Raw genomic sequence first — 119,729 nt, 5'->3', positions numbered from 1 at the left:
TGAACCCGCAATCATCGGTTAAGATGCACGCGTTCTAACCACTGGGCCATATCAGCTCACCATTTGTCTAATTAGAAGTTTTAATTATGTTTTAACTAAAGTTTTCATAATATTTATCATAAACACAAATAATATAAGATTATTTACTTTTTGGTAGAGCTTTGTGCAAGCCCGTCTGGGTAGATACCACCCACTCATCAGATACCCTTCTGCCAAACAACAGTATTGTTGTGTTCCGGTTTGATTGGTGTATTTATTAGATTATATATGTAACAAATATTAATATTATACCTACATGTGTTCTTCCTTATTGTTCAAGCTTGCTTTGTAACAAGTTACATCAAAATCGGTTCAGTAATTTAGCCGTGAAACCGAAAAACAGATACACAGAGACAGTTAATTTTGCGTTTATAATATTAGTATATATGTGTTAACTGAAATATGTCATTCAAATTGCTTAAATATGGAACCTATTCGAAAAAGGAGTATTTTGAATTTTGTTATAAATAATCTGTTACTAATTTAAAAAACCTTCAATTTTGAAATAATATATAGAAAATATTTAACGTACATACTAACGTAACTTACAAAAGATTTCCTACGGTTTAAAAAACTAGATAAGAAATAGAATCCAAATTTGAATTTTGTCAACAATGACAGATTATATTGGACAACATCGATTACTTTATAAAATATTATTCGATTTTCAAAATCACTCAGTACTTAAAAAAAAATTACACAACAAAATATATCCGCTTATTTTTTTTATTTGAAAAGCGAATATTCCATTTTCGCTTTTTAATTATCAATGTTGACAGTTCTTTTTTTTTAATATAAAGTAGGCATAGCGTAAATTTTAAAATAAAATTACATATCTGTTATTCTCTAAATATTTATATATTTGAGATATTAATCTATTTCAATAATTATACTTATAGGATAGCGTGTTCTTTTATCATTGTTATCATCAAAACTTTTTATTTACTTGGTGGTAGGGCTTTGTGCAAGCCCGTCTGGGTAGGTACCACCCACTCATCAGTTATTCTACCGCCAAATAACAATACTCGGTATTGTTGTGTTCCGGTCTGAAGGATGAGTGATCCAGTGTAACTACAGGCACAAGGGTCATAACATCTTAGTTTCCAAGGTTGGTGGCGCATTGACGATTTAAGGAATACTTAATATTTCTTACAGCGTCATTGTCTATGGGCGATGGTGACCACTTACCATCAGGTGGCCCATATGCTCGTCCGCCAACCTATACCATAAAAAAAAAATCAAAACATTTTGTTTTTTAATTTCATCTTGTATCTAAAAAGGTATTATACCTAATAATTTCTGCTATTAATACATATTATATATTGAAACGAATACATTGCTAGTTGATATAGCACGTGGATGCCAATCGGATAGCGCGAATACAAATACGTGCCACATAATTTAAGTGCCATTTTTATTTAAAATTCAACTCTTGTTCAATGATGGAGGAAAATACCATGACGTCATCGCTATGAACTATGCCCAACTGTGGAACATTTAGGATTATTTGATTAACATAATCGTACCAGCTTCCGTCCGCGGTTACCCCCCTATAGGGGGGAGGTGTTAGATAGCCTATAGTCAGGTTACAAATGTCTATACCAAATTCAATCAACATCCGTTCGTTTTTGAGTAATTTTGTAACGAACATTAAAACATTCACATTCATATTACCAGTTTTATGTCTAGCATTACATCTTTATTTTTTTTTTTAATATATACTTTACACTAATTCGTGCCCACAGCTTTGCTCTCATTTTAGGAGGTGCAGAAATAAAAAGACTACGTCCTTCCTTGAACTTTAAGCTTATGTAAAAAAAATCATAAACATTAGGTCAGTGGTTTAGGCATAAAAGCGTAAAAGACATAGTTACTTTCACATTTATAATTTTGTTTGATTCGCACGCAAATAATACCTAAGTTTATGGTGAAAAATATGCGAGAAATCTTCACGAAACTTTATGTCGTTTAAGATTGAATAACAAAGTGACAAAATGAAAATATATTATTTATTATACGTATAGATATTGATTTACAAAGGTGTTTTGATTGTGTATATAATATAGATTAAATTCGTATCGCTCCATATCCTTTCACTAAAGTTGCTCAAAGGAGTTCCTAATGATAAGGCCAATTTTAATAAATAAATATAAAACTGCATACACATAGGGCGTATTTCATTTTTAAAGCGCTTTTAAAGCTTAATTTAATATAAACAAATGCATATATTATGATTATAATTTTTTTAAAAATACCTATATTGATTGGAAGTAAATAATTTTTGGCATTATACAGACCTACCTTTGCGTAATTTGTGCAAATGAAAATAAATAATTACAAAATCATATATGCACGGTAAGTTGCTCAGACAGAAATCTCTTGGAACTCGTTTGATCACTAATTTCAGCATCTTTACTCGACGTACGTACTTATAAATTACAAACTTTTATATTTGATATTACTTTTCTTGTAAGTAGTTGAATAAGATTGTAAATTTGATTTTAAATTGTGCTTAGCGAACAGTTCATATATGACGTAAAATGTTACACAAATAAACTAAGCAACTGAATAGAAATATCTGAATTTGTATTCGATTAAAATAAATATAAAAAAAAAAAACAAAAGAAGGTAAACATTTTTATCGTCAAGAATAACATAACAAATTTAATGTTTGTGAAATACTGTCTGTGAAATACCTATAGGTATCGATATATTTGAGTCAAATTAATTTTAGACATGTCTATTTATTTATCATTAAAAAAAAAAATTGACATTTGTGCCATACGATGCTTTAATAAGTTATATTATGATAAGAAACTTTAAAAAGGTTTTGTATTAAAAAAAAAAACGAATTTTGTGTTTATTTAAAGATTTTCATTACAATAATGTTAAACGGAGAAATTATATTGTTGGGTAAGTTACATAGAGAGCTTTGTCGTTATACGCTTTAAAAAAAAAAAAAAAAACATTAACCCTCCAAAGTGACTTTCATTACTTTTATGTTCTTTCATTTCTATTTGTATGATAATGAATAAATCAAAAATCAACTCGTATAAGTACCTATATACTATTTTTAAATTTAACTTTGCACAGAATATCGGAATTGCAATACAACGGGGAAACAGGAACAATTTAACTTTTATTTGTATATAGTTAATTCCTTAATGTTTATAATTCATATATAATAATAATCCTTATATGAAAAACATAAATAAATCTTCAGAAATACTATGAGATTCTAGTTCTTATCAATATTTCATATAGATACTTATTCAGTATTCATAGTATGATAGATCGTATTATTCCGTATAATTTTTAACCCAATTTAATCCTGAAAATTACGATTTAAAAGTGCTTAACTATTAAAGCCAGCCGTCTTAAAAAATACTCAAATTCAATTATTATATTTTATAAATCGTATGCTTATTGAATACTCTGCACGTATAAATGTAAGGCTCAATAAATATTACAGTATGCATAAACCTTTATAGCCAATCAAATCGCCCCAGGCTAGACTTTTGTCTAGGTATCCTATAGAAATCTAGACAAATTACCGTTCAAACACTAACAGACTCCAGCTTTTATAATGCTTATAATTAATTTGAATAAATAATGTCTTTCATTAAAATAATTGCTGCTATTATTCGTGGTTAATTTTCAATTTCGATAAATACGTCTGTCTATGAACCGTTCGAATCAGAGTATTTCAAGTTGTTTTTAATATGGAATAGAACTATTTTAATTAATTCATGTTTAAGCGAGTTATTTGAATTTTAGCCGCTTTGATTTTACATTTTAACTTTTTCTTATTTATTGGAAATTAATTATGTCTAATTACTTTATTGTTCCATTTACTGTCGAAACGCTTGGCCCTTGGAGTAGTGGTGCAAAAAGCTTCATCAAAAGTATAGCACCTCGCCTCATTGCCTCCACTGGTGACAAGAGGGCTGGTTCGTTTTTTGCCCAGAGGATCGGAATTGCGATTCAACGGGGAAATGCTGCTAGCATTCTTGCCACCATTCCACGCGGTCAAGTTTATACAGTAGGTAGGTACTAACCTAACCTAACTAGTTTTATTTCATATTTGTATATATTTAAGCATTTAATGTTATTAATTTTTATGTTAATAAATTATTTATTTATCGTGTAAAAAAAAAAGATTTATAGGATGATAGGACTTGTGCCCGTCTATTTACTTACTACCTGCTGTCCATAAATACTACAACTGAACAGTAATACTTAGGCAAAAGAAATAATAACGATTCCTTACATCACCAATGTACTACCAACCTAAGAAACCAACACTTGTGCCTGGCTTACTCACAGTCAAACCGGAATGCTACTATAATTAGTTTTTTTTTCTTGCGCCAAGTATATATAGAAACAATTATTTATCTAATATATCTTCTATGATTTCTAGGTACGGAAGGGATATAGTAGGTACTAAAGTGATCTTATATTTTACTTAGCACTTTTTGGTTAAATTACGTTTTAACTGACCAAAAAGATTTTTGGCATTATACATTTATACCTTTATAAAATTTGTACTTACTAAGAAAAAAAAACATAATATTCACCAGTGTTGTCATACATAACCAAAACAAACTTTCTTAACACATAGTTACCTAGTACTTAAATCAGACCTAGATTCGGAGAGATAAAGTCTAGGTAAGCTATTTATCTTTAAACAATGACAAATGACTGCGACTCCGCTAACAAGCACTGAACATTACGCTTGCAATTAATTTGTATGACTGATTAACTTGCAACTAAATCAATCTATTTATAGCCCGCGGATTTGTCTATGGAAACTTCAAAAATAACATCACTACATAGTATAAAACAAAGTTTTCTCTGTCCCTATATCCCTATGCATGCTTTAATTTAAAACTGCGCAACGGATTTTGATGCGGTTTTTTTAAAAGATAGAGTGATTCAAGAGGAAGGTTTTTGAGTCGAGATGGCCCAGTGGTTAGAACGCGTGCATCTTAACCGATGATTACGGGTTCAAACCCAGACAAGCACCACTATATATATGTACTTAATTTGTGTTTATAATTCATCTCGTGCTCGGCGGTGAAGGAAAACATCGTGAGGAAACCTGCATGTGACAAAGTTCATAGAAATTCTGCCACATGTGCATTCCACCAACCCGCATTGGAACAACGTGGTGGAATATGTTCCAAATAAACCTTCTCCTTAAAGGGAGAGGAGGCCTTTAGCCCAGCAGTGGGAATTTACAGGCTGTTGTTGTTGTTGTTGAGAGGAAGGTTTTTGTATATAATACATGGACAATATAGTAAATAAACACTGATAATTTTAGTAGTTTGTACTGTGATGCCAAGGCGGGTCGCTAGTATTTCATACAAAGACGGAATACCATAAAATCTTATCTCACCTCTTGACTTGATACCGGATGTTGGAAGTGCAAATAAGATTATACTTCGAGATATTTGTAAGCAAATTATTATTTATTAACAAGTATAGTAATACAATATCATATCAAGTAATCTTAGTGCCCGTTTGCTAATAAATATAAAGGCATAGCGACGCTGAGCGGAAGTGATCTGTAGAGTTTTTAGTGGTAGAGTAATGTGCAAGCCCGTTTGGGTAAATATCCACTCATCAGATATTCTATCGCCAAATAACAGTAGTCAGTATTGTTGTGTTCCGGTTTGAAGGGTGAGTGAGCCAGTGTAACTACAGGCACAAAGGACATAACATCTTAGTTCCCAATGCTAGTTGCGCATTACCCCATTGTCTATAGGCGGAGAAATTTCATCAGAGGGCATATTTACTAGTCCAATAGACTTTTATCGGATATAGTTTCGATTAAGGATATAGAGGTCTATCATATCCCAGCCACAAACGTAACGATTCACCTAAGGTTCGGTTATATTTGAATCGGAATACAATCGGAATCGTTAAAAAATCGATATAAATTAATATAATAGTATTACCTGAAGTTAATTTTTGTGAGGAATAAACAAAGTTCAATCGAAAACGTGTATCTTGCGTTTCAATATCATGCAATTTTGTAAATAATCGTTTGTATATCTATTACTCATTATGGAAGTCATATATTCGTAATGGCAACACTCGATATTAAATGGCCCGTGGTCGTTTCTAAAGCGCGTAAAACGTTGAATTACATAGAATACCATGTGAACTATATTCGGCCGCGTTCGCTCCGCTTAATGTGGTCTTACCTTTATACAACACACATTATAATAGATTTATTATAAAGTACACAAAAAATACTTTTGATAACGATTCATTCTGTGTTATAAAAAAAATTACCATTATTATTTTTTCTTATACTTTTAGCATTGACTTAAAATAGTTTCTGTATCATACATAACTGAGATCTATCAATCTATTAAGGCAAGTGTATATTAGTTGTCCATTCTGTACCTTAAGTAGCTGACAAAGCTCACTAACCACGCCATTAAGTATACTAACAACACACTGAATAAGTTGGTTGCATATTTAAAACGACACTAGTATTTTAATTAGTAAATTCTTATTTATAAAAGTAATTTAATATATGTTAAGCTCTATTTGACTTTCGGATATATAGTTTTGTTTTTATAATCTGATTCAAATAAAACTTATATTCAGAACAAACTTGCTTTCGGACTACTAACGCCATCTAGCGAGAGTTATCAATATTATGAGTCATAGAATATGAATTGAAATAAATGTGTGTCAGTTACCGTAAGTATGAAATTAAATACATGTTTAATAATACTTTTTAGTGAAATAAAATTATAATATTTACCTTAAAGATCTATTTATAAAATGACAAAGATTACACTTTTTCTGCCATATATGTCAAACAATATTATTTTTTAAGTTATTGTAAAAAAGTTAAGTTTAGAATATTTGATCGAAGTTGAAATGTTCGAATTTCGAACACTGTAAAAACGTGTAAAACGGTCAGTAAACATTCCATAGTGCGTATTATTTTCTTATTATCATCCTATAAATTAATTTCTAGCCAACCCAAAAGCTTTAGGAATATATGATTTTTTTAATTTTTTTAGGATTATATTTCAGAATTTTAATGCTGTATATTATTTTTTTATTTATTTTATCAAGAAGTGCTTGACATTGGAACCCGCGAACTGAGCGGTCTACGACTTAATTTAACCATTTACTGCAACAATGTTGAAAGATAAAAAATAAATAATGACTGCAATTTATTTGTTAAGCAATTAAACAATTTATTAACTAAATATTTTTTAAGTTTCTTATAACAAGGACTAATAATATGAGTTCTTGTCTTTTTTTTAGTAGACTTAGTGTAAGGAAATAAGCTAATTTTAGTCCCAGTAATTGGACGATAGCTGCACATAGAAAATCGGGTGTGGTGTCGTTTTGAAGAGCTGAGCCTTAGATGTGCAGAGAAATAAAGAAGATACAGGATTGTGATTTAACAAACATTATTAAATGGAGGAAAAAAGTTACAGAGCGGTTCGTTAAAGAGCGGTATAAGAAAAAATATTGTATAAGAAAAAAAAATTAACAACGTAAACAAATTCAAAGAAAATTGTCATCAACAAACTGCAATTCTTTTGAATAAACGCGGGATACCCGCAACTTATTTTACGAACAGAATTATTTATAAAATCTCGATATTACCCACTGCTGGGCTAAGGCCTCCTTTCTTTGAAAAGAGGTTGGGAGGATATTCCACCACGTTGCTCTAATGCGCTTTGGTTGATTCACATATGGCAGAATTTCAATAAAATTAGACACATGCAGATTTCCTCACAACTACCGCCGAGCTTGAGATGAATTATAAACACAAATTAAGCACATATATATATAGTGGCGCTTGCCTTGAACCCGAAATCGGTTAAGATGCACGCGTTCTAACCACTGGGCCATCTCGGCTCATCTTTGTATAGCGGAAGTTTAATTAAAGACAATCAGTCTCTCCTTCATTATTGATTGATGATGTCATCCTGACCGCCCGGCCACGGCGGTTAGTCAAAGGAAACCAACCAATTATTCACGATATATTACAAGTGTGAGCAACCACAGGTGCATTCTGATAACCCACTCTGATGATCCGATGGCACATCAAGTCCAAAACCAGAACCAGTTCAGATGCAAGATCAATAGCTATGCGCCAAGAAGCCCTGGATTTTTTGAAACCGGGGCATAACTTTCATAGTGGCACCCCCAGTGTTTGAAAAATACTGTTGAGTTTGTACTGCCAATGAGTAGTATTTTTGTGACTATATGTTAAAATAATAATCCCTTAATAACTTTAAACTTTTATTATATTACTAGCGACCCGCCCGCGCTTCGCATGTGGTACTAAATATACTACACGTTTATTTGCGACATCACATTAGAAACTTCTAAAATTATCAGAGTTTCTTTGCTATATTGTCCATGAATCTTCAAAACCTTCCTCTCGAATCACTCTATCAATTAAAAATACAGATCTCAGTATACATAGGAACATGCAGCGGTGAGCGACTTTGTTTTATACTATGTAATGATGATATCTAATAGCTATATAAATATATATATTGTATAATATATGGTGGTCGAGTAGTGTGTACACCGGTTTTCATGGGTACGCCATCCCGGCTTCGATACCCGACAGAGTCGATATAGAAAAATTTCATTAGTTTTCGATGTTGCCGGGCTGGGTGTTTGTGGTACCGTCGTTGCTTCTGATATTTCATAACACGAATGCTTTGACTTACATTGGGATCAGAGTGATGTATGTGATGTTGTCCAATATTTATATTTATAACCAGGACAACCTTTACAGTACTCACTAGTAACAGGTGAACCGATAAAGATGAAATTTGTTGTGTTTTAATTCCCCACTGGAATAAAAATGGGTAGGTAACGTTTTGCCGAGTCGAGATGGCCCAGTGGTTAGAATGCGTGCATCTTAACCGATGACTGCGGGTTCAAACCCAGGCAAGCACCGCTGATTCATGTGCTTAATTTGTCTTTATAATTCACCTCGTGCTCAGCGGTGAGGGAAAACATCGTGAGGAAACCTGCATGTGACAAATTTCATAGAAATTCTGCCACATGTGCATTCCACCAACCGGCATTGGAACAGCGTGGTGGAATATGTTCCAAACCTTCTCCTCAAAGGGAGAGGAGGCCTTTAGCCCAGCAGTGGGAATTTACAGGCTGTTTTTGTTGTTGTTACGTTTTGTGTACTAAGAGTAGTTTTACAAAGCGCGGGGAAAGTCGCAAGTCAACCTGTAGTTACTTAATAATGATTTCGTGTTTAGTTTAAAGCGACTGTGATCCTCCATTACACAATCAGGTAACCCAATCGACGGTCGCCATTATCAAGTTATCTGACGCGGTCTGGGTCAGTTTCGTGACTTCATTTGAATACCTAACATGGTCACTATCTCTTATATCTGAAGTTTACTACGTAACTCTTTACACGCTGTATTTTCGTAATGTTAACGGTTTATTTAATAGATCACCCGCGACTTCGCTTCGTTTTAGGGGATTCTTTGTCATGTATCAGGCGAAGAAAGTAGCCTATGTCCTTTCTTGAAATAAAAGTTTGCGTCATACCAAATATTATCAAATTCGGTAATGAAAGAGCGTCAAACAGACCGACAGACAGAGATTTGACTGGTATTATATATGCAGAATATACATTAAGGTTAGACTAGTTACTGGGCAAAATATAAGAATCTAACACTATTTTACTTTTAAGAAAAATCTCGTCGTCATATTTGGAGGTTTGGAGTTTTCTCCGCCATGCTTTTCCAATGAGTTCTTATTAGACATGTGATTGGCGTGTTGATGCAGGGTACAGGAGATACCGGGTGAGTTGCGGGTGCTTTAGACGCATTACAAATCATGGTTCTATTTTCAAACATATAAATTGTTTTGAGATTGTCATAATACTTCTTACATCTGGGCACTTGCAATTCTTAAGACGAGGTTGCACAAAAAGACAGGTTCCCTCACAAGATTAATTTAGTAGAAATCAAGCTCATGTCATTTAGTAGTTCTTGGTAGGATTACGAACCGCAATATTTATTTTGTTAAAATGAACGTTTTCTAACCATTCGCTCTATTCGAAAATAATTTAATAAAATTTTAAATAGAAAAAATAATTAATATTCGCGACTTAATCATTAACCTTACATATAATAAAACTAAATATTTTTTAAACAAGAAAAATAATCTTAATTTATCATAGTTTAATCTGCTTATTTTTTACTTTTTAACATTCCCGCCTGATTACAAAAACAGATTTAAGGATTAATCCTTAACCCTTTAGGATTAAAAAAAATTTTTTTGCTCTATGCCAGTCCGACACAATGGTAAAACAGAATTACGGCATTAGTTGTCTTAATCTGTATTTAAAAAAATACAAATTAAGAATTACCGTTATTATATACAAAAGCATTAACAAAACGCATCGTCGGCAATAATGAAACGTCATTACGTCAAATGCTTCTGTCAAATTCAAACTCATATATCATATGCATATGTCGCCCGCGCCGGCTTCCCGCGATTACATAAATAGTCCATATCATGTCATTAAACAGTATAAAACAAAGCTTACCGCTGTCTGTCCCTATGTATGCTTAGGTCTTTAAAATAACGCAACGGATTTTGACGCGTTTTTTTTAATAGATAGAGTGTTTTTAGAGGACGGTTTTTTGTATATAAAACATGTACAATATAGTAAAGAAACGCTGGCAATTTTAGTAGTTTCTAATGTGATGTCGTAAATAAACAAATTCTGTGGTATATTTTATATAAGAATTGCAGCCGTGCGAAGTCGGGGCGGGTCGCTAGTTTCTAAAAACTCTTTTGAAGAACAATCAATAAGATAAATTCTTGTTTTTCAGGATTTTCTTTGCTATAATATGCACGTATTAAATATATGCCATCTCTAAACACTCTGTTGTCCGTTGCGCAGCTTAAAAGTTCCACTCGTACAGACGGCGGAGAAGGACTTAGTACTTACATTATATATTATAATTGCTTGGTGGTAGGGCTATGTGCAAGCCCGCCTGGGTAGGTACCACCCACTCATCAGATATTCTACCGCTAAACATCACGCAGTATTGTTGTGTTCCGGTTTGAAGGGTGAGTGTGCTAGTGTAACTACAGGCACAAGGGGCATAGCATCTTAGTTCTCAAGGTTGGTGGCGCATTGACGATGTAAGGAATAGTTAATATTTTTAATAGCGTTATTGTCTATGGGCGATGGTGATCACTTACCATCAGATGGTCCATATGCTCGTCCGCAAACCTATTCCATAAAATAAAAAAATATATAAATGTAAAATGTGTAAGTAACTCTGTCTGTCTTTCACTACCAAACCACTGAACCGAATTTCATGAAATTTGGTATGAAGCATATTTGAACTCCAAGGAAGGACAAGGCTCAGAGTCGGACTTAAAGGTCTGGAGGCCCCCGGGCCACAAAGCAGTGGGGGCCCTAGACAAACAGAACCTTGAATACCCTAATAGTCATATTATTATGAATTAATTAGATTTTTTTTGTTTCAATCATTCAGCTATGATTTATTTACTTTTATCGGTAACTTTTAAAATATTAAGTACTTAGTAACATTATTATAATTTGGTATAGTATTAGTAACATTACTATATCTCGGTATTTGTTAACTCGCTGAAAACTGACGTGGCCCCCTCATGTGGAGGCCCCAGGGCAGTTGCCCCGGTTGCCTTCCCCTAAATACGGCCCTGCATAGGCTATTTTTTGCCTGACACAGGACAACCAACAAACTAAAATATGAGCGAGGCTACGGACTAGTGACTAGCTACAAATGTATATAACATCACAAAGACCCAAAAACTGATTTTTCCGTTAATCCCTGCATTGTTTCTTAAGAATTTTAAATACCGTTTAAAATACAGATTATATTACCGTTAAAGAGTAACCATTTAATTTTTTTATCTGTTGTTTGTTAAAAGATACTTAAAAGATTAATGATTGTAGTAAGTCACTTAAAAATGATTAGATTTTTTTTTTAATGATCCTTATAAACTAAAGTCTTAGACGGATTAAATTCGCATTGCTTTACTTTAAAAGGGCTGAGTTTGTATTTGTTTTTTTTTTTAAACAACTTACGTCCATAATACATTTATAATCAAAAATCTGTATATTATTGATTTTTATACTTAATACAGGTTATAATATTATATTAATTAATTTAAATAATTGTATTTAACTAATATGAATTTGTATTTTTAAATGTTAAAAAAGAGTAACTACTGTGTTTCTTGCCGGTTCTTCTCGGTAGAATCTACTTTCCGAACCGGTGGTAGCTTCACTATTTCAAGTTTATATTATATATATTATATGTGATTCATATAATTGAACCACCAATTGGAAGAATAGAAAAAATAGAAACGGAGATAATAAAAAAAACTTCATGACTTTTTGCTTTCAACTTATAAACATATAGGGCATCAATGATTATTAAGAAAATATCAATCCTGATTTATTCACCGACCTATCTGCCTTAAATGTATAATATTTAGCCCTACGCCTAAAGAATGTAAGAGTGTATAAAATTGAATAAGTGGCGTTTATTCCCTTCTTCCAATTGGTGGTTCAATTTATCTCGTGCTGGTTAGTGATGGCAAACATAGTAACGAAACATATATATGTTTGTTAATCTACCACATGTATTCACTGTTACGCTTTAACGAAATGGAGTAAAACCTCCAAAGAGTTTCCTCAAAAGAACCCGTAACCGAGAGTCCGGAATCGAACCTGCTTCATTCACATCACTATCCAGTTTAGCATATAGGGTTAAATAAAAAAAAAAAACTTTTTCAAAACAAGAAACGATAAATGGACTTTAATTCATACCTTCAACAAACAGTTAATTTAATAAACGAGCGACTCAAGAAAACTTTTAACATCACAAAGTTCCATCTTTAGTATCAACTGCATGTGGTGTAGAACCTTGTAAACTCAACGAATATACCGCGTAATGAAGTCCAAAACATAAATTACTGAAAGTACGAACGATTAATGGGCTGTAGCGAGTCGATAGATAGGGATGGAGATATGACATATCGATAAAAAATTAAAAAAAGTAACTGCTTATTAACCTTCAGTAATAGTGATATCATAGCATGTGTACATATACATATATGTACATATGTTTCGTGAGACGAACCTACACGATTCCACCCAATACTCATCGGCGTAGATTTCTTTATCGATAAAATAATAAAATAGAATTTTTCTTTGAATGCGACCTCTTTGTAAGACTCTACGGCTCATAGGTAAGCATTTTGTATATATGTAAGAATATGTATAGGAATTGTCTTTCTACATACAAGACTAATTATCTAGAAAAATGATATAAAGAGCACAGATGCACTATGACGACTATGGTCAAAGAAACGATGGATGGATTGTGTGAAAGGCGACAGGGATGAAAAGAATGTTACTTGCAAGATGACGTCAGAGAATTAGTGAAGGAGACATACCACACCGACCCCAAATAAAATTGGGGTAAGGGCAGGAGGATGATGACTCCTTCTATGAGGCAAAGGGTACAGCCGTTTGATGGGTAGGACACCAATACATGATCGAAAAATGTAGTCGTACACACTCTCGTGCCTTCGACCTGCGTGAGTGTGTAACTTAGTAATTCTAGGTGGCTTAAGAATTTCAAGATGGAACAATACCCATATATTTAACTAATGAACCAGTCAAGTATTAATATGATAAGTTAATTTTTTAAATCATGACCATCTGATAGCATGTGGTCATCACCGCCCATATATATTGACGCTTTAAAATATTACATATTAACTTATAAGGCCAATGCGGCACCAATCTTGGAAAGTAAGATATGAACTTTTTGCCTGTAGTTATAGTGCCTTACTCTCTTTAAACCGGAAATCAAGGATACAAAGTATTTCTGTGCGGCAGATTATCTTATTACCATGAGTTCGTGTTACCTACCCAACAGCCTTCCATAAACTCTACCACCAAGTAGTAGTAAATGATTAATTAAGCAGTTCCAATTTAATATACGTGTATATTCTATTAGCGTAACCTCTAAGTGCCAAAAAAAGGTATAAAAAAGAACTACGAAACAATAAGTAACTAATCATTAATATTAAATAATAATATAATCAAAATATTAATTATCGATTTGATTGGCATCACTATAGGAATCAATCACACAGGCGTCGTGGAAGTTGGAACAATAACAAAGCGGTGTGTGGGCGACGCGGGCGGTCGAGGGGCGACACTTCGCACTTCACCCGGATTATCGGGGCTAAACAATCGATAAACATACGCTAGACAATGCACAACACTATCATTTAAAACTTATTTCTTCTGTAATAGCAAGAAACCCACCACTGACTAAGAACCTCTCCTAAAGAGAAAGTTTAGACTTTGTTACATATAAACGCTAGCGCTGAGATGGCCCAGTGGTTAGAACGCGTGCATCTTAACCGATGATTGCGGGTTCAAACCCAGGCAAGCACCACTATATATATGTGCTTAATTGTGTTTATAATTCATCTCGTGCTCGGAGGTGAAGGAAAACATCGTGAGGAAACCTGCATGTGTCTAATTTCATCGAAATTCTGTCACATGTGCATTCCACCAACCCGCATTGGAACAGCGTGGTGGAATATGTTCCAATCTCTCTCCTTAATGGAAGAGGAGGCCTTATCTCAGCAGTGGGAAATTTACAGGCTGTTACTTTACTTTTACTTTACTTTAAACGCTAGCGACCCGCCCCGCTTTTGAGGAAACCTGCATGCATCTAATTTCAACGAAATTCTGCCACATGGTTTCCACCAAGTCGCGTTGGAGTATTGTTGTGGAATATGTTCCAATCCTTTTCCTCCAAGGGAGATGAGGCCTTAGCCCAGCAGTGGTAAATTTACAGACTGTTGATGTGATAATGATGAAGTTTGAAAAACAAAGAATCAAATTTCGTATAGTTTATTTTAGCAACACTTCTTTCGTATAGTTTATTTTTAACACATCTAGCATACGCTGTCAAGGAATCAGAGGACGTAGGTTACTTAACACCTGCCTCACACTCGGACAAACCCGCGGGCGGAAACTAATAGTGTAACACAAAATAAAAAAAAAATCTTTATTTAAGTAAACTAATTAAAGTAAATTGTCATTTTATAGTGTTGAATTAAAAGTAAAGTTTTGGAAAGTAGATTCTACTGAGAACCGTCAAGAAACTCATTCTTTTTTAGGTGTCCCACTAAAAGTTTCTTTTTTTTAACAACAAAAACAAAAGCCAACGTATTTCAGGACAACAGCTTATCTGAACTATTCACGACATTTATGCAAATCGCTTACCATAAGTTTTCGTGCTATCTTATAATAATTAGCAGACTAATTATTATTCAGGCCCCGACAAGCGGCAAGCTTTGTGCTAGTTTAAAGAAAAATAAATACTGTTGTCCCAGGATATGTTGACGAATATCGATTAAATAAATCAAGGCATATACATTTTAAATTGTAAGTAGGTAATACAGATTTGATTAAAAACTACTTTTAATTTTATTTTTTCTATCGATATCTCGGCCCTGAACTCTATTAAAACACTATTATATTAAACTCACTAAAAGTTAATCCTTGTGACGTTATTCAAATTAAAAAAAAATTAGAATGCATTAAATTGATATTAAAAATCGAACGTATCGCTTTCGTATGATTTTACAAACATGGCGATTATGATCAGTTCTGAAGTTGCGTCAAGAAATTAACTTGTTATTTTTTATTTAGAGATTACCGGTTCACGACGATGGTTAATGAGATTTATTTTTTATTTGTTTAAACTTACATATTTTCTATTTATGACTCATGAGTATTAACATCATTACGTTATATGAAACTTAATTAATTTATAATCATAGTAAGCTGCGCTTTGTATATTGATTTAATATATTACTAGCAAGGTGATCCGGCGTCGCACAGGTGCATTTAATAACAAAGAAAATGAGAGCTTAATGAGCCGAGATGGCCCAGTGGTTAGAAAGCCATCTTAACCAATGAATGCGGGTTCAAACCCAGGCAAGCACCACTGAATATTCATGTACTCAATTTGTGTTTATAATTCATCTCGTGCTTAGCGAAGGAAAAGATCTTGAAAAAACCCGCATGTGTCTAATTTCATAGAAATACTGCTTACATGTTAATTTCACTAACCGCATTGGAACAGCATGGTGCAATATGTTTGGAACCTTTTTCATAAAAGGGAGAGGAGGCCTTAGCCCAGCAGTAGGAAATCTACAGGCTGCTGCTATTGTTGTTGTTTTGTCAGCGTAGCTGTCAAAAAGCTGTGTAGAGTAGAATCTATGCCTCTGGATTCTATAGTAATAATTAGTATTTGGAACACCAATAGTAACTAAACAAGACCAAGAACTAAATACATAATGGCAATAACAATACATCTAATCATTAAATTTAATTACAAATTAAACTTTCTCCTGAATCCTGCAATATAAAAAATAAAATTAAATCGATAATCCAAAGTTTAAAACAATAACCTAATTAATGTTTATACGTTAATATCGCTGTTAAATATTAATTATTAAGTTATCAGTTTTAAAAGAATCGATTGCCATTCCACCTTTCCACGTCGAAAGCCCGTTCTGTGACATTTTACAATCAAGATTATCTGATACGCGATATCAAGATTCTCTTCGCTATGATTATCATCGCCCGTTTTTTTCTGCTGGCACAGAGTACCAAATTAGAGAGTAACAAATTAAATATTGATACATAATCTATATTAATATTATAAAATGTGAAAGTAACTGTGTGTGTGAATTTAGATGAAATTTCATACGAAGCAAACTTGAATTCCAAGTGGTACTTCTACCCAGGGCCGTATTTAGGGGAGGGCAACCGGGGCAACTGCCCTAGGGCCTCCACATTAGTGGGGGCCACATTTTTCAGCAAGTTAACAAATACCGAGATATAGTCAAATTATAATAATGTTATTATTTAATATTATAAAAGTTAACGATACAAGTAAATAAATCATAGCTTAGTGATTGAATTGAAAAGTAATTAATTCATGATAATATAATTATTAGGTTGTTCACGCTTCTGTTTGTCTAGGGCCCCCACTGCTTTGTGGCCCGGGGGCCTCCAGACCTTTAAATCCGACTCTGCTTCTACCTCCAATGAGGTACTTCTACAAACAGAATAGCTCAACTGCTGAAAAATGGAAAGTACGCTCAATGCTGTTATATCGTCATCGTAAAATTTATAATCTTGTTCATACTCTATGCGATGCCTTAATAACTCATTAGTATTAGTTAGCACTTCGCTGAAGGTTTTGGAATTATACTTAAATTTAAAATTTGTGGTACGCCAATCGTATTATATCTTTATTAAAATAAATGTGAAAGTAACTCTGTCTCTCTGACGCTCTTTTACAACTGCACCGCTATGAATTTGACGAAATTTGGTATGAATCAAACTTGAACTCCAAGAACGGACATAGGTTACTTTTTGCCTGACACATGACAACCAACACACATAGACGAAAGCAATGATATTCTAATAAACAGATATGTTATATCCATAAATAAACAACAGAAAAAAGTGTGCCGCGCCGGGGACCGTTTATTTTAGTTTATTTTTACATTTCTTTACAAGTAAAAAGGATAGCTTGATAAAAACAATAAGTAAAAGGGATAACTAGAAGTTTTAATTACGCAAAACGTATTACTACATAATTATGGTGTATTGTAACGTATTACTACGTAAAACAACTAAAGGCAAACGTCCCAATTAGGACGTTTTCTAGTCTTCACTTTTTGCGCGTTAATAACATATCTGTTTACTACAACATCATTGGACTAAAGCAGTCAAATATGTAATACTTGTCCCATTTCTTTGGCTGTATTAAATAGAGCCCATATTTTTTTTTAAACAAAAATAAGTACCAATAAATTATCGATATTGGTTAAAGAAAATAGAACTGTAATTAAACTACCAATAATAAAAAACTGTATTACACGGGTTAATTTAAAAGAATCGACTTAACGTACAAATAGTACAGATTACCAACAATTTTATGATTATAAATGTTTTAATTGCATCCATTCATTCATCCTGATGTTCAGATAAACCTTGCTATGCACTACTCATTAAAACTTGTAGCTAAAGGCTATATTATAGTTAAAAAACGGCTTGTGCGGTTCGTAGAATATGTTATTAACTTACATGTAATCGTGTACAAGTTTAAATAAGTATCAATAAATTATGAACAAATTATTTTAGGTATTAAATTATTGTAACGTATTGGCATCTTTATTTTAAACATTCATTATGCTTTATGAAGACTTATATATTTTTTATTTCAAGTAAGTATTTAAACTGTCATACTTAGATGTCAAAATAAATTAAAAAAAAATTAGTACAGACAACTAAATAAGTCTATATTAAAATAATAAACAATCCACAAAGAATAAATTTAAGAACTATATTTTATTTTTTAAATAAATTTATCTCTTATACATATTATTGTATGACTTGCAGCAATGTCATTTTAGTTTAAAAAGTATAAATTTTATTTTTTTTATAGTTTGAACTAAGATACGAAATTCCTAGACAATCTTTTATGTCTATGCCCCGAGCATAATATAAAAAAACAACCCATATCCCTTGTTTGTTAATTTCTTTAATTGCTCTACGGAACGTAACCGTCAATTATTGTAAAAAAAAATATAGGACGCCATAACAAGAGTTTCGACTACTTATTCTTAATTACGTTTAACTAAGACGTAACTCAAGCTGAAAGTAGGTGTTTAGTGGACTTATCTTCGACCGAGGACGTTGATGTATGGCAGAATGGAACGGAACGATTTTGTTTTTTTTTTTAATTTATAAGCTGTGTACACATTATTAACAATAATGTCAAATTAATTATTTTTAGAAAAAACTTTTTATTTATAAAGTATATATTGTGTGAACCTTAATGATATTTTTTGTAGTCAATACAAAAAGAGCATAGAATTTTATCAGCTAAGATAAATAAGATAATTGCCATTTTTTGAGTTCGTGTAAAGTAATAGGTGTTCAACAACATTTGGAGGTCTAATGGAATTCGAATTTGTCTTAGTATTTCAAAGAGATACCTACTCTGCAAAATTAAAAAATAAATAAATTAAATTAAATAAACTAATTTTTAACATAAAGACCCATATTAAAAAATATATTTTTAAATTAAATTTTTTTTTTTTTAATTCAATTTCGTTACTTTTTTAATTCAAGGTGCCAGTTGCGTGTGCACACACCTTAACTTCTGCGAGGCGCTGGAGCACACCATGTAATTAGTGTGTTATAAAAAGTCCAAGTAATTAATTTAGCCTACCCGTGTACCTGTTTTGTGTTAAACAATACTATATCACTGTTGACATTTCGTGCTGAATAATAGTCGCTAAAATTTCATTTGTTTGTTTATGAAAATAGAAAATTTAATTAAGACATTGAAATTTGTAATATTTAAGATTTTTTTAATATTAAACTCAATTAAAATTCTACATTGGTAATGATAATAAATTTAATTGGTGGTTTTCCTTTGTGCAAGTCTGGGTACCATCCTCTAAATATATATTCTGACCAAGTCAAATATAAAATGATAATTGAATATTGAATGACATAATAATTGGAATTATATTCTATATGAATATATATTATCTGCGTATTTATATATCTGTCATGTTGGGTGACAGGCATCTCGAAAGCGCGGGAAAAAATAAGTAAGAGATATTTTGGGCCCGCACTGAAAACGGTGTGTGCACATATCTATGTAATTCAATTTGTAAATCGACCTTTAATGTGAAAATTACAGTAACTACAGGCAGACACATAACGTCTCAGTTCCCAAGCTTAGTGTCGAAATTAATTACAAAAATGTTAAAAAAATCTGTAGGCAGATATTTTAACTACTTACCACACATATGCATAAATATATTCTTGAAGTTCGAACCACTTACCATCAGGTGGCTCAATTGATATTCCGGCTTCCTACACCACAAAATATAAACAGAAACGTCGTGAGGAAACATACCGGAAAATTGGTCATGAGCATTATAAACGAATTACCTAATAAAGATAAAATAGTAATATGCCTAACGATAGCATTTGTCAGTTTATTTACATTTATAATCTTCTTTCTATTTATTATATAAAGAACAAGCCCTGACAACTGATTCAACATCGCCGAACGAAAACTATTAATATCAGGGCCATGAAATTTAGTAAGTAGGGTTGTTTTAATAACAACAACAAACAACAGCCTGTAAATTCCCACTGCTGGGCCTCCTCTCCCTTTGAGGAGAAGGTTTTTTGGAAAATATTCCACCACGCTGTTCCAATGCGGGTTGGTGGAATACACATGTGGCAGAATTTCTATGAAATTTGTCACATGCAGGTTTCCTCACGATGTTTTCCTTCACCGCTGAGCACGAGATGAATTATAAAGACAAATTAAGCACATGAATCAGCGGTGCTTACCTACTTGGGTTCGAACCCGCAATCATCGGTTAAGATGCACGCGTTCTAACCACTGAGCCATCTCGATTCTTTTTTACTGTTTTAATAGACCCTCAATAAGGAAATAATTTTGGAATTTCTACCTTTAATAGGGGTTGAAAGATTATATCGAAGTCCGTTATTCTTTACATTAGAAACATAAAACTTTATGTTTGGGGTACAAAATTATCTTAAAAAACGTAAAATCTTAAATTACTCTGTAATGTAATCAATTTTCACGCGAAAATAGCCGCGGACAACGGCTAGTGATTAATAAAATAACCAACATGGCGTGTGCAGCGCTCATGTCTTTATTTGAAACAAATTACACTTTCGCAAATAGTCGCGTCTAATCTAATACTGATTGTGTTTAAATTAAATTAATGTCTTCCTTACTCGCCTAACGTATTCTAAGGAATAAATATCCCTCAGCTGCGATTAGAAGATATATATGCGACACTGTTTTTTAATTCGTTTCTAAATTGTTTCTAATTGTTTGCTATGTCCGATATAGTACATTGGTTTAGCGTAAATAATCTTAGACTGAATAATAAAAAAACTAAAATTGTAAAATTTAGCACACCAAATGTGCAAAATGTAAAACCCGATGTACTTATCAATGGGGAATCGATGGATCCAGTTGAAACAACTGAATTTCTTGGCCTTACTCTTGATGCCAAGTTACAGTGGCTCCCCCACATAAACGGATTGGCGGGTAGACTGAGTTCTGTAGCATTTGCTGTCAAAAAAATTAGATTATTTACTGATGTTGATACGGCTCGACTAGTATATTTTAGTTACTTTCACAGTATAATGTCCTACGGTATTATGCTTTGGGGTAACGCAGCCGCTATCCAAACTATATTTGTGCTGCAGAAGAGGGCTATTCGCGCAATCTATAACCTAGGAGCCAAGGAATCATTAAGGTATAGATTTAAAGAAATTAAGATATTGACTGTTGCTTCTCAATACATATTTTGTAATGTTTTGTATGTACGGAAAAATATTAATGTTTTTATGAGAAAATGTGATTCTCATAACATTGGTACAAGGAACAAACACAATCTTGTTACTCCTGTTACTCGACTGAATAGAGTCAGTAACTCTTTTGTGGGGCAATGTATACGCTTCTACAACAGGATCCCAGAAAGCGTTCAAAATGCTTCTGTTGCCAAATTTAAAAAAATTGTTAAGGAACGCTTGTGTGCAAAAGGTTACTATACAATTAGCGAGTTTATGTTTGATAGCACACCTTGGGAATGAAACGATCGCCTCCTGGCTATTTCTAATCATATACTACTATGTACCTTATAAATTTGACAAAAAAAAAAAAAATAACAGAAAAAAAAAGACCCGCTGAGTTTCTTTCGCCGGTTCCTCTCAGGTCAGGGTGTTCCTTTTTCCGAACCGGTGGTAGTGTTTATTTGACAATCAATAAGTAAGTGTAATGCTTTTATATTGAATAAAGGAGTTTGAGTTTGAGTTTGTAGATACTTCCTTTCTAGATAATAATATAATAAAGATATAATTATTTGTAAGGACATTGCAATCTCCCGTACTCATACTATATTCAAATCATTTGTACGAAATACAATAATAAAAATGAATATTATTCAATACAAGATTTATAGATGATAGAAAAACACCCTGATTATATTTCATAAGAACATAAATCCTTGAGTATTAAAATATAATAAAATGTATCTTAAATATTCATATTATCAAAGTGCAATGAAATGCATAGTTTTACTTAATTAAACTGGATAGTTTGTATTTTTGTACGCTCTGATCGCCGGTACAAATGCAGTGATAATGTGACAGGTTTGGGATCGTGATGTGTTACGACATGTTATATGTTCAAGCAAATATCCCAAAAGGAATATGATGGGTGAGTTGTTGGACCGAGGGAGTAGAATGAATTATATGTCAAGATAGGAGAGCATTTGATTCCTGGATATGGCAATGAAACCTAATTTCCTATACAGTTAGACCGGGAGAGGATGACACAAAATATGTGGTCATTTGTACCAGTATGGCGGTTCTTCGGGGGTCTAATTACGTAATGGCAAAAAGGAAAATTATGGTCATAGCGCCTTTACGTAAATAGATCCCTAAACAAAGATACTGGTACTAATGACTTAATATTTTGTATCATCATCACCCGGTCTAAGTGTGACGCATAGACGCACACTTAGACCGGGAACAATCTGAGGTTAGAGGTAATTTCTGTAATTGATATATTGATTTCACTTGACTTGACTTATTTTCCTAGGTCCCCTGGATGGGGTAGAGGGCGTCCACAAAGAGTCTCCAGCCAGTCCTGTTTTGGGCTTCATGCTTCGTCTCTTGCCACGTTTTGCGAAGCGGCTTGAGTTCGTCCAGAACCGAGCGTCGCCAGGTTTGTCTCGGTCGGCCACGCTTTCTCTTGCCTTGCGGGTTCCAATCCAAAGCCTGTTTAGGGATATGGTCTGGTACCCTTCGCAAAGTATGACCGATCCAATGCCACTTGCGGCGCTTTATTTGCTGGCCGATGGGATATTCATGGCATCTCCGCCACAGAGCTATGTTGGAGATTGTTTCGGGGCAGAATATTTGGAGAATTCGACGCAGACACCTGTTGACGAATACTTCGAGTCTCTGCATGAGGTCTTTTGTCACTTTCCACGTCTCATGCCCGTATAGCAGAACGGTCTTCACATTGGACCTGAAGATCTTTAACTTAATCCTTCTGGTCAGTTTCCGGGACTGCCAAATCGGGCGAAGTTGTGCGAAAGCGGCCTTCGCTTTGGTTATCCGTGAGGTGATATCCTCCTCAGTTCCTCCAGTCTCAGACACAATACTGCCAAGGTAGGTAAACTGGTGGACGCGCTCCACCTGCTCCTGGCCTATATATAAAGGTGACGTGTTTCGCATTCCAGATCTCATTTCTTTGGTCTTCTTTATATTGATGTTGAGGCCTGCTGCTGCTTTTCTCTTCAGGTCGTCGATTTTGGCTTGCATGTCTGATCGAGTATAGCTGAGTAGACATAGATCGTCGGCATAGTCTAAGTCTTCCAGAACTTCTGTTAGTCCCCATTCTAACCGCGGCGTTTGTCAGCATTCACTCGTAACATGATACCATCGAGAACGATCAGAAACAGCAGAGGTGAAAGAAGACATCCCTGGCGAACACCCGCATGTACGGTGATGCCATCGGATATAAGTCCTTCATGACAGACTTGGCAAGAATAGTGCGCGTAAATGGCTCTAATCAGATTTGCTATCTTGTTTGGTACTCCAATCTCACTTAAACGTGCCCACATGCTAGTCCATTGCACAGTATCAAAGGCCTTTTCGAAGTCTACAAAGCTCAGGTAAAGTTCTCTTTGCATTTCTGATGCCTTTTCAACTATTATGCAGAGAGTGTTGATTTGATCTATGCAAGAACGGTTTGCTCGGAAACCTGCCTGTTCTCTGCGGAGCATGGGTTCTACCGCTTTACTGAGCCTATTCAAAATTGCAGAGTATTTTCGACGGAATCGATAGCAGCGTGATTCCACGCCAGTTGTTACATTGGCTCAGGTCTCCTTTCTTTGGCACAGTTATTAGTAATCCCTTGTTCCAGTTGTCGGGGAGATTTTCAGCGGTCCAGATCTTATGCAGCAAAGGGGTGAGGGCGTTCACTGTAGATGTTGGGTCGGCTTTTAGCATTTCTGCTGCTATGAGATCGATTCCCGGTGCCTTCCCAGACTTAAATGTGCAAATGGCTTTCGCCACTTCCTCTTTACTCGGCGGGTCTGTGCTGATGTCGAGACAACCAATCTGACTAGCGCTGGGTATGTGGTTCGCTGAGATATCCGTGGGGAGATATACGTATATATTGATTTATTTATATATTATTATCTCATGGACACTAACTCTCTAAGTCTATCGTAATATCAGTTTACACTACCGCCGACGACAAAATTTATTTTGAACGCATGCACGTTTTAATTTTAAATAACGATCAGTTAAATTTTGAGTTCCTAACATTATCTTAAAGACCTACCTAGCAGATTAAAGGAAAGCAAATTGAGTTTATTGAACACTTTTTTATGAATACTAAAATGAACGACCCTTTGAATACAGTAAAAATATATTTGAATGATAAATATAAATTCTTAGCAAGCAAATTTAATATTTTTTTTAATAGGAACCATAGTAATAAATAATACCTAATTGGAAACAAAAAAAACTATTATTAATAATCACGATAAAATATCGATATGATATGAAACAGAACAGTAGTCGATACTCGGTCGATTCGAAATAAACAACGACGTCAAGATTTTGAATGAATACGTAATATATTTTTCACAAAAATAAATCTTTTTTGACGTCAATGAAACAGTTAATTTTTCTGTGTAGAAAATCTCGTGAAATACTTAAATCTAACGTTTGTTCATATTTATTCCTTCTTCGATTGCATTACACTATACGACATTAAATATTAACGATAGTACTTCAGAGTTAAAATATCGAGAATCGATATTTTAACTCTGAAGTCAAGTCAACTACAGTACAAGTACATCCCTAACAGTTAGGATATGTCAAAGTTAGGGCCTAACTTTGACATATCGTAAATCGTAAGTTTTGTTTTTGTAAGTCTAAATTCCAAATTTTCTCAAAATAAATAATGAATTTAGTCATAACAATCAATACTTGATTAAAAATTTAATGTATAGGAGTTTTAATTTAATGGGGTACCGTGTGACTGGATCAAAATGTCTCACAGTCTGTCTAGGATTCACTTTTATTGTGGGATGCTTCTTAGCATCTCTACCGATTGTTCCTTCAGGTAAGATTTATTAAACAAGTTCAAAAAATTATGAGTAACATTACTTTAAAAAAACTCAATACCATAAAATAACATAAGAAAAGTCAAGTTGGTTTGTTATTAATTTGATCACAACATATATTCTTGAGTCTTAACAAACAATTACAAGTAATACTCTTTTTAATAATTAATACAGTATAAGTATGAAATAAAATAATTGCATATTATTAATAAAAATCTTCGCTTTTTCTTCTTAACTGTCTGAATAATATAATTAAAGTTCATTTAATAATCATTGATTTCCTTTCTAATAATTCCAGAGCCCACAAACCACCGGATATCATTAACAACAAATAGTAAAAAGAAATTAGCTATAATAGTCCCATTCAGGGACAGATTTGAAGAACTCTTGGAGTTTGTGCCTCACATGTATAAATTTTTAAACAAACAAAACATACCTTTCCACATATTTATAATCCAGCAGAAAGACAACAATCGCTTCAACAGAGCCTCCCTCATAAATGTTGGATACATTTATACAAAGAAGGATTACGACTACATTGCTATGCACGATGTAGATCTGCTGCCGATGAACGACAATTTAAAATATGGCTACCCCAAAAATGGTCCATTTCACATATCCTCACCGAAAACACACCCCAAGTATCATTATGATACTTTCATTGGTGGTATTTTATTGATAAAAAGGGAGGAATTTGATTTGGTTAATGGTATGTCGAATAACTACTGGGGATGGGGTCTAGAAGATGACGAGTTTTATGTAAGACTAAAGGATGCAAAATTGAAAGTTTTGAGACCTGAAAATATCACAACGGGACCAGAAAATACTTTTAAGTAAGTATTATTACAGTACTAACACTTTATTATTCTTACTTGTAGACTTTCTTACTTTCTTCCACCGCTTCCTCTCAGTACACAATAGTTCCTTTTTCGAATTGGTGGTAAATCAATATGTAAAGCAAATTTGAATTAAGCATTTTGATTTGATTTTTTTTTATATTAAAGATATTATAATTACTACCTTTCGTATTTTCAGACACATACATGACAAAACATATAGGAAACGTGATATGAGGAAGTGCTTTAACCAGAGGGAGATTACCCGCCATCGTGACAGAGTGACCGGAGTCCACGATGTTGCGTATAAAATCCACAGCACTCACAATGTTTCTATAGACTCTTTACCGATCACAGTGATTAATGTAGAATTAATTTGTAATAAGACTGCAACACCTTGGTGCCAGTGTCCTGAACCACCAAAAGTCAAGAAGGTGAAGTGATTAGTATAAGCATAGTTATGGATTAAGGCTTTGATGTACATAAAGTACATTGAACCCATACTCAACCTGACTTATAAGGACTACAGACAATCTGTGGAAAGTCAAAAATTGTAACAATTTAATCTTCATGATCAAATTTCTATTTTCATAATCTCCGGACATGTCAACAATACCTACAAGAATTATTTAATCGGATTTAAAAAACAATATTTGACACATTCATAACCCCAGTCACTTTTAAAGTTATAAATGATTTTTGATGTTGATATAAATAAATAAAATATCTACTTTTCAACTCAAATGAGTGAGGGTTAGATAACTGAGCCGTTTATTGTATACACTAGAATTAAAAGCCAAGTGAAGATTAGTAAGAAATTAAAAAAGACTTAAACTAAAGTTATAAATTTTTTTAATCAATTATGGCATGAATGGTGCTATTCTTTTTATTGAGTATTTTGAGGACTGTCTTTAATACCTGAAGCAATAATCAACCAATAATAATGTCTATATATTTATAAAGCATATTAATACTCAATTTATTCAAGAAAATTAAAGCATTTATAGATTTGTGGTTGTAATGTTTTTCTTATTCACTTACTTCTGTTTTTTGTTTTATCTTTAATATTTTATTATCTGTGACCATAGACAAGAGGTAATGTCACAAAATTAGCTACTCTAGAAAGAGACAAAGCTATGTTCAGTCATTAACTATTACTTTCTTACTTTTGAGCATAATTTATTCTCCTACAAAATTGATTACCCCAACATGTATGTTACCCCATAAGTATTTTGTAGTGTTTGCGTAATAAAACAATACTTTGTCTTCCTCTTTCAAATATACAATGACTTACGACAGAGAGAGATGCAGTTCTATTTCACTATTTACCTATATACAACTTTAATGTTATCAATAAGGCCATAAATATATAATAATATATAATACTATCAGCTGAGATCAATAAAATTGTTTTACTTTAAAATATTATATTAGAATTTGGTAGTCAATTATTTATGAAATATATATATTGACTTATGTTATAGTTGTATACAATCTTAATAAATGTTATGAAAACCTAGTCTGCCCTTTTTTCAAGGAAATTTCCTAAATATATTTAATTTAGACTGCAATATAGTTTTATTTGTTGATGTCTGATTCACAATACCTTAACTTATTTAAAAAAAAACTGCAAATTAGAACGATGTTCTAGGGGGCTTAAAATTGATGGATGAGTTTTCCATTAACAATTTTAGATTGTTTTTTAAATAAATCAACAACAACAACAGCCTTTAAATTCCCACTGCTGGGCTAAAGGCCTCCTCTCCCTTTGAGGAGAAGGTTTGGAACATATTCCACCACGCTATTCCAATGCGGGTTGGTGGAATTCACATGTGGCAGAATTTCTATGAAATTTGTCACATGCAGGTTTCCTCACGATGTTTTCCTTCACCGCTGAGCACGAGATGAATTATAAAGACAAATTAAGCACATGAATCAGCGGTGCTTGCCTGGGTTTGAACCCGCAATCATCGTTTAAGATGCACGCGTTCTAACCACTGGGCCATCTCGACTCGAATAAATCATATATTTTTAATTTTCCCTTTTTTGGTACAATAAAAATAATTTATTAAGTTTGTAACGCACAATGCTATCTCCTTTTAATACCACACATGAAGGAGACACTACTATTATGAAAGTATGATAAATTATCATAATAGTTCAGATTCTATTTTTTTAACCACACATGTTTGAAGATATGTACCAAGTTATATTTCATTTATAAATATAATTTATCTAATAATACAAGCATCATTTAAAACAAGGTTTTATTGGATTGTTTAAAAATTTTATTTGAAGTAAATACCGTACACTATATATACTAGAAGGAAATAATGAACCTATTATTATTATTATTTTTAAGTGATACTAGGTGTCGCCCGTGGATTCACTCGCGTTTTAGAAGTTGGTCCTTCCTTGAGGTTCGAGCTTGTTTCACTCAATTCAGTTTAATGGTTTTAAAATTGTAATTTCTTTCGGATTTATAATATTAATATGGATTTCAAGCTTACCCAAGTATAAAATGTAGATATATAAGACCAAAATGTACACTGATCGAGGCATTCAGGCACCTTTAAATTATCATTTAAATTATATTAAATCCTAAATCACCGGGTCGTATTGTGTGGGCCAACCAACAACTCAGTAGTTTCAACAATTCTTGAAATAAAAAACAGTATATTTGAGCAAAGCTTTAATTTAGCTGTTACATATTTTTAAGTACTATAATAAAATAGTTGTTATTTATTATTCCATTCGTAATATATATAAGCACCAATTCTCTTACACAAACTCTAAATTAATAACCAAGTTTCAAATGTTGCCATCTCTTTCCAACATTTAAAGAGAAAAAGAGATAGCAATACTTAGCAGTTTTATTTAAGATTGCGTACAAGAATCAATACCTTTACATTTATAAATAAAATTAATATTGCACATTATATATTAAAAAGCTAATAATGAAAGTATTATTGTGTATATTATACATCGTATGTTAATAATATTTATTTTAAATCATGATAGCAAAAATGTTATTTGTCGCACAGAAAAACGTCCTAAGTACATTTTAGGATATGTATTTTACTTGTATTTTTTATATATTAAATATATTTTATAAGTAACTTGGGAATGCGTTAAATATTTTTATCTGTGGAATAATATGATCTTTCCAAGGATATTGGAATAAGCTTGTTAAAACCTTTAACCCTTATCTACCCATGAGGATTATTAAGGCCCCATTGGAAAAAAAAATTAACTTACAACTAAAACTGAAAATTATATCCTACTATTCAAGACTAAGTCTTAATAAAAAACATATTATATTATATTTATAAAAACAGCTGCCAAACTTCTGGGTAAATATGAGTTAAGAGTTCTTTTTCAACAGTGGTTTATATTTAATTGTTTTAAGTACGATAAATTACATAAGAACGAGGAAATAGGAACAAATTCGTTGATATTATTAATTAATTATCTATATTTTTTTATACACATAAACAAATATGTTATTTGTTCCGTAGCTGATTATATAACTAGACACGTTATGTTGTAAATGATTTATAATCTATAAAGAATATATACCCAAAATATCTGTATATGAGAATTGTGACTTAAACGGAGAGATGTAATCACTGTGTAGTCTGTATATGTCGAGAGCTGGCTATGGAGAAATAACATTTAATATTGAAATACCGCAAAGTTATATTAGTCGAATTTAAATCAGTCAGGAAGAACTGGAGCTACAGGGTAGGCTTTGATTATTATTTCACAAGTTAATTTGAACATTTCCTTCAGTCAAATTTGTAAATAAATTTGTGACAGTAACTTTCCAAACAAAAATTTTAGATATCTGTTGTGAAGGCCTACCTCTATTAGGGAGGCCTTAAAGCTGTTGATCCGGTTGTCATAGCCTAATCCGGCACCGACACAAGATAGCGTTATAATTAATTTAGCTAGGTGCAAATTTATCTAATTGTTTTGACAACATTAAATATGTGTAAGGGCGTGATGACATTTATGAACATATACATAGGCATTTCATTTACATATAAAACATGTCTAGACATATAGTGGCTGTATAAGCTTTACTACGACTACACTGTGTAAATATATAAATTACTACTTGATTTTGATTTTAACGTGCAATTGGACATACAGAGTGTAACTACAGTACACTTATAATCGATTATTCTTACAATGATAAATATTATCAACTATGACAGTAAGTATAGTTGTCGATTGTACATTAACGAAATCTTAGAGATATTCTTTAAGAATATTCTAGAAAATCACGGCTAATCGTTCATGAAATGTAAGAAAATTATATAATATTAGATGGAATAAAATAGCGTGGTTCCATTAAATGATTTTTAAGATTCTTTGAGTGAGATGCGAAGCGAGTTACAGAGTACCACCGCCAGTGTCCATTCCGTTGTACAAATTCAAAACAGTTATCAAATCGTAAGAACTAAACATATAACCATCTCTTTCTAATTCAAGGAATTAAAAAAGGACAAGAACTCTCAAGTCCAAATCGTTTCGAGATTATGTACAACACAATAGATATAAACGAAATAAAAATAAATTAAAACATGCCAACTACATAGAATAACTAATAAAATAAACATACATTTTTAAAATAAACTTTTTAATAAAGTACATATTGTATAAGCAAAACAATTAAAATAGACTATACTCGATTTTGTATTATGGCAACTAATTATAAAATCGTTTTTTTTAATATGGCTAATAAAAGCAATAACAAATCCTATAAACAACAATTAATAAATTTGTTGATAGGAGTCGGCTGTGAATTGAGACCTTATATGACGATATAATATTGATACGAAGACATGACACCTGTCAGTCTAAATATTGAATATCCAATAAACGATTAAGCCACTCATTTAAAAAGACACGTAACCTTATAAACCGATATAGAATTACCTGACAATTTATAACGGTCGCGTAAAAATTTTTCATAACCATATCAGAAAAGGGCAATACCCAAGGTGTAGGAAAATTCAGAAAAACTACTTATTACAACTACGCATTAACAATGAGTACGTAACTAGCTTAATAGCTGTGTTCTCTTGCATTATATATGAATATTCTAACTTCAGAACTCTTAAAAGTAGATCCCAATTTAGTGACAAAACTGTGATCTTATAAGATTCATAGTTCGGACTACACGTATCATTCATTAAAACAGAGATTATTTTTAACAATCTTATTATCACTTCACTATCACATATCAAATGACTGTTTGCCCTCATTAAGTCACGATGCTAAGCGCCATTAATATTGTCCTTTATATATACGAACAGTGGCGGGAAATCATCAATGGACGACCGCTTCTAGCCGTTTCGTTGTTAAATTTACTACAAAAACTCTATTTGTTACTTTTCTGTTCATTACATCACACACACCTAAAAACGGCTATTAAATTGATACAAATATTTAAAAAAAACAATGACATTTGTCATTAAAGAGTAGGAACATATTTTCAAAAACTTTTGATTACTTTATGACGTCACTTCATAATTATAACATGTAATCACCAAAATATCTTAACATGTTTTTAATTTATTCTTTTCGACGATATTTTGATGCTGACCGTACTTAATACATAACCTATAAAGCAGTACTATAGTACTATAACCTATATTGTTATTTAAAACAACAAATGTTTACAAGAAAACCGTTAAAGGTCATGTATATGTCAGTGTACAGTCATTATTGGCCGAATTACCTTACAGTATATAGAACTATTAATTTTACAATATAGAATTGAATAAAGGCACATTTGATATATCATGTATGAATTTGCTTTATGAAAATATAATATTTATTAAGTAACTAATGCTCTACACTGAGTCCCCTGTGTAAAGCAATTCGGCCAAATAATTCGTTCACTTAGGACAATCTATATTCAAGATATTTAACTCCAAAAAAAAATATAATTATGGCTGTAAAAATAATAATAATCAATGTTCATTTTGACTAATTAAAGGCGTTTGGTAACCATGGGACAACAATTGACCCATCGGCTTTGGCAGTATTAACTTATTGAAAACAATTCAACTTTCAACAAAATCATACACAGATAAAAAAAAAACGTGAACTCCTCAATATGCTTACTAAATATAAATAAATAAATAATTATTTGTTTGTCCTAAAGTGAACGCACTTTAATATTTATTTAATAAATTATATGTTGTCATTCAAAATGGCGCGCGATGGCGGTTTATTTCCCGCGTGGCGCGCAACACGTCAGCTACAGCGCGCAACCGCCTCCCTAGGCAGAAATATAATATAGTATTACATTTATGACGTTCAATTACATATATATTTATACAATTTTATAAGTTGTTTTTTTTTTCAATATAAACGACACTCTATATTGCATAAAATAATTACAATTCGACACTCAAAATCAATACGGTTTAGACAGGCTTTCGTATATTCCAGAGGAATAAAGAAAAACAAATCTTTTATTTACACATTCCATGCGATTTGCTTACAGCTCCGATATTTTTGTAAAAATTATAGGATAATAAAAAAATATTTATAAAAAATACTATATCACAATTAGCGAATTACAACATATTATCGTCGACCAAATCATCTGTCAAATTGATTTGAAATTGTTTCGGCGGGAAAAACTCTATTGAATGATTAATATATTTACTTTATTTCTTTGACACTAAAAAGTTTAACCTAACTCGCGATCATTTTCGAGTTTTGATTATGGTAGTTAAATAATGCAATCACTTTGAGTGTTCGAATTTTAAATATTTTACATATGATGTACCTTATTAAAAAAGTTAACAAGTGAAAAAAACGAAATACAGATAACTAAAATTGACCATTGATGGATGCAAGGGCAACAATAAAATAGGGTAAACTAGCTAATCCTTTATAACTACGTATATTGCAGACTCAATTCATCTCGATACATATAGTCTATGCACTTTTCAGTGAAAGAGGATTTGTTATTTGAAATTATTTTTTTATTACGAAAACAATCGTGATTATTTACTGGCAACTTTGCAATTCCAGTAATAATCTGCAATATACTCTTTGATACATTAAATCATTTAATACGAAAATCAACGTTGCAAATAAAATTTGTGTTAGTAAGTGCTATTTCGAATATTAAGATTATTTATCAAGGATAGTTACAGTAAAAGATATTGGAAATAAAAATATTAGCAACGTCGAAGAAGTAAAGCCTCGATAGAAAAAAAAAACAGGGGACAGAATAAAAATACCTTGCTGCTAGTTAATTTTCTTTTATTTCCATAGAAGCTTTACTACGTCAAGATAACAAATAATAAACTAACAATAGAATGTCTAAACACTGACAACATTCGAGAATTAATTCTACTTATAAAAAATCTATGACACAACAACGAAAAAGGTTTTACAACATTAATAATCTTAATTTTTAATACGAAGACTTTTTTTGGCATTGTTTTGTGCGACTTTTGTCATTTTTGTGTTTTTTTTTCTCGACAAGATTTTGTGTTGTTTACAATTTGACACATTGGGATATTACAAAGAAAAATATCACAGAATATAAAATCACATCTATTCAACTTGTCTAAATATAAATTCTTTTTGGAATTTTCTAATATTTAAGATTCAATAAGTTTTATGTATAGATAGATAGGTATATATTTATTATACTTATAATATAATTGATAAAATATACGAATGTGTACAGCCAGTTTTAAAAATTGTAATAACATTTTAAATTGACGAATACGATTTTATATATAATTAACTACGAATACACCGTATACTTGAAATAAAGTACAATATTACAATGCTAAATTATAAGAGTAAGATAAATAATTAGAATTAATACGATTTCAAATTTTAAATTTCGAACATTTTATAAATCGATATAAAAATATTTACAACAATGAAGACCGATAGATCGATTGAAAATTTATTCGATTCCAAAATAGAAAACGATTATTTTTCTACTGTTAATTATAATAAGAAAATTTAACGCCGTCAACAAATGATGGCTTGGCAAATATTCATAATTCCTATTTATTTAAGTTTTATAATCAAAAAGATTGAAAAAAATATACATAATAATATTAAAACTGGCTACATTACATCTATAACATTAAATTCAAGTATCTTAACTATTAAATATATTTAAATATTTATTTAAAATACATAAATACTATATGTATTAATTAAATATCGCTCAGAAAACAGTTTAAAATATCTAAGTTAAATTTTATTTTCCATATCACTAAAAAAACAGAATACTATCTTTCAGAAATAATTAAATAACATTAATACATACATACATACATACATATAGATATATTTATAAAAATATTTTAAGTAACTATTATACACTAAACAACTAGATATATTATAAAACAGTGAAATTTTCTCTCTTATTATACACAGTAAAATGTTATACATTACATATGAAAGAGCTTATATGTTTCCTAAAGTATTCATTATTTAAAGAAAAAACTACTTTATACACCATTAACAGAAGGGTTTTAATACTGAGTTTAAGTCTTATTCATTAACTTAGGTGCATTGAGAGATGTATATTCATCTCTTTTTAACAGCAATGTTTTTTATTTTAAGAAATACTCTATCCCTCTCATAATTTGAATAAGTGTAAATACAGATTATACTCCCGAATTATTCACTTTGTTGGCTTTTAAATGAATTATGTTTTTTTTTAATTTAAGGCAGAATGACATAAGGGTAAGCACCTCGTCCCATAGAGCCTTTAGGTGTCACTAACCATTTACGTTTTGATACTTATATGTCCTGGATCTGTATTCACATTGACTTTTATAAGATTGTTGGTGGTTACTATCTGAAGGCAACGTTGAATGTATAAATAAAATGTCAATTGTATTACATTAGCTATAAATGACTTACGTCCTTTCGTTGTTTAGCGGATCTTTAGTTAAATACCGTGTATCTCTTTCTTACATTAATGATTTAACATTCGAAAGGAGAAGACAGCATTATGTAGCTAAACACCCCCAACTAAATGTGTAGGTATTGATCGCTATATATACATATATTTTCTATTTAAACATTACATACATATATGATTAGAATAATAATCAAAAACATACAATTTAATATTATATTAAATAAGATAAAGCTTTTTATAGATACAGTAACTCTAATATTTTAAAAATTACACTGTATTGATCCATATCATTCCATACCTATACAATAAACAAAAAATCAATCATAGACATTTTCTCAATTCATCAAAAAGTTAACATTCATTGACTTACAAACTTTAATCATTATTAAAGTGTATTAATGAAAGTTTTAATGATTAATAAACGTTTCGAGTGCGATATGGAAGACAATAATCTTAGAAAAATATTCACTTAAGAACGGGAAGAATACTTTATATAAAGTTTATATATTCATTTTACAACTATCAAAATTCAATTTCAAAATATAATTGAAAGTCTTACAAGTACATTGAATTTAATTACTCGAGTTTTATAAGAAGCTATCACCGGTACGAAATAATAAGAACCGGTGTGAATCTGCTAATGAATAAACCATCAAAAATTAGAAGCGTGGACACGCAAGGTCGGATTACCCGTTAGGCAGACTGCCTTGGAGAGGATACATTGGGAAAAATCGGAAAATAAGGTATTAATAAATCATTTTTCATAAGAAATTTGAGGTAGATTTTACTCTTATTTGACAGAAATGGCATACTTTTGTTGTACAGTAAAATACATTATAATTATTAAGAATTATGGTAGAAAACCAATCATATAGGAAAAGGGTAAAGGAGCAGATCAATGATATTCTAATAAACAGATATGTTATATCCATACTAAACAACAGAAAAAAGTGTGCCGCGCCGGGGACCGTTTATTTTAGTTTATTTTTACATTTCGTTAAAAGTAAAAAGGATAGCTTGATAAAAACAATAAGTGAAAGGGATAACTAGATGTGTTAATTACGCAAAACGTATTACTACGTAGTTATGATGTATTACTACGTAAAACAACTAAAGGTAAACGTCCCAATTAGGACGTTTTCTAGTCTTCACTTTTTGCGCGTTAATAACATATCTGTTTACTACAAAATCATTGGAGCAGATAGTTTGAAATAATCCGAACTTGCATGCATTACCATAAATATAATTACAGTTGAGCTTAAAATATATATGTAAACAAACTCTTCCTTGAATAGCATCTTACGTCGAAGTAAAAATTTGGCAGACATTTGACACAATGATTGAAAGGATGAACCCAGCTATACCCAAATGCAATCATCACATAATTAAAGAAAAATGAGACATTGGAATAAGCCAAAGCACTTCAATTGAAAAGAGGTTTAGCCCAGCATAACATACTCGTATTTTCTTGCATATACGACTTTATCTTATAACATAATCGAGATGGCCCAGTGGTTAGAAAGCGTGCATCTTAACCGATGATTGCGGGTTCAAACCCAGGCAAGCACCGCTGATTCATGTGCTTATTTTGTCTTTATAATTCATCTCGTGCTCAGCGGTGAAGGAAAAACATCTTGAGGAAACCTGCATGTGACAAACTTCATAGCAATTGTGCCACATGTGTATTCCACCAACCCACATTGGAACAGCGTGGTGGAATATGTTCCAAACCTTCTTCTCAAAGGGAGGGAGGAGGCGTTTAGCCCAACAGTGGGAATCTACTCTTAGAGAATTAAGTCGGTAATACTATTTACATTATCGTGGGGTACACTTGGGTATAAACTGGGTCCAATAAGTTTCCTTTAACACAACTACGACCGAAAACAAAACTAGACAATCGCCTCTGTATCACTAATGACATGAATACCGTGCTTAGTCAAGATGAGTTTAACGATATCGTTACAGCTACGTGTCTTGTAGTTCCTACTGTCGCGATCCTTCAACTTGATACTCTTTACCTTATCACAAAGCTTACTTACCTCCGACTTGCTCTTCTTTATCTCGTCCGGTTTCAATTTCCTTATCGTCGATGCTGAACAGCGTTTCTTTATCGTTTGTTTCGGTTCCATGTTACCCTCGCTCACCCTCCGCCTGTATATATCGTAGTCGTCCTTCGAGAGGTAACTATCGAGGGAACTGTACGCACTTACCTTCTCGTCTTTAATGGCGTGCTGCTTCGCATCGCTTACGATCTTTACAGCCTTTCCTGGTACGTAAGTCGACGGTACCTTGTCTATGTACGCCATCTTCGGCTTTGGATCCAACGTTGGACTTATCGTGTCAGTATGGTTGGGCATTAGGAAGTTGGACTTCTTCGCTCGCTTAACGGTTATCGTCTCGTCGACGATCGACGGTTTGTCTCTGATCGATATCAGTATGTTTTTGAAGCTCGTCTCCTCCGGTGACGTCATTATGACGTCCTGGGGCGACTTCTCGTAGTTTGCGAGGATATCATTGAGGAGGTTATACTCACTGTTTCCGTGCAGCGTGTGGGTAAGGACATGATTAATTTTTGCTGTTAAAGTGATTAATTTACTTAAAAATTTTGTTTTAATAGTTAACCCATTTATTATACCCCAACGTAATACCCTAATCCTTAATCAAATTGTAATGCATTGACGACTTATCATAAGATAGAGACTCACGTGACACAGGGTATGGCGCCGTAGAGCCTGTTCTGGCGGATGTAGGCCAGCACGGCGTCGTCGGTGAGGTACTTGGCGCTCTCGCCGCGCTGCAGCAGCCGCCGGATGACCGTCGAACTCACTTCGTTCGCTATGTAGTTAGTTACGAGCGTCACGTTCTTCTGTAATACACGAACTACTCATTAATTTAAATAAAACTAATTATAACGGATGAATCGCGTATATTAATTATTTTTAAACATCCCGACGTTTCGAGCACTTTGCAGTGTTCGTGGTCACGGGTAGACCGTAGACGGGTAGTCTACCCGTGACCACGAACACTGCAAAGTGCTCGAAACGTCGGGATAATAATAATAATATTCTTTATTGTACACCAAGACAAGTATAACACACAGGAAATAAATATAAGAAAATAAAACATGGCACAAAAGGCGGCCTTATCGCTGAAAAGTGATCTCTTCCAGGCAACCTTGGGGCAGTGGAAATGGTCTATTAAAGGCATAGGTGTACAATTTTGTGAAAGTAACTCTGTCAATCTGAAAATCTGAAAATCTCTGTCCGGTGACACAAATGTAAACACGTATCAAAGTAAGCTCCGTAAATAAAAATATGTTAAAACTGTGCAAAAGTGAAAAACGAATAAAAATTACGCTGAACTATTGAGAAAATCAAACTGGAAAAGTGCCTCAATAAACAACAAAGTGAATCAACAACTTCTTGGATGATATTTTTCCTAAAGTAAGAAACGAAAAGTAACCTCAAATACAAGGTCACTCACACACAGAAAAGTTAGTAGTACCAACCTAATATTTGAACTTCTTGACACTTGGCAGTCATAGACAACTGTTTTGTTCAACAGTGTTGCCATCGTCTAAAAAAGAATTACCACTAATTCTGTGTTACTAGCAAAAAAAAATTTAAAAAAAAAAATGGAGAAACAAATGGAAATCTTATTATCCAAAATAAATGAAAAGATTAACGAACAAACTATAACATTAACTACAGCAATAACGAAAAATGTCATGGAGGCTTTAGATGAAAAGTTGAAACTTTTAATAGAAGAAAATAATAACCTCAAAAGTAAAGTTAACAATTTGGAACAAAAGATATCTAATTTAGAGAAGGAGAAACGAAGGAACAACTTGATTATATTCGGCATCGAAGAAAAGAAAAGGACTGAGATAGAGTTGGTAAATTTGATAAAGGAAATTATTGAAGAGGCTGGAACACCTTTAGACAGTAAAGAAATAAATTATATCCAGAGAATTGGGAAACCAACTGGAAAGAACAGACCAATAATAATATCACTGACAACAATTTGGAAAAAACACCTCATTCTGAGAAACAAGCGAAACCTTCCTACAAACATATTTATCAAAGAAGATTTTCCTAAAGAAGTCCTGGAAATACGCAAAGAACTGCAGCCAAAAGTAGAAGCTGAACGAAAAAATGGAAATGTAGCCTTCATAAAGTATGATAAACTAATTGTGAAAAAGCCAACAAACACTAATCGCGAAAAAAGAAAGAGAGGAACAACCACATCACCAACCAATCCATCTCAAAAGAAGTTTAATAAGGAAAAAAACGAAACTGAGAAGCAACACCAAACTACATCAAGGGAAGTAATAAAACCAAGCATACTTACTTATGTAACACGTGAGAGATCGGTTTCGACGTCAGAGATGCCAAAAAACAAGTAAAGACCGACCGGAATCAACAAACAAATACAACAACAAATGTCAAAAGCAAAACTGCAACAAACTGTTCCCCAATCCGGCCGGTCACCGTGGGGAATGACGACCACCACCCTCCAACTAAATCCATTACAATAACAGAGAAACGAAATCGAAATAATCTTTACCTATGTACATTAAACACGCGAACCCTAAGAACACCAGAAAGTCTGCAAGAGTTAGAGTTAGCTATCGAAAATCTCAAGTGGGACATAATAGGCATAAGCGAGATGAGAAGAATGGGAGAAGGAATTGAAGAAAAAGACAAGTATATTATGTACTATAAAGGCGAAGTTTCGGGGCAGAGAGGGGTAGGATTCCTAGTTAAGTCAAAACTAAAAAGCCAGATAATAGGTTTTGAAGGTATATCAGATAGAATAGCGATAATTCATATCAAGTTACCAAAGTACACAAACCAGTGGACAGTTATCCAAGTCTACTCGCCGACAGAACAAGCATCAAAAACAGACATTGGTGATTTCTACGACCAACTACGTGAAGTTATCGAAAAACATTCTGAGAACAATGTAGTGCTCATGGGAGACTTCAATGCCCAAGTAGGCGCTCAAAAAGCAGGGGAAGAACACATTATAGGGAAATATGGAAAAGGAAAAAGAAGTAAAAATGGAGAAAAACTAGTAGAGTTGCTGCTTGAGCAAAATCTAACGCTTCTAAACTCGAAATTTCGTAAAAAACTTAAAAACAAATGGACATGGATATCTCCAGATGGAAAGGTGAAAAATGAAATTGACTACATCACAACCAACAAAGCTAAGGTATTTAATGATACAGAAGTAATAAAGAACCTAAACTTTAACACCAACCATCGCATGGTGCGCAGTTGTCTAAATGAAAGAAGTTCGAAAAATCCCAGACCGAATGTACTATCAAATAGAAATCACGTTCAGACTATAAATACAAAAAGAGACACTGGAAAAAAAAAAAATAGAAGACCTAATGGAAGAAATAGATTTGGAAAAGGAAATTCATAAAAAATACGATCGGGTAGAGAATAAGCTTAAAGAAAATATTAAAACACAAACACACCAGGGTAAAGAAAATTATCTAAGTGAAATAACGTTAAAATTAATCGCAGACAGGAAAAACTTGATATCAGAAAGAAACAAAGAAGAAAACCAGAATGAAATCTCTAAGCTTAGTAAATACATTCGAGAAAATATGAGGAAAGATAGGAAAATCAGAAGAAACAAAACAATAGAGAATCATATAAATAGAACAGGAGGCACAAAAAAAGCTCTCAAGGAACTTCGTGAAATGGGAAAAGAATGGATACCAAAATTAAGCGTTAAAGGATTACCAATCAGTACTCGGACTTTAATTCAAAATACAGCAACGAACTATTATCGCTTATTATATTCAGAGCAGCCACAAGAACAGATGCATGACAGTCAACATAAAAATGAACACACGGTTGAAGACGATGAAGATATACCGGAAATATTAGTGGCGGAAGTGGAAAAAGCTATCAAAAGTCAAAAAATGGAAAAAGCCCCCGGCCCAGATAGGATCACTAACGAAATTATGAGAGGGACAATCACAGAACTAGGTCCAATACTAACCAAGATCTTTAACGAGATTCTATATACCGGCACCATCCCTAGTCAATGGACAGAATCACACATAACACTCATCTACAAAAAAGGTCCAAAAGATGATATCGGAAATTATAGACCCATATCTCTTATTTCAAATGTGTACAAGGTTTTTGCCAAAATAATTCTAGACAGAATAACGATCAGACTTGACGAAAATCAGCCTGTAGAACAAGCGGGGTTCAGAAAAAGTTTTAGTACAATAGATCATATACATACAATTAAACAGCTTCTACAAAAATACAACGAATACAAAAAAACAATTTATATCGCTTTCATCGATTACGCCAAAGCTTTCGACAGTCTCAGGCATGAAGTTGTATGGCAAAGCCTAAAAGAGCAGGGTATCCAAAATGCTTACATTAACATCATCAAAAATATTTACAGTAAAAGCAAAGCCCGCATAAAACTGGAATCTACAGGAGAAGCTTTTCCAATTAACAAAGGTGTTAGGCAAGGAGACCCACTATCACCGAAACTGTTCACAGCAGCATTAGAACATATGTTTAGAAAGTTGGAATGGGGACATCTAGGTCTAAACATAAACGGAAAGCGATTAAATAATTTGAGATTTGCAGACGACTTGGTCCTACTGGAAGAAGACCCTAAACTACTGGAACATATGATTCAAACCCTTGCAGAAAGAAGTAGAGAATTAGGTCTAGAGCTGAACTCCGGGAAAACCAAAGTGATGACAAACCACAAGCCCGTAAACATAACCGTCAACCAACAGAAACTCGAATATGTAGAGGAATACGTATATCTAGGCCAGATTATATCACCTAATGACCAAATGTCGAAAGAAATAGACAAAAGAATTGCGTCAGGATGGAAAACCTACTGGACTCTGAAAGAAATAATGAAAAGCAAGGATCTGAGCATTAAAATCAAGAAAAAGACATTTGATACCTGTATTTTACCCTGCATTACTTACGGCTGCGAAACCTGGGCTTTAACGAAACACCACAGAGATAAACTCGCAAGATGTCAGAGAAGTATGGAAAGGAGTATGCTGGGTTTCAAACGAAAGGACAAAGTAAGAAGTATAGAAATTAGGGAAAAAACTAAACTGATCGATATCCTGGCACGTATCGATCAACTCAAATGGAGGTGGACTGGACATATGCTCCGGTGCAAAAAGGAGAAATGGAGTAAACAGGTGACAATTTGGTACCCAAGGGATGGCACTAGGAGCCGAGGTCGGAAAAGGAAGAGATGGGAGGATGACCTGAAAACAACGGTTGGTCCGCTCTGGACGAGAATAGCGGCAGACAGAATTCAGTGGAAAGAGTTGGAGGAGGCCTATGCCAAAAGGCACACCGAACTGTGAGACTTTTTGTAATTTATGGTTTGTTTTGTGTTGAAGTGCTAGATTTAAGTTCGGAAAATAAAGGCTTTATTATTATTATTATTATTATTATTAACTCTGTCAATCATTTTTTTTTTATTTAATTTACAAACATCCATAGGCTCGCAGATGTCCGTGCCTTTTTCTACATTTTATATTTTTGGCGTTTTATATTCTATACTAAACATCAGCAGATCTTCGCTGGAAATCATTCATTTTTTTTTAATATTTTAAAATAATATATGCATAGTCTATAATAAATAATGTATAATAAAAATATGTAGCAGTATATGTGTAATTCGTATTACTACAATCCAGCGGATCCTGGTCCGCGCTTGATCAGAGAGAGCACGGCCTCGGCGACTCTGATGTCGCGTTGTAACGGACTATACTATATACATGAGAATGAATGTGATTGATTTAATACATTTTTTTTTTAAAGTATGTTGTAGAGCAACTATCCGGGTTCAATATAAGTCGTCGGTGAACCATATAAAGCACGTATTAAAATGTAATCAAAATTGGTCGCGTTGTTTTGGAGATATTAAAAACATGCATACATACATACATACACACATAAATACATATACGGAAACATAAAAACATACATAGAGATTACATTGCATAGTAATTGAATACATATACATGTAATAAATAAGGATGATAAAAAGGAATGGCATTATAATAAACATACTTTTTTTTAATATACATTATTGTGGATAACGTTCGTGTAATAAATAATATGTTTCATGTATTGATTTTAACGTTAGACCGCGCCGAATGTCATACTCATCGCCAGGCATATATAGGGGCTATGATGCCCAGCGACTCGGTGCAATTTGAACGCGCGGAGCGACGCGCTCGCTGCACCGGCCGCGTGCAATAATACAAATTATTATTACAAATGACGGTATGGCAGGCCGTCATATAAATGAATGTTCTCAATGAGACATCATATATATTATATAAAATTTAATAATGATATCAATATGATATAAAACGGTTTGATGGTGGCCGTATTGAAAATATTTAATTGCAAATACGTATGTACGGGGCGATACATACTGATGTCAGAGGTTTACCTCAATGACTATTAATTATGGAATATACTATATTGAAGAGTTTACTCTTCTTGTAAAACTGTGTCGATCGACGGACGCAAGTTCGTAAAGCGGTCGTTCTAAGAAATCTATAAATATTATCAGTAAACAAGTTTGCATACAAACATTCTTTTGGTACGATCACAGGTTTGCTGTGATGAATGACGAACATAAGTTCGTGTAACAATTAAAATCTAAACTCTTCATGTAAAACTGTGTCGATCGACGGACGCAAGTTCGTAAAGCGGTCGTTCTAAGAAATCTATAAATATTATCAGTAAACAAGTTTGCATACAAGCATTGTTTTGGTACGATCACAGGTTTGCTGTGATGATTGACGAACATAAGTTCGTGTAACAATTAAAATCTAAACTCTTCTTGTAAAACTGTGTCGATCGACGGACGCAAGTTCGTAAAGCGGTCGTTCTAAGAAATCTATAAATATTGTCAGTAAACAGATTGCATACAAGCATTGTTTTGGTACGATCACAGGTTTGCTGTGATGATTGACGAACATAAGTTCTTGTAACAATTAAAATCTAAACTCTTCAATGTAAAACTGTGTCGATCGACGGACGCAAGTTCGTAAAGCGGTCGTTTTAAAAACTCTATAAATATTTTTTTTTTTTTCGGGTAGGTGTCAAAAAAAAGACAACACGTTTTTATTTGAGCTCTTATAAATTTTATTAATATAAATTGGATGAATAATAATTCACAAGTAGAAATGTGCTAAGTTTGTTTCCTACCTGCCAGCTAATCTCCATAGCACTGATATAACCACTAAAACCGAGAACATTGAGCATATATTTAAATATATATTATAAATATATTTATAAATTAGTAACTGCACTATGGAGTCCATCAAACACTCAATTCAGGACCTGACCGAACACTTTAATACACGAATGGCTGAATTTCAAAAATCTCTTCAGAGTCCTATCCCGGCTACGAGTCCAAACTCCAACATTGCAGCCCAATTTAACGCCTTCAGAATCTTTGTTCTGTCTGCATTGGAAGGTCTTCAGATGCAAGTGGAACTCCTATCGAAGCAATACAACCAGCTGGAGATGCGAAGCAGAAGGAAGATGCTTCTCTTGCATGGAGTTTCCGAGGATAAAAAAGAGAATTTGCCATTGGTAGTGTCAAATGTTGTGTCAGGACATCTTAAGGTACCAGAATTCACGATAGACAAGCTCAGTCGTTGTCAGCGATTAGGTCACTCTTCCAGAGATAAGCCTCGACCTATACTTGTAAAATTCCGTGACGTAATGCTTCGAAATAAAATCTGGTACTCGAAAACGTCTCTTAAAAATACTGGTGTGACTCTGTCGGAGTTCCTTACTAAAGAGAGGCATGATCTGTTTATGGCAGCAAGACAGAAGTACGGAGTTTCTAAATGCTGGACGAAGGATGGTGTTATTGTCGTTACCGGGTCAGACGGTAAACGACACCGGATTGTCACAACAGCAGAGCTCAACGCAATCAATCGCACACCGAATGACATTCCCTTGGCAACTAACTCTGCTGCTGTAGCTGCTGCTGGAACCAGTTCCACCGATTCAAATCCAAAATCTGCCAATTCAACTCTGGCCATACGAAGCAAGAGAACCATTAAAAAGTAAGCTATAGTATTGTTAGACCGCGTTTTCGTCCTCGATCCTTCAATTTGTTTTTACTATTCATTAGCATAAGTTGTTTAGTTATTCTATTTTAGTTTCATTACTTTGATCATATTACTATAATTATATTTCGGATTCCGTTTGGTATTAACTTGTATTTGTAAACATGTCGGTATAATTTTACAACTGAAGGTATAATGTTAATGTCATCAATCTGACGTTTGATTTGCGTTTAGTAATTGGTTTTGGACTATTGCAGTTTGTCATATAGCATTGCATTATTTAACATTCTTTTTTTTTTTTTAATAATATCTACTTAGCATTATTTTATTAAGTATTCTTTTATTATTTTTTTTTCTTTCTTTTTATAACATTTACTATTAGGATTTATTGGTTACGTTGTGTTGCCTTTACAAAATTATTTATTATGTTACTTAAATTATTATTACTTCTCTATTTCTTAATTTCATATCCGATGTGATGTGATAATGTTCATAATAATATTAGGTATATTTGTTTTACTTTTTCTTTTTTTTTTTGTAATTTCTTACTCACATATTGCTGGCGGGGTAGAGAAGTAGCTTATCGAGAACTTAATATTAGTAGTTTGATTTATTTGGTATTTTAGTATTATTATAATTATTTTTTCTATTATATATATTATTTTAATTAATACATATATATTTATATACATCAATTATTTATTTATATGAATAGTATGATTTCAAACCTTTACAGCGTAAGCGATTTGAATGATAATAGTACCTACTATAGCGACTCAGTATTATCAAGTGATGATAGTTTTCATAGTGCTTCTCTTCCTCTAAATTCTCTTTTAGAATCAAATCTCTCTGGTTTTTCTAGAAACTTTAATGTAGTGCATATAAATGCGCAGAGTATTCCTTCACATTACTCTGATTTCCTGTCTTCCTTCGATAGTCAAAATATTCATGCCATTCTTGTATCCGAATCTTTTTTGAAACCAAGCTTACCCTCAACTTCTTACTGTTTGCCTGGCTACCACCTGATCCGGAATGACCGCATAGGTAAAGGTGGCGGTGGTGTAGCTATATATCTCCGCAGCCACATCCCTTTTACAATTTTAAATAAATCTCCTTCACAATACTCTGAGTCATCGGAACATATATTTATTGAGGTCTTATTCGGACATATCAAACTACTACTGGGCGTATTTTACAGTCCGTCACTCAATATTAATTATTTTAATGATTTTGAAAATTTATTAGAGCAATTTAGTACATCCGTTGATCACACGATAATTATGGGCGACTTCAACACCTGCCTACTTAAGGATGACCAACGTGCCCGACGCTTAAAGTACAGTGTAAACTCCATGTAACGTCACTCGATTTAACGGCAAACTCTCTAAAGCGTCGAAATCAATTGGTTTTAGTTGGTTAAGCTTGTATTCCATACAATGATACACTCTACATAGCATCACACCCACTCTCAATAACGACAAAAATTGAGAAATAAAAATTAATTTTTTTCCTTTTAAGTTGCTAAAATTAGAAAAAACTGCGCATCTGTGTACGTTCTTTTGTCGCTTTATTATTCTAGCCCTCAATAAACTCGAATGTCGGTACCACGCATTAGGAACTTTCTAAGAAATTCGTTAATTTGTTTACAAATTGGGATTGCTTGCACGTGTAGACTGTGACCATGCCTAATAAGTATGAGTCATGGATTACAACGTTATCATATGTATTCTACGATTGATGAGGTGGAAACAGAACTTGAGTTTGATAGCGACGACGACCTTCCATTAACTGAGTGGATTCAGCAGGTCAACATGGCAGGAAATACGGTAAATTTTCAAACCTAAATCGAAGTAGACAACTGCCTGTTTACAATGGCTTCACTCACGGACATAGAAATTTTGGATTCAGTGAGAAAAAACTGAGGTTCAAGAATAAAGAGATGAAGAAGATGAGACGGATGAGCTTGAGCCTCCGCCAAGCGTTAAAGAAGTTCTGAAAGCAGCTAAATTACTTCCTTTATATAAGATATAAATAAAAAAATTAAAAATATACAACAAAATTGGTCGTGCAGCAAAAGGCGTCAGACAAAAATATCAGAGTATACGCAATAGCGTTCAAATAAGATATATATATTTTTTGAACATAACTACTAACAATAGACTAAAATAAACTTTTTTTTCGAATTCTGATTTTTCTTCTCTTCATTTAACGACCACTCTTTATAACGCCATAAAATGCACAGTCCCTTCAGTGTCGTTATATAGAGTTTACACTGTATATAGTTGATAGCTGCAACCTTAACGTACTCCCAACGAATGCAACTCATTTCTTTCCGAATTGTTCTCCCTCGCTGTTGGACTTAATGATTGTTTCCTCTCTTAATCATGTTGACACTCATGGTCAGTTCCCCGCTGAAGCTTTTTCTTACCATGACTTAGTTTATTTATCCTATAAAATTCGGCCTCCGCGGGCAAAACCAACAATAGTGATGCGGCGTAATTTCCAAAAGATCAATAACACCAATTTTATGAGTGATTTGAACAATATTGACTGGACTGCTATCTATAATGCCAGCTCAATTGACGAAAAAATGAGTATTTTTAATTCTTTGTTAACTGATTTATTAGATAAACATGCTCCGTTGAGACCTATAAAGCTTAAGCATTTACCAGCACCTTGGCTAACTCAGGACATTAGAACACTCATGGTCAAACGCAATGTTGCGAAGGCCAAATATAAAAGAAATGCGACAACCAGTAACCTGGAAAAATATAAACAGCTGCGAAATCGTTGTAATAAGCTCTGCCGTGATGCTCAGCGTAACTTTATTGCAAATGCTATTGAGAATAGCGATACATCCAAAGTTTGGCGGTTTTTAAAATCATTGGGAATTGGGCGTCAACGGGAAAATTTTTCTTTTAACTTCGATCTCAATGATCTTAACAAACATTTCATTTCTTCTTCCTCTATAAATGCACAAGACAAACTTAATACAATCAATTATCTCAATACACTGCCCACCCCTTATAATCCTTCCTTCCAATTCAGTTCTGTCACCATTGGCGAATTAAAGAAGCACATCTTTAGCATCAAATCAGACTCAATTGGTTGTGATGGAATAAGTCGAAGTCTGATTATCCTTACCCTTAATAGCATTTTACCTGCTTTATGTCATATATTTAACTATTCCTTATCAACTGGTACTTTCCCATCTCTATGGCGCAAAGCTGTAGTGATCCCTATTCCTAAAGTTCCCAATCCTTCTTTACCTTCTCATTTTAGACCCATATCTGTTCTTCCTTTTCTCTCAAAGGTGCTGGAGCGTGTTGTTCATTTACAACTGAACCAATTTCTCTCAATTAACAAAATCCTCTCTCCTTTCCAATCTGGGTTTAGAAAAGGCCATAGTACAGTTACTGCGCTCACTAAAGTATGTGACGATATACGCTGTGGAATTGATAATAAATCTGTAACTGTTCTAGCTCTCCTAGACTTTTCAAACGCCTTTAATAGTATTGACTACGATATATGTTTGGCAATCCTAAGATCTCTAAACATAGATCCTACTGCTGTAGATTGGTTTCGCTCTTACCTATTAAATAGACAGCAATGCATAAAGGCGAATGGTAAGATCTCGACTTATTTAGATATTCCTTCTGGTGTCCCGCAAGGTGGTGTACTGTCTCCCCTTCTCTTTTCTATCTTCATCAATACTCTCTCCACACTTATCTCTTCCTCCTATCATCTATATGCTGATGATCTTCAAATTTATGTTACCGCTCCTTTGGACGGTATCGACAAGGCTGTTGCAACGTTGAATAATGATTTGGCAAAAATCTGTGAATGGTGTAGATCTTACGGGCTCCAAGTGAATCCGAGGAAGTCACAGGTAGCTGTTTTTGGCAGTGTTAAGCTTCTGTCGAGGATTAAAGACAAAAATCTACCTCCAATAATGTTTGATGGCCACATATTACCACTGCAAGAAACGGCTAAAAATCTTGGGCTAATTCTGGATGCTTCCTTCTCCTGGGTCCCTCAGGTTGCAGAAATAAGCCGTAAGATGTATGCCATCATTGGTTTTTTAAGGCGATGGAAAAATCTACTGCCAATCAAGGCTAAGATCAACTTAGCCAATTCGTTCCTGTTTCCAATATTAGATTATGCCGACGCCTGCTACACTGACTTAACTGAGAACCTTCTAAACAAATTAGAACGACTGCAGAATTTAGCCATTAGATTTATCTTTGGTCTACGTAAATTCGATCATGTCTCGCAGTATCGGTCTCAGTTAAAGTGGCTGCCAATCAGGCTTCGACGAAATTTGCACGCCTTATCTCTTCTTTACTCTTTGCTATATGTTGAACATACACCACCTTACCTGAAAGAACGCTTCAAATTTCTTGGGTGTGACAGTATACTCAACCTGCGTTCTAGTAACGATAATAAGCTTGTAACGCCCTGCAGCCGGACACAAACTTACAGTAGCTCTTTTACTGTGAAAACCGTCAAACTTTGGAATGCACTACCCAACGATATTCGGCAATCGAAATCCTTGTCCATCTTTAAACATCGCTTGAAAAACTATTATCTGTCCATATCCCAAGAATGTATGTAAGTATGAAATAATATGTAGTTTATAATTATGTATATATATTGATATATATTATATGTATATTATATTATTATATGTGTACTATTTGGATGTAGTTGTGTGTAGTTTATTATTATACTGCAATATTAGTCTACTTAAATTATAGTTATTATCTCTTAACTATTAATTCTATTTGCACTTACCTGTTCTCTCGTCTTAAGTTCCTGTCACCAAAGGTTGTCTGTGAGAGATCGCTATAAGCGATAAGACCGCCTTTGCGCACCATTTGTTGTTTTTTTGTCTCTCTATTACCCATTGTCGTGTAATGTGTTGTGCAATAAAGTATTTTAAATAAAATAAATAAATAAAAATATTATCAGACATATGCATAAAAGCATACTTATTGGTACGATCACAAAGACGATGATCTATTTGTTTTAAGATTATTATTGTTTAATAACAAAACCTTTATAATATATTTGTATTGTGCACATGCATAATGATCGCGCACGAATACTGTACTGCATATACTCTGGTGGATTCTTGATGATTCGACGCTTGGTTTGAGGCTGTGCGGCTTGATCGCTGCATTAGTGTCCCTCGTGGCGATGTCGTCTTGAATTTGCTTCGGTGATACAGTTGCGGGGTTTGAGGTTACTGTATAACGTCTTCGGCGATACGGTAGTGTCCCCCCTTCTGTTGCCGAGGAGGCTGCCTATGTGAGATGGTTTCGGGGTTCGAGGTTACTGTATAACGATATGGTAATATCCCTCACTCTGTCTTACTGGGTTGCTAGAGTAGTGTATGTACTATGTGGTACTGAGCTATGGCTGGTTGACGTTACGATGGCGTTGTTGATGTCTTTCATCAATCGGTAGTACCAGTATCACGACCGAATGCTGCAGGGCGTTGCGGAGGCTGTAATAAGCTGAAGTGATACGTTCATGCAGTGACGGGCTCAAATAATGGATTTCATCCAGGCTGCAATAACTATATACACAATCATGGCGCACTAATCGTTTTATACGAGAAGTGTCGTTTGTAGCAAAATGTTCGTCCTTTTAGGGACGCCCCTTTAGTTTAGTGTTAAGAATATCATACGAGACATGAAGTAGGACACCTAATTTAGTTATAAGTCTGCATATCACATTGAAATTGATTATCACATGCAATTAATGATCTGTGCTTTGTGCTGGTTTGGGTAAACTAGTATCGGGTGTGTGCCTGTTGTAGGTTGAAGTTAAGTTTCATATCCACTTTAGGTTTAAGTAAAACGAAATATGTGAAGCGTATAATAGGTTTATAAGCTAGTTAAGGAAACGTACGGTTTAGATATAAGTCTTAGTTTTAAGTTTTAGTTATAAGAGAGTACGGCGATAACGATCACACAACTATACGGTTATGATGTATATTCATACTTTATAATCTACTACGGTAGAAAATATAACAAATTGTGTTATATTCACTCGTATGATTCCTACGCGGTAATCTATGAGTTTCATCGAATTTTATTCCACTATGTTTGGAATTATTACGTATTATATATATACGATATAACAACACTCTGCGTTAGTGGATATTTGAACGAAATACGTATTCCTTACATTAGGCCGCCTGACAGTGCGCTTGAACTGGTATGAGAGACAGTGATTTGATGCTGTGATAATCCAGGGTTGAACCCATGGCTACAGTTTTCCTCAGCGATAACTGGTTTACTATTTATGAGACTTTGATCCTCACATTGATTATTATTTTTGTGGCATTGGCTACTCTTTATACACCGCAGTTACGACTGTGAAAACTACCGAACCACGGTTTAGTTTATTAGTAAGACTATGAGTCTCCTATACACCTCAGCTACGGCTGTGATATCTGCTGGACTACGGTCTAGTTTATTAATAAGACAATAATATTTTATACACCGCAGTTACGACTGTGCAAACTACCGAACCACGGTTTAGTTTATTAGTAAGACTATGAGTCTTCTATACACCTCAGCTACGTCTATGATACCTGTTGGACTTTAGTTCCACTTTATACGTATATTATTTTACAAAGTGTGTGCGCACTATAAAAGTGCACGTCCCATGTTCGAGGAAGGTTCGCCGATCAATGGTTGGAATCTACTGTTGATGGCGGGCGCGGGGCCAATTCAACCTCCCCCCCACTTTTATATTTTTCAAAATTAGTTAAATATAAAATGATGGGTTGGAGCGACATCCTTCAGCTACTCGTAAGAGGTGCTAAAGGAAATGGGACCGGAATCTCATACATCTGATTATTTATTATTTTTTTTAATTAAACAAATTATTATTATAACACGTATTTAAATGATTAACCTAGTTTTATTTGACTCCGCTATAGTCGATTGAGCATGTGATCGTTATTACGCATACATAACGTATATTGGGTCCAAACCATCTAGACGAAATCACGAGCCAAAACGCAATTTAAAATAAAAACGTAAAATTATATATTAATACTTTAGGTAGGGATTAGTTACAGCGTTTATATATAGATGTCATGAGGCTGTGCTCTAGGATGGTCCTTTCTGAAGCACCCGCCGCTCGGCCGATGAATCCGTCATTCTGTCTGTATGTCGGTCTTTCACGACCAAACCGCTGAACCGACTTTGGAAGCAAACTCGAACTCCAAGACAAAACATAGGCTTTTTTGCCTGACACATGACAATCGACACCCTAAAACGCGAGCGGCTACTAGTTTCAATATAAAACGAATACGTAGTACACATATATGTATTAGTTATAAGTCTTCTAAAATCAAATAGGCTATTTGACAATGAGAAAAATAAATTGTGAATTATTGTAATCAGTGTATATTATGAGTTTAAAAATGTTTATTTACTAACGAAAGTTGAAAATAATACTTAATTTATTCAAAAATCCATAAATGAAAATGCAAATTTTCAAACGTTTCTCACGTGACACAAAACGCTCCTGATTGGTCGGGCTTACGATGAAGTCACTTTCTACAAGAAAGTTTGCTTTTCTACTATATGTACCACAGATTAAAATACAGGAAAGTGACGTCACCGACCTCATTGCAGCGCCATATTGTCCAAGTAGCGTTTTTGCGCGCTATTTAAACATGGAATTTTTAATATGATATTTTTCGGCAAATATGTACTAGAAATAAAAAAAACACAACTTTATTGGGTTCCTTAACTTCTACTAAATAATATAAAATAGATTTTAAAAACCAGGCAAATAGCCTATTGTAGAACTATGATTATTGTTCTGATACGTCAAAGCATCCAAAGTACATAACTGTAATATTCGCCCTATCTCTCTTTAACTTTACAGTAACCCATTTGGAGAAAGAGATGAAGCGAATGTTAAACCGATTCCGATATCCCTAGTTTCGTCTCTTTCTCACATATCGCACAATGTTAAGTTAAACAGAGACAGGACAATGAAAGACACAACAGATGTCACAAAATTTGGATATCGCCCAATCCTATAAACCAATCAAGTACTGATATATCTAATACAAATCAGAAGCAGGATAATAAGCAGATAAGACATCTGATGGTTTAAAAGTGTTATATCAAATCAAATCAAAATAAACTTTATTCAAGTAGGCTTTTAAAACTTTTGAATCGTCATTTTACAATTAAGTGAAGCTACCACCGGTTCGTAAAGTAGATTCTATCGAGAAGAACCGGCAAGAAACTCAGCAGTTACTCTTTTTCAACATTAAAAAAATACAAAGTCAAGTTAGTTAATTACAATTAATTAAATCAATATATCCTGCTTGGAAGTCAACAAGTGCTGAATGAAGAAGGTAAGATAAGGTAAGGTACGGGAATAAAAACGCTAATGGGTGAAACAGGGGGCAACTAAAATAAAATAAACTTAGTTATCTTGCGCAGTACACCGTTTCTGCCGACTATGGAAAGTCTGACAAGTAACTTGCTGATACCTTAAATACTCTTGACTTGGTGATAGGAAGTGCAAGCCCGTCTGGGTAGGTACCACCCACTCATCAGTTATTCTACCGCCAAATAACAGTACTCAGTATTGTTGTGTTCCGGTTTGAAGGGTGAGTGAGCCAGTGCAACTACAGGCACAAGGGACATAACATCTTAGTCCCCAAGGTTGGTGGCACATTGACGATGTAAGGAATAGTTAATATTTCTTACAGCGTCATTGTCTATGGGTGATGGTGACCACTTACCATCAGGTGGCCCATATGCTCGTCCGCCAACCTATACCATAAAAAAAAAATATTACATTGTATAGTTTTAAGCGTAACAAAAAATTACATGATTGGCATCCAATTCTGTCACATGTATTCGTTTTATAAGTAAGTTTTAATTTCTGTTTAAATTCAATTTAATTTTTAAAATAAATATTGTTGGAATAAACAAGCAACATCTGCGTCAAGTCACACAACTTCCCTTTTTTTTTAAAAAAAAAAGGCGGGAGATTCGTAGTTGACAGATTGAGATCGCGAATATAATTATTACGTGGTTATTTGTGTTGTAGACTAAATGTTTTTCTATTGTGGTAAATTGATCGTTATTTTAAATTAAAGATAATTGTTTTAGAGGTTAACCTACTTCCTACTTCTGGTTCTAAAAATAGTAATAAATTTTAAAAAGTCTAATTGAAGCTCCCGAAACTTGACTACTTACTCTATATTTGTAAAGCATATCCGATTCGTATATAAATCGCCCAGGATCACTTCCGGCCCTTGTTACGACGACCAGTCCGTGACGACCTACTATCGTCTCCAACTGGAATAATTTTATAATCATTGTATTTAAAATAACATTTACATAGAATCCAATAAAATTACACATCAATTATCAAATGCATTTTCCCGCCATGACGATGAGTATCACAATCTGTCAAATTTTATGTTGCCATACGAAAAAAAATTATAATGATTATTATACAAAGTGACAGGTACACGTCTGTAAAATATTGATGGTAATAATTCGTATGATATTTCGATGCCATCAATTTATACTACGCTTACTTGAGAGCTTGCGCACTCCGCTAATAAAATTGTTAGCGTGTTTCAAATCGTTTGATTTCAAAAATTGCCTCAGTGACTGTAATAATTTGTAACTTCATTAATTTTGTATATTTCTTCACGATTTTATAATACATACATTTATATAAAATAACATATTTTAAGCAACTTGGCATAAGAAATCGATTTTCACTACAATTTGAGTTAGCGTAGTATAAATTGTTGTCGATTTAATGTTAAGTATTACATACTAATCAAGCCTTACAACACTAAATTCGCGCAAAAAACAGACAACCTACATTACTTGGGTATTTATATTACCACAGATAATATATTGGCATTAATTACTTACATCTTCATCCGACCACAGACCGGGTTTAGCGAAGGACTCCAGTAGGTCGGCGCCACAGAGTAACTTAACGGTGACCCCCTCGCCGACATTACCATTCAGTTTCTCGTTCATATTATTCTGCTCGTCGATACTGTTCACGTTTAACACGTCGTCCGGAAGCCAAGATGGCGACTCCGTGTTTATATTTAACGGTGACATGTGACAGTTTATTGTGTCCTGGAATTAATAATATTTAGTCCAATTTAGTTTCGCATTTCACTTGTACGTGTTTGAAATTAACAAAAAAATATATATGTTATTCTAGCCTAAATTACTCCCTATTAAATAAGTTATCTGCCAGTGAATGTCTCGTCGAAATCGGCCCAGCCGTTCCAGAGATTACAACTAAAAGCCATTAAACTAAGAATTGAATTGAATAACATTGATTAAAAATATGAATTATATATAATAACTTTAGCAGTCTAACAGAACACTCAACCAACAGTATATGGTCTCATTAAGCTGTGTCCTCTATAAACTTTATCTTACTATTAGAAAAATATATCAGAAAAGTGTGTCAAAATAAAGAATACATCCATTCTGCAAAGTTATCATTGATGGTAGGGCTTTGTGCAAGCCCGTCTGGGTAGGTACCACCCACTCATCAGTTATTCTACCGCCAAATAACAGTACTCAGTATTGTTGTGTTCCGGTTTGAAGGGTGAGTGAGCCAGTGTAACTACAGGCACAAGGGACATAACATCTTAGTCCCCAAGGTTGGTGGCACATTGACGATGTAAGGAATAGTTAACATTTCTTGCAGCGTCATTGTCTGTGGGTGATGGTGAGCACTTACCATCAGGTGCCCATATGCTCGTCCGCCAACCTATACCATAAAAAAAAGAATATTTTGAAACGAAGACATATGTCCATTTAAGTGCGACATTTTCCGTTAAAAACCAACAATTATAGTCCAAGAGAAAAGAAATCATGATATTAATGGATTAAAACCTTATTTATTATTTATAACCAGTACGGATTATATTTACAAATAATGTATTTTAACTGTATTATTTAAATAATATATAATCTGAACTTCATTACTTATTATGAGTCGCCAAGGGCAATATAGAACGATAAAACTTAGCGAGTACGTTAAACGTTTATGACATTTGAAGATCTCATTGTTGACAAAAAGCCTCGCCTCTGCTTAGAAAAAAATAGATCAACCGCGGACATAAAGCGGACTACGGAGCGGAGATGGCCCAGTGGTTAGAACGCGTGGCTCTTAACCGATGATTGCGGGTTCAAACCCAGGCAAGCACCACTACATATATATGCTTAATTTGTGTTTATAATTCATCTCATGCTCGACGGTGAAGGAAAATATCCTGAGGAAACCTGCATGTGTCTAATTTCATCGAAATTCTGCCACTGGGCATTCCACCCCTCTCTTCAAGCCCTTTCACTAATAAGAGGAGGACTTATCCAAGCAATGGGAAATTTACAGGCTGTTACTATTTTTTTACTTTACGGACATAAATATAAATTACTCCATCAGGTATCAGTGCGGTTTTGGAGAACATACAAAATTGGCAACATCACATCCAGACGTTACATCGCTCACCATGAAATCAATTACAGTCGTGACTGTGACTTTGTGAAATGTATTTCTAGATATGAAACAGATCGATTGGCTTGGCTATATTTACCATTGGCCTTCGAGGCTGTCCTTGGCGATGTTTATCGATTACAAGGCTCACAAATGCAACGCTATATTATGTTGCAACATCTATACGTATATTCCTATTTCAAAAGAAAGAAAAAAAAAATACGATTTACGTATTTCATGTGATTTGCTAATAACTCAGCTTCGAGTTGCTTTGGCATTGCTAAGAGTTTATGATTAACAGCCTGTAAATTTCCCACTGCTGGGATAACGCCTCCTCTTCCATTAAGGAGAAGGTTTGGAACGTATTCCACCACGCTGTTCCAATGCGGGTTGGTGGAATGCACATGTGGCAGAATTTCGATGAAATTAGACACATGCCGGTTTCCTCACGATGTTTTCCTTCACCGCCGAGCACGAGATGATTTATAAACACAAATTAAGCACATATATGTAGTGGTGCTTGCCTGGGTTTGAACCCGCAATCATCGGTTAAGATGCACGCGTTCTAACCACTGGACCATCTCAGCTCATCGTTTTTCATTAATATATCTTTATTTACAATGCAACATTGTTACACGTAACTACTTGCATACAATTTAATTTTATTTCCAAAATTTCGATCACAATTTTGACGACGTTCAAATCGCCTATTTTTCGCAAATCCATAATTAATATCACAGATTAATAAGGCTCTCGACCTTCTCGATATCCCCTCAATTTGCTGACAAATCTTATTCAATCGGCTTTCCTTCAATTGTGGTTGAAATAGAGTGCAATTACAGGAATATCTTTTATAACCTAAGTTAGCGTAAAACTACTTCCATACACTGTGAACTATGGAATCCTAAATGCCTGCAATAACACAGGCTGTTTTTATGTAAAGCATTCTTTCGCGGGGACAAATCTTTATAAATCTAATCTTTGAATACATATTCTTTAAGCCGAACTTATAATTGCCTCAGCTGGACTAAGCTTCCTCTCTTTATAAGGAAATGGTTTGAAGCAACACAACACTATTCCAGTGTGATTTGGTCTTTTTTTTATTGTATAAGTCGGCGGACGAACATATAGGCCACCATGGTAAGTGGTCACCATCATCCATACACAATGACGCTGTAAGAAATATTAACTATTCCTCACAACGTCAATGTGCCACCAACCTTGGGAACTAAGATGTTATGTCCCTTGTGCCTGTAGTTACACTGGCTCACTCAACCTTCAAACCGGAAAACAACAATACTGCGTACTGTTATTTGGCGGTAGAATAACTGATGAGTGGGTGGTACCTACCCAGACGGGCTTGCACAAAGCCCTACCACCAAGTATTGGTTTGGAATTAAGTGTCGATAATTTCCATACTACAAATATATCCTTTTGTTGTTTTGATTCAACACTGAGACAGAATGAAATTATAAACAGAAAAACAACAAATAATATATCATTGGTGCTTGCCTGGATTGGAAACTGCAACCTTCAGTTATCTTAGTAATTGGTTAGTGTGACGTTTTTGCACTAATATGCGATATTAAATAACTACACATTATACGAATATATCATCAAATAACCTTGGACTTATGTATATACATGAATTGCTTTACGATATGCTGATATATATTCAATGTTTAATTAAGACAATGTTAATTATTATTTTATCTCAGACAGCTGAGAATAAACGAAAATAAACAAACACATACATACTTACTCACACATTAACATGGTTACACATATATTATAGGCGCACATTAACATCATTATAGTCTAATTTGTATTTTTTTTTAGTTTCTGATATAAAGCCGAGATGGCCATAAAGCCGAGATGGCCCAGTGGCAAGAACACGTGCATCTTAACCGATGATTTCGTGTTCAAACCCAGGCAAGCACCACTATATACTATATATGTGCTTAATTTGTGTTTATAATTCATCTCCTGCTCGGCGGTGACGGAAAACATTGAGGAAACCTGCATGTGTCTAATTTCATTGAAATTCTGCCACATGTGCATTCCACAAACCCACATTGGAACAGTGTGGTGGAATATGTTCCAAGGCCTCTCCTTAATGGGAGAGGAGGCCATTAGACCAGCTTGGTGAAATTTACAAGCTGTTACTTTACTGTTCTTACATTATTCATCTCACACACTAAAACATCTTGTAAGCATGAGTGTCACTCACTCACACTAATGAATTCCTTCATAATATGCACACAGATTCAGATTATTTTCTTGTTATGTATGTAATAGAACAATAATAACTTATTGCCTATACAGGTGGTAAGATAATAAAAGTAGTGTGAATAGTAGACTAGATTGGAAATTATGATATCAATTAATTATTCAGCTACAAAACACTAATATATGTATTCCATATGACAAAATACTGAAGCAAAAAGACAGAAGAAGTATGTAAGTAGTAAGTAAGTAATAATGTAGAGTACAGACAGCAAAAAAAAGACAAATTATTTAATTTTTTAGATGATCATTTTGATTTTTCTTTTGTTATTAAGAAAGAATTCAACATTTTCTCAAAATGATTTAAGAAAACTATGGAGGCCATATATCATCATCGAACAAACATTACAAAATAATTTATTAGAAAAATAATTATTTAAATAAAATTTGTACCTGATGATATTGTAATGACAGTTTAGTTCTCGTCCACCCAGACTGCTGTGTCTCCCATTCAGATATCTTGATCCAACCCGACGATCTCAAAGCTAACTTGAGCATTGATATCCTAATAATGAAAAAAATAGTATTAACAAATACACATTTTTTATGGTGATATTATGTTGCTTATTTTTAGTCGCACTCTTTTACTCTCAAATAAAATCATAACTGAACAATAAAATGCCAGAATAATAGATTGATCCTAGAGACAAGACACATTGCCAATTTTCATGTAATTTTGTAATTTCTCTACATTCATTTTGTGGCCTGTGATTATAAAAAAATGGAGCTGTAATATCATGTAATAGTCTATTGATTTTATTATTATGGTGGAGCCCATAACCCATTGAAGTCTCACCTATGATGTGCAGCAACAAGATCTTTCTTTCCATAAGCATCATGTACTGGTGACACAATACCTCCTACAACAGTGCCCATACCCAAAGATTGCATATAATCTCTTGCTATTTCTGTAAAAAAAAAAACAATATATTATACTCTATTGTTTTAACTAAATTCATTCACTCATTCAATATTATTACACAACACTTAAAGACTTACTCAATAGTAGTATTTATGGTTTTTTTTTAATAAACAAGCATACAGCAGTTATAAAACATTAATATTCGAATTATTTATTTAATATATTATATATTGTTTTGTTGGCATACTTACAATTAGTGTAAGTAAACAGTATGATACAATCATAAGTCACATAAATAATACATAAAAAAAAACTGATAAGAACTATTATTATGTATAAGGTATCACTATAAACCTTTTTGAAAATATATACATTAAATATTTTAATTTTGAATTTTGGATGACGAAAAACATCAAACACAGAAAATATATTCTAATATATTTGAACAAAATTTGAGACACCTATGAAAAGAAACATTCGAAAATGTTATTATTTTAATAATTATAAAAACGGCAAGATTATTTCTACTATACTTAATCTAAATAAACACATGAATTGATATTTCAATAACTTACCGAACATTCGTAAATGCATATACGTCGGAGGGCTAAAACTACCACAAGCCATTAACACAATTTTGCCTTGAGACATTTTTCCACGATTTTATAATTAATATTGTACACAAAATTACAGTATCCAAAATCCTTTTTTGTATGAATGAAATCAATGCCTATTGACTGTTGTGTACATCTACATTACTCATAGCTCAAACTGTATAACTGACATTAGCAAATAGCAATACTGATTAGTGATTACTGAGTGTGTGTTGACTTGCTGTAAAACCAATATTCGAATAGGGATTCTTACAAATAATGTATTAACTTTACCTGTTATAAAAATTATATTACTATTTTGTAAAATTATTTATTTATTATTTAATTGCTTCTAAGATAAAAAAAAAATAAAAACTTTCTTATTTATAACATTTATTAAAAAAAATATGTAGCTTGTTAATTCATTCAACTATTGAATTTTATTAACATAAAGCTATGGCTATAAAAATGGGAATATATGTTTATTTCAGTTACCTTTTCCACTTACAAAAATGAAATAAAAGATTTTAAATACTTTTATTAATTATTTTTTTTGTATATGATTATTACTGTTGAGCAGTTTGCGTTGAGAAAAATATCACATTTTTCAATATCGATCCAAGAGCGAATGCATTGGAATCATAGTTTCTGTATATGAAAACCTTTTGAACTCGTAATACCTAGTAAAATAATTGATTACAATAGATTGATCAATACATAGAATAATGTAAAAACGTATGAAACCAACAATTAAAATTAAAATTCAGTATTTAGTGTTTGTAGCCTTTTAAGGAATTTAAAATAAATTACGAATTACTTTTAAAACACCGTGTATTGCTTGTAATATAATATAAGACGACTTATAAGTTTAACATAGTGTCTTTTTCTAAGTAAACACGTTCTCGATAATTGCTACAGCTCCATTGCATATTTCTTCTATATTTATTAACTATTATGTATTATGATTTATGACCTTATAACATTCTCATTTAAAACTTAATATTTCTGTCCGAGTTGTTCGTTTAATCGAACAAATCGAAACTGTGCCCATCCCTTAATTTCATCTATCTATTATTATATTAATATATTTATAATCTGTACAAAAAAGAGAATAGAGGACGCCGGTGGCTGTCGCTTGTCGACGGTAAAATTGAAAATCGGCCATTTTATATTTTCGCTGAGTCGGTGTCGCGTTTGTTATTAACAAATTAACAATACATTTGCTGTTTCCACTATTCAAAACCAATAAGTTCGTGCATAACTGCTGAAAAAGTGTTAAATATAAAGTGTTTTGAGACCTTTCAATAAGTGCATACACTGTTTGTCCGGTGAGTAATATCTTTTGCTTGTTATGAGGTTTTCGACCGGGCTACGTAAGCATTATAACATTTTTTTAAAATTAATAAATGGTATTTATTAATGCATCAATTTTGAATATTATTGGATGATTATATTAATTAATATATTATTATTTTTCTTCATACAGTAGTATAATCTTAATTTATTGAATTATTTGTTTTTTTTGTAAGTCAATCGTTGATGTAGGTAGCTAAAAAACTTATTATTTATGAAATTAAATCCCATGCTTGGAATTTACTGCCATTATATCTTTTTACCCTCTTGTCGATGTAAATAAAAAAAACCTTTGTACTAGTGACCAAAAGAAAATTAAATTAAGTTTATCGTTATTTTTTATTAAGAATTGAATAAATTCTCCCTTTCTTATTGTTGATTAGTTGTTTTATCCTTAAGGGATAGAAGTAAAATATTTTTCTCTATTACGTCATCCCAATCGTTATTGCAGAAAAAATGGCGAACCGTCGCCCTCAAGGAGGTGGTAGGCGCATGGATTTTGGTCGCAACGATCGATCGAAGAACTTTCGTGGTGGTGTCTCACCCTGGCAGGGTGGCGGCCCGGGCGGTGATCTTCCGAACCTGCTGCCTCTGGGAGGTGGCCCTACTGAAGCCACTCTAGCTCTTGCTAGCAACATTATCAACCTTCTCCAACCGCGTCAAAACCCGGTGCCTTCCTTGCTCGACATGCCTATGCGGCGTGATTTTGGTCCAAACATGAATCGGTATGACCGAGGTTACGGACCAAATAGGGTAAGCACATAATTCAATTGTTATAATCACCTTGTTGTATACAAATAATATTAGTGGTTTGTGATCTTTCATATTTACAATTTTAAAATTAAATTACTATAAAAATGGCTTGAAATTATTAATTTTGTGATAACATAACATGCATAGTTTTTTAAAATAAAATATCTAAAATGGTTATTTCTGAATGTGCTAGTTTACAGGTTTTGAACAAGAATGTGACTCATAGATATGTGGATTTCTGTGTGCAATGATCATATTTTAGCCTATCTTCATAAGGCCTACTGTGGCTAGCAGCTTTATACTAACAACTGCTATATCAATTCCCTCTAGATGGGCAATCAAGGTAATTTCCGGCGTACGGGAAATTACAATCGTGCTGGTGAGCGTATCAACAATCGTAAGCCGTTCAGGCCCAATGATGGGCCAAGACAACAAAACAAGAGCTCCCCGAAAAAGGATGCCGATTCAAAGGCTAAGCCTGTTAAGGACAGGTAAGGAATCCCAGATGTTTCCTTCCGGTGCTATCACCGTTTTTCCATTCCACGGCTATCCTATAAATTAGCTATTTCAGCAAAACTTACGTTCACCGGCAACTCTAGCCGCATTGGCAGTAATTTCCAACCTCATTCCGGGGATTTGTCATTCATACATAAATCAAACAGCATTGAAGAAATTTGTCATGGTCGTCTTCATCATAGACAGCCTGTCTGTTTATGTTAAGTTCTGTTGAAATTGTTTTATAAGTATCTTATTAACAACATGTCTAAAGCTTCATGCATCTATACAAAATTGTATAAAAATATTATTCTGATTCTTAGAAATGTTTGTTTTTTTTATATCTCTAAAGATTAAACTCAATAATTTAAATTTTCTGTATGAAATTTTAACTGTTCTTCTGCTATTTCGTGCAAATATTAGCCGTTTAAATTTTTTTACAGCTTTTAACCTTTTTTTTATTATATAACAATAATAAGCAATAACAATATGTTACACACGTCAATAACATCAGTACACAATTTTAATTTAATGAGTAATCTGTAGCGAGGAAAACAATGATTCTGATAAGCCCGAAAAATCTGAAGAGGACAAGAAGGATACGCCGAAAACACGCTATGATGATATCAACCCGCAACTACTGAAGTGCCACATTTGTAACAAGAGCATGTGGGATGGAAGATCGTTTGAAAACCATCTCAGTGGTCGAGCCCATGCCATTATGATGCAAAAGACTGCAGAGAGTTACGCACTCACTGCCGATACTATGAGGCAAGAGTTTAAGGTTAGTTTAACTATTATTATATAATTATATTCTCATGTGGAACTATCACCCCCAAATGAGAACTTGTTAACTATCAAGTACTTTATTGTCTTATCAATATTTGGAAGAAAAATCTCTCAAGACAAGATCTTTTTAAAATTGTTCCAAGATTACCAAGTTTTACTTTCAAGTTAATATTTCATTGAATGCTACAATGCGTTACTTAAATGTTCCATAGTAGTTAGCCGTTTGCTTTTAAGAAGTACGATTATTGTAAAATTTTTCAATAAATATTTACTTGGTGGTAGGGCTTTGTGCAAGCCCGTCTGGATAGGTACCACCCACTCATCAGTTATTCCACCGCCAAATAACAGTACTCAATATTGTTGTGTTCCGGTTTGAAGGGTGAGTGAGCCAGTGTAACTACAGGCACAAGGGACATGACATCTTAGTTCCCAAGGTTGTTGGCCCATTGACGATGTAAGGTAATATATCTTACAGTGTCATTGTCTATGGGTGATGGGGACCACTTAAAACCACCTATAACATAAAAAAAAAAAAAAAATGATTTCCAGATACGAGAAATGAAACGTACTCGCAAAGCGGGACAGCAGCCGCCGCGAGACTTCTACTGCGCAATGTGCGACATGTACGCGGCCGACGGCGCCATCCACCGCACAACGGTCGGCCATCGCAAGCTCAAGAAGTACCTGCACCCGACCTGCACCTCGTGCCACAAGGAGATGCCAACCAGGATCGAGCTGGACGAGCATCGTCTCACCGCTGAGCATTTGAAGAACATGCAGGATAAACAGGAGGTCATCTCCAAGCCGAAACCGGAAGGTACTTTTTATTATAATTATTTATTAATTTATATTATTTCATATATTATCTATGAGTAGATTTAAATATAGAGACAAGTAGTTCTTGTTAAGTGGAACTGTTTTATCACACTGCAATCATGGGCTTACTATCTGTATCGTACCTTAACCAAATAAGGAAGAACCAATGTTTTTGTCTGTTTGTTTTACAGAATGGTCAAACCGTTTAAAAATTACAAACAAATGTTTGCACTATTACATTTAGTATTTAAGTGGTGGTTAGTATTACAAAGTATGTTTTGTAACCATTTATTTGAAAGCAGTTGGCTTAATATTAAAAACTAACATTTTTAACTTTATGTGCATTATTTATATTCAAATATAATACAAACTTGATTCTTGTAAAGCCATAGGGCCCAACTAGTCAAATCAAGCATATGTAAGCATCTCAATTAACCTTATCCTACTTGGTGTGAATCAGCCACCAGCAAGGCATCCACAAGTACTATGACGCCGAACTTGAATAAATAGAGTTAGGCTACTATAGACTATATATTTTTTAAGTATATAAATAAAGTAAGGGCGAAAGAATAAAGACAGATTATAATTGGACTTAGAGGCTGATGTTTTTTATTTCTTTCCAACAGTGATGATAATATCGACACTGAATATGGAGCAGATGTACCTTCGTGATGACAGGCAACGTTGGAGGCGCGGTGAGCGACAGGATCGGGACAAGGACGAGCCAGAGAAAGACAGCGAGGCAAAGAAGGTAAATGCAATGAGTGTCCTCTTAATTTGAATGTCTTAGAGCTTCGTCTCAGTAGATAACTGGGTATTTGTACTATATGTGGCTGAAATCATAATGAATATGAGAAATATGCTAGTATTTTTATTTGTTTCATGTTTTCTCTGACTGCTGATTGTACATGTTAAATATTGTTGTTTTTTGCCGTACTTAAAAATAATTTATTCCAACAATAAGAGAAGAGAAAAAATCATTTGACATCTAATTTATCTGTTCTCTTTGGTCAAGAGCCTTGATATTCATTATAGATTAGCATAAAAAAGCATTTTGGAGGTGAACAAAACTGCAATCGCAATTTTGGAAATAAAATTTAAGTGGATACAAGTAGTTAAGTGTAGTGTAGTGTAATATTATTGTATTATAAATGAAGATCATAAGCTCTTAGTAGCGCACATTACAGCTAAGTTATTAGCAAATTATTTGGTGTATGTGAATATAAGCTTTTGTTAAACTCTATTTCTAATTCGATTAGACGTAGGATAGATGCATTGGTAGTCAAGTTTTAAGTATATATTAGTATGGAATATTAAAATAATATAAATTGTCATCTAATAGGAGGAAGGTGAAGTTGAAGTAAAGAAGGAACAAGAAGATGTGGAAGTGAAGCAGGAGCCAGAAGTGAAGAAAGAGAGTGTTGATAATGAAACAACAATTCTTGACTACAAAGAAGGAGATGACATTACCAACATGACCGCTGAAATGTTGCCCTATTACAGGTTAGTGATATATTTATAATAAGTTGGCTTTTTGAATAATGACAAGTACTCTGATTATATTCTTAAGATATCATGTGATTTAGGGTTTTCTAAAATTGAAGGTTTTGTAATATTCTTAGTAATTAACATTCAAAGTTCAAGAGTTTGTTAATTAATCAGTAAATCAATTTATTCAAGTAAACTTCACAAAGAAGCGTTTTTGAATCGTCAACAATTAAATACTACCACCGTTTCGGAAAGCAGCTTCTAGCAAGAAGAAACGGCAAGAAACTCGCATAGTTACAGTATTTGTCATTGAGTCAAAGGGTCGCTCTATAACTCAACAACCATCAAGTATTCCAAGATTCTATTCATTAAAATTCCATGTTAAGGGAATCTGAAGTGTCGTATACAGTTGAAATTGGAAAGCAGATTTATTGTAAATATGTTAAGTACTATCTCATGTATCTAAATGTTTTAATCTGTTATCTGTTACTGTACCAAACAAAATAAATCCCTGCAAAATACACATTTTTAAAATATCTGTTCCAAAATGATTTTTATGTATATAATTATACATTCAAAGTAGTTTTGAAGTGTTATTCTCATCAAGTAATGATGAAACAATAAAGAGAATTAAAAACAAAACTAATTTTGACTTTATATAATATTAATTTACAAATCATTTAGTTATGATACTAATAAAACAGAATTTTCATGGTTCTATGACTATGATTTGAGGTAAAAATATAGAGTATAACTTATGTATGTCCGCAGCACGGAGCGCGGCGTGGGCCGCTCGTTCCTGTCGCCCTTCAGCTGCGTGCAGTGCACGCTGTGCCGCAAGCTGCTCGACAGCGACGAGACCGCAGAGGTGCACCTGCGCACCTGGCGCCATCATCAGCTCTTCGTGCGCCTGCTGGGCGACAAGAGCGGCAACCAGGTACTTATGGTTAGGGGTTGTCCATTAATCACGTGATCTTTTCTTAGCATTTTTTAATAGTTAGTCAACAGTAGTTTAATAGGAAGTCAACAGGTATTAATTCTACGCTTTTTTATCATCTACAAAATCTTGTATCGAGTAATATGCCTTTTTTACCAATGTATTTTTTATAAACGATTTGAATTTACGTAAAGGCAAAGTTAAAAATGTCTGCGGAATTTTATTATAAAAACGGATACCTCGCCCCAAGAAAGATTTATTGACTTTCACCAGTTGGTCTGCTCGAAAGTCAATAATTACGTTTTTTATTGTAATAATGAGATTGTTGACATCTAATAATAAAAAATGCTATATATTAGTTTGAAATATTTCTCAAATATGGATTTGTTTTAGACACTACAGCCAACAGCAGAGCAGAGCAGTAAGCGGGCGCTGAATAATGACGATTCTGGTACGTGGAAGAGACGCAAGACGACCCGTGACGATGAAGAGGAGGAACCAAAGGAACAGAATGGACACGACAATACTGTTAAAAGTAAATTACTATTAATACATACTTTACTCAAATAAAGATGTCGAGATGGCCCAGTGGTGAGAACGCGTGCATCTTAACCGATGATTGCGGGTTCAAACCCAGGCAAGCACCGCAGATTCATGTGCTTAATTTGTCTTTATAATTCATCTCGTGCTCAGCGGTGAAGGAAAACATCGTGAGGAAACCTGCGTGTGACAAATTTCATAGAAATTCTGCCACATGTGTATTTCACCAATCAGTATTGGAACAGCGTGGTGGAATATGTTCCAAACCTTCTTCTCAAAGGAAGAGGAGGCCTTTAGCCCAGCAGTGGGAATTTACAGGCTGTTGTTGTTTTTATATTCTATGCAGCTGTTGGTTTATCGAATTACAAATATATAAAACTACCTAAACATGACTTCTAACATTCAGTTTGTGACAAAATCTTCTTAAATCCGCCATAATGTCCTTCGAAAATATAGTTGTAGTAATATAATGCATATTTAAGTCTTAGTCTGTCTTTATAGCTTATTTAATATTTGATAGATAGTTATATGGTCTGTAGCTTTTGTAGGCTCGAATTTCGTCAAAATCAGTTCAGTGGATCCGTAAAAGTGCAACAGACAGAAAGTTAGTTCTGCTTTTATAATATTACTACAAACTGCATTGATAGAACTATGTATGTGTACTTAAAAACAAAATTTCATTAAACAGAAGAGCCAGCAGAGACCGAAGCAGAGGTTGAAGCTAATTTGTTCAATGAAGATGGAGATCTTCCCGCCGCTGATGAGCTTGAGGACTGGGAGCAGTCAGTCGATGAGATACTCTACGATGAGAACAAACGTGATGACAGTCAGTATATCACTTACTACAAAAACATTAATAAGCTATTATATTATAGCTTTAACTTCACGCACAGAATCGATCAAAATAAGAGTTTTATTAAATAAATTAAATTTCTTGGTAACTATCATGTAAATTATATGTATTATACACAAATTTCTTTTTTACAGTAATTCATGATGATAAATCCACATTAAGAATGAATATGTTTTTTTGTGAGTTTTCATAGTAGACTTGTCTTTATGTTTAATTAATAATGCCTTTACAATTTATATTTTCTTAAATGATCGCAATTTGTGCACTTGATTGTGTCAGTTTATAATATTTGTTTTACTGTGACAACGTCGTAAAGGCAAATTGAACACTTCAGGAAACCCAATTGCTCAACTGGATAATTAAGCTTAATTTTTGTTGGTAATAAGCTAATAAAAATGCGCCGTGCATGATTGTATCAATTTTAATTAGTAAGCAAAAATTTTTAAATCAATATTCTTTTTATTAATCAGAACCGGAGGAAAAAGAAGTTGAAACACCAGTTGAAGAAGAACCAAAAGCTGCAGAGCCCGAAGAAGTAAAAGCGACTCCTCCTGCCACCCAACCGAAGCCTTCACCCACGGGACGTGGCAGAGGGCGCCGTCGTTACTAGACGCATTGTTTGTAATATCACTGGGCAGTCATATCACTCCCATTCAAGTTATAAATCATAATAAAGCAGCACCGTTTTGTTATCTCTATTGCGAGATTTCAATTATCAAAGTTATGGTAGGGATATGAAATAGTATACAGAAATGGTGAAATGCCAATTTACTTTTTAAAAACATTTGTAACGGTTTATTACTGTATTGAAATTCACTCATCAGATAATTGCAAGAACTCAGTAATTCAAAAAGGTGACATTTGTGTGTTTATTATGAATTGTGCGTATTATGATGCAATTTAATTTTTTAATCAGAAGTACTTTTGATAGCTTTTTCTTGAAAATTTAATTGAGTGTGTTATCTCAACTGTAGCGATCAATGTCATTTGTGTCCTTCATCCTATGCTATATTGGCGATATAACTGCCATGTCCGCACAACTGAAAGCCATTAAACTAAGAATTGATTGATGATGTATTCTATTTAATAACAAAGTACTTGATAAAAAAAAATTGTTTGTTTATAACAATATATAAAAAAAATAAGATGATATTTTGTTATTATTTGTAATTACTGAGTTCTCGCTGTTGTGTGAAAATTTCGCATAGAATGTGTCTGACCGTGATAATCACTACACAATTAGCCAAACTATTTGTTATGATTACCGTATGCAACCGTAGATTTGAAATTATGTATAGTAATATTTTATTTAAATAAATACTGCGATAATTGTCTGTATTAGAAATGTAGAACAAAGTAATTCTTCATATTATATATAATTATCTGATCTCGAAAGATTTACTAAGTCTCTGAGTAGATGATCAAAATCAGATTGCTTTTAATCTAAAAGCTAAATGCTCATTGATCGCCAGTTGTTATATTGTCTTCTGCTAGCCAATGAGAATTCAGATTTTAATTTATTTTATCTGTCTTTGATCAGCATTAACAAATCTGGTGAATAGTAGTAGGAAATGATTTTCTGTTTGTAGTAGCTTCATATATTAAAAATAGATAATTAGTGTCTTCTATTCAATCTTATAAAATATTCATAGTCAATACATTAGACCTTTAGGATAGTATACTATATACTTCCCTTGTATGGTATATAATCAAAAATAAGTAAAGTCAGATAAAAATATGATATGATGAAGTCATTAGTTCTTCATAATTAGAATTGTATAGCGATTGTAGTTACACAATGCTCTTTCTTTCTCATTTGAGGAAACTATTTCTTATGTTTCCTAAAAGGAATTGAACAATTATTCATCAGCTATACGACTTTTGTTAGTAAGGCTAAGTAATTAGATCCGTGTAGTTTTTAATGTTCATGATTTCTATTTTGGACAAATGAATTCACTATTTATATTTCAATATCTACTGCAATACTCTCCTTAGCTGTTAAAGTATTACTTTTGAATATAAAATTTAGATTGATTTGTTGTCTATCGAAAATACACTTGTAGATTATTTATATGCTTAGATAATTTTGCAATACAAAAGAGCTAAAACTAACCAGCCCACTTTATATTCTTGGTCTGAGTTACTCCTACGCTTGACACTCGTCACAATACCCAGGCTATGAAAAAGATTTCATATGTATTTAACTCCTAATTTAATTTCCTACATTATTTTGTAGTTAAGTGTTTATTGGTTATTACATAATTTCTTTTAAGAAATGTATAAAAACCACTAACTATTTAGGTTTAATATTACCTATATGGCTATAAGATGTGCCAAGCAAGCACATAGAACACTAACATAATATATCAAAGAAGAGGTAATTGGTAATTTTTACTTTATAATAGTTGTAAAACATTAAAATGCACAAAAATATTGTGTCATAAAATATTTTCCTTTTAAGGAATGTAATGATAGGCTTAGAAGAATGCAAGTTAGGTGAAATTTTATATAAAATAATTATGAAATTTTCCAAATTCCATAATATGATATGATTATGTACACACATATTTAAAATTTAAAATATTCCCGACACCCATTAACACTATTATTTACACCCAAATGAAGACTATGTTGTATGAAACAAATCGGAAATAAGTAGTGATTTTTTTCAATAAAAACAATATTATTTACTCTAGTAGGCTGTTAGCAGCACTTTGGATTGTCATTTTATAAGATAAAATAAAGTTATTTATAAAGTTAGTAAGTATCAATCAATATAAAAGTTTGATTTAGACAATTTGATTCCATTTTCGAGTTCATTTATTATTTTATATATATTTATACATCTTATCAATCTTTAAGTTGACAGATATTAATGACCGTTATGTAAGCTTAAACAATAACTGTATTTTTACAAAATTAATTTATATATTTGTTTGTAATTTGTGAAATTAGTAAAATATAAACTTGTTTTGAAATATTCATAACAATGTGGATGCAAATTAAATGTAGTAGCAACTTGTAATAACAGTAGATGTCTTACATTACTCTTTTTAAGTCTTTCTCATGTTTTTCTTGTATCTTCTATCTTATAACAATAAACTGTGAGTACAGAAAATGTTTTATTATTTTTATATCCTATAAAAATATAAAAAAAAAAATGTTGATTGATTGTAAGTTTTAATTTCTTATTTTATTTTTGTAAATTTAGTAAATAATATATGCAAGTTTTTGGTCACAACAGTTACTCCCAATAGAAATTAGCCAACTACACTCCAAACTCAACTAATTCAATTTCAAAAAATGTATAAACAACTAATCGTCGGCTTATTGCAAGAAGTCATTAACTACAAAAAGTCATCAAGTACAGTTAAAAGCACAAAGGAATTTACTTGTCAAATCTTAATATTATGCAAAAACTCACGATCTTCTAGCTTTTCAAATTAAGACGTTATAACCAACACATAAAGTCGATAATTACTATTTTCTGTTTTATGATAGCTCGAAAATCACTAACCAGCAATAGTGATTCCTAGTGGTAAAGGTAAATGTATGTGTGAAAAAAATAAAGGTACTTGATGACTTTATAGGAATATGTTTTACTTACAACATTGTTAGTAACAACTGGCTAAAATTCATTATCAGCACATAATTATTTCTGTTAAAACATTATGCGCATCAAAAGGGTTTAAAATAATCTTAGTGACTTTTTCTAATGTAATTTACTAGTTAATTCTCATAGTTATTTGGCCAAAAATAATTAATATAACACCATAAATATAACACCGCTAAAAAAGAAAAGTCGGCAGATCTTCCTTTATTGGAACAAAAGTATGAAGAACATATGCTGTTAAAAGAACAAAGTAGAAAAGCTAAAGAGGAGGACAAAATTCCGGCTAATACAGATGAAAACTTTAATTCTATTACGTTAGATTTACAAATGGTTCTTCATATGCCATCAAGTAATGTCTCTTTTTTGTATTACCTTCGGAAGCTGAACGTTTACAATGCTACTATTTACGAAGCTCGTTCTCCAAATGATGGCTTTTGTTATATATGGTCGGAAATAGATGGAAAAAAAGGAAGTGCTGAGGTAGGAACAGCTTCATATCTATGGATAAAACGTTTGCCATTAAAAGTAACAGAGATATCAATATTTTCTGATACCTGCGGGGGGCAAAACCGCAACCAATATCTGTTATGCTTGCTTCTTTATTTGGTGCAGACAACACACCTCGAAGTTATAGAGCACAAATATCTAGAGCCTGGACACACTCACATGGAAGTGGACAGTATGCAAAGCGCGATTGAACATCAAATGCGACATATGCCAGTGCTGTCAATGATAGATCTTTGTAATGTCATAAGACTAGCGAGGTCAAGCAGAAATAAAAAGCAAAGTATCGCCAAGAAACCATATGAACCTATAGTGATGGAAAATACTGATATTTTGGACTTAAAAGATTTAAAAGAAAATTTATTACAAAATCGATTAGTTTCTACTGATGGGGAAAAAATGCAGTGGCTGAAAGTAAAATGTTTTAGGTTTGAGAAAGCAACACCCAACATCGTTAAATATCGCTATGATTACACATCCGAATATAAGGAAGTGAACATCATCATGAAGTCCATTTGCTGATAGTCAGGCAGGTAGTCAAAACATTAATCTACGAAAGCGCAAACATAACAAAGACACCGTGCACCGTGAATTTGACTATAATACTTACACTCTGAAGAAAGCCTAAAAAAAAGTTAGCTATCACAAAAGCCAAAAAAAGGGATTTACTCAAAATGTGCAAAGAAAAAATCATACCCTCTGAACTACATCATTGGTACCAGAACTTACCAGAGAAAGAAGGACAAGACTTTTTGCCAGAAGAAGAATACTCAGATAGAGAAGATGTCGAAGAGTAACAAAGGCGTGTACTGACTGTTTTTACGAAGTTCCTACTTTAAGACTGATTGATTTATGATAAAAAAAATTATATTGATATTTTATTTTAGGTTTTTAATACTTTGTTATTTGTTTCCATTCCTTACCGAAACTAGATTATTTTCGTTGTACTGGTTCATTATTACTTGAAGACTTGTGTTTTAATTTCCAAAGAATTAGGGTATTTAGAATAAAATACAAATTTGTGCGGAGGCTGATCAATAAATAAATAAATAAATATAGAACTTAATATTAACAAACTTACATGTCAAAGATATACTATTAATTTACTGCCAAGGTTTGTGTTTATGCGAAATTGTTATAAAATTTTTTTTTTGCTTTAGGAGTTAATTTTGGTTTATTTTTATTAAGCAATATTGTGATTTTTTGCCATAACAAATAATATTCTTATAAAAACGAAGCCTATTATTTTATTTTGAAATTTTAGTTCAGAAAATGATAAGTTAAGATAAGTGATAAATTGTTTTTGGCAAGATGTCATTAACTTGTATTTTTAGCTTTTAAAAAAAAAGTTCTATGTTTAAAAAAATTATTCTTGTTTATTTCAATAACAATAAATATAACACTACTTCTCTGCTTGTTTTTTCTTTGTTCCTATCTCATTTCACATCGAAATTGTATATCGAAGTTTGAAAAAGTTCATTAATTGATTACTCATTATTTTACTTTGGTCACTTAATGAATTCTTGCAATAAGCCGACGTAATAGTTTAGCCAGCTAATGTATTTACATACTGACTCAATTACTAGTACTGGCAAGCACTAAATTCTATACTTGCTGAGGAATTTATGTAAAAAATAACATGATATGGTGAAGTGCCTAAAACCTAACCTTTCTACAGATGTGTTAAGGTTAAATTTCCATCCACTTCTTGCAATACTCAAATGGGAAGTATTATTAAAAAATCAGTAGTTGATGTAATATTACTGTAGGACGTAATATTTCATTGAACAATATAAAAGAGGAGATAAGTAAATGGAAATTATATGTATCAATATATTTATTTAACAGCTATAAAATCTTATAATTATTTATCAACACAGTCAACTCTTCTTCATCAAGCTTAGTAATAGTTTAGTGTCATTTATTTGAGTCTTCTGTCTTTTCTTTTGCTTTTCGACGGGTTTTGACTTTGGTTTTTTTACTTGAGCTTCTACAGGCTTTTTCTTTGCTTTCTCGGGTTTTTTAAATAATTTTTGTAAAACGATATCAGTCTTCGATATATTTTGAACAAGAGAATCACTTTTCGCTGTTTCTTTTAAAAGTACTTCCTTCTGAAATGTTACCTTTTTCTCTGCGTTAAGTTTTTTTTTTAACACTTTGTTAGAGGCGTTACTTGGGCTACTGTTCTGCTTTTTAGCAAGTTTATTGAGAGCTTTTAGCTTACTTTTTCCGAATTTCACCATTATTATTGTATTTTAATGGAAGTATTCCTGATAAAAATAAACAGGCTTCAATCAAGTCACAAAACATGCGACAGTTGACAGTGACAAATGACAGCATCAAAATTTAATAGTGAGGGGTGACCCAATGTAATGTAGAAGTAAAGGCTATAGGCACCGTGCGTAGCGATGACTCTGCCATCTCGTGACTCATATTCAAAACTTTTATCCTCGATGTCAGAAATTCTACTGTCAAACCACGAAAAAAAATTCTGAATTTTCGTGTTAATTTTTGTTAATTTGAGCTATCGAAATGTATTGTTGTAGTTCTGGATGCTGTAAAACATCGAAAAACAACTTTAAGGGTGTAAAATTTTACTGTCACTCCTTTATCATAACCCAGTAATTGTCGTACGGTTTGCCCCATTCTTGTGCGTAATTAGTTTTCGATTCTGCACCTTCTGCAGAATTCACGTAATAGACTAAGGCACAGACGTGCTTACATTGTCCTGATAGACCTTCCCTGCATTGACAAATTGCAACTTTAATGTTCCAATTATTTGTTATAATCTAATTATTTGTTATTGCTATATGAAAAAAGAGGGATAAAATAAAAATAATGGTTTTCAAACAATTAATTTTAAAAAGTACTTACTGTTATCTTAACATCATATACATTTGAAATTTTTGTCTCAGCAACAATTTTTCCAGTTAATATTGTTTCTTGTTCTTGGCCAACTGTTTCTGTGACATCGAAAACATGTCCTGACTCGAATAGCTTTTTGCTTTTAATACATTTTGTCCCTGCTGCCGATCGTTGTTTATTGGTTAAAAACTATATTTTATAATTTTAATTATAAAATATCATATAATATAATCATTGTAAAATCATATTTACAGACTTGACAGCTGCCAGTCTGCACTAATGTGCCTGGGAAGTTTCTGTTTTTACTCGCACGGTGTCTCTAGTGTTGGGATTATAACGCCCTCTATTGTTTCTGCACGGTGCCTATTCCAATCGAAGAAAGAATACAGATAAACAAACTTAAGATACCACTGGTTCAGAAATACAGTCATGTCAGTTAAATACGATAATTTATACTTTTTTAAATGAGGAGTCCACTGAAGTCAATGCAATGCAATGGAATCCAATGCTATTCCTAAAAACACCGTAGTATCGGCTACATCAAGACGGCCACCGCTTAAAGTTGTATTATAATTTTGTTTTGTAACATTGGGTAAGATAAAAACTGCACATTTTGTTTTTAAGAAGATTTAAAACTAAATTATTTACTGTAAACCAATTGTGTATCTACGATAATGCACCGTTCCCATCGTCAGAGTCACTTTTTTTCCTGTACACCATGAAAATTAGTGAAGTATCGTCAGCAAACAATATATCACAAATACCTTTAACACAGTAAGGAAGATCATTTATAAATACTAGAAATAGAAAGGAACCAAACAATGTATCCTTGTGGAACAACCGTTTTTAATGAAGATTCAGAGAACTTTATTCCATTAATGTAATTAGATGTCAAATGTTAATTTTGTTTTTGGTAAATATTTATCATATTAATTAGATAGCGCTTCTGGAGTTAGAAGAGCATATTCTGAGGAATGCGCTATTAGTTGGTAAAGTAAAAAGGATTTTTTAAGAAAACTATGATATCCTTCTTCAAGGGCACTTTTTTGAAATGACACTGTTAATTATAATTTGTTAAAGTTCTATTCTGATTTTTATTGGAATTTTTTATCACATATATTTCGGTAGATATATAGACCATATATTCGGGTTTCCTTACCTCTTTACTATGAAATGATAAAATGCTGTCAATCACTGTAAACTGGAAAAGCAAAATAGGGAAAGCTAGTTAACTATATTGATCTGTTTAGATTTGAATAAAATTACTCATTTTTTTATGATTATATGGAATTCCTGAATATTTGATGAAGTCGTTTATTATATATACACTTAAGTATAAGCTTGCAAACATGTCGTCAGGGCACAGAAATCATAATTAAAAGAGGAGGAAATTAGATGTTAATTAAAAAAAACATTTTTTATTGAATAATTTATTATTGTCATATTGCGTCTGTAATATAACGCAGAGCGCGTAACAGAAACAACGACACACAACATTTTTTTTTAGACATTCCTATAATTTATTTCTTGTCACATTATATCGTAATAAAAAAGAAATTATAAATTACATTATAAAATTAATTATTTTAAAATGAGCAAATAAATGCAACACACAATTTAGTTCTGTGGAAGTTATTGTTAAAAAAAATAATCTAATTACAAATATTTACAGCTTTAGCACGTAATGTTAATTTTAAACATAAAAAGAAAGAGATTACATTCTATAATTCGAATATTGGCAGTTAAAATTGGAATGTTCGAGTATGATTTCTTTTATACAAAAAAAAAAAAACGAAACTTATAAGAAAAATTATACAAAATATAGCTACTTAAGAAATAATTAACAAAATAAGTTGATACATGATAATCGAAATTTCTTTGGAAATGACAACAAAAACACAGCCTATTTGTCAAAAAAAGAACTCGATTTGTGCATATCGTTTTTTTTTAAATATTTTTATTTGGCTCAAAGTTTTAACATCTACACGCATACAGACAACGTATATAATCTAACTACATAAAAAAGCTACTTGCCTTAGATTTTAAGAAATATTGTCTTTGATAGGATTTGAATACAACGAAAGAAAAATTTAAAAAAATATTTGCATTTTTTTTTAATATGTAGAAAACTTATTTGAAAAAGCTTTTTTTATATATATATAACACGATTCCAAAAAGTTAACAACAGGTTATTTTTTACAGATAATATTACTATATTACTGTTGTATAAATTCTTTTCATTTTTTCTTATTTAAGTTCTCGTCATAGAGAGAGATTCTATTATTTATGATATTTTCTATGACATCGTTTTTGGAACACTTTACAGATGACATTTTTAAAGTAGTAGACAGTTAGACACACTCATTTCAATTGAATGAAAATTGTTCAAGAATTATTTGTTACAATATGTATATACTTGTTCGTTTAATAAAAAATGTTTTACATTTATAGCTGAATTTTGGAAGCTTTCGAATGATTTGCCAAATAAAAAAAAATCACGTCTACTATTGAGTTAAACTCTAATGGAAGCATGCCTAAATGCTCTTAACGTACACAATACACAATATGTATATATCCTTGAAACCGAGTATTAGACATACAAAAAGTTACTAACATGAAATAACACCTTAACTAAATACTGCATGAATTTTCGTTTCGGATATGTCTTGGCATAATCCGTTGGTCCTTCGCGTTTCATTCACTGAAAAAAAAGTACAGCTATTAGTTTGCTATCTTGAGATACAGATTAAATTATTAGCTATGATTAATGCACGGCAGATAAATAAATTAACAATTTTGGTTATTTTGACATTATAATTTAAAACATGCTAGTAAATATAATAAATATTTCGTACAAATTTTAATAATTATTTAGATTCTGCTTCTATAAGTCGTTCTTTTCCTCTTAGAATCTTTCTTCCTTTGGATTTTGGAATATAGTAAAAGTATATTAGCACAGTTTTTACAGAAAAGTGTGGTAAGTTTAACGAACGCGTAATAATAACCATTGAATTTTCATGTGCAAAATGTGTTTATAATTCATCTCGCACTCAGCGGCGGAAAATATCGTGAGGAAATATGCATGTGACTAATTTTAAGGAAATTTTGCCACATGTGTACGCGCATTTGAGCAGACTCGTGGAATATGATCCAAACCTTCTCCTCAAAGGGAGAGGAGGTTTTAGCCCAGCAGTGGTAAATTTACAGGCTGTTGTTATAATATTGTAGAGTCAGTTATCTGTACCTTTGTTTTTGGTCGAACGGACAGCGTTAATTTTTGCATCAAGCGCGTTGCAGCATCTGGGAATAAAGAAAATATATTCATTAAAAAAATACATTTCATTTTCAACAATTACATATACGGTCCTGCCAGATGTAATACCATCTAGTTTCATATATTTTTTAATAATATTGGTTGCTTCGATCTAGTGCCTAGATATAAGGCTGCAGATCTCGGAGTTTTGAGTTTGAATTGGTAACAGATCGGTAAACCGTGAATGTTTCTGTCAAAAAAATCTCCATAATAGATGTATACGTAGCAAGTAAAGTAGTTTGTCCTGCACCTGACGTCTTTTCGGCCGTGTCAGATTTGCTGTCTCACCGCATTAAGAGAGTGTGAATATAGAGTTCAACTGTGGCCGAGACACCGTGTTGTGGTCTCCCCTGAGTTTGGATGCATTGGACGAAACCAGTCAGGACGAGATCACTCAATCATCAATATATGTATAGTTCTTGCAATCTACGAGTGCGCGTCGCCCTTAGTTGTATGAGTGACCAATCTGTATACGCGTCAATGTAGGCGTAAAAGCGACCGTGCGTACAGTTAGCAATCAAAAATCCATAAATTAATTATGGATATTACCTATTTTTATATTTTAAAAATATTTTTTTTATTTATTTATTAGGAGTGGTCAAAATGAAAAATAAACAAAAGCGTTAAAATAACTATTAATTTACATTAATAATAATAAATAATTACAGGTAGAAAATTAAAATATACACAAAATAAACAGTTCGTTCAGTTATTATTAATAGCAAAATAACAACAACAACAATAGCCTGTAAATTCCCACTGCTGGGCTAAAGGCATCCTCTCCCTTTGAGAAGAAGGTTTTGGAACATATTCCACCACGCTGTTCCAATGCGAGTTGGTGGAATACACATGTGGCAGATTTTCTATGAAATTTGTCACATGCACGTTTCCTTACGATGTTTTCCTTCACCGCTGAGCACGAGATGAATTATAAAGACACATTAAGCACATGAATCAGCGGTGCTTGCCTGTGTTCGAACCCGCAATCATCGGTTAAGATGCACGCATTCTAACCACTGGGCCATCTCGACTCCCCCTGGACCATCTCGACTAATAACAAAATAATTTAAATTATATTACTATTTTCATCAAACATTTCTATCCTGTCGCTGTCATCATTTTCACTTTCATTGTCGCTGTCATCATCTTCACTTACATTTATAATAAACTGGAAATCATAGTCGAAATACTTCATGTATTCTGTTTCAATTTTTTCAACGTGCTTGCATGTATTTCGCCAGGTGGTTTGGTCTATATTATTTATGCATTCATCTATTAAATTTTGAACAACGGTCATGGTTTGGCCTATATTTTTTGAGGCAATTTGGTTTTTTATAATACCCCATATATTTTCAATCGGGTTAAGCTCTGGGTGATACGGAGGGAGTCTTAAGATTTCGAAACCTTTTTTTCTTATAAAGTCATCTATTTTAAATGTTATTAAACGGTCCTTGTTCTTTTTAATTAAATCATACAGTTCTACTTTTTTAAAACGATTATCAAATGAGATGCCATTCTCTGTCAGCCACTTTTGCATTTCCCCTTTACTGGAATTAGAGGTCGGTATTTTGCTGCTTCGAGTATTGTGATAAGAAGCGTTGTCCATAACAATAACTGACTTCTCAGGTAAGTTTGGCAATAACTTTTCATTAAGCCATTTTGTATAATTATCATGATTCATGTTTGAATGATAATCTCCTGATGTAGATGCAGCTTTGTAGACTAGCGAAGCATTAGGCACAAAACCGTCGCTGCTGCCTGCATGCACTACAATAAAGCGGCTTCCTGTGCTCAGTTTCTTTGTAAACTGTTTATTGCCTTTGGGGTCATTGTTTTGAGGCAACCAGGTGTTTTGCCGCACGTGAGAAGTCAAAACATATGTTTCGTCAGTGTATACAATTGGACGACCTTCCGAACGGTACTGAAAGATCTTTTTTAAAAAATTTAATCGCCAAAATTGAATTTCATGTCTTTCTTGTAATGCTTCTCTGTTGTTCCCAATTTTTCTCCATTTGTAGCCTAATTTCTTTAATATCGAACGTAATGTATTTAAGCATCCATCAAACCCAATCTTTTCTCTCAAAACTGATTGCAATTTTGATAATGTTAGTAATTGCTTTTCTACAATATGGAAATTTTGCACAGTAGTTCGAATGATTTCAAGATTCATGTTGTCTAAATTAAATTTGTTATTTCTCTTACGTCGTTTTTTCGTAGGTGAAGTAAAACTTGCAGAAGTAGATGGCAGCTCTTTTTCTTCTTTCAATATTGTAGTTACAGTTCGTTCACTAAACCCTGTAGCTTCAGCGGTACGTTTTCGTATATTAGCCAAAGGACTCAAATCGCAATGATCCATATTGTTCGCTTTCATAAAATTATACTCTCCTTGAAGAAAGTGGTACACGCGGGCAAAAATGGCGCGTCCCTGCAAATAGTAGTAAAGTTACATATTGGTAACTACAAAAATATCAAAAAACAAGTATAAAAATAAAAAAACTTACCTCGCTATGAATTATTTTACGTTTTCTTTCACATTTGAGATTTGACATGCTGACCGTACTTCGTGAACAATAGTGACGCGGAAACAATAAAGACAAGTTACCCGAGTGAAGGCTCACTCGCTACTGATCGCTCCGTCAGTTACACACACTAACGCAATTATGTGTTTACGGTTACAAACACAAATAAAGGCCACGCGCGCTCGCAGATTGCAAGAACTATAATAGGCTATTTGACTGGTTTTTAAAATTCATGTTATATTATTTAGTAGAGGTAAAGAACCCAGTAAAAGTTGTTTCTGTTAATTCTAGTAAATATTGGCTGAAAAATATAAAATTAAAAAGCCAATATTTAAATGCCGCGCGAAAACAGTATTTGTCAATATGGCACTACAATGGGGTCGGTGACGTCACTTACCTGTATTGTATAATCCATATAACATATAATCCACATACAGTAGGCAAAGAAGGTAACGAGCAAGTGACGTCATCATAAACCCGACCAATCAGGGGCGTTTTGTGTCACGTGACAAAAATGCATTTTTATTTATGAATTTTTGAGTAGTTTCATTATTATTTTCGACTTTTGTTAATAAATAACCATTTTTAAACTCATAATATATACCTACTGATTACAAAAAGTGACACTTTATTTTTCGTATTGTCAAATAGCCTATTATATTATTTCTCAAAATAATATGACACGATCAGCTGCCTTACCAGTAATAGGTCCAAGTCCTTTTAGCCTCGTCCTGGGTTCCAGCAGCAACAGATACACCGGCACAGCTGTCAGGATCATGAGACAGCCAACGCCCGTTTCAGCTGGGGACGCTACAGCTGGGAACGCTATCACCAGGATCGTGCAGATGATGTAGATCACTAGAAAAGTTTGTATATTTATTTTATGTATTATGTTATTTGTATGTTTGTAACTTATGTGAAGCCTGGATAGACAGCTAGTATTGTATTAAAACGCTCAATTAGTCTTAAAGTCGCGTATAAACTAAATATATGTTGATAAGTAAGTGATGTGTAGGGTGCCACAAGGTACTGACTTTGGTCACATATAATTTAATTTCTCCATTATTGGTAATGATTAACATTATGATACATTACACGTTTCTGTATGATATTGAATAGATTTTTTTTATTAGTTCTTTACCTGGGAAGAATAAGTTGACTTTAATCGGTCTCTCGAGATTTGGCTGAGTGTATCGCAGTACTGGTAGACACAGTACTGCAGCTCCTATGCTAAGCTGTAAAAGTATTAATAGATTAACTAATTAGATTAAACCACTTAAATAGAGATTTTACCGAGGTAGGTAATTAATTATCCACCCGATGGTAACGAATGGTAACTTGTTTGGTGTGTTTTTTGTAATTAACATTCCCAATTATGGTGATAATGTAAAAGGAATTGCAATGGTTTTTTTGTAACTGTGCCAGTATTTACGGGCAGTGTTTGAGCGTGCTCACCCAGGTAGCGAAGCCGACGTAGTTGATGAGCGCGTAGATGTCGGACACGGTGAGGTAGAGCAGCGACAGCAGCGCCACGGCGAGCACGGCGGGCGCGGGCGTGGCGCGCGGCGTCACCATGGTCAGCATGCCCGGCATCTGCCCCTGCGCCGCGCCCGCGTAGAACAGCCTGACACGACACATCGCTCATATCGCTTACTCACACTGGACATGTCTCCATATCGACTTCTTTGTCTTAATGCCATTTAAAACAAATGCTCGATGTGTGAATTTTAAGGAACACCATTGCTGTCTATCATTTTTCTGGTTGACTAGTTCTAACGCGGATAGATTTTAATAAAAAAACAACTAATCATTTTATTAAGTTGAGAAAATTTCAGAAAAGTTAATAATTGATTTATATCATTTTATCATAAAAAATATAAATAATATAACACTCACAATAATGTTAATATTTTAGTCTTAAAAATTATGGCTCACATTAGAATTAGTAGTTATTTCCTCATTGGAAGCTACATTAAAAACTACTTATAAACCCAACACTCGAAAAGAAAACGAATTATAATGGCCAAACACAGTATACATTCGGTACAAGAATACTTTCAGTAGTTGAGATGTATAAGACAAATTAAGCTGACATAATCACATTGACTCACCTAGATGAAGTGAGCAATACGCCATTGACGGCTCCGAATGTAGACGCCGCCACGAACAGCGGTATGGAGAGCGCGAACCAGCCGAAAAGGCGCTCCGCGAACGTGACCGCCACAGCCGCCGAACCCAACACCTGCACATCCACAAATGCGGGTTAATAACTATTTAATACTTATAAGTATGTGCTCCTCTCCCTTTGAGAAGGTTTAAGAATATTCCACCACGCTGCTGCAATGGTTGGTGGAATATACACGTGTATCGTAATTTTGTTGAAATTAGATGCAGGTGTCCTCGGGATGTTTTCCTTCACCGCCGAGCACGATATGAGTTATAAACACGAATTAAGTGTATGAAAATTCAGTGGTGCTTGCTTGGGTTTGAAGATGTAATCGTCGGTTAAGATGCACGCGTTCTGACCACTGGGCTATCTCTGCTCTTATTTATATTTATAATATATTATTGATATCTCTATTAATGTCTGTCTGTTGTGTGATCTTACTGCTCTTAAATGTTGGGGGCCGAGTGTTGAGATCAAATAAATGAGACCGACGTGAGAGCTCAATGCAATGGACGAAGCTAAGGGTGTCTTCTGAATGGGCGTGTTAGATTAGGTTACTTTTGGAATTTCAGAGTATGTAGGCTATGTTCTTCTAATAGATGCGATGCACGTAAGTGTTGCGTATATGTCGGTCCTGATAAGTTGATCGTCTGTCTGATAATGAAAAATTGGCTTGTGTGTGTGTGCGTGCATGTGCCTGTGTGTGTGTAATAATAATAATGTTTTTTAATTCAAGTATCATCGACTCATTTTGTAGGTCATACAAAACTTAAATGTCTATTTTAGGACGTATCCTAAGGTTATCTAAAATACAAAACAAAAATTTGAATTTTTAAAAATGCAATGACCCGCATATGTGCAGTCCGGCTTGGTCGCGATTAATTTCAATAACTTGATGTGCTAACCTCAGTGGGAGAGAGCGTGGTGTAGAAGGCGACGTTCGTGAACGTGTACACGACGGTGACGAGCGTGCAGGAGATAGCGATGGCTCGCGGCAAGTTGCGAACTGGATCCTTCAACTCCTCGATGATAAAGTTCAAGTAATTCCTGTTACAAATCAAGAGGCAAAAGTGAATTTACATTCAGCTAGTAGAAATACATTATTAAAATAATTAGTAAATGACCGTGGTCGAGTATTGTGTGCACCGGTTTTTATGGGTACGGCACTTCGGTTCGCTTTCGATTCCCAGCCAAGTCGATGTAGAAAATGTTCATTAGTTTTCTATGTTGTCTTGGGTCTGGGTGTTTGTGGTACCGTCGTTACTTCTAATTTTTCACAACACAAGTGCTTTAGCTACTTACATTGGGATCAGAGTAGTGTATGTGATGTTTTCCAATATTTGGATGAATTATTCTAATTTACGAGGAGGATTTAAATAGTAGGGAGGTATCCTACCATCCGTTGTACGCGAAGAGGCCGGAGTAAAAAGACAGCGCTATAGAAGTTACGTCGCTCGTTGTACCCTCAAACGTGAAGTGTTCCACTTTCCCTGAAAGTAAAACATTCTTGATTGAATTTACGGGTAAAAAGGCAGAATGCGACGTTGCTCCTAATTTTCGTCCTTACGGTGAAGATCTCGATAAACTAGAACAATCTGTATAAATTCAGCTTTGTATTGCATTACGTTAAAAGAATATTATATTATTATTATTTTTTATCTCTTAAAGCAAAATCCAAAGAATGTCCATCGTCCAAAAAATACGTCACCATATACAAATAATCAAAATCAAATTTCCTAAAATACATTTATTTAAATAAATCTAGAAGATACACATTCTCATAGCTTTTAATGCTCGTATTACATTATTTACATACGCAAATGTAAATAATATATATGCGTCACAATAATACGTGAAAAAAGAAAAACAGAAATATAAGTAGCAGTCTCTGTATGGCCTTATTCAACAACGCTATTCCAGTGGGACTTTGAGAATACACATCTAAAAATTTTTCGATCGACATAAGCAGGCTTCCTCACCATTGGATTGGTGACATAAATTACAAACACAAATTAAGTACATGAAAATTTTAGATGCTTATCTATTATTGAATTCTTGAATCACTTGATCTACACACACAATTACACTTAGTGTTAAATTATTGGGTTAGAGGTAAATGTAACATAAGAGAGTCGAGATGGCCCAGTGGTTAGAACGCGTGCATCTTAACTGATGATTGCGGGGTTCTAACCCAGGCAAGCACCGCTTTTTCATGTGCTTAATTTTCTTTATAATTCATCTCGTACTCGGCGGTGTAGGAAAACATCGTGAAAACCTGTGGAACCTGTGGAAACCTGCATGTGACAAATTTCATATAAATTCTGCCACATGTGCATTCCACCAACCCGCATTGAAATTGGGTGGTGGAATATGTTCCAAACCTTCTCCTCCAAGGGAGAGGAGGCCTTTAGCCCAGCAGTGGGAATTTACAGGCTGTTATTGTTGTTGTTTGTTGTAACAAAGGAGGAATAATATTGTATTGAAGAGAACGCGGACAATGACGGACGGTTTGCCTTTTCACATGAAAATTAAATAATGTAACCGGAGCGCACCGGATTGTAGCAATCTTCTAATAAGCTCGTCTGTCCGTTCGGCCGCCAACGCCTTCCGAGAGATCAGGAAATACGAATTGATATTTAAGACGATTTAGATTTTTCGAGACATCGATTTTGAATTATGAATCGAATCGTCAACGCTGTCAGAATTATTTAAGTTATCGATAACTTTTTTGTTTACGGCCATTCTTTTATAAAAACTATTTATCGTTAATTTGATAAAGAGTTACGTTATGCTTACATTATACTTATATGTCATAAGTTTAAAAAAATATATGTTATTTTTTAAAGTAGACCCTAATTTTGAAGTGAAGAAAAAGTAAAGTAAAGTAAATTAACATCCCGTAAATTTCCCACAACTGGGCTAAGGCCTCCTCTTACATTAAGGAGAGGGTTTGGAACATATTTCACTACGCTGTTCCAATGCGGGTTGGTGGAATGCACATGTGGCAGAATTTCGATGAAATTAGACACGTGTTTTCATTCACCGCCGAGCACAAGATAAATTATAAACACAAATTAAGCACACAAATATAGTGGTGCTTGTCTGGGTTTGACTTTGAACCCGAAATCATCGGTTAAGATGCACGCGTTCTAACCACTGGGCCATCTCGGACCATTTTGAAGTCTTGCACTAAATGTTAATCCAGTTCAGAAGGTACATTCTACCGAGAAGAAACGACAAGAAACTCAGTAAAGAATAAAATTAATTGTTTATATATATAAAATAATATTACAGGTCACAATTTCCTACGTTCAACTTGTTCACAGACCTGATATAATTATGAATTAAGCACAGAAGACTCAGGTTACTCGAAGATTTCGCTTAGCTTTAATTAAAAAACCGGCCAATGGCGAGTCATTGCCTTCGAAGGGTTCCTTATTAACGGGCAAAAACAATCGACAAGCAGTCAAAAGTGGTAACTTTAATCGTGATTGGTTGTTAACAGTATCGTGCTAGCGAAAACGTCGATTTTTTTTTTATGTTATGAGTTGGCGGACGAGCATAAGAGCCACCTGATGGTAAGCGGTCATCATCACCCATAGACAATGACGCTGTAAGATATATGTATTAACTATTCCTTACATCGTCAATGTGCCACCAACCTTGGGAACTAAGATGTTATGTCCCTTGTGCCTGTAGTTACACTGGCTCACTCACCCTCCAGACCGGAACACAACAATACCGAGTACTGTTATTTAGCGGTAGAATAACTGATGAGTGGGTGGTACCTACCCAGGCGGGCTTGCACAAAGCCCTACCACCAAGTAGTTTTTAAAATTCGAGCACTATTCAGGTCAATGTAGTACACAAGTCACATCGTAACTGGTTCATCTGTCCGTAGCGTGGGTGATACTGTTTGTGACACTATTACTATTACAAGTATTAACATATATGTATACGAGAGTATAGTACGATGCAAACTTAGATGTAGCATCGGCAAATTAAATATAACCGATTACTGCCGATTTACACAACCAAAAGAAATAATTCTCTATCGCGCTATTCGACGCTATTCTTCGCTGTAGATTCTCGCGTCAGATCAACCCGAGAAAGCAAGTGCATGTAAATCGACGTGTCAAACTGACGAATATATTAGTTCATATGATATTACAAGTTATTACGTTTGTGTAGAGACATGAGAAATAAATATTGATAGTTTGAAATAGCGTACTTAATTCGGATGTGATCGGTTTTACGAATTTAGCCGATGCTACAGCTAAGTTGTGTCGTACTGTATTAAATATTGACATTTTCAAATATTTTAAAACGAAACAATTTCATCTGAAGCTATTTTTATCTCGTCCCTCGTTATTGTGTATGTGTTAAGGCAATTTAATATTCCTGCCGGGCGTGTGGAGTAATTTATGGAGCAAATAGATTTATCCCGAGCCATTGATAGCGAGCGCGTGCAGCTGACATCGAGTTAATGAAGTTTTTTCTCCTTTTTATTCCATTAAGATTTGAGGGTGTGTTTTAGATATCGTGACAGTTCTAGGGCGTGGCATATTTTTGTTTATAATTAATTCCTTACTACTTTTATTTACAATAGCTTCTCAATCAAATACCAAATCAATATCGTTACCTAGATTTGAAATAATTCAGAAAGAAATAAACATCTGTCCTTTAGGCACAAAGCATCGTTATAGTTTAATCTAAGTGTGACCAAAATTCGGTACTATGTATTCTTTCGAAGATCACTTGCCCTAAAAATGTAACCTTTCCTTGAGTGTAAGCGTTTTGATGTACACCCTTTAACACCCGTGTGAAACCGATATGGTTAGTTAAGTTAAAGGGAAAAAAAAAATTAAAGATGGTTTAAATTATTGTAAATTAATTAACAAAAGAGCCTTACCTCTGCAAAGTTGGTAGATACCAGCCGCGATAATGATGAACAGAGCGAGAAGTTTGGCGTAAGTGAACCAGTCCTGTACCCGGGTAGCTGCCTTCACCGACCAGCAGTTCACGAACGTCAGAAGAACTGTAGATAATAAAAGTAATTTAGTTACATTATTATCTACTGACCACTCATAGAATTGGGCAAATTTGAGAACCAAATGTCCTTTAAAATACTAAATGTTGTATTATTATCACACCAATGGTTTTAATTATAAATATTTATGAGGTGGTTGGTCAAAGATTGCCGTCTTCTTCTTTCATACTGTGAAAGAGAGAGAAAAATCTATTTTCCACAATACAACCGCTAAGTAATATTTATAAGAACGGAGAAATGTCGACTCCATGCGATAGCATAAGACTTTATCCTACTAAAAGTCGCGTAAAAGAACTACGTTCCAAAAAGGACGTAAGTCTCTAACATTGATTATGCATTAATATATTTATTCGTAGTAATTATAGACACTGAAATCCATCGGGCATACGATGAAATATAGGGATACTCTCAAATAAAATTATTACTTTTTTAATTAATTGGAAATAAATAGAAGGTAGAGATTTGAAAAATAATAGAAATGTCAAGAAAAATATCCATAACAAAATGGTAATTCCTTGTTATGGTACTTTATCCCATCGCACGACGTATACATCTAATGCAGTTACATATGAGAGTTACTTTAGCATTTTGTGTTTTTTTTATAATTGAAGTTTATTTTCTTCATTACATTGGGTTTTTATAACTTCATAACTTATTAAGGCAAACACAAAATATCCTTAATGGATAGATATTTACTAAGGTGTTATTTTAAGTCCATATTGTACGGGCAAGAACTTTTCTACCTTGTATGCCGGAGGTTATAGAGGTTAAATAACTTACGAATGCAACAAGCAGCCAATAATCGGGTGGCGTCTTCAGGCGGATCACACTCGGGGAATATCGGTTTCAGCACGTACACGCTGAACGTCAAAGCGACGATTGCCTGTTGGATACAAATATTAATGAATACAGTTCTTTTTTGACTTCAGCCTTATAAGTACATATAACACAACAGAGTACATAAATGGAATAAATTAGCAACAACAACAGCCTGTAAATTCCCACAGCTGGGCTTAAGGCCTCATCTCCCTTGGAGGAGAAGGTATTTTAACATATTCCACCACGCTGTTCCAATGCGGGTTAGTGGAATACACATGTGGCAGAATTTCTATGAAATTGGAACGCACGAGATGAATTATAAAGACAAATTAAGCACATGAATCAGCGGTGCTTGCCTGGGTTTGAATCCGCAATCATCGGTTAAGATGCACGCGTTTTAACCACTTGGCCATCTCGACTCGTATATATAAATTAGCAAATTCTACTTCTATTCATTATTTTTTTAATTTTATGTTACTTGGTACGGACGAGAGAGCCGTTGGGGAGCCGAGACGGCCCAGTTGTCAGAACTCGTGCATTTGATATATAAATTACTTACTACAAATTAAATTAAATGACGACGAATATGCTTGTAAAAGTCTTCTTGAATAAAGTATATTTTGATTTTGGTTTTGATCTTGCTCGTCCGTTATATATATTATAAAAGTAACAATTAAATGTCGACATATTAATCACAATTACAGCAGGGGTAAAACTCTTTGCTCTTAAATAACTTAAATTCTTAAATAACTAAGATTAATTTTATTAAGCGATTTACAAATATCTGTACAATAAGTTCTTGTTTAATATATATAAGTATAACAAAACAAATTCCATCATATAAATCATCATATTAATCATTATTTTAATAAAATTACAATCATAATTATTTTTTTTGACTAATCTATCCACTTAATTTAACTTCCGAAATCCCTGTTGCAACGTCGCTGACAAACAAATCGCTGGTATCTATACAACAGATTGTTTACATCTTGACCAAGTTAAAGTTTAAAAATAAATAACAGCAACGTTATTTTTTAAAAAACATTCTTAGCAACCAATTTATTAGTATTCAGATATATAGCACACAGTATTGTTAAATTGTCCCACATCGGGCGCCAATAATCTCATTTAAGAATAAATGTAAGCGAAGAATCAATATGGCGTGGCTAAGAAAATTGATGTCTATTTTCTTAGCTCTATACGTCCCGTACGTCTTTATTACTCAAGTAAATATATATTGCAACAAATTGCGCGTAAAGCGTCTTTATTGAATAGAGTTCTATACTATCTTTAGAAATTGTGTTATGCAAGTAGACTGGAACTCTTTCGTTCTATTAATATTATCATGGCTTCGTAATTGTTATGATTTGTATATATTAATAAATTTGAAGGGTATAATTAGTGAGATAACCTACACGTTGTATTAACATGACGCCATATTGATTAGTTTTGTGTGAAAATAGGTCAAGCTGAGATTGCTTAAGCGCATTATAAACTTAATTGTTTGTGTATTTTTAAAAATTTTCTACTTGTAAGGATTTAAACAAAGGTCTACTTTGTTTAAATACCACCCAATAAGCTTTCTACCACCAAACAATCGGAAACAATGCCTTTGTGTTGGTGACGCCTTTAACTAAGAACGTACAAAGTCACCGCGGGGCAACAAACTTCAAAGAGCTTTACTTGTAATTTTTAATTATTAATATCCTCCTTGCTTTATTTTTGTTTATTGTTATGTTCATGTCGTTTGATTTATTGTTAATTAATCAATTTTAATTAAGCCTTTGCTCTTATATAAATATATTTTTTAAAAGAACTAAAAACCGTTTTATACTTACAAATAGAAACAACGCATCAGTCAATCAGGTAAGATATATACATTGGTAGTTAATTTATATATTTAATCGCTTTAATGCGTATCGTTCAAGTATTATTAGAAAAATTAAAAAATAAAATAAAGAAAACAAAAGAGGTTTCATAATTCTGACACTCAGATCGATCCTAAATTTCTTGAGGCTTTGGCTTTAAAACATTGGATCACAGCCAATCACAAATCCACAACAGTTGCAAAGCTTAGCTGAAATGATCATGCTTGAAAACTAGGGAGCTGGTATTTGCTCTTGCATCAGACATTATTGTGTAATTATCACAATTGAATTCTTAGTCCTATGTAGTAACTATTTACATCATATAATGTTAATTTGACGACCTCCGAGTCGATTGGTGTGTACACCGGTTTTCATGGGTACGCCACTCCGAGGTCCCGGGTTCGATTCCCGGCCGTGTCAATGTAGATTAGCATTCGTTTTCTATGTTCTCTTGGGTCTGGGTGTTTGTGGTACCGTCGTTACTTCTGATTTTCCATAACACAAGTGCTTTAGCTACTTACATTGGGATCAGAGTAATGTATGTGATGTTGTCTCATATTTATTTTATTTATAATTGCTATAAACTCCCATAGATACTCTATCATAGACTCCTGGCGTTCTGTCCAAAATATCAGAGACAAAGAGATTTAGACATAGACAATATTACTACTCTTTACTAATCTATATTAAATATTTAATACTATATTAAAGTAACTCTGTCTGTCTGTCTGTTTGTCTGCCGTTTTTTCACGACCAACCAATGAACCGAATTTTATGAAATTTAGTATGAAGCAAACTTGAATTCCAAGAAAGGCTACTTTTTTGCCTAGCACAAGACAACCAACACTCAAAAACGCCAGCGAAGTCACGGGCAACTATTAGTACGTAATATTCTTAACGATTATTATTGTTGAGTGATAATAATGCCATAAGAAACATTCGGGATTGCGTCAGCTACCACCGTGGCACTGCTTTGTCAATTTGCAGACGGCGGTATCAAGTCGTAATAAAATGCGGAACAATTAAACAATATACGTCGTAAGACTTGAGTTAACTGAGCAAAATAGATTTACATTGATCATTATCAGTATGAAGATTAAAAATCAAAAAATCAAAATCAAAATAAAATTTTCAAGTGAGCTTTTACAAGCACTTTTGAATCGTCATTTTACAATTAAGTAAAGCTACCATCGATTCGGAAAATAGATTCTACCGAGAAGAACCGTCAAGAAAATCAGTAGTTACTCTTTTTCAACATTTAAAAAAATACAGTCATGTTGGTTAATATAATTATTTAAATTAATATATCCTGCCTGGAAGTCAACAGGTATTAATTCTACGCTTTTTTATCAGCTACAAAATCTTGTATCGAATAATATGGCTTTTTTACCAATGTATTTTTATAAAGGATTTGAATTTACAAAACGGCAAAGTTAAAAATTTCTTATTTAACTTAATTATTTAGTATTAATTTCTAAATTAATCATATTATTTTTTAAATGAGTACTATTTTAGAAAGAAACGGCTGGAGTTAGGCTCGGATTCCATCAAAGGACACTAAATAATGTAAAGAACAGCGTTGTGAATCTGTTTATATGAAAAGAGCAACTATGCGAGTTTCTTCTCGCTAAAAGCTGCTTTCCGAAACGGTATACTACCAGTATTATTGACGATTCAAAAACGTTTCATTGTGAAGTATACTTGATTATACTATTTGATTTGAAAGAATGAAAATACGCCGAAATGCTCAAGAACCCTAACCAAAAGATGACGCAATAATATACGGCAGCTAGTAATACAGGCCAAACTTTTGGGGGTTAAAAGGCATTGATTTACCTGGCCTCGATATCAAACGTGACTGTTGTGTGCTGTCGGAAATATTTGATCGTGGGCGAGATATTTGTTTAGGTTAGTATGTTATCCTTGGGCGTAACAACAATTGAGGTTACTTCAAGAGGCTCGTTACTTCATGATCCCATTTTGCTGTCGTGTGTACTTTCATGAAAGTAAATATCCGATTACTGGGCTAAATTTTTCCACCGAGCTTATGTTTTAAATTCAATGTTTACTATTAAACAGTTGTTCATTCATCGTACAATATATTTAAAGTAAAGTAAAGTAACAGTCTGTAAATTTCCCACTGCTGGGCTAAGGCCTCTTCCCACATTAATTTGGTTTGGAAGATATTCCACCACGCTGTTCCAATGCGGGTTGGTGGAATTCACATATGGCAGAATTTCGATGAAATTAGACACATAACCTGCATATGTCTACGATCCTCATGATGTTTTCCTTCAAGGCCGAGCACGAGATGAATAATAAACACAAATTAAGCACGAATATATAGTGGTGTTGCCTGGGTTTGAACCCGAAATCATGGGTTAAGATGCACGCCTTCTAACGACTGGGTCATCTCGACTCGCAATATATCATTAATCTAATAATTGGACCTTTCGCTTATAATTATGCGAGACATCTGTTTGAAATTTATGTCAAATTAATTCCATGCACTATTTGCCATTTTTGATAATGAGATCTATACTCGGGTGACAAAACTGACTTTCCAAAACATAATGCAGATTTCGTTTGAATCATGATAAGTTAAATCGAGGCTTGATTAATTACAATTCTACAAAACACATAAAGATATATCTGTATAGAAAAATTACAAAAAGCTTTACTTATAGTAACAGTAAACAATAATAAACTTAATGTTTTATAAGATAAGGTTTAGAATGTATTTAACAACGTGAGTTTCAGTTGAGCGTTAAGTTGGCTTGCTCTCGCCACTTTTGAATGAGGCACGTGAAGTACTAGCGTTAATGGCTTAGAAAGAGTGAAAATTCTAAAGCGAATAAATGGTCAGACGTACGTCTCGACACCAGAAGCGCTCTGTAAGAACTCACTAGAAACGTTGATATTTTACAAGATATCTCGAAATTCAAATCGTTCGTTAAAAAGAAAATCAAATTATTTATGATGTACTGCAGGACTTTGACCCCGTACCCCTAATCCAATTGTTCTTATATTTATTTCTTCTATGCAAATCACATTACGAAGTTTTAATGTCCTACCATTGAATATTACTCTCAATAATTTAGCACTTACATATTCTATATAAGCACTCTTACCAACTCTACCGATTATTTTTTATTTATTTTTATTTTACTTATTGTTTTTGTTATTTGGGTATTACACATTATTCTATTTTTAATATTTTCTGGAATTTATATAGCGAAATAATTATTATATAATTCTTTATCCCATAAAGGATTATATAATAATTGAAATGAATTTATTTTTATTTATTTTTTATAAATGCCAAATTTTTTTTTTGATAATTGTTACAATGCTCCCGACGAAGAACCGCCCAAGAAATGTTTAGAAGTGACACATGTATTCGAATTAGCAATTAGATCACAATCGGCAAATGATTATCTCCAAGCGACCCAGCTCTTTGACATTGCTTTTGACTTTCGACTAATTGGTTGACAACAATTTGGATGAGAGCGAAGTTGGGATTTGCTTTGACTAATGTCGAATGCATTTTATAGTTCTCTAGGTTTTCCTTTTGATTGTATCTTCGATCTAGTACTGATATATATAGGGTCGTTAGGGATGGTTGTTCAATTTGACAGTCTACCCAGCTCATCATCATCATCCTCCTGTCCATATCCCAATTTTATTTGGGGTCGGCGCAGCGTGTCTTTTCCTTCCATAGTTCTCTGTCAGAACAGTCTACCCAACTATTTTCAAAAAACCAACCTATTACTATTGGCACCACTGTGCTCCATATTTTCTCTTCAGAGTATGCTGCCCAACAGTAGAATAGTAGGTTGTTACTTTAATTTTTGTGTTACTAAATGTAATTAAAATTTCATAACTTAATAATATCACGAAGGGTGATAAGATTGTTTGAAGTTATAAACGCGCAAGGACAATATAATACTGCTAATTCATTACACAATCTTGATTTTAGAACATGTCTTTGTTTAAGGCCAAGAATTTTCGATTACTTGTGTAAAAACAAATTAAGCACAACAAATTTCACTGGTAACCTAGGTTTCAACTCACAAACATCGGTTAAGATTCACTCATCGTTCCGAACATGTACCAAATCGTTACCAACACATAGGTATTAAAATGTAAAGTCATGTAAAAGCTTGTGAATCATCTGAAGGTACCATCCAGATAGACTCAGGCGACCTATGAACGTCCTGAACGAAGTAGACGACAGCTTCACTATTGCAAACGAACCATTTGTAGGGAAAACCACCACACTACACACGTTAGCGTTTTCCGCCGGCGGACACTCCTCGTGTCCGCCGGCGGAAAACAGATATGCGACGTCACGGAGGCGGCCGAGACGTCAGTAAATTCACTCCGCAACGACTTCGTTCTGAGCCGAGGTGCGATCTCATAGGAGATACCCTCAGGATGAACTTTAAATTAAAACTCGAGCCCCGCACTCAACCTTAGGGCAGGGGACATTGTGTCGCCCGAAAGACCGGTGACGCTGTAAAGGCCAGTAGGGCCAACAGCAATACTGCACACATTAAAAAAAATGAAGGTACCTGAGAACAAGGTCTGACGATCATGCACTCGATCCACAGTCTGATGAATGCAGCAAAGGGGCCGAATGTCTGCATGATGTACGCGTAGTCCGCGCCGCTGAGCCGAATCATTGTCCCCAATTCGGCGTAGCAGTAAGCGCCTACCTGTGAAAAGGGAATAATATTTAAAATTTGTTAAGATATATACATAGTATGCTTAATCTATTATTATGCAAAGTCGAACAGTACTAGGTATCCAAAATTATATTGAATTTTCTAATCAGATATCTTAATATTTTGATTGTGAGGCCTCAAAAATATACAAGAACAACAAACAACAACAACAGCCTGTAAATTCCCACTGCTGAGCTAAAGGCATCCTCTCCCTTTGAGGAGAAGGTTTGGAACATATTCCACCACGCTGTTCCAATGCGGGTTGGTGGAATACACATTTGGCAGAATTTCTATGAAATTTGTCACATGCAGGTTTCCTCACGATGTTTTCCTTCACCGTCAAGTACGAGGTGAATTATAAAGACAAATTAAGCACATGAATCAGCGGTGCTTGCCTGGGTTTGAACCCGCAATCATCGGTTAAGATGCACGCGTTCTAACCACTGGGCCATCTCGACTCATCGATACAAGAACATCAAAACTAATTTCGATCAAAATTAAGTAAGTTCACCAAAGGTGTTCGTCAAGCTCTACATGAGAGATTTGTTTATTTATAATATATTTGTATGTAATACATAATTGTAAGTTTTCTTATTTAAATCAGAAGCAAATTTAGGATATATCAGTTCGCTCGTATTTAAATTAAGAATATTTCTAGATTGATTTTAGTTAATATAGGTACATATATGTCTGTAAAGAGCGCGCTTATGATTGTAATTTTAAGAAAATATAAAGAAATGTAAAAAAACGAGTGCAAAAATATGTCGATCTAATGTGGTACGGAATTTTCTATGTGTATTACATGATATGCATGCATATGTGTGTGTCTTATAAGTGCATTGTGTGTTTGTCATATATAAATATATAGTTTTCTCTGTATCTTTATAGTTTTGATCATTTAGTAGTTTATGTAGATATATTTTAATTTTATTTCTATTTAACAGAATAATGTAAATTTTTTATTTATACTTTAATAAAGTTAATGTCCTAAATATTTATAATGATGTTGGACAAATTTTGGTCTTGAGGTTTACTTTCTTCAGCGATATAAAGTCCTTTTCCAAATATGTGAAAATCATTCCAAATATTTTCTTTAAAATCTTCAACATTACATAGTTCCTTATAATATTTACAAAAATCATTCATTAATGACAAAATTCTGAGGCAGTAAAAATGAATTATCGTCATTATTCTATTCGGAAGTCGCATAACAAGTCCATGACCAAAGTTACTAACAACTTATATTCCAACTATCTGATTTGGAGTATGAGTTAAAAAATGACCATAATTTTATCATCATAATACGTTATTGATAATTTAATAATAATATATATTACAAGACTGATATTTATTGTTATATACTTACTTGTTATATAAATAGTGATAAACTTTGTCATCTATAAAGTTTTAGTTACTCAGTCATTCCTATAAAAACATTATATAATAATTATTATTATCACATAAAAATATATTCGAGTACCTTGTCAGTTCTCACTGGAGGCATTTTAATTGGTTAACCTATCATTAAATTTAAGACGTTGATTTAAAACATAGGGTACCTAACATGTCATGGTCTAATTTTTATTTTGCAAAATTTCGAAGTTATCGAAAGGATTATATTTGTGAATAATATTTTTGATTACTTTTTAATGATCCTTTATCATAACTAGTGTTATTAGGATAGAACCAGTGTTCTACCCCGCGGTTTCGCTCGCGCTTAGAGGGTTGATTGTCATGTGTTTGGCAAAAAATGCCTATGTCCTTTCTTTGAATTCATGTTTGAGTTTGAAAACCAAATTTCATCAAATTCGGTTCAGTCGTTTGGCTGTGAAAGATCGACAGAGATACAGAAATACCTTCACATTTATAATATTAGAATAGAAGTCTATTACGCTTTTAAGGAATAAAAAAGTAGACAATGACTATGTCTGTCCTTGACTTTCAAGCTTGAATCAATAGTTTAGCCAAGACAAATCGTACGTAACAAATCGATTCATTACAAATTAAATTAATAACAATCATAATAACGCATCCCGAGTTCTTATCATTCGACTGATAAAACTATTTGTGTTTGTGTTATATTATTTACAGATAATTTGAATTCAATATGACGAGATATAACAGATGTAACCCTTTCGCGACATTAGAGAAAATCATTCATTCATTCGGTTACTGTTACTGAATCTAAAATACTTTTAAGACTAGCTATTTGCTGATTGTTCTACAATTGAAGGCAGATGAACAAGTATGATAATAAATGTTACATCACCAAGAAGAAGGTGCACTAGATGATGAAAGAGATTACTATCCACTTCTGGCTTATTATTTCATCATCATCATCATTTTATATTAACTTTCCTTGATGGCCAGATGTTTTTCTCTCAATTTCTTTTCCATTTATTTAAGTTTCCATTTCGTCTTTGTCTGTTAAATTATTACTTTTCTTGGAATTAATTGTATCTCTATTTATATATTCAGATGATTACTTGGTGCATCAAAATTTACAAATGATGCTGGTTCATTCAATCGGTGGTAGATTTTAATTTATTGCAACACAGATCGATTTTGATTTTAGTTAATTTACAGAGGTTCCTAATTAAATTCAAAGAATATTAACTTTCAGGGTTTTTTATCGCTTGAATTGGCTCTGGCCCTTTTTGTGATTGAAATGATATTCAGCTTGAAAATATCAAGCTTTATTGATATTATATGCTGTTATTTGTTTAGTTCATGTCTGTTATAATTTAATTTAATACAATTGACGCAATCACAAGACGCTATTCTTCACCTTCGATCTAATATCAAATGTTTGAGGTCATATTGAATTACACACAATTGAATAAATACTGCATGATTATTAATTGTTTAGGTGCCATATTTTTTAAAGTGTTTCTCAGGGTCCATTTTTATCACACCTTTTCATCACAAACTTAAAGTGAAAAGAGTGAAAAAAGGTTGCAAATTTGTTTTAATTCTAACGTATAAAAGTTACATCTTGTTATATAAGGGCATTTAATTGAATATTGGTTTTGAACATTTTTTATACTTATTTATTCGTAGACCTTTTTGCAGGCCCCTCTAAACTTGCTAAACATCAAAACAATGTACTGCAAGAGCGACTCGTGTCATTACAGATTACAAGATCATATTCATGTATGATCTTATAATCTGTATTGACTTAAGTCACTTTGTCTTCTACATATTCATGTAGAAGACAAAGTGACTTAAGGACTAGGAAATGTCTATGGGGGAGCCACCTTGGCTTACCATCAGACCCAGTAGTAGCTTGCTTGCCTTTCTTGAATATACAAAAAAGACAATTTCATTGTACATGTTAATAAAATTCAACATGAGGAATTTCGTCGCTTCAGGATACCAGAAATATTTAATCCAAATAACAAAAAAAATTGCTGACAAGTATTCAAATAATAGGACACTCGCATAACCATCTTCATTATTTAAAAACATCAGCTTCCATACCATGTAATTAATTGGGTATTATAAAATACAATTTCTCAACAAATGACCAATATTGCTCAGCATTAAGAGGATTTCCGTCTCCATCATTAGTGCAGCGCCTAGAGACCTAAATGGATCACTTTCGAGATATTAATTTCAGAAAAGTAAATTATTGTCTATAAATATCCCTTCATCAGAGTAAAAGACTTTTCATAATCCATGAAATTCTTATGCAATATCAAGTTTATGAATATTTTTTAAGTGCACAAGTTTTAAAAGTTTTCCTGATACCACAACTTTAAGAAGTTTTAACAAGTGTTTTAACAAGTTTCAAATTCTACACACGCCTTATTTTAAGTTATTCTTAAGAATTCAAATATCATTTAAGAGTTTACTCATAAGTTATTCAAGTAGTGCGTCATCTTACATCTTAATAGCTTGTAAATATCTCACTTCTGGGCTAAGTCCTCCTCTCTTAGACGATATAGCTTCAAGCTCATTCCACTATCATCCCTCAATGCGGCTTTTTAGATACATGTATGAATATTGATAGACTGTCATTGAAATTAGGCAGACGCAGGTTTTATCATTAAACATCATTAATGTTTTGATTCTGGAATTTAGTTCTGCAGTTTACCCGTGATAGCGTAAAGCCTGGTCTATACAGAGGCAGTAAAAAGGCAGTACAGTAAGGCAGCGCCGACTTGCTACTGGAGTAGTGTAGACACCTCGTTTCAAGCAACTCATTCTTCACGCTCAAGTCAATCCAGTGACTAGTCACCCGTTATATATCCGGGGCCAGCTAGTCAGTCCAATACGACTGGCGTTCGGACAGTCGCTGCTAATTTTTGTAGAGTGTCTACCTTCTTTTTTCTATTTTACTGATTGTCTCACAACTGAATTAATGTCCCATCCTGTCTCCATGTACACAGTTATTGGGTCCGAAATACTGAGTCACCGGGTCCAGTCACTGACCCCGTGTAAACCATAAACATAACAGATAGACAGAGTTGCTTTTGTGATAATATAAGTACGGTTAAATCAAATGAACAAAATTTGCAAAACACTAAAATGCATTTAAGCAGTATTTGGCCTCAAAAGGCTGCAGTTTATTAAATTCAATTTGATTGTAAACAATCACTTATCGACCTTCAGTATTAGGAGTAAGTGCTATTATCGCACAGCCAATAAATACTGAATGAAACTCAATAAAAAAATGATTTCTGATTGCGGAATGCTCATTCTCATTTAAATCCAATGACCTAAATTAGATCGAAAATATCCTCTATATAAATTGTTTCATACAATCGTTGCTAAAATTACTTAATTTTATTGACAATGTCGCAACTAAATTAATATTACTAACGAGATTGCTATCTCTTTCTTATGTATGGAGTTGATACGGTGTAGTGATATCACATTTAACACTGTCAAAGTATTTTGCAAATTCAATTATCATTATTGCTACCTGAAATCGTAATATTTTTATTTCATTTGGCATTTTATATTTTAATCTTCTTATATACTAATATACACGACAGTAACTCTGTTTGTCTGTCTGTCTTTTTGTAGCTCTTTTACGGCTACACCACTGAACCAAATTGGATGAAACTTAGTATGAAACCTATAAAAGGCGAGCGAAAACTTATTTATAAGATGAAGGTAGAGTGTCAATTGAGCTACCTCAGAATAAGTGATCCACTAGAAATAGATTTTAGAAACGAATAGATCATATCATTAAACTAACTTAAATATAAGGATTTAAGTTAGTTACTAGTGACTTTTTATCTCACTAGATGGAAAGTGACTACGGACGGTCTACAATCTCTAATTTCGTAAGGATAAAATTCATACTTATATCAATACTTTATATTGTTTTGTTCTGGTTTGAGTTTTCAGAGTAAGCCAGTGAAGGCACTAGGTGACTTATCATCATGTAAGACCTAAGCCCAGCAATGAGACTAAAACAAGAAATTTCCCTATACAAGAGCTTGAATGGCCCAGTGGTAAGAACTCGTGCATCTTAACCGATGACTTCGGGTTCAAACCCAGGCAAGCACCACTATATATATGTGCTTAATTGTATTTATAATTCATCGCGTGTAAAGGAAAATATCGTGAGGATCGTAGACACATGCAAGTTATGTGTCTAATTTAATCGAAATTCTGCCACACGTGCATTCCACCAATTCGAATTGGAACAGTTTAATGGAAAATGTTCCAAACCCTCTCCTTAGTGGGAGGCCTTAGCCCAGCAATCAGAAATCTACAGGCTATTACTTTACTTTACTTTTTTTCATACAAAATGGCTTTAAAATATTTGTCGCATGGCATTTCTAACTGTACAACATATTACAACGGGCAACCTTGAACTAGACCGAATTAAAACTCGCCAATCGGAATCCGTAAGGCTACACGACCAGTTACATTTCACCGAGGTCATTATCAGTGCCTATTGAAAATCTGGGTCATTATATTATGTACGATTTATAGCTCGTGACGTCTTGGCCTTGAACTCATAGAATACTCTATTCCAACCATAGGAGAAGTATCAAATAAACATTTGACAGTATATAGACGCGATATTATTGGTCGAGAGCTTGATATATCCCGTGGACCCCTGGGGATCCACGGGATATGATGGGGGTCTACGTAAGCGTGAATAAAAAGTAGGGGTCCATAAGATGATAATGGGGTCCACTAAAATTTATCTGCTTTTGATAGCAAAGAGCAAAAATGTAAGCATAGTTATATCACCTTATTAATCTTTTCTTGTAATTCTCTTCTTTTAATAAGTTAAGTTTTAGAAAATGTACTATTTTTCGTTTTTAGTTTGCCCACCGGAATATAGGGACAGTACTCAAAAGCGACACAATTTTTATTTTTTGGCGACTTTAAGAATGTTGTAGAAATGTAGCAGCAGAGGTCCACCGAAATCAATCAAATTTTGAAAGTGGTCCACGAGAAAATTAGTTTGGGCACTGCTGATCTATGGCATTCACTATGGATTTGCGATTAAATAGCGTTTTAGACGTCGATGAAACTGCTATCGGAATTTTGGAAGTAACATTAAAGTGGTAATAAGTAATTAAGTGTAACGTTGTATTGTAAATTAAGATATATGAATCATTAACTCTTAGTATTGCATAATATAGCTGAGTTATTAGCAAATCGCATGAGATACGTATATCTGACGTTTGTTTATCGTTTTTCTCTTCAATTGGAATAGGATATGTAGCCAGCGTTCCCAATATGTGGAGAATTCCTCAAATTGCGGGGAATCGCAAGTCGATCGGGGATTGGTATGGGCATTGTCCTATGTGGAGAAAATGAGGGGAATTTATACTTATACATTTTATACCAAAACGATCGGTAAATGATTGTTTGCCCGTTTTTTAGTTAGTACGAAAATTGAAATTGTAGTCGATTATTAGTTAGCATGGTAGCAAAAACACACTATATAAAGAAAATGCACCTTCGAAAATTAGATTTTATTTTTAGGAAATGAAAAGAAAAACATACTATAACATGATTTTTTTTCCTTTATTTCTGTGTGGGGAATGTATGGGGCATTGGGACATTTTTTTCCCCAATTTGGGGAATTTCGCTTAGATTTTTGGGGAATTAGGTGAATAGGCATTGGCGACTCTGTATATAGCCCACTGCAATGGCAATGCAAAAAGTTGTAGTAGCGATTGAATAATCTTATTTTATAGGTATATAATACTTAATAATTCTATGATTATTATTTATGATTGTGAAAGCTCCCATTAGTACTTCTGCTATAAAAATCATATCAGATTTTATGATTATTGCCTTATTTATTTTTAGTACAAAGACATACAAGCGATTATTATAGTTATCATGATAAATGGATAGAAGTAGTGGCGGATTTACAAATCTGCCGCTAGTTGGCTATTCAATTTTTTCCGCCCCTACTTTTTTTTGCAACATTTATGATTTGTGTTCTATCGTCTTCATTATATCGATTTTTTCCCGTTATTATTGTGATAAACTAGGTGATATTTCTTTCAGTTACTAGATTATTTTTCCAATCCGCTATGTAGTGACGAGTTTACGGATAACGGACGTAATGTGTATATATTATGTATGTACATATAAGTCTAAGTGGTTTTTTTTATTTCTGTAAGATAATAACAAATTTGGGCTAAATTTGCCGCCCCTCTAAATCTGCTGCCCTAGGCTCCAGCCTACTTAGCCTATTGGTAAATCCGCCACTGGATAGAAGTTAGTGCAATATATTGAATAGTTTTAGTTACGTCTGATATATTGTCTGTGTATTTTATGTGGATGAGTATTTAGCTGAAGAAAAAAAAGAAAAAGCTCATTAGTCCTTGTTGTAGATCAAAGTTTTTGCTGCGTTTCGACTTCTCTAAAGATCCACTATTCGCCAGGTTTCCCTTAATACAAAAGGTGCAAAAAAAGGTGACAATATGGACCAGCTCTTCGACGATGTCCAGTCTTTGACTTGTTATTATATACAAAAACCTTCCCCTCAAATCACTCTACCTATTAAAAGAGCCGCAAAAAATCAGTTGCGAAGGTAATTTTAAAGATCTAAGCATACATAGGAAGAGACAGCGGTAAGCGACTTTGTTTTATACTATATAAAATGATATACGACTACCGTAAGGCTCACTCATTTTTATAAAGCCAGACATAATAAATTAGAGCATGTAAATATTTTTATATGACAATCAAGTCGTAACGCAACAGTTTGGGAATACATGTTTGAGAAAATCTGAATAATATACGATATGCGCTTGATTTATTTATAAATATAATATTTTGCAAATGGTAACAGGTTGGAGAGATGTGGACTCATATATAACGAAATCATGAAGGTCATTGCGTTAAGATTATGTCTGCGAATGTGATTGCTAATAAACCTTGACACGACTAATTATAATACTTTATAGTCGCATTCTTTTCTCAATCGTAACGGTATCTGTTTCCGTAATCACACTGGATTTTAAAGTCGATTGGCTTTCACGGAATGCGCAAGCGATCTCGTGGCGCCTTCGAATAAATGCTGAAGTAACACTATTAGTGAGTATTCTGATGCTTAAAGTTAACCAAAAAGACAGGGCGTCAGCATCATGGTGGCATGTATTAAGCATACTCTTGGTGTCCCCTGTACTACGCTTTATCTTACGGTATTAAGGCATTCCGTCAGTCCGCCCCACATATCTCAAACGTCTTACCGCACGTAAATGGGTTCACCAGCGTTTTAAAAAGAGGGGTGGCCTTTTCTCTTATCCTATATAGGTTGATAGATACATATGTTGCAGATTTTCATCCAGCATATGATGTGGGTAGGTGATGAAAGGTCTTGAGCGATTTGATTGATGATGATTCACATGTGAAAATTACTAGGTAAGTATAATATGACACAACTTAGATGAAACATCGGCAAACTCATTAAAACCGATTATTGCCCATTTAAACAAACAATAGAAATAGCTCCTCATCGACGCTGTTCGTCGCTATAGATTCTCGCGTCAGTTCAACCCAAAAAAGCAAGTGTATCAAAATCAAAATTAACTTTATTCAAATGGGCTTTTACACGCACTTTTGAATCGTCAATTAACAATTAAGTGAAACTTAATTATGTAAATCGACGTGTCAAATTGACGAATATATTAGATCATATGATATTACAAGTTATTACGTTTGCCTAAAGATCATATACACATAAGAAATAAGTATTGATAATTTGGGATAGCGTATTTAATTCGGATGTGATCGGTTTTACGAATTTTGCGGATGCTACATCTAAGTTGTGTCTTCTCTTGTCTATACTATATTAAAATATTTTCTTCATTATGCTAAGACTGTACTGATTTATATAATCTGTGCGAAAGTATGTCATTTGACGTTAATATCGTAATGATCTTTGTCATTGATGGAACGATGAGTGATGGAGGTTGCTAAATTAAGTTCCTATATATAATTTATTACTTTGGGTTAAAATTATGCCTATTTGACAGGTCATTTAAAATTTGTTTCAGAATTATTCAATTTATCGTGTATGTACTATAGCCACTTGACTAGATATACTTAAATCAAATACAAGTTATAATATAACAGAAAAAAAAAATTGCACTAGATACATTGTTCTTGGTAGGTCAAAAATCATTATTAAAAAAAACAGCATGTCTTATTACCTCTACTGTAACAGGAGGGCATTAATTTTTGGCCCAATGGGGTGAAATTCGAAATTGTATTCAAAGTATTGAATATTCAATAAATTTAATTTAATTTTTTATTTCTAGGGCAGAATGTAAAAATCTTATTCTATAGCGGAAAAAGAAACAAAAATATTCAAAATTAATATACACATAATTTCCTCAACCGCGCTATTCAGATATTTACTACTAATTATAGCATAGAATAGCATAAGATACAAAAATAATATGAATTATAGTTGTAAACAGAGGAAAGCACTTCCCGAGTTTCATTGTTCATTTTATCCCCCTATAATACCTTCAACGTACACATACACAAGAGATTAGAGACCGGCGGCGAACAGCCTCTTTCAACGCTAGAAAGAATAAAGTTAAATAAACTTTAGATTTAAGTGTTCCGTCCAATTTCCTATTATCTAACTAACATGTACACTATAACAGTACTAGCAGGTATATTTAGATGTATCTTAATTTATACTGCAACTTAACTTTGCAAATTTTCCTAAATCCATTAAGTAAGAATATATATAAATAATTAATTAATCATAATTCATCTCGAGCTCGGCGGCGAAGGAGAAAATCGTGAGGAACCCCTTTATTTCTTGCTGGAAAAACGCGTCACGCTCTTCCCCCATGATGTAAAAGTGGGTGGGGTTGTCCCGGAAAGCCCTGGACGATTGCGCTCATCTACGCCGAGCTTATCCACTAAAAACCAGCGGTACCCTCTCCGTCTTTCTCCGGACGCCACGGGATCGCTTACGCTTGCTACCGTGACGATCGTGAGGAATCCTGCATATATTTAATTTCAACAAAATTGTGCCACACGTAAATCCACCAACCCGCAGTGATGCACAGTGGTGGAATATGTTCCAAAACCTTCTCCTCAAAGGGAGAGGGGGCCTTAGCCCAGCCGTGGGAAATTTACAGGCTGTTGTTATTGTTTTTTCAACCTTTCTGATGATATCGCCTCAATTAGATATCAATTGTTGTATTTTTAGCTTCCTCTCATAATTAAAATAGACTATATGCAGGGTATCATTACATAGAATAAAACAAAGTCACTTGGAATTAAGATTATTTAAAATATGGACGTATTGAAATATATACATGAAAATTAAAAATGAAATAAGTAAACATAATGACTGATAATTAATTCAGATATTACAATTTTCACCTTCGACAATTCATTATTATCGTTTGTTTAAAAAAAGGAGACAGCATTTTTTATTGCATTTTATTGTGTTTGACGTGCATAAATTATGTTTCATAAGTTTGTAAAGAGTAACAGGCAAATTAAAAAAAAACCTCTTCATTTCGTACCGACGGTTTTTGTTAAAACAATTCATCATGTAGTAAAAACATACTTAAATAAAGTATATCCTGTTTTAAAACTTTAAAGATGATTCAATAGGACAGAATTAATGCCCTATTCTTGGATCCACTTCAATAAATGACTCTTGATAATAAATCATCACTAAATCAAAAGTCCTAAGATTATGACTTTTTTGCTTTTTGTCAGCCTGTTTATTTGTACGTATTCTGGTCAAATCCTCGAAAACGTCAGGTCATTTTCTCAACATCCAGATATTTTGTGTCAGAAACTCAGTTCAGATCTTAGATGATGTGAGAGGATGCTTGAACGGGCTTAAGTCCGACATTTTTCAAGTAAATGTATTTTTTTTTATGGTATAGGTTGGCGGACGAGCTTATGGGCCACCTGATAAGAAATATTAACTATTCCTTACATCGTCAATGTGCCACCAACCATGGGAACTAAGATTTTATGTCCCTTGTGCCTGTTGTTACACTGGCTCACTCACCCTTCAAACCGGAACACAACAATACTGAGTACTGTTATTTGGCGGTAGAATAACTGATGAGTGGGTGGTACCTACCCAGACGGGCTTGCACAAAGCTCTACCACCAAGTAAAAGCATGTAGCATAAATTCGATGTAAGCAATGCATTATCTTTCGCTTTCTCGCATATTGCTTAGCGGTGACGCAAAGCAAAAGCAAAATATCTGAACCCTTTTTGTATTTCAAAAAAGAACTAACCGATCTATTTATAATATAGAGCTCGATACTCCCTTCGGAATGTTTTCATTAAAGTGGGTCAACTTAAAATTGCTTCACTGTATATTATGTATATAACCTTTTTTAAAGAAAATGATGACAACCATTGTACAGACACATGAGGTAAGGTAAACTAATAACAACTAGTTTCCTTCATCGCAAATTATATAAATCCTTCCTGGGGTACAGTATTCGTTTAAATGATAAGAAGACTTTAAAGTTAATTTTACATTTACAGCCTTTATATTTTCCATAACACAATAATGGTTTATGATAATTTTCTTTGTGATGAGTTTGCATGAAAGCATAAACAATTATAAAATTTGTTACAATAATCTTTGGCCAGAGAGCATATTAAAATTTGTCTTTACATCATATTTGAACAAGTGTGAGTTTTTTCAGAACAATTACAAATAAAAATTATATAACCTGACATTGATATAACGTAAAACTGGGACAAGGTTATCGAAAACAATGATTCTTCGAGTTTGCATTTCGAATATATTATTGATGGAAGTGAAATTGATTAAATTTGTTATTAAGATTAGATTTTTCCGTTACTCAACTGTCATTATTTAGAGCTGTTAATTACGCGAACGATATTTTTAGTACATTTTCTGCTTCAACTAAAAAATCTTCCCTAACAATTATGATTAAAGGAATATAATAATTCTTATTTCAAAATCATAATTTTACTTGGTGGTAGGGCTTTGTCCAAGCCTGTCTGGGTAGGTACCACCCACTCATCAGTTATTCTACCGCTAAACAACAGTACTCAGTATTGTTGTGTTCCGGTTTGAAGGGTGAGTAAGATAGTGTAACTACAGGCACAAGGGACAGCATCTTAGTTCCCAAGGTTGGTGGCACATTGACGATGTAAGGAATAGTTAATATTTCTTACAACGTCATTGTCTATGGGTGATGATGACCACTTACCATCAGGTAGCCCATATGCTCGTCCGCCAACCTATACCATAAAAAAAAACAATTTCTCGAAATTCGAAAAAAACTTTTTTTTTGTCAGCTACAACTTTTGTCAAAGACCTTCATTCATCAAGATCATACTTAAAATCATCTGTAAACTACCGGAATTTTTACCGGCTCTTGTCAGTTAACATACCGAACACGGCTTTAATTAATCAAATTTTCTTTAACGATGATTGAAGAATGCCTCAAAGGGCCTACTTAAATAGAGTGGGTTAAACCTACGCATGCATTTTTTTTTTCTTTTTTTAATATCTTAAGTAGACTCAAGTCGAAGCCCCTTTGAAGAAACTTCATGTTCCGAATTTATTACGTAATATTTTAATACAACAACAACAGCCTGTAAATTCCCACTGCTGGGCTAAAGGCCTCTTCTCCCTTTGAGGAGAAGGTTTGGAACATATTTCACCACGCTGTTCCAATGCGGGTTGGTGAAATAAACATGTGACAGAATTTCTATGAAATTTGACACATGCAGGTTTCCTCGCGAGGTTTTCCTATACCGCCGAGCGAGATGAATTTTAAACACAAATTTAGCACATGAATATTCAGTTGTGCTTGTCTGGGTTTGAACCGGCAATCATCGGTTAAGATGAACGCTTTGTAACCACTGGTCCATCTCGTCTCAATATTATACGATTATTATTTTTATACGATTTATATAATTCACTTACCATACTGAATACTCCAGAAGCCACCCAGACGATAAGGCTAGCGTTTACTGATCCCGTATATTTCAGCACTCCAGTAGGTGATACGAAGATACCACTGCCAATAATCGAACCCACGATGACCGTGATGCCATTGAGGAGTGACATTTTGGCTTCCAGTGCGCCCCCATCTTTCCCATTGTCCGACTGTTCTTGGTCTGATTTTAGGGCTTCTGTGTCACAATCCTCCTCTGAGGCTTTACTTTTTGGTGACCTGTGGAAAAAAGAAGAAATTACATTTCGATAAAAATAGTTTCTATTAACTAACATCTATACATATAATATAATTGGAGTGTCTGTTTGTAATATTAAAATAGTCCTTTTTTACTCGATGTATATGTATGTGTACACGGTACATTTACCAAAATAATATTTTTTACAATTTTTGTTTGTCTGTCTGTCTATCTGTTCGTTCCTGCTAATCTCTGGAACGGATGGACCGATTTTGACGGGACTTACACTGGTCGATAACTGATATAATAAGGAGTAACTTAGGCTACAATAATATTTGTTTTTGTTAAATTCAAACGCGTACAAGGTCGAGGGCATAGCTAGTAGTTAATATATAAAATGTGTTAATTTCTTAATTTAAAACTTCTTCCTAGTCGTTTCCTCATTACTGAGGGTCGTGACCACCTTGCGTGTGGCTCTCTTGAACACTTCGACACTATCGTTACTAATTAATCCCAATAAAACTATCCATGCAAAGTAAAACAACAAGGACTCTAAAACTAGATGGCGTTAATAGTTTTGATAAAAGTTTATACCACTGACTACATTCTGAGCCGAGGTGCTATCTCATAAAAGACATCCTCAGGACAAACGTCACTCTCAAGCCCGAAAGCGCGCAGACTTTAAGTCTAGTACTCCCGGTGACGCTGTAAAGGCCAATAGGGCCAAAGCACGACTACATACAGTAAAAAGCAGGTATATGTTTTCAGGGTTTAATCTTTCATGTCCCCTGGCTTATAGCAATGAGGCAAATAGTTTAATTTCCTATATATAGTCATGTAGAGTATATTTACTTCTAATGATTAATACAGATTTAGTACTTGTTTTATTTATTTCTATATACCTAAATTTAAAAATATATAGAAATGACTAAAAACTATATTATAGAAATGATAAACGAATGGATCGGTGTTAAGAATGCCAGAAGCATTTCTCTATTGAATTCCAATGTCACCGGTGGAGGCTGTAATACGCCTCATATCGTTAGAAATATTTGTAGCCTCTTCCTCTGAATACTATTGATCGATAAATATATGTTTATAAAGAATGAAACTTTATTGCATAAGTTGATTTAAGAATTTCAGAATTCTGCCCAAATATATATATTATATAATTGGAAATTAAGAACAATTTAAAGTTTAAAAAAAATAAAAAAGCAAACATCAAAAAAACAATAATTTGGCATAACATTGCAGCATTTGCATGATAATGTAAAAGGTTTGTGCTTTAAAAAGATAGTGGTCAGTTTTTAAGTACAATTAGTTAAACTATCAAATGGACTATTTGATGGTAAGTATATTTATAACAAATACCAAACGTTCCATCGTCGCCAATGCGACACGCATCTTGGGAACTAAGACGTTATGTCTCTTGTGCTTAGTTTCGCTGGCTCACTCACCCTCAAAAACGCAATAATACTAATCATAGCTATTTGATGATAGAATATTTTAAAAGTGGGTGGAACCTATCACCAGACGGGCTAGCACAAAGTCATACAACCTAGTATATTGGCAACCCAATATACAGGGCCTTTTACGCTATAACATTTATTGTCAAATACATACACTTTAAAACTTGCAAAGTTTAAATAAATAAGGTTTTATATTTCAAATTATTAAAAAAGTCATCATGATCATTTTGATAACTTAATATTATAATAGTCATCGAAACGTTATGTTATTTAAATATGCGTTCGAGAACACTCATTCAGACCTTTCCGCATTATGTGTTTCCTTAACATGTTTTCCGTCAACTCAAAAGATATATGTAGGTATATAGATATGAGGCAAATATCATCAAGTGTCCAGCCAGGATCTATAACCATAACATTAAAATTGATATACGAGTTCATTACGTCATTCACGTTCCTCCGAAAACCAATATTTGTAACAATAGCAGCGACTATCAGAGTGCACTGAACTATGTAGCCGCAACAGAATCTATTTCGTTATCGCTCGCCCTCTGACACCTGATAGTGTGACATCTAATGAGAGAGATTTGTATTTGGTTAAAATAATCATATTGGTAATGTATTTTTAGTGCACCTATAGCACTCAGTCAAACTCCCTTTTATTCACAACACAAACTATATTTATACCTACTTCTTTCAAATAGACTTAGCGGTGTTAATGTGAGGTAACAGACAGAGGTTAAATTTTTTTTATGGAATAGGTTGGCGGACGAGCATATGGGCCACCTGATGTGGTCATCATCACAATTCAATTACGCTGTAAGGAATATTAACTATTCCTTACATCGTCAATGCGCCACGAACCTTGGGAACTAAGATGCTACGTCCCTTGTGCCTGTAGTTACACTGGCTCACTCACCCTTCAAAACGGAACACAACACGTACTGTTGTTTAGCGGTAGAATATCTGATGAGTGGTTGGTACATACCCAGGCGGACTAGCACAAAACCCGACCACTTTCGTATTTATTTTAACTACGATTTATATAACTCAACAGACTCTTCATCATTCCTTGAACTATTATAGAACCCAAACCTAATCTTTGGTAATTAATGGTTAATTTTACTTTATTTTTTTAGCATTGATTGTTTAGTAAGATCTAAACCGAAGATCGTGGTAATTCGAAATAAGTGCTTATTTTGATTTTAAAATTCATCTCATACCCGAAAAAAAGATAGCCATCGTAATGAAACCTGTTTAAATCTGATGCAATTTTATAATAATTTCAAAAACGCAATGTCATTGTAACATTAAAAATATGCATATAAACATCTATTTAACTCGTTGATTTCATGATTTTTAGTCATGGTCACACACGTCTCATAGTCATTTAAAATTCTTGGAAATAAAAATTTGTTATTAATAATTACATTTTATTATTCTTTGTGTTAATCTTGGATTTATTTCTTTCTATCTTTCCATCGAAAAATATAAAGATCGTCTTTATATTTTTCGACAGAAGGCCTAATTTGGTTACTACAGTAGTCAGTAAATTGTCATTAGTTATCATTCAAGCAGCAACTTCCGGAGCGCTACGAGTGAGCCAGTAGATACAGGCACAAGAGACATATCCTAAGTATTGTAAACCTCAGAAGTTTCTGTATTGAAATTACATTTAATTAAGATTTTAACTGAGTCCTACAATGACTGAAATTAAAAAGTGTTAGTTCAGAATATAAATTTAACATGGGACGTAACATTCGAAATATGTACTCCATTGAAGACTTTTGATACTTCAAACAATACAAAAAATATTTCGTATGTGTTTTAATTATTTTTATAATAATTTTCAAACATTTAAAAACTATAAAATATTTTATGTTCATCAGTTGCATGCAGATTGTACAACGAGGGGCCGAGTGGACGTCCTTGGGTGACCCCTTTCTCAATCGCCCTACAAAGATTCCTTTAAGCCCATTCAATGTACATCTGGGAACTCGCCGAGCACAATACTCTCAGAGTATTGTATAATAGGCATATCAAAGCAGACGACGAAATACTAGACTTATGCGAAGTCCAATTCAGGAATCAAATATACAATATTTTGCAGATGTTGTAGAGCATTATGTAAAATAATAGAACAAGATTATTATTGTGTGTTTTTCCAGCTCTTTTACTCTATAGAGTAACTTAAAAATTCAGATAAGCAAATCGAAAGCAATAGACTGACTTTAAAAAAACCGGCTGCGAAGATTAGCAGATTTTTGTTGGCAAATTATTATACATTACTTCGGTTAGAATTGGAGTTTGTCAATAAATATTTTATTTCATTTACACTTTTATTTCTTTCATATACAGTCGTAGTACTTTTCTTTAAAAATAATAGTTTGTTTCATTATAACTATTTAATAAATTGCAATCAAGAATCCCCATTAAATCAAGAATCATCCTCAAAAATTGTCAGCACATCGACGGCTTTAGCTCTTCAAAATGAGACCATATAAGCGTTTTTTTATGCGCAGATATCGTCCCATAATCACTGGGACAGAAATCGGCTTACTCATTAATATACAAGACAGAATGAAAAATTAAAATTAAAAAAGGCATTTAAAATTTTTACATTTAACTTAGAGTTAGGACTTTGTGCAACCCTCTCACCAGATATTCTACCACCATCTAGCAATACACAGTATTGTTGAATTCCAGTGTGAAGGGTGAGTGAGTCAGTACAAGGACCATCTTAGTTATCAAGGTTAGTTCATCCTATTAGTGATATGAGAAATGAGTAATATTTCTTAAAGAACCATTGTCTATGGTGGTGACTACTAACCATCAGGTGGCCTATTTGCTCGTCCGCCAATACCATAAAGAAAAACGTCTTGATAATAACTTCTAATCGCGGTTTAAAAGCAAGCGGCTTATTGGTTCAAAGTGGCTACGTGCTACGTAGAACCCCTAGCAGTGCTACGACCTACAATAATTAAACTTATTAATATAGCTGTACACTTTCTAAGTATTCGTGTCTTTTAGATTTTATTCAAACTTGGTATGAACATTATAAAGCAAACACATTAACTTTTATCTTATGGAATAAACAGAACGTGATTAAAATACAATTTCATTTATCTGCGCAGTATAAGCAATAATCAATCTCTTTTTTTACCCAAAAGACGCGCATGAAAGTGTATGATATTTGGCACTACTAAAGTTTATATTAATGAGTGCAGAGAGCTAATATCATTATAGAATATGCATTAGAAATAGATTAAATAATTAAAAAAAAACATAAACAGGTTTTAGGCTTTTGTATTACACCTAAAAATAAAAAAATAATAATTGACAAGAACCAACAAATAACTCAAAACTAACTGAATGTTTTGCATAAAATATAATCGTGGTTTTAATTAATTATTTACAATTAAATGTTGTATCACAATCAAAGTCGATAAATGCTAATTATTGGGTATATATAGAACGAATAATATAGTTATTACAATATTTACAAATAGATAAATTTCATATGACTGTCTGTTTTTAAGTTAATATGAGTAGAAGTTACCAAACCACACCAATTATTATTGCTTATATCTTGTGTTTTGTTTTTTATTTTTCAGTCGACTTTCAAGGACTTCAAGACAGGTAAACAATTATATATAGGGAGAAGAGCAGTGGCGGATTTACCAATAGGCTATGTAGGCTGGTGCCTAGGGCGGCAGATTTATAGGGGCGGCAAATTTAACCCAAATTTGTTATTATCTTACAGAAATAAAAAAAAACTTATAATTATATGTATACATATTACGTCCGTAATCCGTATAATCCATTGCAAAAATAATCTAGTAACTGACTGAAATATCACCTAGTTTATAATCATACTAATAACGGGAAAAAAACCGATGTAATGAGGACGATAGAACACAAATCATAAATGTTGCAGCCTACTAGCGGCAGATTTGTAAATCCGCCACTGAAGAAGAGTCTTGTTTTATATTGTATATGGAGATGATCAAATGTTTCATCTTATGGAAGATGGTTACAATTGCCAAAGACCTTGACACCTTAAGAAATACTACCATTCCCTCGGAAGAATGAAATTGTTGTGAGGATGAATTTGTGCACGGTCGTGGGAGGATATAGAGGAAGGATGACCAAAGAAACGAAAGATAGATTGTCGATATCGCTGGAAATCGTGTTACTTGTGAGATGACGTCAGACAGAGAAGTATGGAAGAAGAAGACATGCTGAATCAACCCCAAATGAAATTGGGATAAGAGCAAAAGAATGATCCTTACATCACCAACTTTGGGAACTAAAATGTTATTTCCCTTGATTGTTTAAAACCTTACCATCAACTATTGTACCTTATAGTCTTTATTTCATTAAATCTGTTAAGCTTTTCAAAAATTATAACAAGTGACGTAATATTTTTCGAGCGGTATTTGGGGAGAATTTAACTGCTGATTGATTTAATATTTAAAAAGAGACATTGTTATTGATTAACTAAAGTAAGACCTAGCGCGCACCGGTGATTTTTCTCACGGTGACGAAACATCGTCGTCACTCTTGTCAAGTTCGTGAATATGTATGGAGTTGCGCGCACGTTACGACGTGACAATTGGGTGACATTTGTGTACGCCGACCGAAGAACAAGCCCGTGACGAAACTGTCAGCGTGTTTACGTTTTTTCATAGCAATGCGCGCACTAGTGACAATTTTGTCACTCTCGTCGTCAGTCTTTCGCTATCTGCACTTAGTCTGCCGACTTTGGCGCTCGCAAAATGGCGTACCATCTATTCAGAACGTAAACATTCGTGAAGACAATACTGATAATGATGTTCTAATAGAAGAAGTGGAAAAGAGACCAGCTCTTTTTGATAAAAAATTGAAAGAGCATTCAGATATTCACGTGAAATTAAAGCGTGGAAAGAAATTAGTACCCAGTATTCTCTTCGCTTTCTTTTTCTGCCGAGTCTCACGAGTTCACAGAGAACACCGTCTCTTCGAAATCCATAGTGACAAATGACACTTCGATTTCGAAAATGTTTTGTCACTGTCTCTATTAATGAGCGCACTCCACTTTGGAAACGTGACGTGACAATGACAAACACTTTAAAGTCACCGTGACAAAAATAGCGCGCTAGCTCTAACAGCATGTCATCTCACTACTGGGCTAAATCCTTCTCGTCGATATATATTTTTTTTCTAATTAGCCCCTTTACAAACCGTCACTTTACATAAAGGCGTTATAAATACTTACATATTTTGTAATAATATAAAATCACAGCTAAGACAGCGGGAGAACTCTAGTGTTATGATAAGTGAATAGATATATAAACACGTGTACATATTATGATAATCGAAAACACCCTTGACCCATGCAACGAAAGGGTTAAATTGTATCGAAGTGATACATGGCTGTCAAACGCTTCATATTAGTTTACTAATGATAATTTTGCCAACATCAAGAATTATTTCGTCACAATATTCGTGTACCTGCCAAGGTTAAGCGGGGTACGGGAATCGAGGTTACCTCCATATTCAAAAATTCCTCAAAGAAATGGCTACCAGGTAAAATTATTTTGACGAAGAAGATTAAGGCCTCATCGTCCTAAAGTTCGTCAATTATTTTTCCCGAGGGCGAATTTGGTCTCGGAAACTATTTTAAAGATATACTCCTATACTCAAAATCGTTTCCGTCGCTTGTATATGTTGTATAAACAATAAAAAGAATGGAAAGAGTAAATATTGGACAACATCACATACATTACTCTGATCCCAATGTAAGTAGCTAAAGCACTTGTGTTATGGAAAATCAGAAGAAACGACGGCACCACAAACACCCACACCCATGACAACATAGAAAACTAATGATAATCTACATCGAATCGTCCGGGAATCATTCCCGGGACCTCGGAGTGGCGTATCAATGAAAACCGGTGTACACACCATTCGACAATGGAGGTCGTCCAAGAGTGTCTCCATAAGATATTTTTTCCAGCCCTAATGAAGAAGTGCGAAAATATACTCATATTAATAGTCTGAATAATAATTTATTATATTAATTAAAATCATACAAACCTAATGAAAGGAAATAAATAAAATATAAGATTCACATATTATACTGGTCATTAAAAAAGGGAGGAAGGATCTACACAATTACGAGAAATTATAACGTTCAATCATTTTCACGTGACTTACAAAGAATAATTAAATTAATGATTTATTTATTTGTTGATATTAGAAAATCTTGCCGATGCGATTCAGAACTAGTAATAAATAATAATTAATTAACAACGATTTTATTTTATTTATACAAGATAAACAGAACTTCGTTGTTTGACAGTTGGCGTTTTTTTTTTAAAAAACTTGTATAACGTATGGTCGAAACTGATTAGTCCTTGCAAGCATATAAACTAAAAAATTACCACGAAATGTTTACCAGTTTACAAAATGATTTTAAGGTGAAGTTAAATAAGCTCCAACAGTCTTAATTATTTCAAAACAACCAAACGTCATTCATAAGTTAAAATAAATCTATATTTCCTTATTTCTCTCAAAACATAATATTTTGAATAAAAACCAGTTTCTTTTATAGCGCTTAAAAACTAGAAATAGTTTGATCTAAAGGTCAGGATTACGTGTACTGGGTCACTGGTTCAATGCAGAGTCGAGATGGATCGATTCCTCGTATGCTTGATAGAGGTTAATCCGTGCTCGATTGTCCATTCCATTTTTAATCCTCGTTTTGAGCGAAACTATATTCCAATTTTTTTTTTAAATTGGTCATCGACAATATTGTCTATTGTTTTTTTTTCATTTTTCTGTACGCGCTGTGTACTAAGTAATAAAGACGCTTGGTTGAAAATATTACGACTTTCTTTTGATCAGATTATTTTTTTTTTTTTGTTATACTCCAACTTGTTTCAAAATTTAATTGTACAAAAACACTTAATAAAAATGTTTCTTTAAGCTTTGTGTAAATACAAACTTGCTCAATGACATTAGATAGACGCTGTAATAAGCGTTTGTGTAGGCGTCTCTTACAGCCTCATCTTAGGCGGATCGATACCACGTGGGCAGAAACATTCTATAAATGAGATGTCAGAGTAAATAATTCATGAAAATATATACCAGAGTTTAATATTCTGTGTACATATATAAAAATATTTATATAAACCGATGTTAATTTGCTCTATATTTTGAGCGTTTAAAATGTGTAAAAGATACAATTGATTCTGCTATCCGTAATTTATAATGTTCTTAAGTATTTTACAATTTAATTTTAATGTTTTTAGATAATATTCACGACATGTATATTGAATAAAAATAGTATGACGTCACACGCATACAATATTACGCTAAGTTTTGCGTCATTCGGCTTACCGTTAAACTTAAAGCTATGCAACCTTCTTCGATATATTCTTTTTATGAATTAAAATTATTATTAAAAAAATTCTTGCACAGACTATTTACTATTTGCACAAGCTATTTAAAATTATTAAATATAAAACAAAATAAAAGACGTTAAGAACTTACTTTAAGAATATAAAAAAAGTATATTGTAGTTAATGTTTCATGTAGAGTTGATATTTTTGCCTGATTCCATTTACACATAATTATATTTTGTTTATCAAAGATATCGGCGTAGCTACGAAATACGTATGCCACCACCTTATAAATTATCAATAAATAATTATGAAACTCTTAAATTACAGATATAATATAATAAAAAATATGTGGCAATTTGATCATGTTCCTTACTAAAAATATTTGTAAATATATTTAAAATGTTAAACTAAAAGTAAAAGTACTTAGTTCGCTAATTTATAATGACAGATTTTTTTTTTTTGAGTTCTGAGCGGGATTTCTGAATTTATGACAATGATTTTAGTTAATTATAAAAATTTAAACATATTAAATTGAGTTAAACTTTATTGTCGTATACTCATATCCCTCTGACCTTTAAAAAAAATATGTCAAAGGTAACAAAACTGATAACATTTTAGAATATTATAAATTACTTTATTATGATAATTACGTTCTCCACATCTATAAATATATATACTTACATTTTTATAGTATTTCCGTGAACGCTAGAAAATGATTTATTAAACACTCAACTGTTTCCCGCGTTTTTTCGTTTGGGGCGACTAAGCCCGCCAACACGGACCGCGAGACTGCCGTGCGCCAATTTAAAGCGAGATGGGAAAATGTATCTGCACAAGAGCAATAGAGATACACACACAATTTTATTGAACGAGAGTATCTAGGGGTGAAAAGGGGTTGATGTTGATGCCCAAATTTTTTATCTGTATTTTTAATTATTGCGCTTGGCATATAAAAATGCCATCATTGCTATTAAACGTTAATAAAAATATTAGTTAAAGTAAATTATAATATATAATAATATTTAAGGTTTTGCTTCATATAACATCATGTTATCTTATATAGATTTTCGTTGATTTTGCAAATAGTTTAATGTCTAACAAATTGTGTACAGAATTTGTATTAAGTTTTACTGCAATAATTAGACACCCAGTCTACATTTATAAACATTGTCTTCTAAAAGGTTAAATATCTTTTTCGTAAAAATAATGTCATTGCTAGTTTAAGACCA

General features: G+C 33.4%; 5 protein-coding genes across 8 annotated transcripts; 3 read left to right on the top strand and 2 right to left on the bottom strand.

The window, feature by feature from the left end:
* The first annotated feature begins 25,151 nt into the window (after window positions 1–25,151).
* LOC124539848 (beta-1,4-galactosyltransferase 7) lies at window positions 25,152–27,677 on the top strand. Its single transcript, XM_047117205.1, has 3 exons — window positions 25,152–25,400; window positions 25,700–26,234; window positions 26,437–27,677. The coding sequence occupies exons 1-3, from the start codon at window positions 25,280–25,282 to the stop codon at window positions 26,678–26,680; spliced, it is 900 nt and encodes a 299-aa protein (XP_046973161.1). The 5' UTR covers window positions 25,152–25,279; the 3' UTR covers window positions 26,681–27,677.
* Window positions 27,678–30,049: 2,372 nt separating this feature from the next.
* On the bottom strand, window positions 30,050–60,747 carry LOC124539596 (nicotinamide/nicotinic acid mononucleotide adenylyltransferase 1). Of its 3 annotated transcripts, none has more exons than XM_047116891.1 (7): window positions 60,545–60,747; window positions 59,904–60,015; window positions 59,501–59,612; window positions 55,231–55,446; window positions 54,535–54,636; window positions 37,872–38,032; window positions 30,050–32,532 (listed from the first exon to the last, which is right to left on the bottom strand). In XM_047116891.1, exons 1-7 carry the CDS (start codon window positions 60,618–60,620, stop codon window positions 32,508–32,510), a joined length of 804 nt encoding a protein of 267 aa, XP_046972847.1. In that variant the 5' UTR covers window positions 60,621–60,747; the 3' UTR covers window positions 30,050–32,507. The 3 variants fall into 3 exon arrangements, with proteins under 3 accessions (XP_046972847.1, XP_046972846.1, XP_046972848.1); XM_047116890.1 differs by lacking the exon at window positions 30,050–32,532 and adding an exon at window positions 36,912–37,698; XM_047116892.1 differs by lacking the exon at window positions 30,050–32,532 and adding an exon at window positions 37,415–37,741.
* Window positions 44,317–45,379, top strand: LOC124539597. Its single transcript, XM_047116893.1, has one exon. The coding sequence runs from the start codon at window positions 44,517–44,519 to the stop codon at window positions 45,285–45,287; it is 771 nt and encodes a 256-aa protein (XP_046972849.1). The 5' UTR covers window positions 44,317–44,516; the 3' UTR covers window positions 45,288–45,379.
* Window positions 60,748–61,672: 925 nt separating the features above from the next.
* LOC124539595 (zinc finger protein on ecdysone puffs) lies at window positions 61,673–70,610 on the top strand. 2 transcript variants are annotated; one of them, XM_047116887.1, is made up of 11 exons: window positions 61,673–61,890; window positions 62,367–62,668; window positions 62,999–63,159; window positions 63,710–63,947; window positions 64,502–64,769; window positions 65,395–65,519; window positions 66,111–66,271; window positions 67,028–67,193; window positions 67,587–67,728; window positions 68,422–68,559; window positions 69,057–70,610. In XM_047116887.1, the coding sequence occupies exons 2-11, from the start codon at window positions 62,372–62,374 to the stop codon at window positions 69,194–69,196; spliced, it is 1,836 nt and encodes a 611-aa protein (XP_046972843.1). In that variant the 5' UTR covers window positions 61,673–61,890; window positions 62,367–62,371; the 3' UTR covers window positions 69,197–70,610. The 2 variants fall into 2 exon arrangements, with proteins under 2 accessions (XP_046972843.1, XP_046972844.1); XM_047116888.1 differs by lacking the exons at window positions 61,673–61,890; window positions 62,999–63,159 and having other exon boundaries at window positions 62,411–62,668.
* Window positions 70,611–77,518: 6,908 nt separating this feature from the next.
* LOC124539763 (large neutral amino acids transporter small subunit 1) lies at window positions 77,519–119,330 on the bottom strand. The gene is made up of 13 exons (XM_047117110.1): window positions 119,182–119,330; window positions 109,435–109,684; window positions 95,882–96,025; window positions 89,398–89,500; window positions 88,480–88,605; window positions 84,964–85,057; window positions 84,473–84,614; window positions 83,512–83,642; window positions 82,856–83,024; window positions 82,542–82,635; window positions 82,100–82,258; window positions 78,813–78,868; window positions 77,519–78,269 (listed from the first exon to the last, which is right to left on the bottom strand). Coding segments are annotated over exons 1-13 (1,473 nt in total). The 5' UTR covers window positions 119,184–119,330; the 3' UTR covers window positions 77,519–78,266.
* Window positions 119,331–119,729: the final 399 nt, after the last annotated feature.

This window comes from Vanessa cardui, chromosome 23 (assembly GCF_905220365.1).
Source record: "Vanessa cardui chromosome 23, ilVanCard2.1, whole genome shotgun sequence".
Lineage (NCBI taxonomy): Eukaryota > Metazoa > Arthropoda > Insecta > Lepidoptera > Nymphalidae > Vanessa > Vanessa cardui.
The sequence above is the reverse complement of the archived record's forward strand: the minus strand, read 5'-3'. Positions and strand labels throughout refer to the sequence as shown.

Coding starts and splice junctions, on each gene's coding strand:
- LOC124539848 (XM_047117205.1), top strand. CDS start 25,280: ATGTATAGGAGTTTTAATTTAATGGGGTACCGTGTGACTGGATCAAAA. Junction 25,401..25,699: donor TCTACCGATTGTTCCTTCAG/GTAAGATTTATT, acceptor TAATAATTCCAG/AGCCCACAAACCACCGGATA. Junction 26,235..26,436: donor GGACCAGAAAATACTTTTAA/GTAAGTATTATT, acceptor TCGTATTTTCAG/ACACATACATGACAAAACAT.
- LOC124539597 (XM_047116893.1), top strand. CDS start 44,517: ATGGAGTCCATCAAACACTCAATTCAGGACCTGACCGAACACTTTAAT.
- LOC124539596 (XM_047116890.1), bottom strand. CDS start 60,620: ATGTCTCAAGGCAAAATTGTGTTAATGGCTTGTGGTAGTTTTAGCCCT. Junction 60,016..60,544: donor TATGCATTTACGAATGTTCG/GTAAGTTATTGA, acceptor TTTTTTTTACAG/AAATAGCAAGAGATTATATG. Junction 55,447..59,500: donor TGTCATTACAATATCATCAG/GTACAAATTTTA, acceptor TATTAATTCCAG/GACACAATAAACTGTCACAT.
- LOC124539595 (XM_047116887.1), top strand. CDS start 62,372: ATGGCGAACCGTCGCCCTCAAGGAGGTGGTAGGCGCATGGATTTTGGT. Junction 63,948..64,501: donor CTATGAGGCAAGAGTTTAAG/GTTAGTTTAACT, acceptor AATGATTTCCAG/ATACGAGAAATGAAACGTAC. Junction 68,560..69,056: donor TGAGAACAAACGTGATGACA/GTCAGTATATCA, acceptor TTTATTAATCAG/AACCGGAGGAAAAAGAAGTT.
- LOC124539763 (XM_047117110.1), bottom strand. Junction 84,615..84,963: donor CTCTTCGCGTACAACGGATG/GTAGGATACCTC, acceptor GATTTGTAACAG/GAATTACTTGAACTTTATCA. Junction 82,259..82,541: donor AGTCAACTTATTCTTCCCAG/GTAAAGAACTAA, acceptor AAACTTTTCTAG/TGATCTACATCATCTGCACG.